The 138,675-nt window shown below is 57.2% G+C and overlaps 4 protein-coding genes and 1 non-coding gene across 6 annotated transcripts; 2 read left to right on the top strand and 3 right to left on the bottom strand.

The window, feature by feature from the left end:
* Positions 1-25,420: 25,420 nt before the first annotated feature.
* Positions 25,421-26,512, top strand: ANKRD9 (ankyrin repeat domain 9). Its single transcript, XM_054567675.1, has one exon. The coding sequence runs from the start codon at positions 25,469-25,471 to the stop codon at positions 26,414-26,416; it is 948 nt and encodes a 315-aa protein (XP_054423650.1). The 5' UTR covers positions 25,421-25,468; the 3' UTR covers positions 26,417-26,512.
* A 6,362-nt stretch (positions 26,513-32,874) lies between these two features.
* TECPR2 (tectonin beta-propeller repeat containing 2) lies at positions 32,875-108,133 on the bottom strand. Its single transcript, XM_054567742.1, has 20 exons — positions 107,985-108,133; positions 102,687-102,977; positions 87,151-87,279; positions 86,662-86,793; positions 82,972-83,129; positions 79,283-79,595; positions 77,698-77,830; positions 73,932-74,237; positions 72,129-73,129; positions 69,931-70,114; positions 67,709-67,882; positions 64,925-65,105; positions 63,725-63,866; positions 61,395-61,635; positions 60,698-60,787; positions 59,037-59,270; positions 52,857-53,005; positions 34,517-34,658; positions 33,976-34,125; positions 32,875-33,626 (listed from the first exon to the last, which is right to left on the bottom strand). Exons 2-20 carry the CDS (start codon positions 102,903-102,905, stop codon positions 33,475-33,477), a joined length of 4,230 nt encoding a protein of 1,409 aa, XP_054423717.1. The 5' UTR covers positions 102,906-102,977; positions 107,985-108,133; the 3' UTR covers positions 32,875-33,474.
* Positions 108,134-108,153: 20 nt separating this feature from the next.
* Positions 108,154-119,373, top strand: CINP (cyclin dependent kinase 2 interacting protein). Of its 2 annotated transcripts, none has more exons than XM_054567743.1 (5): positions 108,154-108,245; positions 110,124-110,295; positions 112,271-112,400; positions 117,935-118,064; positions 118,872-119,373. In XM_054567743.1, the coding sequence occupies exons 1-5, from the start codon at positions 108,239-108,241 to the stop codon at positions 119,072-119,074; spliced, it is 642 nt and encodes a 213-aa protein (XP_054423718.1). In that variant the 5' UTR covers positions 108,154-108,238; the 3' UTR covers positions 119,075-119,373. The 2 variants fall into 2 exon arrangements, with proteins under 2 accessions (XP_054423718.1, XP_054423719.1); XM_054567744.1 differs by having other exon boundaries at positions 108,182-108,245; positions 110,127-110,295.
* Positions 119,374-122,686: 3,313 nt separating this feature from the next.
* ZNF839 (zinc finger protein 839) lies at positions 122,687-134,539 on the bottom strand. Its single transcript, XM_054567673.1, has 8 exons — positions 134,231-134,539; positions 129,555-130,337; positions 128,986-129,171; positions 126,892-126,984; positions 126,096-126,245; positions 124,615-124,755; positions 124,366-124,495; positions 122,687-123,671 (listed from the first exon to the last, which is right to left on the bottom strand). Exons 1-8 carry the CDS (start codon positions 134,510-134,512, stop codon positions 122,836-122,838), a joined length of 2,601 nt encoding a protein of 866 aa, XP_054423648.1. The 5' UTR covers positions 134,513-134,539; the 3' UTR covers positions 122,687-122,835.
* Positions 134,540-137,273: 2,734 nt separating this feature from the next.
* TRNAI-AAU (transfer RNA isoleucine (anticodon AAU)) lies at positions 137,274-137,347 on the bottom strand. The gene has a single exon. It is a non-coding gene; the product is annotated as a tRNA-Ile (tRNA).
* Positions 137,348-138,675: the final 1,328 nt, after the last annotated feature.

The following is a 138,675-nucleotide window of genomic DNA, read 5'->3' as shown; positions in this document are numbered from 1 at the left end:
GCACCCCCTACAACAGAGGAACAACTCACTTCCTATTACAGCCAGGGAAACTGAGGCCCAGAGGGGTCAGGTCGCTTGAATAAGCAGGCTTTGAGTTGACTCTTGAAGGCTGGGAAAGATCTGGACGTTTGGAGTGGGGAGGGTGTGTGGGAGGGGAACAGCTTGGCAAAGGCATGCGGGTGGGCCAGGATGCAGGCCGCAGCGACAGAGGCAGGAAAGGCCAGGGGGCATGGGCCCAGCACACTGGAGTCCATCTGCCCAAGGGCCAGTGGGGGGCTTAGCTGGGCACTGGGCAGGGGGTGGGTAGCAGCGAGGTGGCTGCCTAGTGTTTGCAGGAGAGGTTACTGAGGCAGGTTAGGAGAGGCTGGGAGCACCTGCTGAGTGCTGGGGAGCTGGTTGGAGAGACACCAAATATCTGCATGTGTGTGGCAGGGGGAAAGGGCTGGATTCTTGCGGGTCTCTCTGCATGAACTCCTCCTCTGCTTTCGCAAGGCCAGGGCGTGGTTAGGAGGTGTGGTGGGCTCCCTGGAGGAGGAGGCATGGGGAAGTGGTCGGCCCAGTCTGAGCGGGCAGGTTGCGCCGTGGCAGCCAGTAGCTTCCAGGGCCGCGGGGACGGTGGGGCTTGCAGGCGGAGGACAGCCCGCAGGGCGGACGGGTCGGACTGGCTGGGGAGCGGGCACAGCCTCTGGGTGGGGACCCGTGACCTGCTCCTGACTGGATGCCTTGGGGCTGCAACCTGGGAGGACACATCTGGGCAGCACTGGCCCTGCTGAAAGGGCAGAGGGCGTGGCCACAGCCAGGCCAGCCCTCAGGCCCCCTCAGCCCTTGTCCCCACACCCCCTCGACAGCCACCCTGCCCCCTGTGCCTTTCCCAGCCAAGGGGCCCACAGTGCCAGCTCTGACGAGCCTCTTCCTGACCTTCAGAACCCGGTATCGGCTCCCTGGGGTCTCATTGGTCCTGTCTTGCAGGTCCCCAGACACACTGTACCCAACGCCACTGCCTCCTGGGCATCGAAATCCCGGCAGGCTCTTATCAGGCTGCTGCCCTCCCCTCGCCGCAGAGAATGGGGAGAGCGATAGTGCAGGCTTCGGGGTGACAGTGGGCGGTGGACGCGAAGACCTTGAACAGCGCCTGGCACGGAGCGCATGTTCGGTTGGGAGTGTGTGTGAGCCTGAGGAGAAAGACCCCCCACCCCACTCAGCGGGCTCTGCTGCTGCAGAAGGTGGAGAGCACCCCCTCCCGAAAGGCCCCCGGGATACAGCCCCGCCCCACAGCCACACCCTGTGCGACCGCCCCCCCGCCCCCCCGCAGTGTGGGCAGGAGGCGGCCGCTCCTAGTGAGTAGAAAGAGCAGCCGGTGGGACTGGCGCTTCTGGGGCGAGATTAGAGCAAGCCTGGCTCCGGCCCGGGTGCTGGCCCCGGGGGCAGCCGCCATGCCCGCAGCGGCCCCGTGGGGAGGCCCACACGGCGGGACCTGAGGGCCCAGGGCCCAGGTGGGTGAGCCAGGAAGCACATCTGTGCTCAGGACCCTCCCAGATTTTACGCCCGCCTCCCAGTCTGACAACTGGCTCCTCTATATCTAATTCAGTAGCAGTTTTCTAAAGAGAATCTTTACAAGTTGGCCTAAGCCAAGCTGACGACATGTGCTGGGGAGCATTACCTCCGGGGCTCGCCACAGCAATTTTTAATTACTTCCAACAGGTCTTTCCGGAACATCAGCTCACACTGGTATTTCAGCCCGTGCACTGATGGGTGAATAGACTCACATTAACACATTCGACAGGTATAAAGAAGTTAGGGGACAAGACACACGATTCTCAACAGGCCAAGCAGGAGCTTGGCAGAGGGGCAGAGGGGTCCTAACCGGGGCGGGGGGGTGCTGGGCAGGTGGGCCTTGAGGTGCCGGGACCTCCTTGAACGTGGGCCACTTCCCTGGTGTGGAAGGCGCGTGCAGGTCCTGGGAAGGGGCAGAGGCATCCCTGGGCTTTCTGCGGTGTCCCTTACGGAGGGTGTGCAGTGGCTCAGCGCGCTGAGCTAGCCGAGTGCAGCTGGGACAAGGAAGCTTCTGATGTGCCCTTGTTGTTAATCACCTACAGGCGCTAGGGTCTCGCCTGCTTAGATCCAGGGAACCGCCCTGCCTTGCCTCCCCCCGCCCCCACCCCGGGCTCAGCTCCTTCCAGCGCCGCAGGGGGCCCCGCCAGCTCCCACGGGCAGCAGAAGTGCCTCTGCCTCCCCTGCTGCTGCCCACCTGCCCGTGTCCCCCGACCTAGCCCTCCGCCCTCCCCTCCCTACTCCCCCTCCTGCGCTCGGAGCCCCAGCCTGCCCACCATGCCCAGGGCTTCCCAGCTCTGGGGTGTCCCCAAGCCAGGCCCGTCCTGGCCGATGCAGGTGGAGGGTGAGCAGAGCCGGGGCTCTGGTCCCGGCACAGATCTGTCCTCTGTGTCCTAGCTGTCCCCGTGGTCGGACAGGTGTCACAGCGTCTGTTCTAGCCCTTCCTGGATTCTTGGGGGATCGGATAACAGCAGTGAAAGGTCTTGAACAGCGTCAAGGGCATTTGAAAGACTGTTGTCACCACCATCATGGCTGTTGCCAGAAGCGCTCAGGAACCAGGCACGCAAAGCCGTAGCCTGGCTATTAAGTCAGCCAGACCGCTCCTGGTCCTTCCCCAGGGTCGCAGGTGGAGGGGCGGAAGGGGTGCGGCAGACCTGGGTTCGAGGCCCACTCAGTCAGCTTCCAAGGGAAGGAGCCTCTCCCCGCTCAGACACAGGGGCTCAATGCCTCGGGCCACGATAAGAGGAGGAATCCCCCCAAAACAGAAGTTTATTTTTAAAAAAATTGTGTATTGATTCCTACATGTTTAAACTTCAGTCACCTTCAACGTATCTCCACTTGATGCAATACACCTATTGAGACATTTTGTTCCACCGCTCACAACAGTTTTTGAGCCCCGGCTGGCGTGGCTCAGTGGACGGAGCGCCGGCCTGCGAACCAAAAGGTCACCAGTTCCAGTCCCAGTCAGGGCACAGGCCTGGGCTGCGGGCCAGGTCCCCAGGAGGGGGCGTGCGAGAGTCAACCACACATCGATGTTTCTCTCCCTCTCTTTCTCCCTCCCTTCCCCTCTGTCTAAAAATAGATAAATACAAAAAATATTCAAAATGGTGGATGGAGGAGCAGCGAGTCAAGACGAGAATTCAGCTGCAGCCGCGGCGGCAGGTGCTCTCGGATACCAGGCAAGGTGACTGCTTGATCAAATGGTGAATGAGAAAGATTTAGCTCATTACTTGAGTAAAGAAAAGCCCAAACTTGAAGACATAGGAAAAATAAAAATAAAAAAAATACAATCTTTTAAAAAAACCCCGGTGTTTGGACTTGTCGATTGTGGTGCCTTTTAGTGCTTCTGCACTTTTTGTTTCACCCCTTCCACGTCAGCAAAACGCTTCCCTGTGAGGACTTTTTCCACCTGGGGAAACAAAGAAAAGGCCGCTCGGGGTGGGACGGGAGAATAGGGGAGGTGGGGCCCGGGGTCGCGCTGTTTTTGGTTAAAAACTACTGAACACTCGGTGCATGGTGGGCAGGTGCGCTCCTAAATCACCCATCATGAAATGGGCAAATGCGCCGAGAGTCTTCAAAAAACATCAGCTGAAGCCAGCACAACCTCTCAGAGCATCGCCAGCTGGGACACGGGTCCAGATGGGCTCCTAGAACACCCACTGCGCGCTGGGCGGGGGGCGGGGGGACCTGTACTGGGAGGGGCCTGTCCTCCAGAAGATAATTCCGGTGTTTTGCTGTTTTGGGGTACCCCCTTGTACTTTTAGGGACCCATGAAAAATTTCAATTTTGTTTAAAATCAAAAAGAAAAAACTGTTAGGGTGAAGGAAAAGCCTGCAGACACCTGACTGATGAATCCCTCTTTAAACCAACGCAGCCATAGAACAGAACGCGCCTCTTGTTCATGCAGGAAGGAGCCGGGTAGGCCAGGCGCCTCTGGAGTGTGAAAGTCGAACGCGTCGGGGCAGGCTGCGGCCCGCGAGCCTCCGCTTTGTCACCTTTGGAATGGGTGTCCTGCTGTGAGCCAGGTGAGAAAGAAGGGGTGTGAGGGGGCTGGCCTTGCAGCCCCTCTGGCCCGGCCGTGGGCACCTCCGTGGCACTCCGCACAGTCCCAGATTAAGGGAGGCAGATGCGACCCAGGCCTCGCCAGGCCTTAAGGCTACGAACGCCCAAAACGGAAGGAGGGAGCGGGAGCCGGATGAACCAGATACAAGGGCCCCCTGGGAGAGGACAGTCGGGACTGAGGAACCCTTTCCTCCTCTTGCTGGGGAAACGGGGCGGGGGACGGGGGTGCGGCTCCAGCCAGCTGGACAGAGGCCAGGGGCTCGCCCCCCAGGAAGGAGCAGAGCAGGGGGCAGAGGGCTGCTTCCTCAAGTCTGGGTCGCATCCCAGTGCCCTGGGGCAGGCCGGCTGAGCACCCCGGGCAGCCTGTGTCCTGGGAAGTGGGCGCAGGCGGCTCACCTGCTGCCCAGGTGAGAAGGCTGCTGCTCAGAGGCGGGGCAGCGACTGCCCGTCTGTCCGGCTCCGCCACGGCTCCTCCATCTCAGGGCCCGCGGTGCTCTGCCTGGAAGAGGCTCAGATGGAGGAGGCGCAGACAAGCCGAGGGGCAGCAAGTCCGCCCTAGATGTCCCAGTGCCCGGTGTGTGTTCCCGGCAGGGGGTATCTGTCATCCAGAAACACAGCCCCAGCCCACGCCCAGTCGCCACACGCATGCGCGCCCCTCTGCGTCCTCCCAGAGCACAACCCACGTGCGCTAGGCGCACGCTGTGCGGCCACGCACACGCACTCACACACACGACCGTGACAAGTCCACAGCACAAAGGGCAAAACCCTCCAGCCCTCTCAGTTCTGGCCTCGTTCGGCCCGCACTCAGACGCCTCAGCCGACACCTGGGGCAAGGCCGCCGGGTCAGGCGGCCTTCTGTGCGGCCTGGAGTGTGTGGTGCACAGAAGCCCGACCCGCCGAGCCTGCAGGGAGGGCCGCGGTGCAGGGGGGCGGGTGCAGGGGAGCCCGGCCCCTGCCGGGACCCCCGCTGGGCCCCGTCCCGCCCCCGCTGCTTCCAGGTCTGGCAGCCTCCCTTCCCCGCTGCTCAAGTGAAAAACCCCAGCGAAGCAAGGCCTTCGAAGAGCGTCTGGAGACCCTTTTGAGTCCTTCGGGGCCCGGGGGCGGGGGCGGAGCTGAATCCCCTGGGCCTCGCGGTTTCTCCCGGGAAGATGGGCCTGGAACCAAGAGAAACTCTTGAGGGTGGGGGTGGGGTCCGGCCCGCGCGGCCCCCGCCCCCGCCCCCGCCCCGCGCCCCCGCAGGCTGTGGGCATGCAGGCAGCAGCCAGCCTGTCCGCCGGCTCCCGGGGGAGGGGGCCGCGGGGGGCCGGGGCGGGGGAGCGCTCCGAGGGCGGGAGCAGAGCTGCCTGGGCTCCCCTGTCCTCCCCGCCGCGGCCTCCCGCTGGAGCCGGGCCGCTGCGGGCTCTGGCTGATGGGGCGGGCGCGAGGGCTCCGCAGGCCGCCCCTCCGCCCTTCCCAGCGGCTACTCTCACCTCCCCCCAGGGCTGGGGGCCCCAGACGTGAGGCCCAGGCGCTCACAGCCGCCGAACGCGGCCCCTGAGCGCGGCTGCTGGGGGCCCCGGGAAATTGGTCGCTGTGCTTCCCGCGGCCGAGCCGCTTCCCCCGCGGCGTCCCGGGCCCCGGGCCCCAGGTGCGAGGCTGGCGCAGTGAGGCGCCTTCTCCGCCGTCCTGGGGCCCCTCCTCCGGGATCGAGCAGCTCCGGACCCCGCGGAGCGAAGTCCGGCCGCCTGCGGGGCTGGGCCTTGTCCAGGGGTAACGGGGGCAGGGCGCTCACCGGCCCCCCACCTCAGACCGGGACTGTGTCCCAGGTTCCAGAACTGACGAGCAGGCCCCCCCACGCCACCCCGCGGTCTGGGAGAGGCCAGGCCGGGCCGTGCACCCTGCCCGGGCACGCAGAGCCGGCCGTGCCCAGCCTTGGGACCCCCGCGGCCGCGGCCCCACCGGCCCGGCCCGGGCTGCACCCCAGGGTCTCTGGAGGCGCTGGGAGGAGCTTCTCTGACTGGAGCGTCGCACCAGTGACGTCCTGGTGGGATCCCGGACGCCCCAGGAGCCCCTGCGGTCCCCAGATGGGGCAGCAGCCTGGCCGGCAGCCCCCGCACAGCCCTGCCTGAGGCCTGCCTGTGCTGCCAGGGCTCGGAGGGGGGGCCAGGCCCCGGCTTCCCACATGCACCCCCACCCCGACCTGGGAGCCTCGGGTTCCAGGCTGTGGGATGGAACCTCGACTGCGATGGGGACCAGGTGACCTTGGCGCCGTCCAGCCTGGTGGGGGGCCTGCCCTCCCTCCTCCCCCACTAGGCCTGCGGTCTTTCTTGGGCATGTGGCGCCCAGAACTTTGAAGAGGCAGGGCTGGGGTTGGAAGATGGCATTGGAACATCTGGAACCTTCTACAAAACCCAGGCTCACTGTGAGGCGCAGTTTGGGACCCAGCCCGCCCACCCGCAGCTTCGGAAGGGCAAGGAAGGCCCTGGGGGTCGGCAGGAGTGGGTACAGGCCCAGCCCAGGCCCCTCCCCGCTGGCCCCCAACCTTGCCCCTCAGTGAGTCCGGGCGCTGCTGGCCCTGCCCCAGCCTGGAGACAGACCGGGAAGCCTGCCTGGTCACAGGGGCTCTGACTGCAGGGCCGCCCCCTGTGGGGGGGGGGGCCGGGGGACAGGAAGGGCGGAAGAGAGGCCTCTCCAGTGCCTGGCTGCCTGGGCTCACCCTGCGGCTACACACCCCTCCCCGGCCAGTCCTCCCCCCGCCCCCCCAACTGGCCCGGGTCTTGCAGGCCATGTGGATCCATTTGAGGTTGGAAAATCAGAGGTCAGTGGTGCTCTGTGAGGCTGTAAGCCTTGGAACAGGAGAAGACGGGTGTCCTCTCTTGTGCTCCCGGGAAGGGGCCTCGGAGACAGCCCACCGACACCCCCCTTCACAGGGACAGGCAGGTGCTCAGAGCAGGCTTGTCCAGGGCGCACAGCACACACTGGCTGTGGCAGAGAGCCCTCAGCACCCTCCAGGTTCCTGTCCCCCGCCCCCCACCCCCACCCCAGGGGCCCAAGGGGAGAGAACCCCTGTGCATCTGGGCATTTGCAGCTCGGAATTAAGGTACTTCCCAGCTTCCCTTACACGCAGGTGTGGCCATGTGACTAACTTTTGAGACACGGGTGTAAACAAAGTGCTTGATGTCAGCAATGGTCCTTAAAGGGGCGAGGCACACCCTACTCCCCTTGCCCTCCCTGCTGCCGGTAATGCAGATACAATGGCCGGAGCTGCAGCAGCCATCTTGAACCACGAGGCCATCTTGGAAATAAACCCACGCATGGCAGGCCTCAGGGCAGAAGGAAACAGGCGTCTGGCCCTGGCACACTGCCCGCCATCTTCCCAAGGCCTGGCCACCACTAAATATCCTGAGAGTGAGAGAAGACCGAGCTCCCATGCTGGCCAAGCCGCTGTTACCTTGGGCTTTCCGCTGCGTCTGTGACTCAGTCCAATGCTCCTCTTGCCCTTCCCAGGGCACCTTCTGTGAGGAGGCCAACGAGGGACAAGGTTTCGGTGCAGAGCAGGACCTGGGGTTCAAAGCTCAACAACAACGAAGCCTTTCTTAATGTAGAGGAGCTCCAGGTGAAGGGACAGGCTGCGACCCCACCTGCTCAGCGTTTCCGCGCGGGTCCCAAGCCCCTGAGCACACAGCTCCTCTGCCAGGGCTGCACCCTCAGAGGCACCTCCTTGCCCCCTTTACCCTGGGGCGGCTGGGCCCAGCCCCTGGGGGTCAGGCAGACAGACTGGAGGAAGGCCGCAGTGACTCAGCTTGGGGCCAGGGCAGGCTGTCCGTCACCCCTGGCATCCCAGGCTCCAGGGACTCGGGGCGTAGACGCCGCCCTCCCCAAGCCCTGCTCACCCCGCGGGGACCGGCCCCCATCTCTCCAAGGTGCACCTGGCAATGGCTGGGCAGCTGGAATCAGGGTCAAGCCCAGAGGAGCCAGGAGCTAGAGACACGGCCCCTGCCACCTCCTCCCCGCCCTCCCTTTCTTCCGGCCGAATGGGCCCCTGGCCGCTTGGCTTTGGTGCTTCCTTCTGTCGAGCGGGCAGCAGCACCTGGCCCCCTGCCTGCCTGCTGCCTGGCACGCTGCTCTGAGGCTTGGAGTCAACGGGTGACCGGGGCGAGAGGCTGGCAGCCGGCCGTGTTGCCAACCTGGGATCCTGGCGGGGCTGGGGTGCCTGGGCGGCGCCTGCAAAGGACACTCTTGCTGACGATCTCAGGGCACCCACCCTTCCCCTGGGTGAGTCATCAGGAGGCATGTCACTTATGATGGTGGTGCTTTGTCCCCAAAGCGGCAGATGGAGCACAACCTTCTCTAACTTTTCCGCCACCGTTTCCTTTATGGTGGAGGCCCATGAGCTGAGACGGCGGGACCTGCTGCCTGCGCACAGCCCCTCGGTCCATCCAGAGCCCCCGCGGGCAGCCGGGCGTTGTGCGTGTCCCTGTCCCGTGGGAACGCCTGAGCAATGCCCAGGGCCAGCTTTTGGCGGTCCTCTAACCCCCGCCCCCATACCCGCCTCCCACCCCGCGCATGAGGGCTCACCTCCCGGCGCTGGCTCACCGCGTCTGCCCAGTGGCTACTGCCCAGCCCCGCACGCGCACGCTCACCCTCGCAGCCTGGACGCAACAAGCAGAGCCAGCAGGCCCCGCTGGCGTGCAGCTTCCTGAAGGGGAGCCTTGGTGAGGCCAGGAGGGCTCCTCCCCTGCGGGGAGGCTTCGGGTGGGTGGGGCAGCGCGTGGGGCAGGTCCAGCAGACCCAGGCGACACTCAGGTCCCCTTCCCGGCTCCTGACATTCCGACTTCAGGCTCTGCTTAGGCCTGGGGGGCCCCGTGTCCAAGCCTGCCCAGCCGCTGGGATCCTGGGTTTTGCCACCCGTCACTGCGATGTCCCCTTGTGGGTTGCCCAGGTGTCACTTGGCAGCCTCAGGTCCCCAGCTGGGCGAGGCTGTTCTGGCTTGGCACCTTCGCTCCGGCTGGGTCCCCAGCAAGCCAGCCCAGGGCAAGCGGGCTTCTCCCCTGCTGCAGGGCACCAGGGCCTCCAGGCTGGCTGGGCCCAGGCTTTGGTGTAAACGAGCTCTCGGGAGTTGGGAGGAATTTCATTTTCAAAGATGGTGGTAAGCCCTGGCCGGTGTGGCTCAGTGCATTAAGTGCCGGCCTGCGAACCACAAAGTCACCGGTTCAATTCCCAGTCAGAGCACATGCCTGGGTTGCGGGCCAGGGCCCCAGTTGGGGGTGTTTGAGAGGCAACCAATCGATGTTTCTCTCACACATCAATGAAAAAAAAATGGTGGTAAAATACACATAGCACAAAATATACCGCCCTAACCGTCTTTATGTGCAGGTCAGCGGCAGTGAGTGCACTCGGGTGGTTCTGCAGGCGGCACTCCCTCTGTCTGCAGAGCTCTTCATCTGTCCACGGGAAACTCCGCCCCCAATAAACTCGACCGCCCCACCTCCTCTGCTCAGCCCAGATCCACCCCCATCCTGCTTCCTCTCTGAGTGTGACTACTCGGGAAACCTCAGATAAGTGGAATCCCACGGAGTTCGTCTTGTCGTGGTTGGCTGGTTTCACTTAGCGTGATGTCCTCAAGGTGCGTCTACCTTGTAGGATGTGCCAGAATTTCTTTCTTTTTTTTCCCCTTTAAACATCGACTTGTTGTTCCACTTATTTTTATTTATTGATTTTAGAGAGAGAGGAAGGGAGAGAGAGAGACATTGGTTTGTCGTTCCACTTACTCATGCATTCATTGGTTGCTGCCGCCATGTGCCCTGAGCGGGGACCCACCGGGCAACCCTGGCGTGTGGGGACGATCCTTCCCACGGACTGAGCTCCCTGGCCGGGCAGTCCTTGTTCTTTAAGGCTAATACCCCGTTGTCAGAACAATCCATTCGCCCGTGGGCGGACGCGGTTTGCCCCCCCTTTTGGCTGTTGTGGACAAGGCTGCCGTGAACGTGGGTGTGCACACCAGGAACGCTGTTTGATGGTCGTGCGTTCGCTTTAACACGTGGTGGAGCAAACCCGACACCCGCCGGGGCTCACAGACGTGACCACTCGGGGCGCCGCTGGGGCATTGGGGCGGTCTGACCCAGACCCCGAGGCGGGCTGCGGAGGTGCGCCGGGGTCTAAGCAAGTGCGGGCTGGGCCAGGGGAGCCGCAGCCTCGCCTCGCCGCGTCCGCGGCCCCCAGCCTCGGCGGATCCGCGGACCGTGACCCGGGTCTGAGTCCGGTTTGGGTCCGGATACTACAAGGTATCGGGTGGGCTCTGCTCTCCCGAGCCGCCCCGGGTAAGTCACCGCGCAGTCCGCGTGGCCGCTGGTCGGTCAGCTGCCGTTGGCGCCGCCGAGGGGACAGTTCTCCCCGTGGTCCGCAGGGCCCTGCGGCGGCGGCGAGTCCTGGGCGGGGCCTGGACAGCCGCAGGTTGACTACCGCCCCCTGGTGATCGGACGGGGTCGCAGGGAGGCGCCTGGAGGACCCCGGGCAGGCCCGAGGGTGAAGGTCAAGGTTCGAGCTGGCTGCCCTCTGCGCCCCAACCTGGATGACAACGAAGGGCGGGAGCTGCGTTGGGGAGCAGTCGCGCCCCCACCCCAGGCTGAGACCCGCCGGCACCTCTTCCCCTAACGAGGCAGCTGGGCCTCGGCGCTCGGGTGTCGGTCGGCGGGGGGAGGGGTGGGGCCCGGGAGCTACCCGAGGCTGCTCGTCGCCCCTGCCAGCGCCGCCTGTCACTCAGGGGCCCCGACAGGAAGCACGCCCGTTCCCGCGCCTTCCCCGCCTGGCCTCGGGCTCGGGGCTCGGGGCCCGGGACCCTGCGCAGCGGCTCCAGCTCGGGCCGGGTGGCCTCCCGGGTGCGGCGCGGGGCGGTGGGTGCGTGCGCTCCCCGCCGGGCGCACCCTCCGCCGGCCTCTCCCCGCGGACCGTCCCGCCCCGAAGCGCCCGCGGCGCCAGGTCCCCACCCCGACGAGCAGGTCCCCGGCTGCGCTACGCTAATTGCCAGCTTCTCCTCAGCGGCTGGGCGCGGCCTCCCCTGGGCCTGCAGCTTGTTATTGGAAAGAACCTGATTCCCCCATTTTGGAGAAGCCTGGCTTGGGGGTTGGACTTGTGGTTTGGAGCATTTATCATTCCAAACACGCCTCGCTCCCTCACGGAAGTTTTCTGTAAACAATTCACAAGGCGCCAGCATCACCCGGGCCCCAACCTCACTGGGGCTCCTGGCCGGAGGCGGGACGCCCGACGCTGCACAGGCCCCAAGACTTTGGGGCTGAACGCCCGAAGGCTCCGGGCTGCGCCAGCACAGGCCGGCTTCCTTCCTCCCTTCCTCCCTCCCTTCTTTCCTTCCTTCCTTCCTCCCTTCCTCCCTCCCTTCTTTCCTTCCTTCCTTCCTCCCTTCCTCCCTCCCTCCTCCCTCCCTCCCTTCCCTCCTTCCCTTTTCTTTCCCACCTTCCTCCGGCTTCGTTGGTATAGAATCTACACACCGCGGAGTTTCCCACTGTCACACGCGGTGCCTTTCAGCGGCTGCGCCCAGGTGCATGACCGACCACCCAGCCCCTGCGGCCACGCAGCTGCTCTGTGTGTGTGGATTTGGTTTTTCTGTGCATTTCCTGCACATGGAGCCAGGCGACACGCAGTCATTTGGGTTGGGGTTCTTTCTTCCCCTGATCTTAGCCAAAAGGCTGAGAACGATGGTTTCTTGTGAAACCGAAAACAGCGGCTTGCCTGCTGCCCGCCACCCCAGGCCCACGGAGCAGAGCCAGGGACTGGACTTTACGGCGCGCCGTTCCGGGGCGGCGACCCGAGACGGGGCGCGTTATGTGCCCTCACAGAGCGTCTCACATTCCATTTCAAACCGACCCTCTTTATAGGGAAAGGGTAGGCAAGGGGTTTGGAATTCGGGGGGAAAGCTGCAGCCGTCTTCCCTCTGTGCCCTGCGCGGGGCCTTCATCGGCGCCCTGGGGGGTGGGCGCCCCGCGGGAGCGCGCGGCTCACAGGCCCTCTGATGGCCTGCAGGCCCCCGGGGCCGCTGGTGGGGCTGCCCGTGGTCCCCCGGAGTCAGGGTGCGTCAGGCCTTCAGCTCCTGGAGCGACAGCTTTTTACAGGCTTCCGTCGCTAAGCTTCTCTGCTGTTACCTAAACGAAAACGGTCCAGCTCCTGAGTCCTCCGTCACTTTCTTTTTAAGAAAGAGTTTGTTGTGACCAGAACACACCCCGAGACCTGCCCTCACAGCACAAGAGTCCGAGGCACTCTCCTCCTCTGTCAGCGAGTCTGAGGGCCGCCCCCCTCGTGAAATGGATCCGGAGATCCTCCGTTTTTGTTCTGAATGAGTTCACGTTTCCACGCCACCCGCGCCGCCCTTCATTGATCCGCGGAGCCTCGATGGACGCGTGGGCGCGGTTCCCCCGCTCACCGCCAGGCCAGGAGCGGAGCTGCCGTGAGCGGCGGGGCGCGGCTCCTGCGGGGACGTGTCCTTGCCCTTGGGTGGATTCCCGGAGTGGAGTTGCGCGGTCACGCGGTTAGTCTGAGACTCTACCGGACTGGTTTCCAAAGCGGTTGCAGCATGTGGCCTCCCCCCGCCCCACAGGCCGGGGGCTCCAATTGCCCCGCAGGCTTGTCCGCAGCGGCTGTGCCGGTGACGTTCTGGTGGGGGGGGGGGGGGAGCGGTGCTTCGCTGTTTGCCTTGCCTTTCCCTAACGACTAACAGGGGTGAACACCGTTGCCCCTGCTTAGTGGCCACCTGCGCACTTTGGTGAAGTCCCCGTTCAAATTTTTTGCCCTGTTAAAAATTGAGTTGTGTGTCTTATTAGTAGTTAAAAGAACTCTTGGTATATTCTGGATACGTGATTTACAAATATTTTATATCGGTTTTTCTTTTTCATTTTATCAATGGTATCGTTTGAAGTGCAAATGTCTTTAATTTTGATAAAGTCCAATTTATCGATTATTTACCTTTAATGAAAACACCCGTAAGGCCTGCCTGGCCCAGGGTCGAGAGCGTTCTCTCCTGAGCTCGGCCTGAATCGGCCCCTTCCCCCTCGGGCACGCCCCCCCCGCCCCCGCCCGCCCCCCGTTCCTGCGGCCCCGCACCTCCGCTTTTCCTCCTCCCACTCAGGCCCCCACGTCGTCCCTTGCAGCTGCGTTCATTTTCTTTACATTCCCAAATCAGATCACACTGCACAGGTCAGGGACGTTCTCGAGGAGTCGCCGATGAGCCCGGAGGTCCTGGGGCAGTGGCCGGCACAGGGCGGGCGCTGCGGGCGCTGCGGGCGCACGCACTGGGTTGGGTCACATGGTTCCGCAGGCGCTTCTGCGCGGCACTCGGACGAAGGCCAGCCTCACTGTCCAGGCTGACAGCCCCACCGTGATCTGGCCCTGCCCAGTGGCATCAGGGGCGCTTCAGACTTTAGTGACACCTGGCAGGGTCCTTGGGGCACCTCCAGGGCCTCAGCTCCCCGTGGCGGGGCTGGAGTGAGGGAAGGCCCCCAGAGACCTGCGACCCCTCCCCAACCAGACTGCCCGGAATCCTCAGTGGACTCCACAAGGCACGTCCTGGGGGGGGGGGGGCGGCCGGCAATGGGGGCAGAGGACAGGCTGGGGACACAGTGACACTAGGGGCTCATGCAGCAGCAGCAGCGGTCTCAAAGGACGGCAAGGGTCCTGCCCGGCCACTTCCCGGCTGTGGGCCACGGGCAGCACCTCAGGCCCTTTGGTCCCAGCGCCTGCATCTGTGAAACGATCAGTGTGCTGGCCCTGGGCCTGGCCGGCCTTGGGAGCCTCCTATACGTGCCCCGGGAGGTGCCCTTAGGCCCCTGGCAGGAGCCTCTGGGGCCGCAGGGCTGGGCAGGGGCCTGGGCGGGGAGGGGGGGGGGGTGTCAGCGGGGCCACTGTAGCCGGCAGGCCCTGGGAAGCAGAGGCGGCGCTGGGGGCTTGCCGCTGTCTCCCGATGGGGGCAGGGGACGCAGTCGTCCCTCATTTCGAAGCCCAAAGGGAAACCGAAGCTCCCCTGGGCCTGTTCCCTTCGCAGAGCGCCGCCTTCCCCGCCCTGTGCCCTGCCGGCTCCGCGGGAAGTGGCTGCGAGTAGCCCCAGGGGCAGCGAGTGGCCGCAGGTCTGGGCGGCAGGCTGGTGGCTAGTTCATGGCACAGAAGCAGTGGCGTGGGGTCCAGGGTGGGAAGGCGCTGCGGAGGCCACCGCAAGGTGCTCGGATGCCCGCTGCCGCGACGACCAGGCCCGGCGCTCACTGGGCCGCGAGACTGACCGCAGGCTGCGAGGACACATGCGGCCGCCAGGGGGCGGCGTCGGCCCGCGCTGGGCAGCGGGCGGCTGGGGCGGGGCTGGACCCCGTGCCCCTGGGGCTCTGAGGCCAGAGCCTTGCTGCCTCCTTCCCGGTCCTGCCGCGGTGGCCGATAAGGGGACGCTCCGTTCCAAGCTCTGGACCCCACGGATCTCATAAACTGTCCCTACCCCAACCCCACGTTCAGGACTCCCAGTAGTGGGACCCTGACACAACCGGGACGACTCCTGTGCTTCCGGCGCCTTGCCCGCCGGGGCACCCTGGGTGCCACACCTGCCCACGCTCCCGGGCTGACCGGCGACCTGGCGCCTTCCCCCACGCCCTGACCCGCCCCGCCTGGCTCGATAACTCCTCCACTTAGTCACCAGTTTTTGAGGGGCACCTCCCCTCCCCCACCTGCCAGGGGCAGGCAGGCCCCACCCAGCAGACTGGCCCAGGAGGAACCCTCAGGACAGGACGCTGTGCCAGGGACCCAGAAAGGCTGGGGGAGCCCTTTAGCCAGGGGACACCTGAAATGAGGCCATGCAGGCTTTGGGGACGGTGGCCAGGCAGAGGGGACAGCCCGTGCAAAGGCCCAGAGGCCCTGAGGGCCAGGGCCAAGGCTCCCAGTGGAAGGCGAAGGGTCTGGTCTCAAGGCCAACGAGGGGCGGGGCGCTGGCAGGGCTCTGAGCACAGGACCCGCCGGCCAGGCTGCGGGGCGTCCAGGGAGGCCGCGGCCCAGGGGCAGGGTGGCGCCCGGAGCACGGCGGGGGTCAGGGCGCCCAGGCACAGAGCCTCTGGGGCCTGGCTGAGGGTTCCAGCGGTGCCGTGACTGCCCCTCCGGGGGCCTCCTCTGCCCACTCACTTCTGGCCCCCCGAACAGGCTCCAGGGGCCTGCCTGTGGGACAAACTGATGCGTGAAGCTGCTCCGAAGGGCTGGCTGGCCGCCTGACTCCCGCCCAGGGACGGACGTGCCTCCCCCCGCCCCCCCGCCCCGCCGCTCCCCCTGCCGTGCCTGCATCTGCGGCCCCGTCTGTTGAGTGGCCGACCCTTCTGACGGAGGAAGCCCAGCTGTCGTCAGTGCGCCCGCTCGGAGGGGACTGAGACCTCCGGGCCGCAGAGCCTTCCCTCCTGGGGATGGGGTGACATTTGTAGGCTCCGCCTCTCTACGGGCAAAGCTCTCTCTTCCCGGAGCCTCAGGTGCCCAACCTGAAGAGCGAGCTGACATTCTGACCCGCCTCGCGGGGCACGCCGGTGCCGTGATGGCGGTGAGACAGCCTGCTGGCAATGGGACCGGCCGCTTTCAAAACTTAATCACACAAATAATATTTGAATATATGTCCCTTGTGAAAGATTCAAACCGCTGGAAGGGACAGAGTAAAAACCAAAGTGTCCCTTCCTCCTGTTTGCTGATTCTCTCCCCAGCGAGTACTGCCAGCAACAGGTTAGTTCATGGCGCCGCATTTTTTAAATAATATGTATGCTTTTTCTCATAACATTTTCATGTTAAAATATTATTTTTAGACAGAGTGGGACGGAGAAAGAGAGGGGGAGAAACATTCATGTGTGGTTGCCTCTTGCACGCCCCCCACTGGGGACCCAGCCCGCAGCCCAGGCCTGTGCCCCGGCTGGGAACTGAACTGGTGACCCTTTGGTCTGCAGGCCGGCGCTCAGTCCACTGAGCCACGCCAGTCAGGGCTCATGCTGAAACATTAAAAAATCAATGCTAGCAGCCCAGGCATCGAGGCTAGTTCTGTGACAGGCACAGCCATGTCCCCTGGAGACTCCTCGGCAGCTCTCTGGGGCAGGTGCCACTCTTATCTGCAGTGGACAGATGGGGAACACCCGGCTCCTTGTCCTTGGCTGTGACTGCACGATGCCTGGCATGTGCGTGTCACGCGGCTGCCGAGCAGTTTACCTGGTAAACCAGGACCTGCGGAGGGTGAAGGGGACACGATCAGAGTTCTCCTGGGACGACAGGGACTGTCCCAGGTAGATACTCGATGAGACAGCCCAAGTCCTCAGGCACGGCTGGGCCCAGGGATCCCGGAGGTGCCGTGGAGACTGCCTCACGGGTGGCAGATGGCATGCGGTCCCCAGGCTCCAGGCTGACCCACAGCCCTCTCGGCAAGCCTGGCCGCAGAGCAGGGCCAGCTGCTGTGGGACAAGAGCCACAGGCGGCCAGGCCACGTCAGCGTGACTGCTGGGGTTCCCCTTGGGTCTCTGCTACTAAAAACATAGCTCGGCCCTATCTCCTTGGTAGTCACCTGTAATCTCTCCAAAGCTTTGTTTTGTTTTTTTTAAAAAGATTTTATTTACTTATTTTTAGAGAGAGAGGAAGGGAGAAAGAGAGGGAGAGAAACATCAACATGTAATTGGTTGCCTCTTGCATGCCCCTAAGTGGAGACCCGGCCCACAACCCAGGCATACGCCCTGCCTGGGAATTGAACTGGTGACCTTTCAGTTTACAGGCTGGTGCTCAGTCCACCAAGTCACACCAGCCAGGACTCTCCAAAGGTTTAACTATGAAATAGTAATAAAATATAAACTCAAGGCTGAGTCCTGGCTGGTGTGGCTCAGTGGACTGAGTGCCGGCCTTCAAACCAAAGGGTCACTGGTTCAATTCCCAGTCAGGGCACATGCCTGGGTTGTGGGCCAGGTCCCCAGTAGGGGGCGTGCGAGAGGCAAACACAGGTTGATGTTTCCCTCCCTCTTTCTCCTTTCCTTCCCCTTTCTGTAAATAAATAAATAATCTTAAAAAAAATAAACTCAAGGCTGAATTCTTTTATAAAACATTAAAAAATTAGGCAAACGAACAAAATCATAGTCGTGAGCATCACACATGGAAATTGGCATGTGGACAAGTGCTCATCTAGGACAAGATGCCCACAAAGAAATTTGCTGGACCCATACTTCCAGGCAGGATGGCAGTGTAGGCAGACATGGCTTGCCTCTTCACACAACCACAACAAAATCACAGCTAAAATATAGAACCACTATCACTCAGAACCGACAGAATTCAAGTTGAATGGAAGTTTGACAACTACAGAATTAAAGAAACCACATCCATCCAGACTGGTAGGAAGGGTGCAGGCACAGAATGGGCTGGTTCCACATGCATGTGGATAAAAATTCAGGAGGGGCATCTCGGGAGCAAGCAGTCCCAGCCCCACACCAGGCCCCCCAGCCCAGGGTTCCGGAGCCAGGAAGGTAAGTCCCCACAATCTCAGGCTGCAAAACCCAGCGGAGATTGAGTCGGTGGAAGGTACTGCTGGAGCCCCAAGCAGTTCCTCTTAAAGAACTCGCACACGGCCTCACCTACGCAGACTCACTCCCTCTGAGCTCTGGTGCTGGGGTGGCAGCTGGAGGGACACCGGAGTCATGCAGGGGGAGGCTGAGGTGTCTGGCATCAGGGTGAGCGGAGGCCATTGTCCCTTTTCTGAACCCTCCCTTCACAGAGCCAACAAGCTGGTGCCACATCTGAGACCCCATCAACCTGGCTAACACTGTGTGACCGGCCTTGGCAATCCCCAGACACTCTGCCCCACCCAACTCACGGGCCCATCCACGCTGCCTTTCCATAGGAGCGGCTGGTCTTGGCTCTTGCTTCCCAGCTTCCTAAATCCTCTCACACGAGCAGCAGCTGGCCTCAGGGAGCCCCAGGCCTGGCACTAGCAGCAGCCAGCCGAGGTTCACAGCTTGGCGCCCCTGGGAACCTCCGAGCCCAGCACAAGCAGCGGCCATCTCGGATTGCTTTATAGCTCAGGCAGGGTGGCTCCAGGCAAAAAACAGGTGGGGGCCGACCTTGGCCTGCACCACCCAGGGAACCCCAGGGCCAGCGCACCCAGCGGACAGCTGCAGCCCACGCCGGAGCACCGCCACCCTGCCCCTGCACGGCTGGTCCTCCCCGGAGGGCGGACGTTGGTGGTCAGTGGTCACAGCCAGTCCTTGCAGCTGACTGGCCTGGGTGAATTTCTCCCATTGATCTGCCAACAGCCACCAAGGCTGAACCCTTAAGAGGAGGGTGTACTCAGCCCACACGAAGGGTGCACCTCGAGCATTTAGCTTGGGTGATAGGGGAGGCTGTGCGCTGGACCCTTCAGGACCCCTACTGCATTAGGCCACAGTACCAGGACACGGAGTCACAGCAGCTCTACCTAGTAACAGAAACAAACACAGGGAGGCTGCCAGAATGAGGAGACAAAGAAACATGGCCCAAATGAGAGAACAGATCCAAACCCCAGAAAAAGAGCTAAACAGAATGGAGGTAGGCAATCTATCAGGTGCAGAGTTCAAAACACTGGTTATAAGGATGCTCAAGGAACTGAGGACCTCAACAGCATAAAAAAGATCCAGTCAGAAACCAGGGATTCACTCATTTAAATAAAGAACAATTTACAGGGAGACAACGTAGAGTGGATGAAGTTGAGAATCAAGTCAATGATATAGAACATAAGGAAGCAAAAAACAACCCATCAGAGCAACAAGAAGAAAAAAGAATTCCAAAAAGTGAGGATAGTATAAGCAGCCTCCGGGACAACTTCAAGAGGTCCAACATTCTCATCATAAGGGTGCCAAAAGGAGAAGAGAAAGAGCAAGAAATTGGAAATGTATTTGAAAAAAACAGTGAAAGAAAACTTCCTTCATATGGTGAAGGAAATAGACATGCAAGTCCAGGAGGAACAGAGAGTCCCAAACAAGATAGAGGCAAAGAGACCAACTCTAAGACAGATCATAATTAAAATGTCAAAGGTTAAAGATAAAGAGAGGGGTGGGGTGTGGGGGATGGGTGCGAGGGGCGGGCACTGAGCAGCACACGCAGGCAGTCACAGAATAGCCGTGGGATGTAATGTGCAGTGGAGGAAACGGAGTGGCCAAAGAACTTACAGGCAGGACCTGTGGACAGGAACAGGGCGCGGGAAAAGCCTGAAGGGAGGGGGCTGCTGGCTGGAGAGGGGGCAATGGGGAAAAATCAGACTACTGTAATAGAATCAACAAAATACAATTAAAAAAAAGAAAAAAAAGAAATTGCTGGACCCGAGAGCAGAGCACATGAGCACTGTTCCCGCTGCCGAGGCCTCCCGGGGCGGGCCGCCCCCAGCGTGCGTGCAAGGGGGCCTGGTTCCTGCCTCGCCAGCACACGTGGGTGAGTCTTCCCAGTTTTGGCCAATTGGCAACACAGAAAGTTGTATGTTTGCTGATTCCTGTCAAAGCTGAACATCCTCCCGTGTTCCTTGGGCAGCGTGTGACTAGCCCGCTGGCGCGCCCCGCCTGGTTCCGGTCCATCTTTCTAACCGGGTGGCGGGGACCCCTACAGACTCCCAGTGCCACTCCTCTGCTACCAGGGACCCTTTGACTCCTCGGCTGTCACCACGCTCACCTAGTTTTATTGTCTTCGGTTTGTTCCAGCACCTCAGGCTGGGCCTCGAAGGACCCACTAGACGGGGTGCAGGCTGGAGGGGAGCCGGGCCAAGGGCCAGTGGGGGCACGCCCGGCCCTCCGGGGGAGGCGGCAGGGGTCCGCGCAGACCCCTGGGGGCCCGGGGCATTTTTTCCTGGTCCAGCCTGGCGGGGGGTGGGCAGGTGGTAGGGTGTCCGTGTCCTCTCACCTGGTCCTCCCACTTCCCACGCCGGCCTGCCCAGCCCTGCCCGTGATGGACCACCTTCCTTTTGAGACCCAAAAGTCCACCTGACCGATTCAACAGCTAAGAAGCTGGAGCGCAGACCCGTGGAGCCGCCCAGCTGCAGGCTCACAGCTGCTGAGTAGCCAGCTGGACCCAGTGTCTGGTACCAGCCGCGCTGTTCCCGGCCCAGCCTCGCTGCGCCTGCACCGATGACGCACTCTGCAGGCCTGGCAGGGGCAGCGGGGGCCCGGGTCACGGAGGGTCTCCGTGGGGTCAGTTAGGACCCCTCTCCTCAAGCTCCATCCGTCACCCCTTCTCACTCGGGGATGATCCTGAAGAGAAGCCATTAGAACAGACCTTATAGACACCCCTGCCCCGGGCCCTCCCCGGCGCCCACACCCGACGCTCTGCTCCAGGCACACAGGCCCCGCCCTGCCGGCCTCCCCAAGCCCCTGCTCCGGCAGGCCTTCCCCGCATCACCAGCGTTTCTGGCCTTCCGTGGGCCACACGCATGAGCACGCTGCACACAGATGCACATACACGTGCACACGAGGCTGCTGCACAGGGGGGCAGATGCCCATGCGCCCGCGCACACACGCATGCACACGTGTGTTCGTCCCATCCTGCAGTCTGTAACCTGCCAGCTCCCCAACAGCTCTCCTGGGTCCCCATCCCCGCTCTCTCCAGAACCCTTTCCACGGAGGCACTTCCTGCCCCCCCCCGAGTTTTTGTAAAGGGCCCCGCAACCTACAAGTGGCTAAATCCTCTTGACTCTCTGATGGCCCTTGTCCCAGCTGACCCCTCCCTCCTCCTTGGGACACCTTGGCTGCTGGGAACCCAGTGCCTTTGGACTTCTGGGCCCTCTGCCAGGCCCTCGCTCCGCCCTCCCTCCCTGACGCCCAGTGCTCCAGGGCCTAGCTCCGGCCTCTGAGCCTTCGCTCTTGTCTCTTGGTGTCCTGCTTCCAGCCCACCTCCAATCTTCTCCCTATGAGACCCCGGGATGTTTCTCGCCAGCCCTGGCTTCTCCCCCACAGTGGCTGGGAGGCTGCTTCCCAAACGCCCCATCCTCGGCTCCTCCTCAGCCTTCCTGGTGCTCAGCCTCACCTGCAAGGCATTCTGGGCTGTTCTCTCCCGCGCACATCCACCCCAGGTGGTCCGTATCCACTCAGAATTCAACTGCTCGGCTCTGGCTTCCCCCATACCACGCCAGGGAAAACCTACGCCTCCCACGGCACTTCCCGGCTTCGGAACCTCCCAGGGGCCTGCAGGACCCCGCCCCCTTCCCCCTTCCCCCCATCTCTCTGACCTCACGGACCCCGCCTCCCTACCTGGGCACACACAGGTGTCTGTCCCGGTGGGACGAGCTCTCCCAGGAGAGGAGGGAGTGTGTCTTGGGTCAGGTGCCAGCAACAGCATACCAGGGTCAAAGGTCAAACCCACCCCCAGAAGGGCCTGCTCCTGAGCAGCTCTGCCCGCAGGGGCACCAGAGCCCGGGCAGGGTGGTCATGCCCCCAAGGCCTCCTTAGTCTCCCTGGGGGCTCTTTGCCCCCACCCTCCCTCCCTGAAGAAACCTGCACAGCGGACTCTGTACCAACCCCCGCCCCCCGACCTGGGCACGGTCCCCCCGCGGACCCCAGGGCAGTGTGGGCAGTGACGCGCACAGCAGCCCGGGGGGCCGCACACTGGCCAGGTGCAGGGGACAGCTTCCAGCAGCGGAGACTTCAGCAGAGACCATGCGTGGCCCAGGGCAGCATGGACCCCAGAGGATGAGGCCTACGAGTGACCTGGCAGGGGAGGGGAGACAAGCTGCTGAGAGGGAGGGCTGACTGGCACCAGGACAGAAACTGTGACAATGTCAGCGGCCACCGTGGGAAAGGCCCTGGGCATGGCAGGCACAGGGACCGTCAGATTTCTCCACGTGTTATCTCTTAAACTGGACCACAGGCTAACAAGCATTCTTCCTGAATTTGTTCCTGAGCACAACACAACTTGCTGACTTCCCAACCTGCTCTGTCTCCGCGTCCTCGGGGCAAACCCAAGCTCCCTGCCCTGTGTGATTTGCCCTGAATGACCTTTGCCACCTCCCATTGTCACAGACCTTTGGTCCAGCTGTGCCCCTCCCACGTCCCCGCCCCCGCCCCCCCCTTTCCTGCAGAATCCATGTCCAGGGCAGCCTTCCAAGCAGCAGAGGAACAGGGTTGGATTTGGCTCTCAAAAAGAGGCTTTTGGGAACCCCAGCAAGGAGGGCAAGGGCGGGGGGAGGCCGTCACGGGGTGGAGGGAGGCCTGTCCCAAGGTCAGCTCAGCTGCACACTCCAGCACCCACCGCGGATGCCCTTTCACCCGCAGCCGCGCGGGAGGTCTCCATTCCCAAGGTGGAGGAACAGAATGGCGCCAGGGGAGCCGGGCAGCTGCGGCCTTGAGCCACAGGTCGTTCACCTGAGCCACCACCTCCCTAGGTTATGTCCCCGGGCCTGGAGCTCCCAGAGGCCAAGCGTCAACCCCAGGGTCTCCACTCATCATAGTCAGGGACACCCAGGACAGGAAAGCCGCGAGGAACTGCAGGGAAACCGAAGCCTAGAGCGGGGAGGACACTGAAGCCGAGGACATGCAGAAGTGGAGCCCAAAGTGCTCCCCGCAGTCCCGAGCCTCGGCCTACAACCCGGTAAACCGGGCGGTTGTTGCGGGCCCTCGCGGTAGGGCAGGGGCGTACAAGGCCCCAGTGCACGGAGGTGAGGCCGAGCTTGGGGCGGGGCCGTCTGCCTGGGTCTCAGCGCGACCTCTGGTTTGCAGGTGCCTTGCCCGCACCTCGGACCCCTTGTGGGGAGGCCGGGGCCCACGCCCCACAAATGGCTGCTCCTCGTTTGGAGGCCACCTCCCCGAGCCCCGATTTCCTGGCAGGTGAGCTGGGGGTCATAATGCCCAGCACCCGTGTGACCTGTGAAAACGAAGTGCCGTGAGGCACGCGCAGCACAGAGGCTGGCACGCAGCAGGCGCTCCCCCATTACCCCAGTCGGGGCTCCTGTGCTCCCGCCCAGCCGGCAGGACACGGTCCGGGCCCTTAGGGGTCACGACTCCTGCATTTTGACCCCTCCGCACAGACGGTCTTCCCCAAGGTCACATACGGTCAGTGCAAGGGGGACCTGGAATGCGACTCGTGGAGTGACGAGGAGAATCCGGGTCGGCGGACCTGGGGAGCCTATGCGCGCGCCCAGACTCTCACCAAGAGGCGGCGCAGCAGGCGGGGGCCAGACGCGCTTTCCGGCCCGGGCAGCCGGCCGCCCGCCGCCCAGAGCTTGTCCTCGCCGCCGCCGGCGTTTCCAGAAGCCCCGCCCCCTCCCCGCCCCCCAGTGCGCCCTCAAGTTTCTCCGAACTTTTCCGCGGGTCCCGCTGGGCGCCCCGCCCTCCGCCCGGTGACGTAACAATGGTGCAGCACGGCAGCCAATGGGCGGCGGCGGGGGCCGGCAGCGCGGGCCAATGGCGGCGGCGGACGGTCCCGCGGTCCTGCCCGGCCGGGGCCGCACTGCGCCGCCCGCCGCCCGCCCGCCGCCGGCGCCCGCACCGCCGCCCAGCGATCGGCTCGCGGCGGTTCAGAGCTCGGCTGCGGCGGGCGCGGGCGGCGGCGGCTCCTTCCCGTCCGTCCGTCCTGGGACTTTCACCTCCGCGCCTACCCGCGGAGGGCCAGCGCGCGCTTCGGCCCGCAGCGGGGGCAGGGACGCCAGTACAGCGGCCCCACCGCCCCCCACGGTGAGTCCCCCTCACCTGGCTTGCAGCCCCCGTCCCGGGCACTCGCCCATGGCTGCCGCTTCCCTCACGCCTCTAGGGCACGGGCAGAAACACCCGCAGGTGCAACCCTCGCTGCGCTCGCTGCCGACCCGCAGACATCCTGGCCTCGCCCCCGGCGACCCGAGGTCCCCCGTGCCGCCGGGAGGGGATCGGGAGGAGCTGACGGGCTGCCCGGGACGCGCCACCCAGCCCTCGCCAGCCCAACCCCCCCAGCCACCGAGCCGCGGCCGTGACTCAGTGCCCAGTGACGTGGGGCGGCCCAACTTTACGTAACCCGCCCGGCGCCCCACGGTGTCCACACTGGGTACACCTGGGGCGCAGAGGCCCAGGCGTGGGGGGTTGCTCTAGTCATAGCACCCCCCAAAAGGGCGCTGTGGCTGCAGCCCACCCTCACCGCGCCCATCTCTGTAACTTAGGCATCCAGACCCTTTGTGTCCGAGGACTTTGCCTTGAGAGAAAGCAGAGGGTCCCTGGGGCCGGGGCTCAGGTTGAGGCCGCGGTCTCGGAGGGCAAGGTCTGGGTTCCCTGTGGGTTGGGACCCCCCCGCCCCGATGAGGGACCCCTCCCCCCACCCCCCGTGTGGAATGAGCCCCAATTGGGCAGCAGGAGACCGAGTTGTAGGCCTGGCTCCACCCTGACTTGCTGACTGATCTTGGACAAGCTTGTCCCTTGCTGGAAAGTGGGGTGACAGGGTTGCTTCGTCAGGTGTCGGGGAGGGTCAGGAGGGGTGGCCCACTCGGGATTTGCAGGCTGTGGGGAGCGGTGCTACCAGTATCTATGTTGATTTCGGTCGCCAGCCTCCTCCCAGGAGCCAGAGGGGGGTGGCCCTCATGTAAACATCCCGTTGGGTGGATGGCCAGAGTCCCATCTCCACCCCAAGGGCATCCTGCTGGGGCTCACAGCCTGCATCCCCTTCTTTTTTACAGATGAAGACGCTGAGGCCCGGAAAAGGATAGACTCCCATCTGCAGAACTAGGTGAGCTCCGTGCAGGAGCCAGCTGCGTGTGAGTGCAGAGCTCTGCCCCGGCCCTGCCTGGGGGGGAGACTCTAGGGGTCCCCACTTGTGGTCAGGGGTCAGAGGAGAGGGTCAAGGTGAGGGAGGGCTGGGACAGGTGTGTGTCCTACAGAAAGGACTGGGCTCAGCGCGAGATCTGGGTGCAGTGGTACGGCCCCTTCCTGCCCTTTTCTCTAGTTGGGGTTGGGTGCGCCCAGCCCAGGAGGGAGCAGGACCTTCCCCTGCGTCCCTGGGCTGGAGGGGTGGGGGCGGGGGTGACATTTCAGTGTGGTTCTGTTGGTGGGTGGGGTTGCGGGGGCTGAGTCGGGAAGGGCCTGTCCAGTGGAGACGTCAGAGAACAAGGGGAGGGCGTTTCCGGGGGGGTGGGGTGTCAGGTGCTGCTCGATCCCGGGTCGGGGAGGCGGCTCAGGGTCTGGGAGAGAAGGCAGCTGCGAGGAGTGACGGGGAAGCGCCCGTCCGAGGCTGGAGGTAGGTCCGTGGTCCCGGCCCTGTGGGGCCCTGGGAGGGGGGCCCAGGAATCCCCTCGCAGGCCCTCTGGTTTCCCGGGGAGAGCCCGGCGGTGGGGTCGGGTCCTCGACGCCTCACCGCGGCCCCCTCCGCCTGCAGGTGGTGGGCCGCAGCGCCCATGCCGTGAGGCCGGAGTCGCCCCTCCGCCAGCATGCCGTGGGACGCTCAGCGGCCTGGGGGCGGTGCGATCGGCGGGCCCGAAGGTGGCAGCGCGGCGCGCTCGCGGGCGCAGAAGCAGTGCCGGAAGTCCTCATTCGCCTTCTACCAAGCAGTGCGCGACCTGCTACCGGTGTGGCTGCTGGAGGACATGCGCGCCAGCGAGGCCTTCCACTGGGACGAGCGCGGGCGCGCCACTGCCTACTCGCCGTCAGAGGCGCTGCTCTACGCGCTCGTGCACGACCACCAGGCCTACGCGCACTACTTGCTGGCCACGTTCCCGCGGCGCGCGCTTGCGCCGCCCAGCGCCGGCTTCCGCTGCTGTGCGGCGCCTGGGCCGCACGTGGCGCTGGCCGTGCGCTACAACCGCGTGGGCATCCTGCGTCGCATCCTGCGCACCGTGCGTGACTTCCCCGCCGAAGAGCGCGCCCGCCTGCTCGACCGACGCGGCTGTGGCCGCGTGGAGGGTGGCGGCACGTCCCTGCACGTGGCCTGCGAGCTGGCGCGCCCTGAGTGCCTCTTCTTGCTGCTGGGCCACGGCGCCTCGCCTGCTCTGCGCGATGGTGGTGGCCTCACGCCGCTCGAGTTGCTGCTGCGCCGGCTGGACCTTGACTCCGGGGCCACTCCCGCCCCCGGGGCGCCCGCAATACCCGCAGAGCCGCGCCAGCGCCGCCTGCTGCTGCTTGACTTGCTGGTGCTGTACACGCCTGCGGGTGCTGCCGGCCCTACCCGCTGCGAGCTGCTGGGCGACCGGCCGCGCTGGCAGCGGCTGCTGGGCGAAGACAAGTTCCAGTGGCTGGCGGGCCTAACGCCGCCCTCGCTCTTCGTGCGCGCCATGCAGGTGCTGGTCGCCTCCATCTCGCCCTGCCGCTTCCCCGAGGCCCTGGACGAGCTGCCGCTGCCGCCCTTCCTGCAGCCTCTGGACCTCACGGGCAAGGGCTAGCCCACGGGGCGCCCGCGGCACTGGATTTTCGGAGAACGCTATTTTTCAGAGAGTTGTACCTAGCACTTTACATACACTGATCTCTGTACATTAGAATCTCTTTTTCATGTGTCGCATGCATGGGGGCAGGGCCAGGGCCAGGGCGGTCAGGTGGGCTCCAGGGGGGGGCGGGGTCTCTGGATCTGGCTGTGCTCAGCGCTCCACCTGGCCGCACTAAGCAGGGCTGAGGGATCCTGTGGCTCCCAAGAGCCAGGCCGTGACAGCTCACTGCCCACCTGGAGGAAGGTGAGGGCCAGCCTTCCGGAGGTGGCGGAGCAGGAGCGGGGCAGGCGCAGGGAGCGTGGGCTGATGTGCCTAGGCAGGGCCGACTGCAGTGCAGGGGCGAGGAGGCCGAGCGCGCGCCCTCCGTCTGGGGCGGCGGGGAGCGAGGAGGGAGGCCCCTGAGGCGGTCGGCATGTCAGGCCTTAACAACCGCTGTGGCCCCGGCTGGGCTTCCTCAGCTCCCGCCCTGGCGCCTGCTCTTCCTTGGGTGTCACCGTGGCTCCCTCCACCGAAGCTAGTCTAACCCAGGCCCGGCGTGTCCCTGTCGCCCCTTGTGCTGTCCCCCGAGAATGAGCGGGCGCCTCGCCCAGGGACTCCTGGCCCCAGCCGTACCGCCTCCCGGTGGGGTTAGATGTGCCCTAGGCGCGCCCCAGCACGCCCTGACCAGCGCCCCGCGGGGGTCGGGCGGTGCCTGTGGGCAGTGGGGGCGCCTTTTGGCCCCGTGGGAAGCCCAGCCAGCAGAGCAGGTTTCTGCAGGGAGGCGCTGAGCATGGAGACTTGCTGGCAGACACGTCATGACCCTTTGGGATAAAGCAATCCTGGCCCAAGAGCGGGGTCCATGCCCGGAGCAGCCCTGGGGCCAGGGACAGCAGCCAGGCTGCGCTGCCCGCGAGCTCTGCTGGGCTGTGAAATCCAACCCATGACCACACGGGCAGGAAGACCATGGTGTCCTGCCAGGGGCAGGGAAGCTGAAGGTCTGCGTGACGCAGAGTGGCCAGCCTGGCCAGGGGCAGCCACTGCCCACCTGCCCCCGGTGTCCCTGTGGGAAACATGCCTGGGAGCCAGAGGGGCTCCGGGTGGTGGCCCATAGGCAGGCGGGTACAGGGGCCCTGGGTAGCAGGAAGGTCTTACCTGGGGGGGGGGGCTGGTTCTGGCCTGCACCTGCCACCCCCTCTCAGGGTGACGTGGGACAAACCCCTACCTGCGGCTTCTCTGTCCCCACGTTTTTAAAGGGTTTCTGACCCTCTCCAAACTCCCTGCCTGCCCTGAAGTGAATGTGGTCCCGGTTCCTGGGAAGTGTTGGGGTGGCAGGAGCCCAGCCCAGTGGCTGATCCCAGATTCCCCAAGGGAGTGAGGGCTCCTCCCCTCCTGCTGCGTGACCTGGGCCAGTTAAATAGCTTCCTTGAACCTTGACACTTGGGGGGAGCAGATACACACATGTCCAGCTCAAAACTCAGGGCACCGGGAGCCACTGGGTCTTCTAGGCGCTGCCGGGTGCCCTTTTGGGTGAGGGCACCTTTGCTTTGGAGGAGGCGGAAAGCACCCCGAGCCTCCGGTCACGGTGGCCCCGGGGGCCGGGCCTGGGGAGGCGCAGGGGACCTGGGGGAGGGCCAGGGTCTGCGGGCGTGTCTTCTCATGTCTCCCCGCCCCAGCTCTGTCCTGTGATCCTGTGAGGTGGGCCCAGGGCGCCTCTGGCGACAGCCTCCCTTGAGCTCCCTGGGCTGGGGACTCTGATGGTGGGGTGAGGGAGCTGCCCTGCCTAGAAGGGCGACACCACACCTGTCAGGCAAGCGGGAGGTGGCCCCTGGGCTGGTCCCGGCAAGAGGAGTCGCAGCGCCGCAGAAGGGAAGGTCAGGGCCCAAGTGGGGTGGTTTGGACGGGGGGTGGGCAGGGGTCTGCGCCGTCATTCACTGGGTGACCTGGGCCCAGCTGAGGACCCCTTGGAGGCGTGGGAGGGCAGGAGGCTGGCAGCTGGGACTTTGGCCCCTGGTGCTCCCCCTCTGGGTGGGTGGGCCAGGGTGGGGGAGGCGAAGGGAGTTTGGGCTACTAAGAGCTGCGGGAAGGCCAGGGAGATGAGGCCAGGCCAGCGTCACAGCCTCGTGACAGCCGAGCAGGGCCGGATTCCTGGCGTGGCTCCTGCAGAGTCTCACTGGAGACTGACGCCCAGCTCGGCGAGGAAGGCGCAGGGTGGATAAGGGTTATCTGGTGGCCACGGCTGGGGCGGGGCGGGGCCCCTGCGTTGGGCTCTTCAGACTCGTGGGCCCTCCAGCCCCAGGTCAGCAAACGTGGCCACCAAACAGCCGCGTCACCATGATCGCCCTGGCGATGAGCAGGGAGGGCTGGGGACACTGGAGCCGGCCAGGCACAGCCCAGGGCGCCCTTGGCAGACACCAGCCCAGCCTTGGCCACCAGCAGGAGGTCTCGATGGCTTCTCACAGGCCCCGCCCACAGCAGGCCCACTTTCCTCTGTGGCGAAACGCCCTGGTTTGTCTGCTCAGTGTGTTGAATCCTCCAGTCTTTCAGAGGAAAACCCGGCTGGGGCTGATACTGGTCCCCCTTCCCCCCCGGGGGCCCCTGAGCCCAGCCTATTAGGCTCAGGCCAGAGAATCTGTACTCTAGAGGCCTACTGGTACTGTGACCTCATACCCAGAGCTCAGGAGGGACAGCACAGGACATCGTGTGCTGCAGGGGAGACCTGGGGGTGGGTGGCGGGGAGGGCAGGGGAGCGAGGCCCCTGGCCGCCCCTCCTCCGGCCCTGGTGAGGACCAAGCCCGGCCCCCTGCGTGGCCCTTGCAAGCTGGCCCCATTCTCAGGTTACCTCGATCCCCCGCCCCCCCCCCCCCCCCCGTTTTATTAGTCCGCTTTCCAGTCCTGTACTGAGAGCAGTTTCCTCGGCTGCCCCAAGCCGTGTGCAGAACAAGGATGCTTCCTGGGGGTTGGGAAGAGGAGACAGCATTGGGCCTGTTTCAGGGGAGGGGGCTGGTGGCAGAGCCCAACCCGTGGTGACTGGGGGTGGCTGCATTTGAAAATGGAGGCGCAGCAGGCGGGATAAACGCACAGACATTGCCCGCGGTTACACCCAATGTTGCGCTGGTGGCTACTCTCGTGTAAAGACAGCGGTGCAGGTGGAGATTCCTGCCTTCACGGGTTTTCACGGAGAACCCCAGCGTGTAGGGCTCGTGCCCAGGGCGCAGCCTCGGACTGTGGGAAGCCCGGTGGGCTGTGTGCGGCCGGGCCCAGCCCGGGAGCGCCGACGGCCAGAGCTGGCTGCCCGCCCTCGCCCCGCCACCCCGACATGCTGTGGGCATTTTGTTGCATTTTGTTTTTTCTATGTGCATGTATATAATACATATATTTTTCCTGTGCATGTTTTTTACGTACATGATATTAGGTCAGTACACAACTCTTTTTAAACTTACTGTGGTATAAGCATTGCTCTGTATTGTAAAACACGCTGTGAATGTGATTTCTAAGAAGTCTTTGGTGATTATTTTGTGATATTTGACACAGCTAGTGTGGATACCACAGAGTCAATGTTAGAGAGGACAGAGCTCTTAAAATGCAAATTTTATTTTTGGAATAAATAATACATTTACATGGCTCAAAATTCAAAAGGTACAAAAAGGTATGTACTTCAGGGAACCAGTGTGACCAGCTGCTGTGTGGCAAGCTCGCTTCCTTCTGCGCCTCCTGCGCCCCTGGGACCGTGCCCAGCCGCCCCTGCCAGTAAGAGGATGGGAGGATTGGTGGGGGGGCACCTGCAGCCTCCCCTCCCGCCCCTTTCACTCATACAACCGCCTGCCTCCAGCACCACATCATCACGGCCACACCCGAGAGCTCCCTCCTTCTGTCCTCGAGGCGGCAGACGGTCGCCTGGCCTCTGTCCCGGAGCCCAGCACGGCGGGTTCACGAGGGGCATGCGCCCCACAGCAGTATCTTGCAATTAGGGAAAAGGCCGTGTGGAACGTCTTTCCCGGTTCAGGACTTGTTCTGAGGACAGGCGGCCGGGGTTGGAGTGCGCGGGTTTGAAGGCATCGAGGCCGCTGCTGGACAGCCAGGGGCTCCCCAGCCCGGTGCCCGCCGCCCGCCCGCGGCTGAGGCTCTCCTCCTGGTGCGAGCCGGTGCTTTGGGCGCATGTGCAGCATCGAGTCCCGTTTCTCGCAGGTATTTCCCCTTTTAGCTCTTTGTGTGGTTTTTAATGTACAGCATTTCTACACTTCAAACAAATCAAATCTGTCTTCCTCTGGCTTTTCTCACCACCTTCGGTTTAGAGAGCCCTCGTCATCCAGAAATCAGCTACTGTTCCCCCCCTGGTTTTAAGGTCCTTTAATCTATTTAATGGTTATCTTGTGCAAATACCTGAGCTGTGGACACAGGGGCTGTAAAGTCCGCTCCTGTCCCCTCATCTCCAACGCCACCACACCGGCCTCTGGCGTCACCCCCCGCCCAGGACCGCGAGGATGCTGCACGGCACGGTCTCCAGCCCCAGGTCTCCCTGTGTCCCCTTGAGCAGATTCTGGACCCCCCCCACCCCACGTCTCTCCGGGACAAGGGGTGCGCCTGGGGCCCTAGTGCGGACGGAGGCTGTGGGCCTGGAGCACTGCCCGCACCGCCCGGGGCGTCTGGGGGCCAGCGCTGTGTTTAGGGGCCCTGCCTGCCTGCCCCCGACAGAACCGCCCCAGCGGGGCTCTGACTGAGACCCGCAAGTCCCTTGGGAAGGGCTGGTGTCCTCCATCAGGGATGTCCAACCTCTTTCCTGGATTTAGGTTTTCTTGGATGTCTTCTGGAAAGCTTGGTCTTTAAAAAAAATTTGTTTTCAGAAAAATTGAGAGAGAGAACCAGCAATTTGTTGTCCCCTTCCTGATGCGTTCACGGGCTGACTCCTGCAGGTGCCCCGACCGAGGGTCGACTGGCAGCCTTGGTGCCTCGGGACGGCGCTCTAACCAGCTGAGCCATGGTCTAACCAGGACCTGACCCAGGTGTGGCATTTCTTATTCAGCTGTCCTTGGGAACAGCTGTCCTGCCGTTAGGGATGTGATCTCTTTCCCCGTGTTGGGTTCCGGAGGGCACACCTGACATCTGCTTTTGTTTCTTGGAGGGAGACTTCGCCCCAGGGGCTTGAACCCTTGAACACCTGTCAGCAGCAGCCCGGCCTCAGGGGGCCCGGGGAGGAAATAGCCCGGCGGCCGCCTCAGGAGTGACCAGGGTGGATGTTTGCTTCCGGGGTGACCCCGCCCACAGGCCTGCCACCTTGGTCTGGCGGGTGCACATGTAAACGTGGAGCAGGTCGCGGGATCACACGCGCCGTGCTCCCTGGCTGCTGGTCTGGTTGGCAGGCCCTTCCCGGGCAGGCGGGAACAGCCTCCAGCGTGGAGGGCGCCGGTCGGGGTGCAGCCACAAGCCTCGACCAGGCCCGCAGCTCATCGCACCGTCTCAAAGCACAGCAGAGAACGAAAACCAGGGAGAACACTGCACGAAGGCCTGGTGCTGGCGGTGGTCCCACCGCATCTGGCTCGCCTGGGGTCAGCGGAACGGAGCCCCGGCGCGTCTGGGAGGCTGTGCGCCAAGGGACAGGAGAGGCACGCCGTTCGCCGCAGCTGCCCAGTGGCCTCTGCCGCCCCCGAACCGGAACAGAGGTTCCTGCCAAAGTGAAGCGTGCTGTCAAGTCTGGGATCAGCGTCTTGTCCTCACTGAGACCTGGAGGCCCCCCGTCTTCGCAGCTGGCTGGTCCCCCTAGTCGCTCTGCGCCTGTGACCCGCTCGCCGAGGAGCGGCCGGCCTCGGGGGTGGGCCCAGCCTGGGGCCGGCTGAAGCCAGGGCCAGGGCCTACAGCGCGTCTGCGTCCAGGAGGGGCGGGGGGCTCCAGGCGGGTGCGGCGGGGTTGCCAAGGCCTGCTGCTCGGATACCTGCGCGCTGGCAGGCGCTGCCTGCCGGCCCAGGGGCAGGGGTCAGGCCTGGTGCAGTGGGCGCAGCTTCAGGCTCGGGGCGGGGGGGTGGTTAACCCAGGTGCCCACTGGCAAAGCCGGGCTGCCCTGGGAGCCAGCGGCGGGTCCCGTGGCTGCCCCACACGTGGAGAACACGTGGGTGACCCCCCGTCCCCGGAAGCTGCAGCCGAGGACCATGCAGGCTCAGGATAAACCACTGCTGCTGAATGTGTAACATTTGACTTCAGATGAGGTATCTTACGCAGGTTTGTAACACACTAGGAAACAAAGGCGGTAATTAGGAGATTCACCCTCTGAGGACGCCTCTGGTCTCTACAACGCCCACTGGTCACATGCCACTCTAGGCATGTCTTGGTCACCTAGCACAGCCACACGCCCCTACGTCTGGCTTCCCGTGCCGTCTGCGCTGTGGGGCGGGGGGGGGCGGGGGGGGAGGCGGGGCGGGGGGAACGCGGCCGCACGCCCAGGACCGTCCCGCCCACGGGCCGGAGCGCTGTGGCTGAGGGGCGCTCTCCAGCGGCGAGCGTGCCTGGCCTGGGCGTGCCGCAGCGTGTGTGGCGTGGTTCCCTTCCGGCACGCGCAGCACCCACCTCTCACCCATGGCCTGGGGGCCCTGGGTGTCTGGCATGGAATGTGTGCCGGCACCTGTGTCTCTCAGAGGCGGCAGCGGGCCACCACGGGGACAGTCGGTGGTGGGAGAGCACGGGCGGCCCCCCGTGCCGTCCCGGGGGACCAGGCGCGGTCAGTGCCGAGAGCTGAGGACGAGACTGCAACACACAAGCCGCTGCGGCGCGCACACCTGGCGGCAGCCACTGTCCCCGCACGGAGATAGCCGCCCGGGCCCAGAGGTGCTGCCACCTCAGCGATGGCTGCGGCCGATTGGCTGAGGCTGTGGGTTCCAGGACAAGGTGGAAGCAAACATGGATGAAAGCAAGTGTGGGCGTCCGCCGTGGCCGGGCATGTCTGGGCCGCAGTCGGTGAGGCGTGTCCGAGAGCGAGCTGCTCAGAAACCGTCGGTCCGCCGCTCGCCTCCGCTTCCTCCGTCCTGAGCGGCTGCGCGGCTGCAGCGGCTTCAGATGACCTCCCACTCGTCCTCCAGGTCCTCAGGGTGGGCGGCGGTAGCCTGGCTGCTCTGGGCACCGTGCGAGTGGCTGAAAGTCTTCGTCAGCCGCTGGAGGAGGCAGCCAGGGGGGCCCACGGCCCACAGCTCGTCTGAGGAGGTCGCTGCAGGGACAGGAGTGGTCACGCACGCATCAGTCGCCCGCCCGGGGCAGGGGTGGGGGGTGCGGCGCCGGGCGGGGGGCGGGAGGCACAAGCAGAGCCGGCCCACATCCAGGTGTGGCGCTTTCCAGCTGCGGGGCCTGGGCACGGCGCCCCGAGCTGCGCCTGAGCTTCCTCAGCATTAAAGCGGCCCTATCCACTCCCTGGGAGACTCCAGCAGCCTGGGTGCCCAGTCCCTCCCTCAGGGTGGCCCCCTGCAGGGGGCCTGCGTCCCGTGGGAGCCGCCTGGGACAGCCCGCTGACAGGGCCCCAGGAGCCAGAGAACCCCGCGCCCTGCAGCCCCGGCACCTGCCTGCGAGGCACGTTGCGCTCCCAGGGACTTTCTTCCAGTAGTCTCCGGCGGGGTTTTTGTCGGTGACGCCATAGCGCCGGGCGAGGTCGCCGTTGGGGCAGCGGGCCCACACGGTCCGGGTGCTGAGCGCCAGCTGGCAGGCCTGCAACCCTTCGGGCAAACAGGGCTGGCTATAGGGGAGCCCGGCTGCAGCGGGATGGAGCGCCCCTTCCCCGGGCCTGCGCTCTCCCGACTGCACTGCCAAGCAGCGTGCTGAGGTGACAGAGCCCCCACCGGGCCGGGCCTGGGGGGCGCGGGGACAGGGTGCCCACCAGCAGGGCAGGCACAGCCGCCGAGGGCCCGGGGCTAAGGGACGGGGGTCCAGGCTGCATACCCAGGGCCACCGTTCTACTGGTGGCCCTTTTAACCATGAGTGACACAGCGGCCTCACAGGAAGGGGGTGGGGGGTGAGAAAAGCCCACGCCGCCCTGGCCGCTCCGCCTGGCAGACAAGGGCCCCGGGTCGCCTGTGTGGGACGGTGCCGCGCGCTTGCCCACCCTACCTGGCACGTGCTCCCACTCGGTCCCCACTGGCATCTCCTCGGTGATCCCCAGGCGGACGTGCACGTTGTACCTGCTGTCCAGCGCCCACAGCATCTGGTCGTTGGGGCTGCAGTGGACGCTGACCAAGGCGAGCCCGGCAGGCTGGAAGCAGGAAGGCAAGGAGGAACGGGTGGGTTGTGTCGGGCAGAGCAAGGCCAGGAGGTGTGGAGAACCGAGGGCAGTGGCCGTGGGTCGGGAGGGTCCAGAAACTTTGCTGACTGCTGCTGCCTGGCTGCCAGCCCCCCCAACAGATAATGAGCCTCTGCCCTGCGCAAGGTGTTCTGCCAGGAGCTAGCAGTCCATCTCCTTGACTCCTGGGTTTTAAAGTCTGGTGTGAGGCCATTTGTCAACCAATCACACAAAGAAGTACAGGGCCGCCATAGGCGAGACCCAGAGGACGAGGTGCCCGGAGCACCCAACCGCAGCGTCGGAGCCAGAGGCCAGGGAAGCTGCCTGGGCCCCGACAGCTGCTCTGAGAACAGGAATGTCCAGTAGAGGAGAGTGGGGAGAGCACCAGGGCCAGGCCAGGCTGGGCCGCGCCGGACGCGACAGCCACTCCAGAGGCTGCACCAGGCCCGCGGCACCCAGGGTCCGTGGCTGGCGGTCGTCAGCGAGGGGCCTGGAGACGCGTCCGGGGGCAGAGGCAGGTGATACAGGAAAGACCCGGCTGTGAGACACAAGGGTCCCACAGATGTTGCTGAGCCTCTGCCGCCCTCCCTGAACCCTGACACGGCCCAAGAAATGTCTCCTCACAAACGTCAACTGGCACAAGTCCCAGTGACCTCATCCCAGGGGTCAAGCAGAGCCACATGGGGGTGAACAGTCAGTGGTCCACGCAGGCTGCTCCCCCTTCCAACCCAGGATGCTCGCGCTCGCCGGGCCCAGGGGCTCTCGGATCTCGGTGTCCCGGGCTCACGTAGGGCTGTGCGAAGGGCACATCCCCGGGCGGGGTGGGGCCGGCCCTTCTGCACCCGGCTGTGGGCTCGGGGCCCAGCACCGACCCTTCAGACCAGCCCCTCGGCGGCTCTCGGTCAGGCGGGCTGCCTCCTGAGGAGCTACGCTCGGCCCTCGGTGAAGAGGCGGGCCGGCGGGCCCCCACATGGCGGCCTCCAGGCACCAGAGCTGCCTCCGAGGTCGCTGCTGGCCTGACACTCGCGTGGGACGGCAAGGGGTCCTGAGTCCCAACACAGTCTTGAGAGAGGACCAGTTTGGAAGACGCGCACTTCCTGATTTCAAAACTATTGTGAAGCCATGGCAATCAACTAGTGTGGCTCTGGACCAAGGACTGGCGTGTAAGTCAAGTGACTAGGACTGAGGGTCCGTAAACAGATCCATCCAGAGAAGCGGTTTTTGACAAGATTGCTGAGACCGGTCAGTGAGAAGACAACAGCCTTCTCAACAAATGGCACTGGGATAACTGGACATTCACATGCAAAAAATGAGACTGGACCCCTCCCTCACGCCATATACAAGTTACCTTGGAATGGATCAGAAAGCAGCGCAGAGCTAAGCCTGCTAAGGGTTCCTTAGATGTGACACCAGCGGCAGAAGAACAGAGAGAACAAGGTGCACTGGACTTCATCAAGACAAGTGACTTTTGTACCCAGAAGGTCGCTATAAAGAAAGTGCAGAGAACCCACAGAATGGGAGAAAACATCTCCAAATCCTGCATCTAATGAGTCTGGTGTCCCGAGTAAGTTAGGAACTTTTAAAATCCAACAATAAAAACACAAACAACTGAAGTTTTAAAAGAACAAATAGCTTGAAGAGACATTCCTCCCAAGGTACGCAGACGCCGACAAGCACGGGGTAAGGGGCTCCGCTCCGCTCCTCGCCGTCAGGAAACGCAAAGGAAACCTGCAGCATCACGCCGCTGGGAAGAGAGTCCGTCACGGGGGCACGTGGGGAACCAGGACCCCCAGGCGCTGCCATGGTGAATGCAAAGCGGGCAGCCGTGGAGCAGAGCTCGCAGGCCCCCGCGAGGGGAGACGCGGAGGCACCGCCGGCCCGGCTGTCCCTCTCCAGGGCGTGCAGCAGAGGCACTGGACCGGCATCCCAACCAGAGCCGCTCGACGGCACAGCGGTGGCGCCCTTCACAGCAGCCAGAGCGCGGCAGCGCCACGGCCGCCGGCTGCTGCGGGGGCGCCGCACTGTGGCCTGTCGCTGTGCAGGGCCGCCTCGCAGAGGCCCCAGGCCCACCCCAGGCCTCTGCCACCGAGCAGCTGGGGCAGAAAAGGGAGTCACACGGACGCTCTGGTTTCCCGGTGCACGTACAGGCTACGTTTACACTTCACTGTGGTCTCTCAAGTGTGTAAGAGCATTATGTCTAAGAAAACCACAGTGTTCACACCTTAATGAAAAAATACTTTACTGCTGAAAAGGCCCAGCTATTGCCGGAGACTTCAGCAAGTGGGACCCTCTGGCCGGGGGAGGGGCTGCCTCCACGCGGGTGGGCGTGCAGCGCCGCCAAGTGCCACACGCTGACACCTGCCTGTAGAGGAATCTCGTTCAGCAACAAGAAGGGGTGCAGGACTGAGCCTAACACGGCATGATGAGCCCCCCAAAACATGATACCACGTGACAGAAGCCAGCCTCAGAAGGCCCCACGGTCTGTGACTCCATTTCTCGGACACCGCGAGGGAGGGAAACCTAGAGCAGGGACGCAGGCCCGAGGTTGCTGGGGCTGGGGGCGGAGGGTGAAGTGACCGCTGGGTACAGGGCTTCCTTCTGGGGCGATGAGAATGTTCTGGAACCAGATGGTGATAAAGGCTGCACCACACTGTCCACAGACTAAATGCCACCACTGGCAACTTTATGTTATGTGCATTTTACCACAATTTTTTAACAAAGAGTTGACTTGCCTTGCTTTGTGACAGCATCTCGCTGCTTTGCAAGATGGCACCATTGTAGGAACTGGGTAAAGGGTGCACAGGACTTTATTTCTTACAACTAAATTGGCAATTATCTCAATAAAAATTTCAATTAAATAAACTTGCAGCCTAAAATGTTGGCTTATTCATATTCAAAACTTCATAAAAATAAAAAAATGAAGGATGCAACTTATAACATGAGGTAAATAAGGAATTTAAGATTTAAAAATAATTTGGGAATGGTAAAAAATTATGTATAGTCTGGGTGTGCTTCCAAAGACTGCGTGTGCACGTGAGTGTGCGTGTGCAAGAGTGTGTGTGACAGCGTGTGCACCAGCTGCTGCTTATTAAGTGCCCTTTGCAGACGAGCTGCACGGCGGGGGCGGGGCGGGGAGCCACCCCCCAAGGAAGCCCCAGATTTAATTACAGCCATCGACATGCTTTGCTGTTCACAAATCAAAGGCGTGCTCTCAGCTGTGAAGTCCCTTAAACAGGACCTCGTCGGGGACAAAACCCAAGCTGCCATCTCATGTTCTCAAAAGACAAAGGCTCATCACTGACTGTGAGGAGCGAGTGGGACCGCGTTTCTCTTGTCCTGGGATACGCCGTCACTCCTTCCCATTCAAGAGCCTCTCCAGCCAGCGTTTTACACACCAAGACCCTGACGAGACAAAGTCAAGTTGAGGAGAATTTTCACATGGCGACGGGCTACTTCTGAACTGCTAGTCCAGACCCCGCTGCCGCGTACGCTGGCCGCCTGCTGCTTTGGGTGCGGAGACGGTCCTCGGATGAAGGGGTCCGTCCCAGTTGTCACGTGCGGTGGAAACACGGCTTAGCTTAGACAACATGAGCTCAAAAAGCGACACATTTGGGGTCCCCTGGACAAGACAGGCTTGTTTCTGACTCGAAGTTTATCGTTGAGGGTATTCCCCCAAGAATTCCGGCCCTAGCCCCGCACTGCTGGGAGCAGCGAGAGGGAAAGTGGCTGTGGAGGGTTCTGGCCGCCGGCGGCCGGTGGAGGCTGCGGACAGGGAAGAGTATAACCCAGCCGCGGCCACCCGCGCCCAGGGTTCCCATGCCCAGAGTTCTCACGTGGGCTGTTCTGATCGGATCTGACGAGACAGCAGCCTCCATGAGAACAAGACCATGCCTCGCGTGGCCTTTCCACATGGGAAGGCACGGAAGCTGGACTGAGCCCCTTGCTGTGGGCTGCTGAGACTGGTTCAGGGGCCCCTCCTAAGTGGTGTCCCCACACCGCGCCATCCTTCCTGGGCTGCAGAATAACACGCGCCAGGCATGTGACTTGGGCCACAGTGCCCCCTGCCTGCAGGGTTGCTCTGTGGCGCTCTACCCTCCGCAGCGGTGCAGCCCCTTCCTGGCCTCCCGGCCGGCCAGGTCCCGCAGCACTGCGCGTGCGCTCTAAGCCCCCGCAGCGCTCCTCCCGCCGCTGGACTCCCCGTGAGTCCACCGTCCGGGTCCTCCTGCTCGGCAAGCCCAGCCCACAGGCCGCCGCCTCCATCCGCCTTCTGTAGGACCACGGATCCCATCTGCCGGGCCCCCAGCGTGCTCACAGCAGATCCTGTCGCACAGGCAGACTCTTAGCGGCCCGCTGGGCCCCCGACACTGGCCCCAGACGCTGAGCGTGGTGGATTTCAGAGCCCTGCCCACAAAACACTCAGGAAACCGGCACAGGGGACAGCAAGGCCCAGGTGACCCGGAACAGTAACTGAGAGACAGAGGACAGTTCAACCAAGTGCAGACTCCAGAGAAAACAATGTTTCGTTCCAGCAGAACCTTTGGCTTCTCTGTTTCAAGGGCTCACCAGAACCACATTGGGCTGAAAGGGCCCCACGAGAGCAGCTAAGCTCTCCTCCCTCACGTGCTCTGCGCCGCAGAGGCGGCCACAGCGGGCGCTGCAGGGCGAGGGGCCCTGCGGAGCTCAGCCTGGAGAGGGGCTGACGGGGTGTCTGGGGGCTCAGACCTGAGCTCTCCAAACTTCCACCCGTATCCTAAGGACCAGGCACACACGCAACCGTGCCCCCTGCGCCCCCGGCTAAAGAAAACGAAACAAAATGAAAATGTCACAGCCAAACAGCATGTGTATTAGACAGATTATTTTGGTAGGGACCTTGTGTGAACTTGGATAAAATTCAGCCAGGAGCATTTCGGGAACACAAGGTGGATGAATCGAGATTCTGCAAATCAAGAGCACGAATCACACTGGAAGGACCTTTCTGGAAACACGCTATTCCCGGAGGCCGTGGTTAGCAAAGAGCCGGTCCTGCCAGGAAGCCTCTCCTCCCCCAGGCCGCCTCCCCCGCTCCCTGTTGTCATCCACCTTTCATCCACCTCGCACTTGTGACACATGGTGACCTTGACTTCTCCTTGAGGGTTCAGGGTCTGTGCTGTGCGCCCCGATGCTGAGGCGCAGGGTTTGCTCAGCCTTGTCACTCGCCCCCACAATGGCTGTGCTTTCTGACTTGTGTTTTCTCCGTGGCTGACCTTCCTGCTTCCAGTCTATTCAAGTGTCAGTTCAGTTTGGAAACCAGGTTCCATCGTTAACAGGCCCGTATTTAAAGTGCCAGGGGATTCTCAGAGTCGAGGCCTGGACACCTTTTCTCTGTTCCCTCTGCAGCCCGGGGGCGGAGCCCCGCCCCCGGGGCCATGTGTCCCGGCGGCGACCAGACAGCCTTCCAGCTGCTCCGACGCTGGGGGCCACGAGGCCGGGCTCTGCCCCCGGAAGGCGCTGCGCCAGTCTCAGGGAGCGGCTCTGCGGTCATTCGTCGAACGCGTCTGCTCACGTACAGGCTTCACTTGCAGAGTGACTTCTGCTCACAACACTGGGAAGTGCAGACCAGCTGAGCGAGGCCCTGCTGCTCCCCGCACCCCCGGCCTCCGCCGTGCCGGAGGCCCCTGTGTTGGGTCTGAGGCGCGACTTCGGAGCCCCTGCATGTGCTGCGCGGAGAAATGCTCGGGGACAGGCTGCCGGGGCACTGTCACCTCCTGTCCCTCCTGGGTGGCGGCTGGTGACGCTGACCGCTGCAGCTCACGCGGGCCTGGCAAGGCCCTCCGAGTGGGAGGGGCCTGGAGGCAGCCTTCGCCCTGCGGGGACCGTGCACGGACCCTCCTGGTGCCGGCAGTGTTTTGGGAGCCCTGGGTCTTTGTTTTGACCACCAGGCCACCTGGGTGGCCGGTCTGCGCCCTGACGGTCCTTGCTGGAAGCACAGCCTTGCAGGGCAGCAGCAGAGGGCAAGGGCGACAGTCCCAGCCGAGGCTGAGAGGTGAGCCCGGAATGACGGTGCTCCAAAGGAGCTACAGGAAAACAGGCAACGTGGGGAAAGAGCAAGGGCGCGCCAGAAGCCAATGTAATTCTTCTCTGAACTGGGGTCGGGTCCCCAGCAAATACCGCGGGCGGGGACGCAAGGGGGGGTGTCCTCCCCGCAGACACCAGAGCTCCGCCCACAGCCCAGGCTGTCTGGAGGGCGGAGGGGCCGCACAGGGCGTGGACATGCTCTGCAGGGCTGTCCTAGGAGTGTGGGCTGGGGGGTGACTCGCACGTGGCTCTCAGCGTTCGGTGTGTCCAAGTCTCCTGTGAGCTCTGGGAGACCCAGCGCCACTGGGGAATGATGGCAGAACCAAAGTGCATACGCACGCCTGCCCTTTCACTCCTGAAGCAACGCTATAGGCAGAGGGAGTTAAAAAAAAAGTTCAAATTTCACACCGAGGCAGAGAACAGCTGCTCCCCGCTGGAGGGTGGAGGGCGGGGAAGGGCCAGAGCAGGGTCTGGAGGCAGAAGCAAGGCCCACTCCAGCCCCAGCTCCAGCCCCAGCCCCAGCCCGCAGCCCCGCTGGCAGAGGACACCCGGTCCACGCCCCACCAGGCGCTCGGGAAAACCCTGCAGGCTCTGCGCTGATCGCCCTCCGACAGCCAGGACTGCCGCCACCGAAGGAGCGCCTCCGCCACGGAGCACGGGAGGGGGTGAGCGTGGAGGCCACCTAGGGGAAGAGAGCCGGACATGCCCGCGGACAAAAGAAGACATGACACCTGGAAACAGTAACAGGATCTTTCACAAAACCACCGATGAAGTCAAGCGCATCTAGGAAGTAGGATAAAAGCAACCACTGACGAAGTCAAGCACATCTAGGAAGTAGGATAAAAGCATAGAGAGACAGAAACCAGGAGGGAAGAGGTAAGAAGAGTAGAGGCCAGTTGAGGAAGTCCAAGGACGGAAGTGTGACCCCAAAAAGAACACACAGAGCAACAGGAGGGCAGAGGTGGAAGGGACAGCTGACAGGGTGACCGGACATGTCCCAACAAGGCCACGGGCTGCACAGCACAAAGGCTGAGCCAGGCCGCCCTGGGCGTTCTCTGAACCCTGGGGACAGAGAGAGCTCACAAAGTTCCAGAGAGAAAACAGGTCAAATACCAGGGATCAGCTATCAGAATGGCCTCAGGCTTCTCAAGAACAGTGCCAGACGCCAGGAGGTGCTGGAGAAGACCTTCAAACCTCTCAGGGAAACGACTTCCAACTTAGACTCCTGTGTCCCGCCAAGGCCGAGAGTGACCATGGGTGAAAGAGGTTTCAGACATGCAACGTCTCCAAAAGCTACCCGCCATGAGCCCTTCTCAGGAGCTTACTTAAGGACAGACTCCGCGAAAACAGAAGAGGAGGGTACGGGGTGCAGGAGCGCGGGAGGCGAAGGGCGACCCCAGGTGGACAGGGTGACCAGGCCAGACAGGAGTGGCCGAAGCACCCGGAGGGACCCCTCCAAGGAGAGGCCCTGGAGCGCCCACATGCATGGGGAGGAAACTGGTGGCAGGCAGAGCGCCGGGGCTGCATGTGTGCACCCACGCAGGAAACTAGACGGGAAGACGAGGCAAGACCAAGTCCGGGGGAAGCAGTGTGTACAGAGAACAGTGTCGCTTACTCAGCACCCCGCTCCACCCTGGGGAGCACGCGCTGTCGCAGTCCTGTGAGCGCCTGGCTGCGCTGTGCCTGTGAAAAGGGCAGAGGCCGGGGGCCGGCGGTGGCCACGACGGAGCTCTGCATCCCAGCGGGGGTCAACTGACAACACCGAGAGCCAGAAAGATCCAGAAACAGCCCCCTGCGCAGTTACTCAGGGACATGAAGCTGTAAGAGAGCGGCTCTCTAGAGGGGACATGGGTGGGGACCTGTGACGCACCTTGTAAGACTTGGCTGATGTCCACCCATTACTCACGTATGCGACTCTGATTACAACAAAACGTGTGCTTTTTTTGGTTTGGCAATTCCTTCATTCAACGTCATTGTTTCATCAAATCCGGAAAAGTTCCGCTGCATTTCTTCACATTTTTTCCGTGTCGCCTGTTCCTCTCGCTTTTCCTCCAGGACTCCAGCCGCCTTTCCATCAAGCCGTCTGTCCGGTGTTCGTGGGAGGCTCTGCGACGTCAGCGGCAGACGCCAGCACAGGCTCTGCGCGGGGCTTCCACATGCGTGCTGTGCCCTTGAGCTCAGCGTCTGCCCCCATTTTCTCGTGAGGTGATGTTTGCACACAGCAAGTGCCCACACTGTAGCTCTGCCATTCTGAGCTCTGGCACCTCGTCACCCCGGGACGCAGCCTCGTGCCCCTTGGGCCAGCCATCCCCCGGCGCAGGCAAGCACAGGCCTGGTTCTGCCACCAGAGGTTTTGTTTGACCTGACCCCCCCCAGAATGTCGCGCACATGAATCATACAGGGTGCCTATTTGCAGCCGTCTTCCCTCCCAGGAGAGAGCTGTAGGAGTCCCCTTTTTATCCCATCTATTTCCTTATTTTAAAAAGATTTTAATCATTATTCATTTTGAGAGAAAGTATGGGGGAGAGAAACAGCGATGTGTGTGGTCACCTCCCACACGCCCCCCAGTGGGGAGCCAGCCTGCAGCCCAGGACTGTGCCCTGACTGGGAATTGAACCAGTGACCCTTGGCTTGCAGGCCCGCGCTCAATCCCCTGAGCCACGCCAGCCAGGGCCTGTTTATCTGTTTTCATTACAGAGCTGGACGCAAGGGTCTGGAGGCGGCGCCAGCCTTTGACCAGCTGCCTGCTCTGCGCACTCGGACAGGGACGGGTCCAGCGGCTGCCCGCCTGCGGCGTGTCTCCCATTCCCACTTCCCTGCTGCCACCCCTGCTGGGGCCGAGGCCTGACTCACACACAAAACTTCCCCCTCCAGCAGCAGAGGCATTTGGTGGAAGTTTCAGAACGTGCCCCTTGCTTCCCGTCCTGCAGGCTGGGCCAGCACGGCTCCGCGGCGAGTGGGAGCTGGTGGCCCCGGACCCGAGTGCTGAGCGTGGCCCTGTGCTGGTCCGCACTCAGGGCACTGGCGCAGAGCCTGGCGACTGTCACCGGCCAGCTGGGGAACTAGCTGGGCACTTCTGCTTCGTCTGCACTTGGTCAGTAAGCTGAGGCCGGCAGAGACAGCATCCGAGAGCAAAGCTCCGGAGTTCTGAGGTCAGCAGCCCGCTGGGTCGCAGCCCTCCACGCCCCAGCTGCAGGGCTGCACCGTAGGGCCTGGCAGCCTGGGGCCAGGTGTGGCTCCTGGTGACTTGCAGTGAGGCCCAGCCCCATCCTGGGGGCCCTCGCAGGCACCTGTCTCTCCCCCGCTCACTGCCCCTTGGGGAACTGTGTCACAGCCCCCGAGCAGGCCACCTTCCTAAAACTCAGCCTGACCAGGCCACTTGGCCTGGCCCTGCACGAGGGACAAGCTGCCCCAGCACGATGGCGTCTGTCTGGTCGTCGCACATGCATCGCGGCTCCTTGTGCTTGGGACACCCTTCAGCCCTGCCCGCCTGCCACGCTCCCACTGCCCTTTCCTGTTCCGGCACCAGCACCGCCTGTGAGAGCCTCAGGCCACCTGGAGCCCCTGGTGGAAGGCTGCTCCCCGGCTTGTGCCTGTCGCCCCCTAAGCACAGGCCAGAGTTTCTGCTTCAAGAGCTGAGGGTTTGCATGTGTGGCTGCAGCAGCCACGAGCATTTCCAAACGGGATGGCCTGCACCACGTGGCCTCGAGGACCAGGGCTGAGCAGGCCTGGGCCAGCCCCTCACTGCCCAGAACCAGAGCAGTTCTGCAGGCCCGCTCTCCTCCCCCGCAGAGCGAGGCCCGGTGTCTCCCAAAGTCTAAAGTGCTCCGTGTACCGGAGAGGTGCGGGGAGGCAAGACCGACAGCAGGACCCAGGCCTGCACAGCAGGGGCCGGGGGGACTGGAGCAGAGGGCTGTCCCGGCCCCCAGCCCGGGCCCTTGGTAGGATATGCGTTTTCTCTCTGATTACAAAAAAATTCCTTGCCCATTGTAGGTAAAGATGGAAAATAGAAATGAGCATTATAATCGCTCCCCTGACTGGAACAGTAACTTTGTAGTGGGTTCTCTAGGTATGTAGTAAGATTTTGTCATTGTTGGTTTCTGTTTTTTCACAAAATTGGAACCACACCACATAGCCTCACCAAGAAAGTCGCGAATGCAACACAGACGGACGCCACTCAGTGGGGGTGTGCATGCGGCACCCTGCGTGCCGGCGACCGCGACGGCCAGGTCACACTGCGGCCTGCTCGGGGGGGCCTGGGAAAGCTCCGGTGAGTGGCAAAGGCCAGCCCCAAGGCCACGACAGCCCCTGCTCCACTAGGAACAACCGCCACACCAGTGCTCGCCAGACATGATTTTAAAAGGCTTCTCAGAGCACACCCTTCCTTATTTATAGTGGCCGTTGCAGTAAGTGGCTGAGTGGCTTCCTCAGCACCAGGACAGGGCCACGGCCATGATCGCCACACAGGATCTGACTGGGTCACGGTATCACTGCTGTAAATAGTGATGCCAAATAGCTTTGAGAACATTTCTGATCATTTCCTAAGACTGGCTCTTATTAGATTACTCAGAGCTACTAATAACTAATACGTTAACTGCAAGATAGTCAGAAAAGAGAGGTAACTAAAGGTAGAAAAACCCGGCCACCACAGCACTGCCCAGGTAGAGCCACTGTTAGTATTGTGCTGTGTATCTTTCCAGACCTGTTCAGTGCATACTTTCTCACACAAAAGTAGAATTGTCAGACACGCTTTGTAACTGCTGTTTCACTCCACAGCTACTGTAAGCGGTTCTCCATGGGAGCGTGAGGCCATGAGCCAGAGCTGCAGCGGGTTTCCCGGTGTGACCACGTCGCCACAGCAGAGCCTCGGCCCTCCCGCCTCAAGGAGCAGCAGCCTCCGGGCCGCTGACCGCGTGTCAGCAGTGGCTCTTCTCTCACCGACAGCCAGGGACTTCCAGGGCAACTCTGTCTGCTGCTCTGGCACCGGAACTTTCTGCTTCCTGTCCCAGAGCCCCATCCCTGTCGCACTGCGGGAGGCTGTGCCACGTCGGGGAAGGTCCCAGCTGGAGCTGGGCTGCCTGGCTGCTCAGTGCCGTTCAGGGGGACGCGGAGCGGGGGTTCACCCGTGGCGTCCCAAATGAGGTCAGAGAGCTCATTTCATTGGCTCCAAGTCCCAGCGCTTCAACCCCAGGAGGGAAGACCCCAAATCTCTTAGAAGCAGGTGCTGGGTTATGGACACAGGGCCTGGCTCTGCTGGAGAACCGACGGAGCCAGTCCACATGGGAAGGGCCAGCTGGGGCTCCCACCACCTGCAGCCGGAGCACCTGGACCCGGGGAGAGCAGGGTCTGCTCGGGGTGGGGCAGGGGGGCAGAGGGCACCAGGCCCGCGGGGACCAGGGGGTGGAGGGGAGCGCCAGGGGCAAAGCAGATCCCTGTCAAAGAAGAGGCGGGGCCCTGCTGGGGGGCGGGCGCCAGGCTGCCTGCCAGACCAGGCTCCTTTGTGCCACACAGTGTGCTGGCAGCACACAGTGTGCCAGCCGCACCAGGAAACCACATCAACTGTGCTATTAGCTTCAGAGCTGATTTTAATGTGTACAGAAAATTCTCCAACTGATGAGGCGAACTCCAAAAAAAGATGCTAAACACAACTATAAATATTTTCTCCAAATCCTTCTAAATGTTAGCAAGTCTGAAAACTGAGTCATTTGTTTTGAGTGTTTTGTTAAAAACTTCACCCCAAAACTACTACGGGACGGAGGTTTAACCAGAGACAAGAACAGGAAACAGGGCTAGAGAAATTGCGGCCAGTTCTAGAAGGTTCCTGTGGCTCACGCTGCTGTGCCCTTCAGTGCCCATCACTCTCCCCCCTTTGTTCCCAGTGCAAGCGCGTCCCGCACGCGGACCAGGAAACTCGGGCGAAGAATACGTAAAATGAAGTATAAAGAGGCGGCTGTGAGTAAAACACGTACGTCCCAAGTCGCCCTGAACTTCTACATCCTGCTGTGAAGCCCCCCGCCCCCCGCCCACTGCTGGTCGCGTCTCCTCAGGACTCTGCAATTTCAAGATTTGGGCAGCTCTGCCCTCAAGCACCGCGTGGGAGGCCACGGCGCCTGCGGCTGCCGCGGGGACACAGTCAGTGCTCTCACTCAGGTCTACTCCTCAGCACCCGGTGGGAGGGACACACATGTGGAGTCCACCCTCTCTAAGCAGGGGTGACGTCAGGTAGGGGCAGGAGCAGCCACTTCCGGGGACGCCTGAGGACTGGACGGGAAGGGGTGTATACGGTGCGGCCTGGCCTGAGGGGAGCGCCTGCAACGGTGCCCGTGGTCACTTTGGGTCCCAGCAACTAAGCGGCCAGTCCCAGCTGCCCAGGAGGAGCGGGCCCCCTGCAGGCCGTGGCAGGGCTGGGCCCCAGGCTGGGCTGGGCCGCCCACTAGGGCTGTCTTGCTGGAGCAACTTGCCTCCTCTGTCGAATGGGAGAGCCCCCCGGACTCCTGCCCCTGAGGGGAACGGGGTGGGGGCTGGGACCAGCACCACTGAAAGGCCTTTGCCAATGCAGAGCCTGGGTTCCCCCGACAGGGACCAACGTGAAAAGCATTTCACGCACCTGAGTGCGGGAAGCACTCTGCTCAGCGGCGCCCAGAGACGGCGCCATTTCACAGCACGCCTGGCCCCTGCTCCGGCTCTTGGAGCACGGGTTCCAAGCCCTTCCATGGGAATCTTCTCTACTTTGGCTACTTTACAGGGCAAAACTGCTGATCACTCCAGTCCACAGAGCTCTCCGGTCCAGCGCACCCGCCTTCAGCTCTGCTCCGCACAGGTCGTTCTAGAGTCGTAAGTGAGGAAGGGGGCGTGGAGCGCACATTCACGGTCTCTGGCACAGCCCAGTGGCTGAGCCGTGGGCCGTAGGGCACAGCAGGGGCAGGGGGCTCGCTGCCCGGCCACTGCCGCCCGCGCAGCAGCGCCCTTCGCCGCCACGGGCCCTGCAGGCCGCTTGCCCACCCTGCAGCGCTTTCTGACGCTGGCGCGGCTCTGTGCTGGGGCCTGGCCCACTGTAGGTCTGAGGCCCCTGCGGGTCCTCTGCAGGGCATGGTGAGCGCAAGGCACACTGCCCGGGGCCGTCGGAGACTGAATCGCTAGTGAGCCAAGCGCTGTGGCAAGAAAGTGTGGATGAAAAAGGCTGAAGTGGAAATAGATGAAACAGAGACAGAAAAAGGGGACAAATCAACAAAACCAAAAGACAGACTTTGAAAAGATTAACAAAACTGTCTGCCCGTTAGCTAGATTAACCAAGAAAAAAAGAGACCTCAAACTGCTAAAATCAGAAAGGAAAGAGGGTATGTTACTACCAACCTTACAGAAATAAGGGTTACAAGGGAAAACAGAAACAACTGGAGGTGAATCAATTAGCCAACACAGATGACATGAACATGTTCCTAGAAAGAGGTAAACTGTTCACACTGAATCAAGAAAAAACAGAAAAAATTCTGAATGACCTATAACAAGAGACTGAATCAGTAAAAAAAAAGTCCACAAAGAAAAACCCAAACCTACACTAATAAATTCTAACGAACACTTAAAGAATGATTAATACCAATCTTTCAGAACTCTTCCAGAACATATGAGGAAAAAAACACTTCTCCACTCATCTAAAAGGCCTGCATGGCCCTCATGCCAAAAGCAGACAAACATGTGTCAAGAAAAGCAAAGCAAAGGCCAATCGTCCTTATGAACATGGACACAAAAACCATCAACGAAACACTAGCAAACCTGTCCAGCCACATAAAGGACTGTGCACCGTGACCAAGTGGGATTTACCCCAGAAATAAACGGTGGCCCCACACACACAATTTCATACATCATGTTAATAAAAGTAAATCCCACACGATCGTCTCAATAGACGCAGAAAAAAAAACACTTGATAAAATCCAACACCCTTTCATGCTAAGAAACATCCAACAAACTCGGAATAGAGGGGACCTTCCTCGATTTGCAAAAGGGCAGCTATAAAAAACCCTACAGCCTGCTCTGACTGCTGGGGCTCAGTGGGTCGGGCGGCATCCGCAAGCCGAAGGGTCTCTGGGTCGATGCCCAATCAGGGCACAGGCCTGGATTTCGGGCCAGGTCCCTAGTTGTGAGTGTGCAAGAGGCAACCAATTAAGTTTCTCTTGCATATTAATGTTTCTCTCTCTTTCTCCCTCCTTTTCCTTCTCTCTCTCCAAAAAAAAAAAAAAAAAAAAAAAGGCAACCCATAGCCAATAATAGCACACTTAATGGTGAAACGCAGGGCGCTTCCTCCTGAGATCGGGACAGGACAAGGACATCCACTCTTGCTGGCGCTACTCAACACCCTACACGAGGTTCCCGCCAGGGCGGTGAGTCCAGGCGACGGAATAAAAGACACCCAGGTAGGAGAGTGAAAAGTGAAATTACCTCTGTTTGTAGACATGACCATGTATATAGGAAATCCTAAAGGGTCTAGAAAAAAGTTATTAAAACTATTAAGTTTATCAAGGATTCCAGACGGAAGATCAACATATAAAAACTTATACTAGCAATGAACAATCTGAAAATGGAATTTAAAAAACAATCCCATGTACAATAGCATAAACAACTTAGGAATAAATTTAACAAAAGTAATATAAATGTATACTCTGGAAACTATACAACTGCTGAAAGAGGTTAAAGAATGTCCACGTAAATGCGAAGACACCCACGCTCCCAGCAGGAAGACCTGATGCCATAAGAGGGCAGTGCCCCCAGTAGATCTACAGATTCAGCACAGTTTTGATCCAAATCCCAGCTGACTTTTTATTTTTTATTTTTTTGCAGAAATTGACAAACTGATCCTAAAATTCACGTGGATATAAGGAGGATACACAATAGCCAAGCCAATCTTAAAAGAAAATTTTGAAATCACTTCCTAATTTCAAAATTTATGACAAAGTTATATAATCAGGACGGTGTGCTACTGGCATAATGATAGACATGCCCACTGAACACCGCAATAGAGCTAAGAGTATAGTGACGAATCTTTACACTTATGATCAGTTGGTTACAACAAATCTGTCAAGGCAATTTAATGGGGAAAGAACAGTTTTTTTGTAAATGGTGCTGATGTGATTGGATATCCACCTGTAAAAGAATGAATTTGGACGACTTTCTCACACCATATACAAAAAATAACTCAAAATGAATCAAATATCTCTTGATTTTAAAACTACAGAACTTCTAGAAGAAAATGTAAGTATGATTCTTCTTGACCTATGAGTAAGCAATGGTTCTTAGCACCCCAAAGCACTACAACTAAACAGAAAGATCGATAAATTAGACTTCATCAAAATAAAAACTGTTGGCCCTGACTGATGTGGCTCAGTGGGTTGGGGGTCATCCCACAAACCTAAATGTCGCTGGTTCAATTCCCGGTCAGGGCACATGTCTGAGTTGAGAGTTCCATCCCCAGTCAGCAGGTGTATGAGAAGCAACTGATCGATGTTTCTCTCTTACATTGATGTTTCCCTCTTACATCGATGTTTCTCTCCCTCTCCTTCTCCCTCCCTTCCCCTCTCTCTAAAAATAATTTTTAAAAAATCTTGAAAAAAGAAAAGGTAAACATACCATCACCATATGACCCCACAATTTCACTTAAAGTTATGTACCCAACAGAACTGAGAACACACGCCCAAACAAAGACCACACATGAATGTTCACAGCAGCCAAGAAGTAGGAACATCCCCAATGTCTACCAGCTGATGAATGGAAAAACAAAATGTGGTAACACCACACAATGGAATATTGTTCAGTCACAAAGAAGAATGAGCCCTGGCTGGTGTGGCTCAGTGGACTGAGCGCCGGCCTGAGTACCAAAGGGTCGCCGGTTTGATTCCCAGTCAGGGCACAGGCCTGGGTTGTGGGCCAGGTCCCCAGTGGGGGGCGCACAAGAGGCAACCACACTTTGATGTTCTCTCCTTTCTCTCTCCCTTCCCCTCTCTCTCTAAAAAAAAAATAAAATAAAATAAAATCTTTAAAAAAAGAAAAAGAGGAATGAAATACAGATACTTGCCATACCATTAACTGAACACTTAGAAAACACGCTCAGTGACAGGGTGGACGAGGCCGTGCAGGGTGTGGTCCATTCACATGGAAGAGGGAAAGGCACGGCGGCAGGGAGAAGCTCTGCGGCTGCCGGAGGCTGAGGGGTGTGGGCGTTCGGGAGGAAGGGGAGTGACGGCCTGGGCACCGCGTTTCGTTCAGGGGTGATGAAGAGTTCTGCAACTGGACAGTAGTGATTGTTGCACAACTCTGTCAATATACTAAAAACCCCTGAGTTGTTTTCTGTAAAAGGGCAAATTATACTCTAACAAAGTAATACACAATGGTTAGAGGGAAAAAAAAAAGAAGGTGCTGACCGAGACGCACCAGGGAGTCCGGTGACAAGAGGTGCCTTATCTACAGAGAACTCGAGAGCAGGCGTGGAGTGGAGCCCGCCGGCCTGCCTTTCGCCGTCACTGTGCGCCACCTGTGCCAGGCGCGCTGCACCCGCGTGCAGAGGAAGCGAGCGCACGTCCGTCCTGGTTCATTCTGTTACCTCCTGTTTGCCCAGCGCTAGCGCATGCAGGGCCGTCACACGCAGCATTGCGCTCCCTCTCTCTGGGACACCGTGAAGGGGGAGAGCCACACGGAGCCTCCCTGCGGCCCTGACCACTCACTGGGGGCCTGAAAGAACTCCAGACCGACCCGTTCCATCCATGGCCCTCCCCGCACACACGCCAGGTCTGAGGGGCAGCACCGCTGGTCCTCGTGTCTGGCCCCACGCCTTGCCCCTTGACCTCTGTTGCCCCACCCAATGGTTATGATGCCCAAAATGTAGATGGTCCTTAACACAGGCCTTTACCAAACCCTTGGTTTTCTTCTTGTCCCGTTCAAGCATTTTTTGTTGTTGTTCAAAGACAACCCACTCCTGCTCTGCTGCTGCCTCTGCATGTGGCAACTTCATGTTTCCTCCGACAACAAAGTCATACGAGGAGGACTGGCAGCACAGTTACTGCAAATATCAACAGAAATATATTTAGCATAGCAACCAGGCCAATTGGCTTTTTTTTTTTTAATGGTAGCTCACTTTTAAACTCAGATTTTATTTACTTATATTGAAAGAGAGGGGAGGGAGGGAGAAAGAGAGGGAGAGAAACATAGGCTGGTTGCTTCTCGCATGCCCCCACCTGGAGACCTGGCCTGCAGCCCAGGCCTGTGCCCCGACCAGGAACTGAACCAGCAGCCTTTCAGTTTGCAGGATGACGCGCAATCCACTGAGTCACACCAGCCAGGGCCCCTTAGATCTTTAAGGGTAATTAAATAGTGCACTGAAGTCAGACTTCTGCTTCTGATCCAGTGGTGGAACAATCAAGAGCAGAAGAAAACATTTAGAATACATCGTAGGACCTCCCATCAAGATGGTAGCGTAAACACAGCTTGCCTCCTTGCACAACCATATCAAAATTACAACTAAACTATAGAACAACCATCATTCAGAATGGTCGGAAATCAAGCTGACTGCAACTACGGAATTAGAGAAGAAACCTCCACCTATCAAGACTGGTAGGGGGGATGGAGACGTGAACCAGGCTGGTCCCACAGACCGTGTGGCAGACAGAATACATTGTACATTGAAACAGGACACAGAGGACAATGGGAAATAGAATTTCTTGAATAAACCAAGAAAGACATTCACAAAATGCTGATACTAATAGATTATCTCCATGAAAGATTTTAAGTGACCTTTACTTTCTTTCCTACACTTTTGAACATGCATTTTCTTAAAAAAAAATGCTCATTTTGTAAAAAGTTAGAAACAAACTGTTTTGGAGCGGGGCGGAATTCAGTGTTGGCTGACGCAATTTTAATTGGCAGAGTATTTTAATACTCTGTTCAGCTCTAAATTCCACAAACATCAAATTCCAGCTTTGGGAGGCCAACGATCAGGCCCCTTGTTTGCAGGCGCATGCCGCTGCCCCCACCGCTGAGAGGCCCGCTGTGCAGCCGAGGCGCCTTCCCAGCAGCAGCACGCCGATGGCTTCTGTCTTACCGAGGAGCAAGTGGCATCAGTCGACTTGAACTCACCTGGACGGGTGGCTCGATCATTATCCAGGCTGGAAGCATGAGATTGGGGTTTAGAGGCTGGGTTCCCACGCGGAAGTACACGCCTCCCCGGGAATCACAGGCCCACACGTGCTGATTTCCACACGCCAAGCTGGTCAGTTTTACCGCTCCTGCAAACAAGGGAAAGAAGCTCACAGACACAGACAGCTGTTGCAAAACGACTGATCTTTCACAGACTCTGTCATTTCTGGTTTTATACTGCAAAGGGAGGGGAGGGGAGAGCGACCAAGGCCTCTGGCTGCCCTGCCACCCGCCAGGTGCCACACAGCAGCTGTTCTGCGCCATGGGCCAGGCAGCGCCCCGAGCTGCCGAGCATGGGGACCGCTATCTCCACTTGGGTCCATTTTTCCCTCCATCAGATACGTGACCCCTTCCGACAGATCCTGGGTCCGGGGAGAGGAAGCCCTCTTTATGGGTAAGACCGATCCTAATTGGAATCCAGGTGAACTAGCGCAGCCTCCCCAAGTCTTCGCTTGTCTGTTTGCAGTTCTCCTTGCTGGCTGGGCCAATTCTAAGAGGAAGGGAAGCAGGAGGAGCCTCCGCAGAGACAGCATTTGACTGGCCATTGACCTGGCAGAGGCGCCGCAGCAGCCGTGGCCGACCAGCTGCGGCTGCAGCACAGCCTGTCAGCATCCCGGTCCCCCAAAGCCACGGGGACTCAGACACGGAGCCGTCCCCCCAAGGCTCCCTGACGCGTGCATGGCAGAGCCCGGAGGCGGAGGTGGCACGGAGGGCCGGAGCCCGGCCGGCCCGGCTCCTCTACACCAGCCAGCGCCTACAGACGGTGTGCCCGGGTGACCCACCTTCCACGGGCCCCTTCCGGCCACTCCCCCGATTTCCCTCAGCCAGGCGAGTCCAGCTGGGGGCCGCCATCCACGGAAACAGTCACGGGCGCGCACGTGGGGGCGGCTCCCCCCGCTCAGGCCCTTCTTCACAGCTGAGGGCTTCTCTGCTGCACTGAGCACTGCGGTTAGTTCAGCTGCTCAGCTCTTGCAATTACAAGCGGCCGTGATCATTCTTGTGGAAGACTTTTCAGGAACATGTGCTTTTTTCCTGAGTAATATGTAGGAGTGGAGCTGCCGCGCCACAGGGTAGATGTACATTCAACTTTGTACGAACCTGCCAGCGCCCCCAGCTCCCCGTGACCCTCGCCGGCACCCCGCTGCGGCACCTTTTCCGTCAGCCATTCCGGTGGGCGTGAGGCGGCAGCTTGTCACGGGTGTAACTCGCATTTGACTCCCCGGCAGCTGGTGGAGGTGAGAACCTTCTCACGTGCTTGCTGGGCAACCGCCTATCTTGCCTCGGGAGTGTCCCAAGTCTTTAGCCCACTTTCCAGGCTGAACGGTTTGCCCCATGCGGACTGGGTCAGAGGACGGGTCATTTTGGCCGCACACTGGGGAAAGGGTGGTGCGGCCGGGCTTGCTGGCCGCGCTGCTCTGGGCCACCCCACCCAGGTGTCACTGGCATCAGATGACAGCCCGCGTGTCTGCACCAACTGGCACGGGTCCTGCTATGTGGCAATCTCGTCATGTGCCTTTGGCATGAGACAAGCTTAAAAGTACTAACTCCTGCTACACAAAAGTCCCTGGTCCCTTTGTGCATTTCCTGAAGACAGTGATTTCTGACAGTGAAATTACGTGTGTTTTTCCTACCTTACTCTTTTGTAGAATGTCTCACCAGGGAGTTCAAACAGACTCCCTAGGTCTCTAAATTACATATGAAAAGATTTGTACCAATCAAAATAAAGTAGCTTCAGCAGTAAGCCCCAGAAGCAGCTGAGAAACAAATGCTAATTGAAAAGTAACTTTTGGCCGTAGCAGCGCGCCTGTGAAAAGTCATGTGGCCACAGGAACATACCGAGGCATCCCCTCTGCAGAGCGGGTACGGAGGCACTTGCCAGGACACAGTGTTCCCATCACAAGGAGAACTTGTTTTTATTTTTATTTTAAAGATTTTACTTATTTATTTTTAGAGCGAAGGGAAGGGAGGGAGAAAGAGGGAGAGAGAAACCTCAGTGTGTGGTTGCCTCTTGCACCCCTTACTGAGGACCTGGCCTGCAACCTAGGCCTGTGCCCTGACCAGGAACTGAACCTGCAACCTTTTTGTTTGCAGGCCGGTGCTCAATCCACTGAGCCATGCCAGCCAGGGCTGAACATTCTTTTAGAGCAAATACAAAAGGCTGCTGGAACACGAACTGCGGAGGGTTGAGGAGACAGATCGAAGGAGAAAACGTTCCAGCGAGGGCTTTCCTGCAGTTTCCTGCCTTGTGGCGGGCCTCCAAGGCTGCTGGGTGTCCCACAGAGGGGCCGGCCTAGACGGGAGGCAGACTCCGCTGCCCCCCAAACAGTACGTGGCTCTCTCATCCCTCAGCATTCGGCGGGGCCCCATCTGGCCAATGAGCTGAGAGCAGGAGCGACCTGTCCCTTCTGAGCTGAAGCACCAGAGCTGGCCCAGGGCTTCTCAGCTGTCCCCTGCTGCAGGGACCGAGATGCTAGTGCCAGAGCACCACAGTGGCATCAGCAAAGCTTCCGCGGAGGGGACAATGCTCCTGAAAGACTGACAAGGCGAGAGCCAAGCTGGGGGTGGGTTGGGAGTGGGGGGAGGCAGGCAGCGTGCCCGGTCGAGTCGCGGGCATTGGGCTCGCCACGCTGTGAGCCTGGCGACCAGACCCACGGCGGTTTTTCTGCCTCTTTCTGTTTTGTTTTTCCTTCCCATTAAAAAAAGTTTTAATTACTTTATTCAACAGGTCAGACATCTTCCCTTAACAAAAAGTGGCATCTCTTTGGTGTTTTCCTACTTACAAAACACTTTTCTGCATAAGTTACTGTGTGATACAGCTCTGTTGTCATCTATAGGCCTGAGCTGCCACCGAGGCGTCCCTCACCCAACACGGAGGCCAGACGAGCTGCGGTTATAGACTGTGCTTCCATGCCGACCCCCCCAGTGCCTGACGTGACTCCCGTCTGCGTGCCAGGCCATCTTGAATGTCCACAAATGACACGTATTTCCTTCCAAAAACTGTGATTGTAATCAACAGCAGCCTCCCTGTTGTCTTTGTAACTGGGTTCAACAGCTGGACATTTTAAATCCCCTTCATTCCGCCTGAAAGCAGCGACTGATGTGGCAGTCTGTACAGGGCAGAGAGGGGGGCTGCTATGTCTTCAAGGAGAAACTGAAGGTAGAAATTGTGTTCATGACTTGACACTTTGCTAAAGTCATCCTTGAAAATGCAACTTCTGTTTGCAAAAAGACCAGCAACATTCCAGAGTTCACAATGACCTTGCACTGCTCAAGGTCGATCTAGCACGAGGTTGTTGGGCTTACGTTGTTGGCACTGGAAGACAGGCTTCCACTTTAATGTTTTCAGAGCCGGAGCACTTGCAGAGGGTGACAGAAGAAGGGGCTCAACACGTCTCTCAACAGCTCTGATGAGTCCGGCACCGCCCGCCGCTCGCCCTGGGCAGGCTGGTGGCAACCGCTGCACCAGGCGCGGCAGCGCCTCGTGCCTTGGCGGCAGGCCGTTTTATTTATGACTATCAGCAATGAGGAATGAAACTCCTATGCCAGGACTACTTAGAAATGGAGCTGCACATAACGACATCTGTGCCTGACAGTTCAACTTCCTGAGGGGCCGGAACGCGGCCCAGCATGCGGTCCCTGCCTACAGAGTCCCCCACCCACTGGGTGTAACATCATGTGAGTCTGCCTGAGGTGACTATGAGCAGGCACACACCGCTCAGGGGACACAGCGGGCAAGAGACACTGACGGAGAGAGTCAAGGGGAGGGACAGTCTCAGCTGAGGTCTGCGGAGGGAGAGCTGAAGGGAGGACAGAGCAGGGAGGACGTCCCAGGCCGTGGGGAGAAGGAAGGGGGGCAGTGCCCGGGAAAGGCAGGCCAGGCCCGGTTGCAGGGGCCCCAGGTGCGGCCTGGAGACAGGAACCCGATTCTCAGGGTGACATGAGGCACTGATCGTAGAGGGCACAGCCCCTGGAGCGGCGCTTTGGGGAAGGGCACACCTGGTGCCATGGGCGGTACAGGGGCAGCGCAGGTGCTCTGCCCCGGCAGGGGTGGGAGGGCCGCCGTGGCGAGACAGCGCCAGAGAGCCCCAGGCAGACACAGACGAAGAGACGCTGACAGCCTCTTCGGGGAGGGGGCGGGGGGGGCGGAGTCCGCCTTGTCCACAGGGGTGCCGGCAGGAGGGGCGTGCATGGGACAGACAAGTCTGACCAGGACAGGGCCCTCACGTGCGGGGGAGTCCTTCCTGCCGCTGCGAGCGCCGCCAAGGCCAGCGCACACGGGGCAGTGCGGCGGGCCGGCCGGCCGGCCCAGCAGAGCGCCACAGGCCGCGGCAGCGCTCCCCACGACAGCGCGGCCGGCCACTGCTGGCGCGTGCACCTGAGGACAGCCCACCCTGGCGCGCGCCTCAACTCACAGCCCGTGCCCCCAGTTTAAACCATAATTAGAAAACCCTGATTCACCTGCTTGTCCCACGTGCTACACAGACCCTACCTGGAGGGAACCCGCTGAAGGAACACCTGGTGGCCCTGCCCCCCTCTCGCTGCCCCACCCTGGCACAGCGGGGGTCAGCACCCCTCCCACCCCCAGCACCAAACCCACAGTCCTGGACTTGGGAGCTCACAAAGTGCAGAAAGCTGTCTTTACCTGTCATTTCAGTACCAGCCGGCCACCCAGGTAAGCTAACAGACCCTGGGGCTCCGAGCGGGATCAAGACAAGGCCGGGCAGTGCTTCCTGTGAGCACCCCAGCACGCACACCGTTAAACCCAAGGGGGTGCCTTTGTGCAGCGGATGAGGGCTGGCAAGGGGCTCCGAGGGCGTGCCCCGCCTGCTGGGGACAGCCCCCGCTTACGCAGGAGGCTTGCTCTCACCCCCTCGCGCGGGCACTGCTGTTCCCCACAGAAAGGTGAGGAACTGGGTGGGGAGGGCAGCCAGCAGCTCGCCCAGGCCCAGCTCTGTGCGCAGCCGGCACAGCCTCTGCCGGAAGTCCTGTGCCCAGGCTGGCCGCCCGCCATCTGCCGTCTGCAGGGCCCATTCAAGCCTTGGCCGGACTCTGGCGCTGACCCGCCCAGGGCGATGTCACAGGCCGAGGCAGGTGGCTTGGCCCCTCCGCTCCTGCAGCGTGTGCCCACTGCGTGTGCTTTCGGACGGCGGAGCACGTGCTGGGCTCAGGAGGGCCCTGTTCTGGCTCTCGCCCGCTCTCGAATGCAGACTCTGACCCACCAAAGCCGAGTCTCTCCCCAGAGGAACGGCCACGGCCCTGGGGACACCGGCGCCAGGAGGCCAGGGAGAGCTGCCTCCATACGTGGAGCAGGCACAGCGCCCGCTCTGCCCCCACTGCAGAACGACAGCCTCCACAGAGAGGCTGTGCCAGGGCAACAGCTCTGCTTCTGAGCCAGAATGTGCCCCCGGCAGGGCCTCCCGGGCTCTCAGCAGGGGGTGGGCACACGCCACGCCATGACCTTGGTGCCTCCCCAGAGCGGGGGCTGCTGGAGCCGGGCTCTGGCCAGCGGGCGCTCTGAGCAAATGAAAGGCCTCCTGGGGCAGGCGGGAGGGCCACGACCGGCCATAGCCCCACCGGGTCAGTCACCGTCAGTAAAGACGGCTGGCACATGCTCTCAGAAGCTGCAAGGTGACCGGCCCTGGTACTGGGATTAGGTTCAAAGGGCAGTGTGTGAGGCCAAAAGCACAAGGGATCAAAATGACCCTGGAAAATGCCGTGCTTTCGACAGAGCTGATCTGTCCAGATGAGAACCAACCTGCTTCTTTGGTTGCGCTGCAGGATGCAGGGGGCCTGGCTGGATGAGAGACTGAGCAGATCGCTGCATGGCCACTGGAGGAGCCACGTGGGCTGGGCCAGCTTTGGGGGGGGAGGTGAGTGGCCCCTGGCTGCTGGAGATTCAGCGGACAGCACGCCCCTCACTCCTTCCCTGCTTTCTCTCCCCCGCCCCTCCATTCTGTGTGTGGATGAGTACATGTGGGTAAATTCTCAAACATCAAATGCTTATAACATAAAAATATGGGCCGTCAGTTGACTGACATGGGGAACCGTAGCAGGGGGAACTGTCGTGAGCAGTCACATGTGGATATGGCATAAAGGCCGCCGCAGCGCGGAGAGGCATACCTAGCTGGGAGAGGTCCAGCCGCGTCCAGTGCATGCCGGTGGGGCAGCTCTTGGACAGCGTCCTGATGAACACCTGGCCCAGGCTGTCCAGCGCCCAGAGTGCATCCTGGCAGGCGGCGTAGGCCCTCATCTCGGCGTCGGGGGGCAGCTGCACGGTGGACGGGCGGGACTGAGCGTGCTGGGCGCTGACGGTGCACAGGTCCTTGCTGCCCTGGCACAGCCACAGGGAGCTTCCTGCGGAAAAGGGTCACGGGTGTTGCTGAGGCCAGCACCAGGCAGTCTGCCTTCAGGCGGCTGCCACCTGACGGCTCCCACACTCGCCCACCTCGTGCTCACGGAAGTGCTCTGTGCTTTCAGTTAGTCGGAGGGACACCCTGTGACTTAGCAAGAGACAAGCCCGAGACATTTGAAAGAAATGCAGGAAAGCAGGGCTTATGAGGTTCTGCGAAGGCTGTGATGCTGGCCTGGCCGCTCTGACCTGGACGTGCTGCGACGGGCCCGGAGGCCTCTCGCTTGGTGCGTCCCATCAGCACCCGGAGGACGCGGGTCAGCGGGGCCTCGCAGAGCCACGCAGAGCCACGGTGCCCCTGCCCTGCCGCGGTGGGCGAGGGCGGCCCACACGGTAAGGAGCTGCGGGACAAGGCTCTTCCCATCCGTCCACTGTTTTCAGAGCCCCTCGGTTCATAGGTTCAGCTTAAAATGCAAGTAACCCTCAGGGAGGTTAAGACCTTGGTCACAAGGTACTGTCTAAAATGTCATCTCCAACCCGAGGCCAGGCAGGCTCTGGGATGCGGCATTTCTTCAGTTGCTGAAAACCTCCGGCAGTGGGGTCCCTGGCTGCGAGCCCTGGCCCCAGGGAGCCAGGGAGCACCTGGGTGAGGTGCGGTGGCGGCCACAGCCCAGTGTGCGGGTCACAGTCCGCCGACAGGCACGGCCTATCGGCAGCTCGTGGCAGCTCAGGCCAGGTTTTGCTGCCAAACGAATTTGTCAAACTCAAGAACTAACCTCTGGTTTTCGGAGCGTACTGATTTCAGAACTGGGGTACGACCACCTGGCAAAAAAGCCTGTTACTGTTCTGACCACGCCACCCACTGCCCGGGGTACGGATGCTTGAGCAAACCAACTGCTTCTCCAGAACCACACGCAGCATGGCAGCTTCTCAGCTGACCCGCGGTGCCGTCCTGGGGGTGGCGTCGGCTCCTCCCCAGAGGGGTCACCCGACGGCCCAGACCCTGGCTCCAAGCCCTATGCCCCGAGGGGTCACGACTGAGGGACGCAGGCCAGCCAGACGCTGTAAACAGGTGAAAAGAGGCTGCTGGGAGGTGACAGAATTCACAAGAGGAAACAGAATGGTGCCCAAAGAAGCTGGGTGCCCCTGGCTGCTGTGCTGTGGCCCAGGGACACAGCGCTGGGAGTCGCTGGCTGCCAGCCCTGGCGGCCACCCGAGCGCTCCCCGCCGTCCGGACGCTCTGCCTTTAGACACACTTGGCCTCCCTGCTCTGGATCCTTCTCTCCTGGTCAGGCCTGTACAGCGTCAGGGGCCCTCGGCTCAGCCAACAAGGGCGACTTGCCTGTGACACCACCCACCTTGCCTGTGAGGCGCACAAAGCCATGCCCCCACCCCAGCAGACCACAGGCAGGCCGCGGTGTTCTCCACGCACCTTCCTTTGTGGGCGAAGCAGAGGCCAGCACGAAGGCCCACTTTGTTGCGGAGGCTGTGCCCCGGGGAATGACGCTGCTCCAGTAAGTGCCTAGATGGGGGGACAGATGGGGGAGTTAAAGGAAGAGGAACAAACTCCACTTCAGAGCGTTAGTTCTAGGCTGGGACAGGCAGTGCTGGGGCCTTGCCGGGGGCAGGGGACGGGGAAGCGAGCAGGGCGGAGGGCTGGCGAGGACTCATGCAGCGGGGCTTCGTTCACAGACATGAAGCCCGCTCGGTGCGTGCGGACGTGCACCGTGTGTGCAGGTCTGGCAGGGTCTTGCACTTCCAACAGCGTGATGGTTTTCCCTCTAGGACACGGACTACTCTCTCTTCCTAGGCTTTTCAGGTTTGGGTGGGGTTTTTCTACTTAAATGTGAAACTATTAACATAAAACTGAGCTCCATTTATTTATTATCACACTAGGTCCCCAGGGGAACTGCTCACACACCAGGCAGACACCGTGCGGGCTCCCAGGTGCGGCAACCACAGACTAAGAAAGGAATAGGGCACATGGCACCAAACGTCTGCGTGACACACGCCTGGGCCGCCGGCACGGGTCCCTCCTCGGGCTGGGAACTGAAAGCTTTCCTCTACACGCTGGCTCTCCTGGGAAGCGGCCTATCAAGCCCACATGGAAGTCGAAGTGATTCACCCACCAATGAGACTCCCTTTGGCGACATGGAGCTCATTCTTGCCCGAGGAGATCCAGACGCCGCTGTTGCTGACCCCAAGAAGGCTCGGCTGGCACTGAAGCTGCTGAGACCAAAACGCCATGCGCAGTTTATCTGCCACCTTTTCCACGGGCACCTGGGCTGCTGTGGCCACTGAGTGGGTGGCATGCATGATGGTCTGGAACAGGCTGCACTGGTCGAATACCACGTAGTCCGTGATGCTCACCTGGAGGGGACACAGGCGGACACTGGCTGCTAGGGCGGCAACAGAGCCTCTGTGTGCTCCCTGCCCAAGACAGGGGTTCTGGTCCCTGTCCACCAAACACCCGACTGCACATGCCTGTGTGCGTTATTGTGAGGACCGAGGGAAGTCGGCAGGACACCGCCAAACTGCTAACTGAACCTCCCCTCCCTGGGTCAGATCAGAGGGATGGAGAAATGGTCACCTTTTCTTTCATGCTCATTTCTGTATGTGGATCTGTGACAAGCATGTGACCGAACACCACCCCACACACTCTCAGTCTTCTGTTCTCATCAGGGAGGAAGAATTATTTTGCTTTTAAATTTAGGTAGTTCTCATGGACAACAATGCCAATACTTAGAATCATAATATGGATTAAAAAGGCACCATAAGTAATTTATGGTCTAACCTAGGGCTGTTAGCAGTTTGGCTGAAAGGCTAATGCAGGGCCGCCCGGGCCGCAGGCGGCGCCCGGGCTCGGAGGCCGTCGCTTGCTCCTCCAGCGCTCGCACAAGCGCACGCCCAGGGCGCCTCCCTCTCAGTGAACCGCTCCCCCTCTTTCTAAAAGGCGGTCACATCTGACCGCGCCGACCTTCACACAGCCGTCTGCCCTGCTGGGTGCGATCAGAGGGGACGTCACTGCCCTATTCCTAGTGCAACCCAGTGCAGGCCCAGGTCACACATAGTGGAGCGCTGGGTGGAAAGGACATCCTTTATTATAGGGACCTTGATTCACAGAACACAGAAACAAGGAAACTCTGGTAAAAACGAGCATTGCCCCTCCGTGCCTGGGTGAGCTGCTGCCCTCCCAGGGAGCGTCAGCATGGTTTCGCCCCACCAGGACCCCCAGGCCCTGCTGCGGGGCTCCCAAATGCTGGGCCTCGGCGCACGCTGGCCGCTCTGACCGCTCAGGGAGCTTGCCCTCTGCCAGGGCCACACCGAAGTCTGTGGCAGACTCAGTCCCAGCACCCAAAATCTGCAGATAAGCAGGATGCAAATTTAAATAAAGAGAGGTTTAGCAGCTAATCATAATACTGGCTCTCATGTACTGCCTACAAAGACTCAATCTCACAGTAATTAAAATAACTGCTTTCAAATACCTCAAAGATTCTGCTGATTAAATTTCTCTAAAGATAGTGTTTGGAATATGATAAAATGCTATCAGCGTTCTTCAGGCCACACAGAAACAGAACTTAGCACACACACACGTGAGTGCGTGCGTATATAAAACTGCATCACATGACAAGGACAGAGGAGGTATTTTGAAGTCATTTGCATGACTTTTCAAGTAGTGCCTGCATATTAAATCAGAGACACAGGTACACATGCACACACCCACCCAGGAGCAAACACGCCTCGTTTCTGCACATTATCATCTAAGGGGCCTCTGAGCAACAAGGCAGGTCCACAGTGACAATGAAACCCAAACCCACGGAGACAACACTGCAGACAGGCTGCGTGTTTCTCGGCCGCCGAGGGTCAGTACACCCTCCTCGCCACCGTGGGAGCCCGGGGGCTCCGACAGACAACGCTGGTGACAAAGCGGGAAGAAGACGCTCTTCCGCAAATGCGTTCCAGCCCCTCTGGCTGGCACCCAGTCACAGAAAGGTGGCATGATTACACTGTTTCATTTCCCGAAGCCTTGCCTTTCCTGGAGCACATGGGAAATACCACCTACCTAGAGGCTTTATTGAACGAACGGAGACAGACGAATTTTAATTGTGGGTTGGGTTTTCCAAACCTATTTGTCTGGTCTCTTTTTTTAGCACATTTGTTCAGAATTAAACATCATTACTACCCAGGTTTTCCAATGGGTGTCATGGGTTTATTTAACACACAGCAGATTTCTCAACAGCAGCTAAATAAACAAACAGAGCCCAGGGACTGAAGCAGAGAGAGCTTAACGAGTTACTTCCTAGGATGGACAGTCTGTGATATTTCTAACGCGCCGCGATCCAGCCAAGTCTGACTCATCGAATGGGAGAAGCGACTCCTGTCCATTGGGCCCCACCTCCCGATCTCTGAGGAAGGAGAGGGCATGGGGGGGCGCCGCACGGCTGGCACAGAGACTGACCTGCCACCAGTGCTCGTCGTCCCCCTGGGGCTTCTTGGAGACGATGCCGGTCCGGAACCACAGGCTTCCGCGGATGTCCAGCGCCCACAGTGTCTGCTGGTCCCCGAGGGTTATGCAGACGGGCTCCAAAGCTTGCCTTTCGCTGAAGACAGGAGGAAGGAGGCGCAGAGTCAGAGTCGGAGCCCCACCCACCAGGTCCAAGGAGGGAAGCCTGAGTTTTGGCTTAAATTACTGGGCAATATAAATTGTTCCAATGTGCCCCAGCTTCTGAAAGACATACTGAAGACCAAGAATGACGGGGGGAAGCTCTTGGGAGAAAATAACGAAAGAAAAAAGTGAGCAGGCGCCCTCCTGCGCCAGCGTGCCAGCCAGGCCACGGCAGCGGGGCACACGCTGCGCCCTCCCCCGCCCTGCGCTGCCTCACCAGCTTCCAGGCTCAGTGCCAGGTCCCCTCTGCATGGTGCCCTGCCCGCCTCTGCGGGTGGAGCCCAGGTGCCCTCAGGGCTGCGAGCTGTGTCCCCGGTTCCAGACTGTCTGCGCTCACTGGCATCAGTTTACAAGGCCCCCTGAGAACGGGAGCTCCTGAGAGCAGGGTCGCAGCTTGGTCACACCTGTATGCCCAGCCGTTCTGGCTCACAACAGGCATTTGCTCAAGTTTCCTGGGTCACTAAATGCAAACCAATATCCTAACCTAATTTTTTTAAGAACTATTAATAATTTCACATTAGCAAAATGATTTGACGGTAATTCTGTAATTAAAGTTTTGAGTGATACAAAGTAACCAAATAAATTACAATTCAGAGATTGATTTCAATCGACTGGGGTGATGATAAAGAAAATGATTTGGGCCCAAACCACCTGACATTCTAAACCGAAACTACCCGACACAGGGCAGTTTGGAACGAGACCATCATGGGAGACTTGCGATCGTACGATGCTCGAGGTGACAGGGAGAGCAGCAGCGGTTTACAGACCCAATGCCCGGCCTGCCGGTCAGAGGGAGGCAGAGAGCAGGCCCAAGGCCAGGCTGCTCCTACAGGCTCTGCCCTCTCCAGGGAACGCCTTACCATGGACACCTTCAGGGAGCCACTTCTGCCCAGGAAGGCTCCCCTGGGTGCCCCGTGGGGGAGGTCCGGCTGACCACACACAGGGGGCAGGACACACAAGGCGCTGAAGGTGTCTGCTCCTCCCCGGTGATACCTGACGATGTCGCATTTCCACCGCTCCCCTTCTGGACAAAAGCTGCTCACGCCCTCCCGGTACAGGAGGGCCCTCTGCTCCGTCAGCGCCCACACCACGCTGTTGCGGGCCGTCACCTGGGACAGCGGGTACGGACAGTCGACCTTTGTGGCTCTGGCGCAGGGGCGGTCCACGCTGAGACCTGCCAGGGAGAGGGACAGGGAGCCCCCCAGAGACATGTGATCAGGATCTCATACCTCATTCTTATCCTGTGCCCTTTCCTTTTTTGGTATTTTGCTACAATCTTTTGTAATAAGTGTTTTTTAAAAAGGTTTAGTCGATTACCAGAGGGAATGGGGCTTGGGGGAGGTGGACGATGGTATAAGAAACGGTGATGGAAGGAGACTTGACTTGGGGTGGGGAACGCACAGTACCGTACAGAGATGACGTGTTACAGAACTGTACACCTGAAACCTATACAATTTCATTAACCAATATCACCCCAGTAAGTTCAACAAAAAAGAAAAAAAAGAGGTGTTGCCAACACACAATGGTTAATCAGGGTTAAATATGACACTCAGCTGCACCCCTTTCAGACCCCCTTGGGACACCCGAAGGAACAGCAATTTGGACGGGGCCTCTGCCACCCTGCGGGCCCGACCCGCTCCCAGCAGAAGGCCTGCTCTGCGGCCCCAGCGCATCCGGTCTGCTTCGTGCCTTCCGGCCGAGAGCCTGTGGCCTACAGACATGCTAGTCACTAGAGGAATTCTCCCAGCAGCTCGAGTTTTACAAAAACAGCCCGTACAGGAAAGGAGATGAGGGAAGCCCGCACAGAAACGACGCCTGGAAAGGAGACGAGGGAAGCCCGCACAGAAATGATGCCCGGAAAGGAGACGAGGGAAGCCCGCACAGAAACGACGCTGGGCCATCAAGGGCTCGCAGGGGCCTCCCGACCAGACTCATACCGGCCGGCTCCACGCGCCAGGCACCATCGTCCTCAAGCCCCAGCTGGCACCCACCGGTCTTTCTGGTCCCCTTGCCCCCCTCCGCCTCCCCTGACACACAGGCAGCCTGGACTCCGCACCGTTGGGATGGGTTCGAGGCACCACTAAGGCCCTACCTCTAGGTGGGAGCCTTCTTGACCAGGAAGCCTTCCCTGACTTCAAACCCGCAAGTTCTGGCCTTTCAAAGTGTCGAACGAGCTCACAGGCTTTGGACCAGTAACACCCAGAGCAGGGGAGCAGCCAGACCCCAACCGAGAGGGCGCAGGCGGAGAGCAGCCACACTCAGAGAGGCCCTTCCCAGGGCGCCCCCCAGAGCCTCCGCGAGAGCAGGCGGGCCCAGCTGCTGCGGTTGTGGAGCGTGAGGCCTCCAGTCACTTGGAGCAGCTTCAACAAGGCAGCACCCCCCGCTGTTACCTGGGGGAGTGTGTGTGAGCAGTGTTTGGGGGAGTGTTCCACTGCTAACACAAGAACCCCAAGTTTCCTAGACAGGCAGCATCGCCTGTCGCCCTCAAGGCTGTGGCCGGGCCAGCCCTCAGGTCCCAGCTCCCCGTGGGGGCTCTTTCCCTGCCTCCTGGCAGCTGTCCAACAAGCTGGAAGGCAGCGCCTGTGGAGCCGGCAGGCGGCCGTCACCTAAGACCCCACGTGCTGTGGCCTCCGGGAGCCTCCAACCGGTCTCACACACGCACTCTGCCGAGTCGCAGGATGGGGGGGCCGCTCCCTCGCACCACCCGGCGGGCCTCCGTGCAGGACTTCACGTCCTCGGGCCGACCCCAAGACCCGCGCCCAGAGGGTCTGGGGGAACAGGGCTCGTCCGGCACCCCTGCCCCAGGGATACCTCAGGCACTGCTGTTAGGGTGTCTGCTCCTCACCCCCCGGGGGCCCCCATTTCCCCACCAGGAACAAAACTCAAGCGCCCCAGAGCTGTTTTCACTTGAAAGGAGACACAGGGATCAGGCTGGAGAGAGAGCAGGGCCGCCCAGCGCCCAGGGCCGGACGAGGATGCCCGGGGGCTCAGGCAGGGGCACCTGGGGTACACCGCCCCCCACCCACCCCGCCACCGAGGGCCAGGCCGGCGTCTGGCTCGGACCCCCAGGGGCAGCCCTGGCAGCTCACGGCAGAAGCTAAAACCTGATCTCAGCAGCAGTGATACGACACGGTGAGAAGAGTGGTCTTCCTGCAAATCCGACACAGTCTTTTGACAACCGAGGGCGCCCCTGCCCGAGTCGGCCCCGACGGCCTTGCTGCTCTGGGGAGCTGAGGTTGCGTGGCGTGGGCACAGCCCCTCGCTGTGGCTCAGTCTTAGTACGCGAGTCCCACTTGCCTCTCCCAGGCCCTGAAGCCCCCTCAGGCCATTTCCCAGGACAGAATGAGCTGCCATTTTGCGCGCACCATCCCTCGCGGTCCATCCTGGTCTGCGTGCGAAAGGTGTAGAGAAGTGAGGCTGTGCCCTGGCTGGGACATCCAGCCACAGCCCCAGGGAAGCGGTGCTGGTGTCACCTCTGTCACTCTCTTTCCTCTTGAGACCTGACCCTACAGGACAAGTGACACGCGGTGGTTCCCATGAGGAAAACAAGGCTGTGTCTGTACCTCACTAAGCAACCCTGTTTCTTGCCCTAAATTTGTCCTTGGTCGAACGTGAATCAGCGGGAGGAAACTGCTAATATGTCCCAATGACAAATCCTCCCTTTTCAGAGCACACCAACCTAACGGAGGTGCACCTCAGCCTCGCAGGCGCTGTGACTGTTCTAGCAAAGCACAGTGCGGTCAGAAGCAGTCACGCCAGACCCGCCGGCCGCGTTACCTGTCTGCAGGTACAGGTCTCCGTTTGTCCTGATGACCCAGGCGGTGTCGTCACTCAGTGCCACAAACACAGCCTGGGGCAGCGCCTCGTACCAGTGCCGCTTGCCCTTGATGGTCACTTTGCCACAAGCAAAAGCTCGGTTAGACTTCTGCTCGATCTTCCAGAGGAGGGCCCCTGTGCAGGCGGAAATGCGAGTCAGCTGTGAGAGCGGCACTCCCTCCCAGGTGCCGCGGGGGCGGGGGTGGGGGGGTGGGGCTGATCCAACACCCCTGCTGGGGAGAGAGCCCAGGTCTGAACCTGTGGCCACCACCTGCCAGTCATGTGGCTTCTGGCATCATATCACTTAACACCTCTAAGCCTCATTTCCTTGTCTGTGAAAGGCTGGTGACAATGGCTCAACAGCGTGGCCCAGAGCTGGGCCCCTCACAGGCACGCATTACACGGAACAGGAGCAGGGCCAGCTGCCTTAGGTTTGCCGAGAGGAGTCCCAAATGAACGTCGTGAGGCACACGCAGTGTCCTGGGGCAGCTGCAAGTCTTACAGGGACCCGAGGTCGGGGGGCTGCTTCTGGGCCAGCTAAATGGACAAGACATAGGAAAAAGAAGCATTGGAGCTGGGCTGTGCTTTTTTCACTCAGAAAGGGATTCTGATAAATAGCGAAGAAGAAGGGAGGGGAGGAGGAAGAGGGGGGGGGCGGGGCACGCTGCCGGGGAGGCGGTGGCACAGGCCAGGCCCGGAGTGTGAGCAGCACAGGAACCACCCACAGTGCTAGGCAGGGGGTCAGCCTGAGGGCTGGCCACACCCTGAGGGCCTGGCTCCGGGGCCCTGGTGCTCAATGAGGCAGCCAAGGAAACGGACCTGCTGGAGACAGAGTTCTCCCTAAAGCAAGGAGGACTGAATGGTTTTAAAAACACAAGGTAGTTATAATACAATCCGGGATGAACCAAAGTTTTCAAACAGATGGGGACATGAACCCAAAGGTAAATGACCAAAAAAGAATTAAAACACACACTAATACAATGGCAGCTAATGGAGTAGGTCATTATCTGTCAGTCTCTAAGGAAAAATATTTTTGAAACAAGCAAAGAGATAAAGCTGCCCTGACAAACTAGCATTTTAAATAGTGACGAAGACCTGGGAGAGTTAAGGGAGAGCCGGTGTAAAGTCACAGAGCACCAGCCCAAGGTCACAGGTGCAGTTCTGACCGACTTCCCTTCCTACACGCTAACGATGAGCCAGTCACTGCGAGGCAGAGACACACAGAAGCACGTCTGTCTGCCTGCCCGGCGCCCAGACAGGGGACGTGGGCAAACGCGGCGCAAGGGGCGTGCGGGTGCTTCAGCCAGGCAGCTCCTCATCCGGGGGCGCCTGCTCTGGTTCCTTGGAGACGCCCGAGCGCGGCGTCAGAGAACAGGCGCCTTTCCCCTTTGCAGTCGGGGCATCCGTTAGTCACCCACAGAATACATACGCAGCTCACTAAAGGTAACTTCCAAAAAGGGAGCCAAAGAGCCTGAACATACCCAACATTTGCGTGGGCCCAATCTCCCTTAGTTCAGTTGCTTTAAAGCAACACCAAGAAACAGAAATGCATTTTTTAAAATTTTTAAAAAAGATTTTATTTATTTATTTTTACGGAGAGGGGAAGGAAGGGAGAAAGGGAGAGAAACATCCATGTATGGTTGCCTCTCACGCACCTCCTCATTGGGACTCGGCCCGCAACCCAGGCCTGTGCCTCAACTGGGAATTGAACCTGCCAAGCTGTCTGGTGTGGCTCAGTGGATTCAGTGCCAGCCTGCAAACCAAAGGGTTGCCGGTTCAAATCCTGGCTGGGGCACAGGCCTGGGTTGTAGACTAGGTCCCCAGTAGGGGGCGCACAAGAGGCAACCACACGTTGATGTTTCTCTTCCTCTCTTCCTTCCCTCCCCTTTCTCTCTCTCTAAAAATAAATAACAATCTTAAAAAAAAATGTATTTTATTTTTATAAGGAGCATGGCCCTAGCTGGTGTGGCTCAGTGGATTGAGCCCTGGCCTGCAAAGCAAAAGGAGTATGTTAATAGCTGCAATTAGCAAAAAACCAAACTGAACACCCATTTACACTATTTAATTGCTATCAAATGAAGCAATTCATGCTGTTTGGAGAAAACCTCTCACACCTGCAGGAAAAGGCAAGTTGGCTGAATGGGCAGAGGCACCGGGGGGCAGGGAGCAGGGTGTGGGCGAACCTGAGGGCGAGACTGCCACCTGCTGGACGGCGTCTTCAAACTTCTGCCAGCGCAGCCCGGCGCCTGGCAACGCGCTGCAGAAGAGGCCGCCTTTGTAGTCCAGGCACCAAATGTACTTCTCGGAGACTACCAGGCTGAGGATGCCGTAGCCGGGGCCAGAGTAGCCCATCCAGCTCTCTGCAAACTAAGGACAGAGCCCCGTGAGTTCTGTGGCAGATGACATGGTTGTGTTTGCCGTACTGTTGTCACCAAGAAAAGCTGCCAGGATGCCATTAAAATCAGAGCTGCGAGGATCTTTGAGAAGCCTGCAGAGACCTGCCCCCGCGATCTTTGCAGCAGGGCTAACAGAAGGCTTCTGACTTGGGAGCTGCTGCCCCCTCTTAAAGGCCCCCCGGCATCCCTGGGCAACACTGTCATAACGTCCTTCCTAATGTGATGCTGGTATTAAAAGGACCTGGCTTTGTTCCACAGGTATAGCTCACCTCACACAGAGACGTGTTCTGTATATCAAATCCCTGCAGCCGGGTCAGGAGAAGCCGCCCTGCCTCTGTGTGTGCGTGTCCCTGCGTGTGTGTATGCGCGTGTGGACCACACTTGCAAACACACTCCCAATCACTGCCCTTGAGGCGCCCTGGCCAGGACGCTCTGCCAGGCTGAATTTTGTAAACTAAGGTTTACTTGCTAGGATTCTTTTAAAAATCAAAGCTAAATAAAGTCTTGGCACCTCTGCAAAAGAAATCAATGTATTTGCACAATTGTCCCCATGTGGAAATTAATGGCTTCAAAGAGAGGGGTGCCCCACGCTTCTCAGGCTGACCCTGCTCACCACGACAGGCCCTGTCTGCTACCCCAAAACCCCACTCGTTTGTTGAGTTTTCCCAGCTACGCGGAGGGGAACAGGGGAGGCGGCGCGTGAAGGCAGCGGAGGCCCTCAGAGCGCCCGGCCCCCCCTCCCCCGGGGAGGGGCTTCTCTCCAGTCCGGGCCTAGGGTCCCCAAAGCCCCCGCCTGGAACCCCGTGTGCCTGGCAATGCCATCTCTGCGTGGGCGCTCCTGCTGTGGCTTCCCCCATTCCTGCACCTCACTCCCCACTGTCGCCCGAGACCCACTGAGCCGGGTGGCCTGACGCCGAGACCCACGACCGGCGGCCACGTGCAGGGTGGCGTCCCCGCAGCGGAGGCGCTCCAGGGAGGAGGCGTGCACGGGAGGCTGACGGGCGTCTGGCCTCCTAGCGTCCCGTCTCCAAGCAAGGAAGCCACGTGTTTCACGTGCGAGACAGGACAGCACAGAGGCTGAGGGCTCCCGGGGCAGGCCTGGCCCTGCACTCGCTGCCTGGGGTCCCTCTGCTGTCCCGAGTCTCAGTTTCCTTCTCTGTCGAGTGGGGATGACAACAGCACTGGCTTGTTTTGTTTTTAGAGGAGTAAATGAATTAAACTTACGCAGTGTTTGGCATGGTGCCTGGCACACGGCGAGAGCTGCCCAAATGTCACCTGTTGTTGGCACTGAGAACCCAGCAGAACACGTGGGGAAAGCACAGGTGGCTCTGAGTTCAACTCATACTCTGTACCTCACATCTACTTAGTAGGAAAAGTTACAACACGTGGTCTGTGTTCAAACCAAATCCCTCTAATAGTAATCACTAAGGAAATCGCTAAGGAAAGTGAGCACTAATTAAAGCACTTTTTTATCTAAAGTGACCAAGGACAGTCAATAATCGTCCTCTAGCTGCATGCGCTGGGAGGCCCCGTGGGCGGCCAGGCCACAGGCCTGCTTTCTGCACAGCCCGTGGGAGCCCTGACACCCACGCCACAGGCTGAGGAGCCGGCTGTGGGGAAAGGGCCGCTTCCTGCTGCCGGCTCCGCGCACACGCCTGTCTGCAGAGGCGGCGAGGAGGTGCCGGCCTCCTACTTCTCAGAGCCCTCGCCGGGTCCTCCGCCCACGGGTGCGGGAACAGCCCCTGGGTGGTTCGGCCCCTCCCGACACTCATCGCTGGGCTGGGTGGGATGCTGAAGTGCGGCTACCAAGCAGGGATGGCGGGGCAGCAGGAATCCAGGCTGCTCACGGCCCCTGCAACCAGACATCCCCCCACCCAGGCTTCAAGACATGCAGCCTGCAGGTTTTGCAGTGGAAATACAATTTCTCTCCATAGGGAGAATGACCTGTTTGCCAGTGACTTCCCTAAGGAAAGACACGCACGCACCTGATCTGACTTCAATAGCCCCGCGTCCTCTGTGGCTGGCTGGCTCAGGTCCTGCAGGGAGCGACCGCCTCCAAGCTCTGTCACGCTCGCCTCCGAGGACGAAGAGGGCAGCCCGTGGGCGTAGATGTCCTCCTCGTCGCTGGACGTCAACACTTGATCTCGTGAGGGGTGCTCGAGGCGAGGCTTGTGGGTGCTGGCCACCAAGGCAACAGCCAGGGGAGTCTGTCGTCCGCCCATGCTCCCCAAGTCACATTTGGAAGCAGCCATGGCTCTGTGGCCTGTGTCGTCATCAGTGACAGCATGCCAGGGCTCTGAGCCGAGGTGGCTGGGAGCCTCCAGGGGCGCCAGGAGGCTCTGCTCTTGGCCAGCGTCCTCGGTGCCACCTGGGTCAGCTCTGGTCTCCAGCGGCCACCGCTCAGCACTGGGGGCCCAGCTGAGGCTGGAAGGCACTGGGGGCAAATCCAGGAGAGGGGCTTCACGCAACATGTTTTGGGCATACTCAGGCTCCAGGGCCCCCGCCTCCTGGGCCTCAGCAGAGCTGTCCTGTTCTTGGCAAGGTGACTGTCTGCTACTGGGTCCATCGTCCGCAGGACAAGGCTCCGCTTCGGGTTCTGTGATGTCACCACCTTCCACGTCGTTCCTCGGCTGCAACGGTAAACTCAACAGCTCGCTGCGCGGCTCCGGCTCCGTCTCACCTGCCTGGTTCCACCGTGGGATTTCCATTCTATTGTCATCTTCCCTGAGTAAGTCAGGGGTGGGCTCAGGAACCTCCAGGACACTAAATGCTTCAGGGTCACTGTTGTCCTGCAGGACACCGTTCACCTCGCCACTGAGGTTGCTCTCCAGGTCAGGGGACTCTGTGCCTAACTGATCCGCGATGCTGCCCAGACTTGAGGCCACAGACAGCAGGTCTGTGTTTAAGGACTGGGGACTGTCACCAGGAAACTCACAGCAGGGAGTCGACTCAAGGGAACTGTGCCAGGCGTTACTGCTTCCACCTTCTAATTTAAAATAAGAGCGTTTAAAATGAGGTGTGGCACTACGTGGAGATGAGAATTAAAAACCAAAATTTTGGCTTTAAAAAAAGTATATTTTCAATAAATGAAAAATACATGTTAAACTGGCAAAGAATAAATCTCTTAAGTATAAATTATGCCAACACAGGGATGTTTTAAATGGATGCAAACAGTCTACACGCAATGGCTCTGGGGCCTCACTCATGAAATGTTGACTAAGAAAATAAAAGAACAAATGAACCACAGCCCAAATTTTTAAAATTATTAAAATGCTTAGGAAAATGATAGACTTCCTCCAGTACTGCAGCGACCTTTAGCAAAGAGCTCGATGTGCACTGTGGGGGAGACTTACGGGGTTTGACACTGAACCCTTCATCTGGTAGCAAACGCGTCTGGCAGCTGGCACAAAAATGACCCTCCCTGACACCGGTGCGCATCTCGTTTCCACGGCCTCCCCGCAGGCCACAATGTCTCTGGTCTAAGAAGCGGGTACACAAGTAAACCGGCTCTTCCAGCTGAGCCCTGAGAAGTTTCACCCAGGCCCCTTGCTCAGGCTGTTGAGCACACAGGCGTGCCTCGCTGTTTAAGCCTTACGGGTATGCTCTACACGCGCGTGTAATGCACAGCCTGTCTCACACACAGCTCTTTCAAGGAAGGAGCACATTGCTTTCTGAAGGCCCTCCCTGCTGTCCCCGAAAGGGCAATGCCCACAGAGCAGGACCCGGCTCTCCTGGGGCTGCTGGGAGCGGCTGGCGCCAGCGCGGGCCCTGCTGCCGACCTGACGTACCTGCCCGCTTCTTCCTCTTTTTCTTTTTCACTTTGAGAGGCTTCACCACGAGCTCCTGGTCAAAGTCTTCTGAGCTAATGACACTGAACCTGTGCGAGGTGGGCGGGCTGCCCCTGCCCAGCTCCGGTGCCGCCTGGGGCCCGGAGCTGCTGTCGGTGGAGTTGAGTGAGCTGCTCCGGCTCCTGGGCTCGCTGGCCACGGAAGCGCCTCTGAGCCTCGCCTCGCAGACTGTGGCCCCTGGAGGCCGCTCCGCACGCTGCGCAGGGCCTTGCTCTGTGCATCCTGGTGTCTCCAGACCATCTCGCACTGAGAAAGAAGAGTCAGCTTTACTACTGTTTGTCTGAGAGAACGTCAACATGCTCTTAGGTTAGCCTGCCCCACATACCAGCCTGCTGGATTCAGAGTAATGAGCAAAACTCCAAGACTCACACAGAAAATCCCGAGCAATGGTTTTTGCTCTCCAGGGAGCTTATACATCAAAATCGGCAAACTAAGTCACCACAGCTATCTTGCAGACAACTGAACAGGGAGTGCCGCTGAGAATAGAACATCTCTCATTCTCATTCACAAATGACTTATAAGGTGGAGCAGCTTGTCTAAAAAAGAGCTTAATGCTGTGTCATACTCATCTAGTGCTTAGAATACACTTTATTTTTTTTTTAAGGATTTTATTTATTTATTTTTAGAGAGGGGAAGGGAGGGAAAAAGAAAAGGAGAGAAACATCAATGTATGGTTGCCTCTCGCACGCCCCCTACTGGGGACCTGGCCTGCCGCCCAGGCCTGTGCCCTGACTGGGAATCAAACCGGCGACCCTTTGGTTCACAGGCCGGCGCTCCACACTGAGCCACACCTGCTAGGGAAATACATTTTAATACAATATTATTCAACGGGCATTTGAAAAATGTATGTACCAGGTCTGTCCAGAAAGTATCCAGCCATATACTATGAAAAATAGAGGCACTTATTGAAGATTCAAGATACAAGAAACATTGTACATAGGACAATGATGCCTCAGTACCCTTCCAGATAGGCACCTTGGGACTTCACACAGCTCTCCCAATCGCCATCAACTGTCCTATCATATTTTCCTGAATCTCATCGATAATCTGAAATCTTTTCTCTTTCAAAGGTGATTTCAGTTTTGGGGAAAGGCAGAGAAGTTTCAAGGCGTCAAATCTGGGCTGCAGTGGAGCTGAGTCACCTGGATGACTTGCTGTTTCACCAAAAAACACTACATAAAATGTGATGCATGAGAGGTTGCCTTGTCCTGATGAAGCTGCCAGCCACCAGTTTACCACCGCTGTGGCAATTTTCATCATATTTGCTCCCTATTAGCTGTTTGGTCTGGGGGGGGGGGTGCGTGCTCATGATGGACAACGCCTTCCCAATCAAAACACACAGTTCACGTGGTCTTGATCCTGCCGGGATGTTGCTGCGTCTTCTTTGGGTGTGGAAAACCAGAAGACTTCCACTGAGACAGCTGGGCCTTCGTTTCTGGATTGCAGCCATAGACCCACAATTCCTCTCTGGTTAGGACCTTCTTGAGGAAATCTGGTTCATTGTAGCCGTTTGAACCAAGTCATGAGCAACGGCAGCACGATGCTCCTTCTGCTCTGGTAGCAGACGCCATGGAGTGAATTTTGCCATGACAGGTTTCCTGCCAAGACCCTGTGTCAGAATCTCAGAAACGGTAGTTTTTGGAATCCTCAGATCAGCTTTGAGTTCTCACAATGCTGGTCACCAATATTGTAGATGGTAGCCCGTACATGTTTAACATTCTGAGGTGTTCTTGGTGCAGGCCTTCGAGAATGTGGACGGATCGTTTTCAAAAGACTTCCAACTATCTTTGAAGCACTTGTCTCACACTTTTATTTGCACTGCATTCATTGCATTGTCCCCGAAAGCCTTCAAATCATCTGAATACTTTCCACAAAGGAATGGTCAAGAGTGACGCAAAATTTGATGCAGATTCATTGCTTTACTCAATCATTTTTAATGCGATGGCCACACAGCAGCAGACATGTTCACTCAACGGCATCTACCGACCCCACTGACTAGTACAGTGAAGTCGTCATTGTTCATGCATGTGCATCCCAGTTCACTCCCCTTGGCTGCCAGGGTACACTGATGTCACGCAAACCATTCTCAATATACGAACAATGGCTGGACTTTTTTCTGAACAGACCTTGTATACCTGTAACTAAATTTCTCAAAATTCAAGGAGGAAAAGGTAATTTTCTACTAGGGGAAACTCAAGACAGAAGTTCATGAAAGCAGCTAGTGCCCCATCCCAGCGGAGGGCAGAGACAGGAGCGGCTATGGAATGTCATGTCCCGAGCTCTGTCTCATGACTGAAAGCCAGCAAATTTGCACCTCCACGGACTTGTTTTTCTCTCACCACGACACCAGAAGGTGACCAGGGCCAGAATGGCTCCAGCCACAGTCCCTGTTGATCTACTGAGTGCCAGACACCATTCCAAGTGCTGAGACATGGCCACTAACCGAGCAGACAGGATTCCCGCTCTCCTGGGGTCTCAGGGGCAGACTGCAGGCTCCGAGCACATGCTGGGGACCAGCAGAGCAGGACTCAGCCAAGTGAAGACCTGGGCAGGGAAGTGACCTGTAGAAGGTCACACAAGCTAACGGCGATCCTGGTCTAGAGCTTCACTGTCCAGAACCTAAGCCACTAGTTGTGTGGCTGTTTAAATTTAGGTTAATTAAAATGAAACAAAATTTAAAATTCCATTCCTCAGTTGCACTTGCCACGTTTCAAGTACTCAGCGGCCACGTGTGGGCTGTGGCCACCTACTGGACAGTGCAGGTGCAGAGCAAGGGCGGGACAAGGCTGCTCCAACCCCAGGGAGGAAGGATGAGGAAGGGCGGTGGGGGGCCGGGAGACAGGTTTTGCATTTCCACAGGTTTGTTCTAAGAGTCAAACAGAACACCTGTGAACCTGCGCTGTGAACCTCAGAGGCCCCACAGATGGGGGGCTCCGGGGCCAGACAGATGTTCCTGGGGTGCCGCTCACGCGTCGCACTGGCAGTATCTTTAGGGCTCTCATGGCACCTGGCTAAGTCTCAGCTTCCTCAGCTAGACACTCAGTACCTTCCATACGCGGATGATCTGAGGATAAGATCGTGAATGTTAAGTACTCAGCACAGTCTCTTTAACATAGTGAGTACTAGTGAATGAGGGTGAGGGGGCAGAGCAAGGGGGGGCCCGTGTGGCTGCTCTGGTCACCACCAGGAACAGGGTGACTGAGCAGCCCCAAATGTGCCAAGGACAGTGGATGTGCAAGAGAATCCACAGTCAGGTTCTTTTGTGAATTACATAAAGAAAGTCAGAAGCAACAGGATAATAAACAATTCTACAAGCAAGACCTGCACTAAGGGTGAAAGGTATGTCCCAGACGACAGGTTTAAATGTTCTAAAACCTTATGCACATCCAGGCCTCTGGGAGCATTAGTCCCACCCACTGTCCAGAGCATCAGAGGCCAGTCAAGTGGGCGTCGCGTTCCCGCCCCCACTCGCCCGCCCCATGCCGGGCCCACGGAAGCAGCGCTACCGAGGGGAAGGCCCCGTCTGGCGCAGGCCGTGAAGAGGTCGCCTTCGAGGGAAGTACGGTGAACAGCATTTTAAGATCCTGAGAAATCCTCCAGAAGCCTCCTTGTTAAGATAGGCTCCAAGCATTTAACTAGCAAAATGGTAAGTCTTATACATGAAAACCAACCGTATACACACAGTGCCTTTATTACAGATACAAACCTATCGACGCTAGTCCTTCCGGTCTGCTCGAAATTCTTATGATGTTCCTATCTCCCTTTAGGAGAAATATCTCATTTTCGGTGCAGGAAACAGACACAATATCACCTGATCCTTCCAAACCAGCAATCGTGGCCTGTCCAAAAAAAAAAATAAATAAATAAATTAAATAAATAAAATAAAAAAAAAGGAGAGGCAGCTCACAAAACCAGACAATAGTAACAGATCAGAGCACATGAGCATGTGCAGGAGCCCAAATAGGTCAGACGGTCACTGCATTTTGTTTTGACCACTTCATGGAACTTCTTGGGGCACTTCAATGACCGTGAGGTAAAACCTGGCAGACGTGTGACTGGGAGCTGTACTCCTCGCCAGAAACTTCCGTGACTGAGGGGCAGTCTCTCCCCGCCTCTTGGCCGCCCGCAGGGCCACGTCCCCACTGGCCCCCCACGCCCTGTGACAAGGTCCTCCCTGGTGGGACCTGCCCGTCGGCCTCACACAGCTCTGATCTTAAGAAGACACTAAAATGAAGGTTTTTAAACTTTTTTATCCCTACCTGAGGATATTTTTTCATTAATTTTAGAGAGAGGAAGGGAGAGAGAAAACATTAAGCGAGAGAGAAGCATTGATTGGTTCCCTCTGTATGCGGCCTGATCAGGGATGGAGAACACACAACCTAGGAATGTGCCCTGATCGGGGATCAAACCCGCAACCGTTCGGTTATGGGACAACGCTCCAACCGAGGCACACTGGCCAGGGCGAAAGGTTTTGTTTGTTTAAGTTCGTATATCTGACTCTAAAGATAGCTCTATTACCACCCTGATTTAAACAGAAATCACTTCCTACCATGATTTAATGGTGCTGAAAGCTATTGAAGATACATATGGCAACATAACATGTCTCTGTTTGGGGAGAGGGGACAAGCCTGAGTTCACAGTAGAAAGCAAGCTGGAGAGAGACCCCTGTCCCGCTCAGCATCACCCTGGGGAGAGTCTTAGAAGTGATATTCTGTTACTGTTTTTGTCAAACTTGCAAACTTGCCTGTAATACACTCAAGCATTTGGTAGTCAGAAAAAACATGACCGAAACAGACTATAAAGAACAAGCTTCGCCTTGGCTGGTGTGGCTCCGTGGACTGAGTGCTGACCTGTGAACCAAAGGGTCGCCCGTTTGATTCCCAGTCAGGGCACGTGCCTGGGTTGTGGGCCAGGTCCCTGGTAGGGGACGCACGAGAGGAAACACACTGATGTTTCCCTCTCTTTCTCCTTCCCTTCCCCTCTGTCTAAAAATAAATAAAATCTTAAAAAAAAAAAAAAAAAAAAAAGAACAAGTTTAATTTTGTGCTTAATGGCAAAAAACAAAACAAACCCCAAAATAAAAACCCCACAATTTCTTGGCAGAGGGCTGGACTACGCATAGCAAACCAAGTATCTTTTGAAATCTACCAAAATAACCAGACCTTCCCTTGAGCTCCTTGACTGGCCAGAGGGAAAGTGACGCACGGGGGCCTGCCCTGCCCCCATCACTGGGAGAGGCAACCCGAGAGGAGCCTTTAGACCCCAGGAGGCGCTGCAGCCCTGCCACGCACCTGGTTGATGGTGTCCAGAAGGTAAATACTATACTCATTCCAACTCAGCACCCAGCCTTCTTGGAAGAAACAGGAAACGAGCCCCAGGTGTTTCTCAGGCAGGCCGACGCGTCCCCTGTCGAAGGGTTCCAGACGTGGGTACAGCTCGAAAGGTTTGACTCCCGCAGCGAAGGTGTCCTTTAGGATGAACGTGGCCTGAACCGCCCCATGGACGTCAGCCTTCCACAGCCGGAGCCCCGGCCGAGATGCGTACAAGGTCAGGTCGCTTTGCTTACAAAGTCCTGGTATAAAACAAGCACCAAACTTCCCAGTGCTGAAATTAAAAGAAAGGAAGGAAAAAAACAGACACAGACTGATTTAAAGTGATCACTGATATTAACAGGAATTTTTGGGCTAAGCCTAAAAAATGTTGACCTTTTAGAATCCCTTTCTATGTTTCTCTTGTTGACTGAAGCGCACTGTCACCCTGAGCCCAGAGGACAAGGCGTTCCTCTTACACCTCTTACAACAGCCCCAGGTGGGCCCCAGGCCCCACCCCACGCAGCCGTGTGGGCGTTTCTCTGCACGTCAGTCCCCGTAACTCCACCTGTCTGGGCACGGCCCAAGGCGGGCATCCGACTGCTGACGCACGGGTGACTGCTGACGCACGGGTGCCACGGCGTGGCGAGGGCCGGCAGGCTGGCCGCGCCCCCGGACGCCTGCCTGCCCAGCACCCGCCCCCGCCCCCGCCCCGCCCCGCCGCAGTCTCGTTGCCACCGCAGGGCCGCTCGGGGCCGGGGGGGGGGGGCGGGGGGGGGGGGGGGGGGCTCTCCAACAGAGAAGGGAGGAATCCTCGCAGGGCCGCCGCCACCTCGCCTCGTCCTCCCGCCTCCCCTGTCACGCCAACTTCTATCTGGTGAGCCGGTGCGCCAGCCCGCTGCCTTCCAGGTCTCATCGCCTCCATTTTAGTTGTTCGCCTCAGGCGACTGAGGCGCTCCCTTGAGCAAACACTGAGCGAGGCCCTGTGTTACCGGAGACGCTGGCTCGCGCCGTGGCCCTGCCTCACCACACACAGCTCAGCGTGTGTGTGTGAACAGTCACGGCAGCATCCGGGAGAGAGACATCGGAGCTCAGAGAGGTGGTCAAAGAGGAGTACACAGAGGAGACATGCTGTGACCGTCAAATAAGAAGGCAGGAGGTTGGACACTGACAATCGATTCCCAGGTAGAGAAGAGAGGAACGGCTTTCTGGGGAAAGGGACACTCTTGAGCTGGGATGTGCCGGGCAGCTGGTCGGGAGAAGGCACAGAATCTGGGGGAGAGTAGGTAGAGCCGGGCGTGAATCCTCCCGAAGCCTGACCCGGCCACCGCCCACCCACCTGCAGGGGCCCGGCAGCACTGCGGGTGTCGTCCCGGCCGGACAGGAGGACACTGGCTTTAAGGGCTGCGCTCGGCAGGATTCTAAGCTCATAAATAAATTAACCTCGTTTCTTAGTTTTGGTGGAGATGACTTCCAAAAATTAACTGATGGTGGACAGAAAGTACTTTGATTCCCATTATGAGCCACGTGACTATGAAAGGAGTGCTTTCTGGTTAACAAATTCCAGCCCTAAAATAGTGTTTTCTGGTTTTATACATAATGTCCTGTGCCGCAGAGCCCAAATGGGAGAGCAGACTCTGCAAGGGGTGCAGGGAGCGGGCCAGAGCTGTGACTACAGTCTCCACAGCCAGACGCCCGAAGGCCACCCAAGGGGCGCGACAGTGGCACTGCCCCAGAACTTGGCACTGGCTCTGCCCGGGGTGCAGCCGCACTCCGCACACCCTGCACCCGCTGCCGCAGGCAGGCGCTGCCGACGCAGGACGTCCCGAGCCCTGGCCTGTGGGAGACGGGGCAGCAGGCACGGAGAAGGCCCGCCGTAAAGTCATGCCACAGGGACACAACAGAGAGCAAAGCTGTGCTGTGTGTGGGGACGGCTGGGGCCCGAGACTTCCTGGGAGTGACACGTGCTGTTTTGTCCAACTGGAAGAGGTTCAGGCCTGGTCAGAAGAGACCCACCACGTTCATCTGCCACCACCGAGTCCCTCACCAAGCCCCGCCTGTCCCCAACCCACCTCTCCAAAGCCACCAGCTTCTTTCTGAGTCCACCAACATTCCAGGCCCTGGCCTGATCCCAGGCCTCGGCCTCAGACGTTCCCGGGGACCAGAGTGCTCTGCCCACGCCTCAGGCTTTGGCTCCAACAACACCCGCAGAGGCCTTCCCCGACTGCTCCCCGCAGCCTCCTGCCCACCCCCCATGCCTCACCCTGCTTGTCGCCTCCACATGTACTGCAGCCCAAACCCGCATCTTGCCGGAGGGCACAGACCTGTCCCCATCCTGGTGGGCATTCACCCAACAGTGCCAAATGAGCCACCACATCTAGGGGAGGTGGCTGACGCTCTCCTAACCACAATCCCAAATAGCACACAATAGGAAGAGTTGTAAGACACGTATTTGGTGTCAACCGGCTCTCTTGAAGGCTCAGTAAAGGGACACTGATTTGTCTCTGTGTCCTGGATCAGAGCCGGGCACACAGCACGCTGGTCATGGCTGTGCCAGGACCTGACCACAGACGCGCCAGGCGAGGCTCCCAGGGAGGCGCGCAGGCTTCCCGCGAGAGCCCAGAAGGCCAGGTGTGAGGAGAAAGACTGTGGGGTACGAGGCCCAGGTGAAAGGTAACGGGTCTGTGTATCTTTACACTCCACCTCCTTCCAGAGAGTCATAGCACAGCAAGACACGACAGACAAGCCCGGACAGGAGGCCAGGCAGAGCGGACGCCGGGCGAGGGAAGCCAGGGCCAGTGCCGCACAATCCACCGTGCCCCTGGCGGCCGACAGGCGCTCACTGCTCTACGCAGGTCGGACCAGTGACGGGACTGGGGGTGCTCGGCAGGCAACGGGAGCCGAGGGGCAGGCCCGGCAGGCCCTTCATAGCTAAGGGCTGCCACACGGAGCAGAGAACACACTTCCACTGTGCTGCTGGGACACACAGCACACAGGGTGATGCTGGCTCTCCCGCCCCCCCCCCCGCCCCCTGCACCCGGCGACCTCAGCCGCCATCTCCTGTTGGCACCGCCAGCCTCGGCGGGCCCCTCAACACTGGCCGGCCCGCCGCGTTTTCCAGCCAGCCTGCTGTGTGCCCTCCACACACCCGGCCCCTTCTCTCTCCTCCAGCCTGGCCGGTGCCTTTCTCCGGGGGACTCCTCCAGCTCCCGCCCACCCCTCCCAGTTCCCCCCTCCCCCCACCCCCCACAGTGCGCAGAGTCCTGCCAGGGTGCTTCCGAGTGGGACTACGAACCTGCGCCGCCCACGGGCTGCGCCGCCTTTTCCCACACGGCTGGCAGGCGGGGCGACTTGGCCCGGCCTGTCTGGTCACTGGTTTTCTGTCAGGCACCAGGTCAAAGGAGGGACAACCCCTCAGCCTGGAACCCTTTACCCCTTCCCGACCCTCCCCAGGAGGGTCACCCTCCAGACCCTGGTTCCTGTGGCAGAGCGGCTGCACTGCTGACCGACAAAGTCCCCTCTGATGCTGAGGCAGTGTGCCCCAGGCGGGCTGGGGGCCCACTGGGAACCCCAGGCTTAGAGAGGCTGGGGACCTGCACGGGCCAACCGGAAACTTGGGAAAGCTCAAAGTGCCCTCTGTCGCCACCAGGCCGGGACACCTGTGGACTTACCTCTTCCTGGGCTGGGCTCCGACCTGCTTGACAGACTGCTCTTCAGTGTGAAACAGCAGGCTTCTCTGCAAGGTGGACACCAGCAGCACCTTCTGGCTGTAGTCCAGCTGCACAATCGCGGACGGCTCTTCCAGCACCAGGTGGGAGTTGCAGACGCCCTGCAAAAGGCAGTCCCATTACACGCGGCAAAGCTGGAGCTGCCGTAACCTGGCCTCCTCCAGGGCCAGCCCATGCTCTTCCTCTTATTTTTATTTAGGTCAAGTCAAACCTTAAAATGCACACTTTAACTCGCTTTAGATTCAGTGTCAGCCCACTGCCATGGGGTTATTTGGAAAAGTCCTTACTAATGAGAAAACAGTTAATGTTAACATCTACCTCAGGCTTCCTCCAGCTTGACAAAAAGCATTAAAAATTCTGTATAGCCCTGGCTGTTGGGCCTCAGTAGACTGGGCGCTGGCCTGCAAACCAAAGGGTCGCTGGTTCGATTCCCAGTCAGGGCACATGCTGGGTTGTGGGCCAGGACCCCAGTACGGGGCACACGAGAGGCAACCACACATGGATGCTTCTCTCCCACTCTTTCTCCTTCCCTTCTCTCTAATAATAAATATTTTTAAAAACTCCTCAATGGAAAGTTCAGAGAAGAATTCATAAAGACCTAAGCAGAAACATGTACCACGCATATTATTTACTCTATCATAATGGAACATATGAGACTTTCCATAAAATTATTGTGACAACAACCAGCTAAGTTCATGTTACACGTTCCCTCCACAAAGCAATTCTGGGGACATTTTATGCCTGCCAACTGGAAGGGTCAACAAAAGCAGGAATAAATTAAAATTAAAATGGTGCTGAATATGTTAAGGAACAAAAGCTAAGTTCTGGAAGGCATTCTGCTGCTAGCGCAAGCCCCATGTCCCAGCGTCAGAGCTCTGCTGGCTGAAGTGGGGCTCGCCTTCAGTTAAGAAACACACTGAGGGGCTCTCACGTGCCTTTCTGGGGGGAGGGGGAGCCGCAGTCGGACTTGCTGGTAAGCATACATGGTGTGCGACTCACCCGTTTAGACCCACAGTTCTACCACCACCACGATGAAGATACAGATACCCCGTTCCCCTTGAATGCCAAGGAATTTTTTAGGCAAATTTGCCACCCACATTTGCAGTTATGCAAGCAGCAGCTTTCTAGTTTTTGACTTACCTTGCAACAAATGCAATGAAATTTACTGTATTGAAGTTTGCAAAAATATGCATCTTTCCGTGTGTGTGTGTGTGTGTGAGAGAGAGAATCTTACAGAGTAGTTGTGTCTCTTAAAAAAAAAAAAAAAAAAAAAAAAAAGATCAGCCCTGACTGGTGTGGCTCAGTGGGTTGAGCACTAGCGTGCAAACCAAAGGGTCGCCAGTTCGATTCCCAGTCAGGGCACAGGCCTGGGTTGTGGGCTAGGTCCCCAGTAGGGGGCGCACAAGAGGCAACCACACATGGATGTTTCTCTCCATCTCCCCTCTCTAAAAATAAATAAATATAATCTTTAAAAATAAATACAAAAATAAATAAATGGTCAGAGCCCCCATGCAGCCGAGGAACAGCGACCCGCTGGCCGAAGAAACTGCCGCCGGCACGAGGAGCATCCTCTGTGCTGCCAGCAGGCCAGTGCACACAGGGGGACCCTTCACACCCGCCACAGAACACCCTCCTGCAGAGCAGCGGCTCTCACGGTGTGGCCCGCACTCCCTGAGGGTCCCCAGGACCCCGTTCAAGGGCTCTGCGACGTCCAAACAACGTTCATTCTGGTACTAGGCTGTATCAGCCTCGTTCGGGGGGACACGCTGCGGTGGGGGGAGCTGCGGGAGCCCCGAGGGGGCCCTACTGGGCCGGACACCCCACTCCACTCATCTCACCGTGCCCTCTGCCACGCATGTGCCACAAAAGCATGCGTTTCACTAAGAGTGTTTCTGGTGCAGAAAGATGGCAGCGCCCTGAAACCCTGGCCGCGGGCGCACGTGTGCTGTGTGCTGCCCGCTGCGCACGGGAGCGCTCTGTCCTCCCGGGGCAGCAGGTGCCCGTGCGGTCGCAGCGCTGTCGGCGGAGCCAGCTCCGCATACGTCTTCACATACAAAGCCATGGCTATTCCAACGGGGGCGTTCGACAGACACGTACCAGGAAGAACAAAGTGAGCCTGGTCTTCAAAGATGACAAGTGACAGAGTTTGTAGCTGATGATAAAATCCAAGTTTTCAAATGAAGATCAGAATTTGAAACAGTGTATCCGCCCTTGTGAACCTGAGAGATTCCTAGTAGCTAAATAACGGCGATACTAACCAAGGCGATTTCTTCAACGTTGTGTAATTCAATGCGTCAGCACCTGGAAGATCGGCCTGGCCCAGTGGGTCAGTATGTTCTACATGACCAACACGTGATGGGCCAAGGAGCCGATCTGAGTGCAAGACGGACCACGGATTTGATGGTGACAGAGCACGGAAAACTCATCTACATGGTTTTAATTCCTCACCGTAACTAACCTTTACAGAAACTGCTGTTAGTCAATTTGGGGATGGAACTGAAGGAAAATATCTACAACTCTCTAAAACGGCCATGTCTGTGTGAGGCCAGTTTCCTTATACCCTCCAACCGAAACAATGTATTTGCTACAGAGGAATGCAAAATCCAGCTGTCTTCTACTAACCCAGACATGAGATTTACAAAAATGTAAAGCAATGCTATCCTTGTTTATGTTAACATATAATAGGTTTATTATTCAAAATACAACTAATAAATACTTTAAAGCGTCTCAGCCTTGGTTTCTAACAGGCGGCACTTCGTGGGTGTAATGTAACAAACGGCAGCACGACGCCGACTGAACGGGGCCCAGACTCTGAGCGCTGCACGGCCCCTGTTCGGTCGGTGGCGCTGCCACAGGGGTCTCAGGTCGGTTTTGGGTCAGAGGAGCAGAAGCAGCTCAGTCAGCAGTTGCTGACTTCCTATCACGTGCTAGGAACGAAAGCCACCGACAGGAACATGAAAGGACCGTGCCACCGAGGAGTCCAGTCCAGCTGGGCACCGGCAGGCACAGGGCCACACGTGCAACAGGGAAGGCTTTGCAGCAGCAGCTCAGCCTGCAGTTGAGCTCCGTGGGCCATATCAGCTTGTGACTGGGACCTGTGACCGCGTCCCTTGGAGCGGTCTCCCCCCTCCACTGACGGGTGAGAACACTCAGCTCAGGGTGTGCCGGGGTCTCAGTAAAACAGCAAACATGAGGGAAGGCAGGATGGAGGCTGCCTCCAGACTCCCCCGCCGGCCACTCTCACACACGGGGCGCCTCACCGGGCAGGGCTGGCGAGGGTGAACTGCCTGCCCCGAGGGCACTGACCTCCGCCCTCCGTTAGGGTTGGGAAGAGGACTCTCCACTCCTCCAGGCCCTTCAACAAATTAGCAAGGACAGTGGCTTCTTTTCTAAGTTGCAAAAGAGACAACAAGAGAATGAAAAAGTGAATACCCTAGTGGATACAAAGGCCAATCTTTAATCACAGAAGTAGAAGCTTACAAAACATTAGAAAACTCCTTGAAAGAAAATGTTACAAATCACTGAGACTACAGCAGGGTGCTGACGTGGCTACAAGCTGAGTAGCTGGAAATACAATTATGAGTGTCATTTCTCCAAACAGAACGTCAGCAACATTTCTGAAAATAATTTTACCTGGTCCAGATCCAGAGAAGAATAGACAATTTTCCCTTTGTCGTCCCCAGAGAACAGTTTCATCCCATTGGGGCTCCACGCCAGGGCTGTGATGCTGCTTCTGTGAACGCCCATGACATCAAATCTCCGAAGCTGTGAATAAACAATAAAAATGCACTTAAGGGGGGAGAAGGTCAAGCACTGAGAGGCGCAGCTGTGGGGACAAGGTGGGACGGAGCCCTCCGGTCCATGGAGGGAGGGGCTGGGCCCCATCTGCCTATTTTCCTTTAAAACCCAGGGAAGACCCAGGGAACTCTGAGCAGAATTTAAATTGCCCATGTGTGCCTTTTGCCAAGTGTCCTACCAGGAACAAGACTGCCGCCTGATTAGAAGGAACACAGTGTTAAGTTTTTCTGAACTTTCATCTTCTAGGCAGCTGAGGATTTCTCATTTTGGAATCCAGGAGGAAGCTGCCAGGAAGCTCAGCCACATCACGTGACTAGTGCTGACCTGCTTGTTTCTCCCAGGCAGCGAGGACACCAGCTGGAAAACTGCGACCCTCCCCGAGGCGGTGCCTGCGGCCACCAGGTCATCAAAGCAGCTCAGCAGCTTCACCACCGTGATGGACTCCATTTTTCCCTAAAAGAGGAAACATCCAAAAATAAAACCTGTAAGCAGGCCACTCTCAAAACAGAGAGCGTTGCCAGTGGACTGGAAAACTCCATAGGGCTGTAGCCTCTGTGTTGCTGAGAAAATGTATCCAATCCAGAAGGATAATTAAACCTGTTAAAATCCCCTTTTTCTTTTTTGGTTTTTCAGTCTTTGAAGTGACAAAATTAAAAACAGCATTTCTGATGAAGGAAATGCTCATTGCTCAAGGGTGAACATACCAGAGACGAGGAGCCTGGGGTTGGCCCCAGCAGGAGGCGGGCGTGAGAAGGGCCACCCAGCCGCAGCTCTGCTTTCCTCCCTCAGTGCGGGCCGGTCTCTCTGGACTGCAGCCCACGGCCCACGGCCCACGGCCCACGCACATGGCCCGGCAGCAGGGTCAGCGAGACAGCACATCGGAAGTGCTTCACAAATGATTCCTCGTGTGTGTTGGTTCTCAGATCAATAATCAGTACATAACATTAACTCAAGATTAATAGACTGGTTTATTAAGGAGTACATGTCCAGTCCACATAAGTGATCATTTCTCATTTTGAAACCATTCACAAAAGTGACAATGCTTTTGACCTTGCTGACATTTGGCAAGACCCCGTATCTACCACTTTGATCCCTGCTGTCGTCATTTAGGTGGTAACCAGCCTGTCCAGTAGGTAAGCAAACCCTCCGCTCAGGGTACTGAGTCAGCTGCTATGGCAACATAAAGTTAGGTCGTGGTCACCCCTTGAGCTTAGCTGTGGCCACATGAGACAGGCCCACAACCAATGGGGGTGCCAACGACTAAGCTCACTTCCATTGGGGACTTTGGAGCTTTCTGGGGGTTCGCACGGCCCATAGGTCTCCCCAGCACCAGAGAGTGACACAGGGTAAAGGATCTGGGTCCGACGCTGTGGGAAGGAAAAGAGGAGCCCATGGAGACTCTGTGCCGTGTGTCAGTCAGAGGTGACTCGGGGTGGGGGAGGGCCAGGCCGGAAGTGAGGAGCCTCTGTGATCCTCTGCTCCCCCGCAGTGGCAAATGGGACAGGAGGCCCTCTTAGGACCTGGCTAGAGTGACAGTGGCGTCAGCAAGAACCGCATAGCCTGTTGTGTCGTGTGCTGAGTGGGTCCTGGTGCCGGGCAGCTGGGAAGCACTTCTTCACCAGTGTCATCTCCTGGCGTCCTCGAACAGGCACGCAGGTCGGCGCCACGGTCATCCTCATTGTACAAAGGCTAAGGGCCTTGCCTGAGGTCCCATGGCCCCAGGGGGCCTCTCAAGAGACCCTGCTTGGCCTCACTGCCCTGCACTTTCTGCGAATGAGTCCACAGGCCCCGCAGACAGAAGGCCAGGGAGGCTGTTGGAGAGGAAGGAGAGGGAAGCATGTGCTCACCTGGAATATGCGTGAGGTTCCGTGAGCAGAATCCGCTGGTGCCGCTTTGAGGGGAGAATGTGACAGAACTGGGCATTTGTAATTATAAAATCTGACACTACATCAGGAATCAAAACCATTACCTGGAAATCTTGCCACGTCATAGCACAAGCTTACGACAGCGTGAAATGTTTCTGTGTGAATGGTTTTGAAAGAAAACTCATCCTCAGTTGGGCTGGAAGCCCGAGCACCTGTGTGCTGAGCTTATACACACGCTGTTAAATAAAACAACATACAGGTCTCAGGTAACGCTATTTAATATGCTCGTTAATAAGTGTTACAGTTCTTGACTTAAAGACGAAGTCATCCCAAGAATCAGATTATTCACACTTAACTACATTTCATATAGAAACAAAATATGAGGCTTCAACTTCTAATAGTATCAGTGTAGCTATTCCCAAAACATGTCTCTCCAAATACCTAGAAATGCTGAGTAAGATGCAGAAAACATCCTTTCAAATGCACAGCTGATCTCTACAAAGTAAAAAACATCTACAGCAGCCAAAAACCAGGAGAATATTGCCAAGCCAGAACAGAAGCCAGCCCTGAAGCCGCAGCCCTGAACACCTGGCCTGCACGTGGAGCCTTGGTATTCCGAGCTGAGCAGGTAATGAACACAAGGCTTCAGGCCAGGTGAGGTGGGGAGCTGGAGCCAACACCCCTGCAAAAGCCTGAGCCCCTGAGGACCCACCCGCAGTGGACGGGGACCGAGGGGCAGACGGGTTTGCTGGCAACGGAGTCGACAAGGAGCTCCATCTCATCGCAGGCCCTGCCGGGAGTGCACAAAGAGAGGCTCTTCCTAAGGACCTGCAACCATGGGCCTGTCCACTCAGCATCAGAGCTTGCATTTTCCTTCCTTTCCACGCAGGAGAAGCTCCGCGCCAGCAATTTAGTGGACGCACTTTCGTGTGAGTGGCGCGCCCAGGTGCCTGGCAGGGCGAACACAAACCCCGCCGGGGCCCAGGGCCAGGCCAGCTCCCTCAGCGCCGCACATGGCAGGACCGGCTGTGCGGCTCGCAAGGTGAACCGACCACAGGAAAGCAGCTCCCACGAGGAAGGGTCAACTAGGAAAAGCAGTAGCAGAAATGGGCGGCCCCTCACCCTCAGCCAGTATTTCACTTAGACTGGAGAGACCCAGAACATAAAAAGAAATATGCTTAAAGGTTTAAAAGAAATATAAAAGGAAACTGAAACATAAGAGCAAGCAACTACTGGAAATAGTCAAATAGAACTGAAAAACAATCAGAAGAACGTAAAACCTTAGTGGTGGATTAAATAGCAGATTAGTCACAGCTGAAAGAAAATACTGAACTAGATGACAGATCTGTGCAATGGAAAGATAAAAATATGAAAGAGAAGAGTCATGGAGGATAGAATACAAAGATCCAACCTATACCTAATCCGGATGCTAGAAGGCAAGAAAAGAGAGGAAAAGAGAAGGCAGTATCTTCAGAGATGAGGGCTAAAAATGATCCAAACTGATGGAAGACCTATACCCTTAGGAGCACAAGCCGGAACAAGAGTCATGGAAAAAAAAAAATACACACATATCTATCTTGCAGTGAGACAAAACCCTCAAAGTCAAGAAGACAGTATGTCATAAAAAGGCAAATAAGCCTATATGAATAATTATTAAAAAGCAGACTTCTTAATAGTAGCAAGCAGTCCAAAAAGATAGTGAAATATGATCTACAAAGTGCTAGGAGAAAAAACTGTTAGCCTATATGCTATACCTATCTAAACAATTCAAAAACAGAGAGACAGCCAAACAAAAAAATCAAGAGTACTTACCACGAAAAGACCTCAATACAAGAACTACTGAAGGGAATAGTCCAGAAAGAAGGAAATGGTAGCAAAGGGAAGAATTGAGATGAAACAAGGAATGATGAATGGAGAAGTTGGTAAAAACATGAGGAAATCTAAACAATAACTATAAAACACAATAATAATATCCAATTTGAGTAGTAAAAAATAGAATTAAAATATTAGACAGTTACCTCTATGATGAGAAAGGTCAGACAGAGACACCATAAGAAAACTACAGTTGACCCCTAAACAAGGTGGGGGTTGGGATGCTGACCCCCACCCTCCCCAATGCAACTGAAAGTTCATCTATAACTTCTGACTCCCCAAAAACATAACTAATAGCCTACTATTGACAAGAAGGCTTTCCAGTAAACCGTTGCTTATATTTTGTTATATGTTATATACTGTATTCTGACAATAAAGCTAAAGAAAGTAAAATGTTATTAGAAAGATCGTAAGAGAAAATATATTTACAGCGCTATACATATTTTGGGGGGGGAAAAGTCTGAATCAACCAGCCCTCATCCAGGGGTCCGCTCAGTCTTGCGCAGCACTTCAAAAATACCTTTGCTGCTCCGGTTACTTAGGGACTTGCAAGGACGTCCAGAGCCCTGTGCTGGGAATGGGGTCAAAGACCAAATACCAGAAAGAGAGAGACTCCTAATGCTCTTATCGCTTAGAATCGTAAGGGGCGTTTAGGAGCCCTGTGCCAGGAACCAGCAACAGAGACCTAGATCTGCACATATTTTTTCTTAGTATTTCACAACTGATGCAAGTTAAAGGACCCATATTGAAAACCCTTGAGAAACTGCTGTAAAAATAAAACACTGCCTACCAAAACATAGTGCACATAAAATAGAAATATGAAAAAAACAATCCAAAAGGCAGTAGTAAAAGAAAAAGAATACAAGGTATAAAAATGAGTAGGATAAGTAGAGAATGATGACCAAGACGGTAGACTTAACCATCTGTTCTCAACTAGGGGCAGCTCCGCCTCCCCTGGCACCGGGCCGCTGGGCAAGCCTGGAGGTCGCTGCAGCTTGGGAGGCACTGCTGGGACCTGGTGGGTGGAGCCAGGGATGCTGCTGAGCATGCTGCAATACAGGACTGTGTCCCCACGCCCAAAGGCTGACAGCATCAGGGTTGAGAAACCTTGACTTAAGCCCAACCACATCAATAATCACATTAAATATAAACGGTCTAAATATGCCATTTAGAAGGTTGAGCTTGTCATCCTGGATACAAAAGTAGAACCCAACTTCAGGCTACCTACTTTAGATATAAGGAAATGCATTTTAGATATAAAAGCATAAAAAAAGTAAGAATGGAGAACATATACCATACAAACTCTAATTATAAAAAAGCGGGAGTAGTTATGTTACTACCAAAGGATTATTATCAGAGATTAAAAAAAGACATTTTATAGTGACAAAGGATTAATTCAACAAGACAAAACAATCTTTAATGTACAGGTATCTAATGAGAGAGCTTTAAAATCCAAGTGCATGAAGCAACACAATGGTGTGAATGTGCTTAATGACATTGAACTGTATACTCAGAAGTGGTTAAAATGGTAAATTTTATGTTATATATATTCTACCACAATAAAAAATGTACCTGAAACAAAAGCTAACTGAACTGAGAAAAATAAACACACACTTTTGGTTGGCAATGTCAACACTCCTCTCACATAAATTGACAGAACAAGCACCAAAAACATCAACAAGGCTGCAGTAGTCCTGAGCGGCTGGACTGCATGGATTCGTGTCCACTGAGAGGCAGGGCCTGGCCCGGAAGCAGATATGCAAGGCAGTGACTGAAGGAGGCAGGGACAATGGCCAGGTCGCAAGGCAGGGTCTGCAGGAGGCAAGGAGAGGGCGGGAAGGACGGCTGGAGAGGCCAGCCTCGGGCTGCGGTGCACTGTGCAGAAGTTTTCGCCCCATCAGCGGGGCACCTAGGCCAAAGCCGCCCGTCGGAGTGCCCTGTTCGCAGGCATGAGTCTGCCTGCCTGGGGTCCCAGCAGCACGCGGGCACTGGCGGCGGCAGCAGGAGGAAGGATGGCCCGGAACAAGCATGGTGGTGGGCCGAGTGCCCACCAGCCACGGCTCCCCACAGGAAAATAACTGAATCAGGTTACTAGCAGGTGACACAGTAAAAAAGACATTGTCAAACATTCTACTAGATTTAAAGGGATCAAATATTTGAAGGCTGCTTTTCATGACTGAATCAGGATGCACAAAACCTCTTTCAGGAGAGCCAAACACTCCAGGCTAAAACCCACTCTTAATCTCTCTTTTAGCAGTTCTTCTATTTCATAAAGCAATCCTCCACTTAACACGTTCTTTAAAAACGGGAATCTCACTGCACTGCCTTCATTAAAACGCCACCCCAGCATCGCTTCCCACACAGGTCCGCCAGCAGAGGTGGGCCTCACACCAAACAGCCGCCAGGTCCAGTGAGACGGGCAGCGAGGTGGGGTTACGCCGTCAAGTGCTTCCCAACAGCTTTGCTCTGCCTAGCGTGGGGCTGCTTCCAGGGGGTCCCACGGCCTGGGAGAAGGCGCCAGGCCATCAACAGGAACAAGCACCGCCGGCACTGACACACAGGTGCAGGCGGCCATGGGAGGACGCGGTCTGCTCCAACAGGTACAGGGGGGGGGAAGGCGGGCAAGGCCACCGCCCTCGGGGTGCCTCACGGCCCGGCACTGTCCTTATTCTCGTTTAAACGAAGCAAAGAGGATCACACACACACGATGATTCACAACGTAACTATGTACAACAGGCTAAGGAGCTATCCCACACGAGCCCCTGCAAGGCCCCCCTGCTCGGGAAAGGGAACGCCAGGGCAGCCCCGAAGCCCTCGGCGCCCCTCTCCCTGAACGCGCCCGGCCACCGTCACCGCTCTGGAACTGGGACTGCTCACGGCCTTGCCCGGTTCAGAGCTTTACCACATGCGCATGCAACCTCACACACACAAGTGTGCAAGTGTGCTTGACAGTCACACGGGGAGTCAGCACATGCAGGGGTGGCCTCCACCCTTCCCGTCCCAGATGCTCAATCTCTTTAGCGTCCTGTTGTTGATTGGCCTGCGAGAAGTGGAAGTTTAGCCCCAAAGCCCACTTACTACAGATTATTGTACAGTGAACAGAGGGCCCATAGATGCTCAGGCAGGCGAACTACACACTCCCCGCCCCACGGCGATGGACGTGGGAGCGGATTAGTCCAGAGGCCGCTTGCCGGGCACGGAGCGGTTTCTGATGGAACTCCCGAGGCGTGGGGCCAGCATGCTGAGGCTAGGGGGCCACGCCTCACAAAGGGACCCCCTCACCCAGCTGCCCAGGGAATCTGGCCTGTCTGACAGCAGACTACCTACCTCCTCTGTCACGCCCCCTTTTCTTTTGCTGAGGGGACAGCGAGCCTTGTTCTGGCCCGGGAGTCGCTCTGCTGTCTCTGCCAGGAGACTGTCCTGTCTCAGAGGTGATGTTTTAGCGCTCTTCTGTCTCCCGCATTTCTAGCTTCCTCAGGGGCACGTCTTGTTGCCTGACTGTGGCAACTTTACTTCCGCGCACAGAAATCCAATAATCAAAACACTTAAAAGTTTGCTTGGAAAGGAGCCAGGAATGGTTTCCTGGACGAATGCATCACCATCAGGACAGCATGTAGCCCACCTTCGCAGGCTCCTGGCAGGCAGCTTTCCCTCCATGCCCAGGACAAAAGTGTACTAGGGGACAAAAGTGCACCAGGAAAGTGCTCTCTGTGCGCAGGATCGCGGGAACTGGGAGGTTGTACAAGCTTTCTTCAAGAGGCTCTTGGGGCATGGCAAGGTCAGCCTGCAGCAGAAATTGCTGGCACGTCAACATGTCAAATAACCAACAGGTCTGAATATTTTAAAATATTTAAGAAGACTGAAATAAGATATGAATTCATTAGGTTTATAAGAGCTGTTTCACTATTTTCCTCCTTTTACTAACAAAGAACCACAGTTTTAAGCTTGAATATTTATACAACTTTTTCATGATCTAGAAGTCAGTCAAAGGCATCTGCTTTACCGGAATGCCTTCCTTAACTCCATGGTGTGTGCGAGCTGGGTAGGGACTGTCCCGCGGACTCGAGAAGTCTCAGCAGTCAGGAGGCCAGGGAGTGACACCTTTAAAGCGCTGAGACAAAAGAACCACAGACCGAGGTAAGGATCCAATTTCATTTTCCCCCGCATTCCCGTCCAACCATCCCACACCACTTATTGGACACACACCTTGGCAGGTATCCGAGTGTTCACACACATGGGGTTTTCTGACTCCCCTGCTCTCTTCCAATGACCTCCCTAACTAATCCTGTGCTAGGGCCACAGCGCCTGAACCCCTGAAGCTGTCTTTGTGAGTCTTATAACCCTGGAGGGCAACTTCTCCCATCTTGTTCTTTGCCCCCAGTATCTTGACTCTTTTGGACTCATTACAATTCCATATACATTTTAAGTCACCCTGCCAATTGCCATGAAGAAAAACTTCTTGGAATGAAGTCGAACTTATGTCAATTTAGGGAGAATGGGTATCTCCCAGCCAAGTACTAACCAGGCCCAACTGTGCTTAGCTTCCGGGATCGGATGAGATCGGGCTCATGCAGGGTGGTACGTCCGTAGACTGGACATTTAACAAAACATAATTTTACTGCAGGCCACTGTAAAAACATTCGGAAGCTCACTCCCAGCAGTGAATGAGCCGAAGCAATGCATGACGGGAACACTGGCGGAACCCTGCGCCGCCGCGCGGCTCGGCCTTCTTCATCTCACAGCCCACGTGAGCTAATTACTGAAACCCTGTGGCACACCAGAAATTTATTGTTTGCCAATCTGACCAAAAAAAAAAAGTGTAATTTTGACTCATTACTGGATGGCTATTGTGCTGGCTGTTGTCATTTTTTTTTTTTTTTTAGATTTTATTTTTAGAAAGAGACAGAAAGGGAGAGAAACATCATCTGGTTTCCTCTTGTACGCACATTAACCAGGGATTGAACCAGCAACCCAGGCATGTTCCCTGACCACGAATAGAACCAGTGACTTTCAGGGCTGTTGTCATTTTTTAAATTTGACAATCCAAGGGAAAAGCGGTCAGCGCCCCTGACTTAGTAGTCAGGTACTGCGTGTTTTAAAAATTCTCGTAGCACCCCAGTGTGCTGTGGCACCCAGGCTGAAAAGCGATGCTGTTTTGTAATGCTACTGACACACCAGAATTTAGGTGTCAGGATGCTAATCGACGGACCTCAGGGTTCCCTCCACAAGGAAGACGAGGGAAGCACTAGGAAACGTACCTCTGGCTGATGTGATGAGAGGAAAAACTCCCATTTCTGCATCACTGTTTAAAATATACTAGGTATGGCCCTGGCAGGTGTGGCTCAGTGGATTGGGCATCATTCTGTGAACTGAAAAGTCGCGGTTGGATTTCTGGTCAGGGCATGTCCCTGGGTTGCGGGTCTGGTCCCCTGGGGTGCAAACAGAAGGCAGCCACTCGAAGTTTCTCTCTCACACTGATGTTTCTTGCCCTCTCTCCCTGCCTTCCCTACTCTCTAAATCAAAATCAAAATCAAATATAAAAATAGACTAGGTATCATGTACACACACACAGTACACATACACACTAGGTGCAAGTCAGGCAAACATTTACAACATTCTAAAGCACAAGCTTTCTAACAGGAATGTCGGCATGGCGAGCTGTTCGCTCTCTTCAGGTCTTTGTTTGGCAGCTCCTACTTAAAACTGGATCAGGTCCTGGCTGGTGTGATTCAGTGGATTGAGCCCTGGCCTGTGAACTGAAAGATCACTGGTTCGATTCCCAGTCAGGGCACATGCCTGGGTTGCAGGCCAGGTCCCCAGTTGGGGGCCTGCAAGAGGCAACCAACCAACAATTCTCTTGCACATCAATGTTTCTCTCCCTCTCTGAAAATAAATAAAATCTGTAAAATAAATAAATAAAATCTTCTGAGACTGGGCCAGCCCTGCAGGCACTCATCATCCGTCTCTGGTTCACCTTCCCCGCAGCCTGTCTCCTGCCTGCCTGTTCCTCCTGCTCCTGGCTCTCCCCACAGACGCCCAGCTCCAAGCAGGCAGGGACCTGGCCTGTTGTGCTCTCTCCTGCATCTCCAGGACCTCACTTGGGCCTGGCACATGGTGAGCACTGGACAAATACTTATACTTACAGATGAGTGCAGAGGGACAGAAAGTGTGTCAAAGTGGCAAATGAGGAACAGCCTGGCTGTGGTTGGAGCACAGAGTTTAATGGCAAAGCCTTGAAATTTCAACAATCCACTGAGTGCTAACAAGAGAGATCATAGATCACATTTAATTTCAAAACAGAATATTAGAAACTCAGGTTAAGTTGTCTTTGGATGAAATAAGTCTCATCTATTCTTACGTACGAGGTCATTTGTCCGGAAAAAGTCCAGCCATCGCTAATGTAATGAGAACGATTTGCATGACACTGTATAACCAGCAGCCAAGGACAGTGGACTGGAATGTACACGCATGAACAATGACACCTTCACTGAACTAGTCAGTGCAGGCAGTAGGCACCATTGAGTAAGCCTGTGTAGTACATACGGCTATGGCATTCAAAATGACGGAGCGAGCAGACCAATGAATCTGCATCAAATTTTTATATACATATATCATTGATTATGCTATTAGTTGTCCCATTTTTCTCCCCTTTATTCCCCTCCACCTGTACCCCTCCTCCCACCAACATGCCCCACCCTGTCCCTTAGTTCATGTCCATGGGTCACACATATAAGTTCTTTGGCTTCTCCATTTCCTGTACTATTCTTAACCTACCCCTGCCTATTTTGTACCTACTATTTATGTTTCTTATTCCCTGTACCTTTTCTCCCATTCTTCTCCCTCCCCCTCCCCTCTGATCTCCATTTTTGTGATTCTGTTCCTGTTCTAGTTGTTTGCTTAGTTTGCATTTTTGGTTTTTTTAAGTTCAGTTGTTGATAGTTGTGTTTGTTGTCATTTTACTGTTCATGGTTTTTGATCTTTTTTTCCTTGATAAGTCCCTTTAACATTTCATATAATAAGGGCTTGGTGATGATGAGCTCCTTTAACTTTTCCTTATCTGGGAAGCACTTTATCCACCCTTCCATTCTAAATGAGAGTTTTGCTGCATAGAGTAATCTTGGGTGTACGTCCTTGTCTTTCATGACTTTGAATACTTCTTTCCAGCCCCTTAGTGCCTAAAAGGTTTCTTTTGAGAAATCAGCTGGTAGTCTCATGGGAACTCCTTTGTAGGTAACTGTCTCCTTTTCTCTTGCTGCTTTAAGATTCTCTCCTTAAGATAAGTCTTTAATCTTGGGTAATGTAATTATGATGTGCCTTGGTGTGTGCGTCCTTGGGTTCAACTTCTTTGGGACTCTCTGAGCTTCCTGGATCTCCTGGGAGCCTATTTCCTTCTCCAGATTGGGGAAGCTCTCCTTCATTATTTTTTTCAAATAAGCTTTCAATTTCTTGCTCTTCCTCTTCTCCTTCTGCACCCCCATGATTCGGATGTTGTGATGTTTAAAGTTGCCCTGGAGGTTCCTAAGCCCCTCCTCATTTTTTTGAATTCTTGTTTCTTCATTCTGTGGTGGCTGAATGTTTATCTCTTCCTTCTGCTCCCCATTGTTGATTTGAGACCCAGTTTCCTTCCCTTTACTGTTGGTTCCCTATATATTTTTCTTTATTTCACTTTGCATAGCCTTCACGTTTTCCTCTATTTTGCGGCCATACTCAATCATTTCTGTGAGAATCCTGATTACCAGTTTTGAACTGTGCATCTGATAGGTTGGCTATCTGTTCATCGCTTAGTTCTATTTTTGGAGCTTTGATTTGTTCTTTCATTTGTGCCACATTTCTTTGTCTCAGTGCACCTGCTACATTGGAAGGGGCAGAGCCTTAGGTATTCACTAGAGTGGGGCCACCCGAGTCGCTGAGTTGTGATGATGTATGTGGGGAAGGAGTCCAAGAAGAAACAATGATGCTTGCTCAGCTCTCGGCAGGCTTTCAGTCACTTCCCTCGCTACCCACAGGCAAACTGGGCCCTTCTGGTGCTGATTCCTGGGTGGATGGGTTTGTGTACATTCTGGGACCCTATGGGTCTCTCCAATGGACTCTCCTGCGAGCCTGGGAGTTTCTCCCCACTGCCACGTTCCTTGCAGGTTTTTTACAGCCAGAGAGAGGTTTTGAAGCTTTCTTTTCCCCTGCTGGATCCCTGGGTTGTGTGGTCTGTCTTGCTCCCCAGCTGTTCCTCCTGGTTTATCCGCACACAAATGTGGGACTGCCTGGTCCACCAGCCACCGCCTCGCCTGTCCAGTCCTCCAGCCATAGCCTTGCCACGTGTCCTTTCTACCCCGGATACCCATCTCCCCTCTCCTACTGGTCTTGGTGAATGTTTCTTTAGCTCCTTGGTTGTTGGACTTCCATACAGTTCAATTTTCTGGCAGTTCTGGTTAATTTTTGTTTTTAAATTTGCTGTCCTTCTTTTGGTTGTGTGAGGAGGCAACATTTATCTCTACCTATGCCTCCCTCTTGGCCAGAAGTAATGTGCATCACATTTTTAGTTAAGCTTGAACAATCCTCTGTGGGAACTATCGGGATGATTCAGAAGACTGCAGCTATGGGCAACTAGTGATTGGCAGCTTCATCGTGACAACACGCCTGCTCACGTATCACATCTCGTGCAGAGTTTCTTTTTAGCAAAACTAAAAACTAAATCATTCAGGTGACTCAGCCCCTCTCTAGCCAGATTTGGTGCCCTGTGACTTCTGGCTTTTCCAAAAACTAAAATCATCTTTGAAAGGGAAGACATTTCAGAGGGGCAATGAGATTCAGAAAAATGTGATGGGGTGGCTGATGGCAACTGGGAGCACTGCGTGAGGTCCCAAGGTGTCTACTTTAAAGGAGACTGAGGCATCAGTGTCCCATGTACAATGTTTCTTGTATCATGTTTCTTCTTCAATAAATGTCTCTATTTTTCATAATATGTGGCTGGGTTACTTCTGGACAGACCTCATATGTCACAGCCATCTGTTTAACAAGTGTATGACATTTTTGTGCTTATTATTAACTTCTCACAACACTTCTTCGTGCTTTTGGCACTCACTAGGAAGAATTTCTTGTGTCTCCATCTGCTCTCTCCTCCTAACTTGTGTAGAAAAAGAAAGGGTTTCCAAAAGCATTATTCTTGAAAACACATGCCAGAATCTATTTATCACACATAAGGACGGCTTTCTATTCAAATATGCTTTTTGGAACCACCACCAAAAACTCTTTAAGGGACTAAGCCCTGAAGCCAAAGGTTAGTCAGTCGAGAACTGAAACCCCCGGGGCTGGCACGGCTACTCTACAGTGTTAGGCGTCAGAAGAGCGGGTGCCTTGGGCAGGAGTATGGGCTGGGAGGTGGCACCAGGGAATCTGCTGAGCTGCTGGAAATGTTCTACATCTTGATCTGGACAATGAGGTGGGTGTACACACATATAAATTCATCAAGTTGTATACTTGAGGTTAGTAGACTCTATGTAAATTATACTTCAATTAAAATGTGAAAAAACACATGAGGTAAAATACAGGTGCCTGGAAAGCCTGCTGTAACTTAAATTTGTTGAGGTGTGATTTACGACCCAGAATCTGGTTGGTCTTAGTGAATGTCCCATGTCCACCTGTGAAGAATGTATACTCAGCTGTCATCATTGGGTGGAGTGTTCTGAAAACATCAGTTAGATCATGGTGGTTGATTGTGTTACTCAGTTCTACATTCTTGTTCATTTTCTGTCCACTACTTCTATTCCTGAGAGATGGGTGTTAAGTCTCCAAATATAATTATGGGTTTCTCTATTTTTTCTTTCAGTTCTGTCAGTTTTTGATTCATGTACAAAGGAGCTCTGGTGTTAAGGACATAAACATTTGGGACTACTGTGTCTTTTTGGCTAACTGACCCTTTACCCTATGTCGTGTCTCTCTTTATTCCTGGTTATTTCCTTGCTTAGACTACTTTGATATTAATATAGCCATTCCAAATTTCTTCTGACTAGTGTTTACATGGTATATCTTTTTCCATCTTCTTACTTTTTACCTTCCTATACTGTTAACTTTAAACTGAATTTCGAGACAACATATAGTTGGTTCATGATTTTTTTCCATTCCAAAAATTCTGTCTTTTAGTTGATATGTGAGATAATTTCCATTTAATATAATTTTTGGTACATTTCAATTTAGACCTATCATTGCATTTGTTTTCTGTTTGTTCCTTCTGTTTTTCCTTCTTCTGTTTCCACTTTCTTGCTTTCCTGAGTTATGTTAACATTTTTTAAAATTCCGTTTTGATATATCTAGAATCATTTTTACTGTACCATGCTGTCAGGCTGTCTTAGTGGTTGCTCTAGGGACTACAGCGTCACCTTTGCAAGTAGGATGTAGAGACCTTATTACCATGTAGGTCCCTGACTCTTCTCTATTTTGTTAAAGTTGTCTCATACATTACTACATCTATAACACATTAAAAACCTGACCAGACAACATATTTTTAAATTTTTTCTAGCTGTCAAATATATTTGAAAGAACTCAAGAGGAGAGAACTAGCCTACTATATTTATCCAGATTACTCTTCTTCCTTCATTACTGATGCTCCAGTGACTTTAGAGGAGGCCTGCTGGCACCAAATCCGTTAGTCTTCCTCCACCTGAAAGTATTTGTATTTTGCCTTCTTTCCTGACAGATGTTTTCACTGGGTAAAGAATTCCTCGTTGACAGTTTTCTTTCAGTAATTTAGAATGCTGTGCCACTGTCTTCTTGCCCCCATGGTTTCTGATGAGAAATCTGCAGTCATTCCAATCACCTTCCCCAGAGGTAACGTGTCATTTTTCTCTGGCTACTTTTAAGACTTTTCTTTGTTTTTACTCTTTAGCGGTTTAATCATGATGTGTCCAAGCACAGATTTCTTTGGTTTATCCTGTTAGGGGTTTGCTGTTAGGTTCGCAAGTCTTTCTGGTTAAGTGTTTGAAATATTTGAGAGATTTCAGATGAATTAACTAAATTCATAACTAGAGTTATAAAGATGAACTATGTAATGGTCTTAAATGTTTGGGAAATTTGATCAGTCAAATCCATACGCTATTAATCAAAGAAAAGAAATAGCATAGTTTTAATTTTTATATAAAAATATTAATATAAACTCTAGAGCCAATCTGCCCAAGTTCAGACAATAGTGCCACCATTCACTAACTCCTGACCTTGGGCACGTCCCTTAACCATCCTATGCCTCAACTATCTCCTGGTAAAATGGGGATAAAAACAACACCCACCTGAGAGAGTTTTTGTGAGCGTGAGATGAGCTCATACATGTATGTAAAGGTTAAATAATGCCTGGCATATAGTAAGTGCTACTGCATGCAAACCAGTTTTCTTATTTTAAATTGAGTATAGAGGCTTAAGAAAAACTAACTTTTAAATTAAGACTTTAAAAAGCTGAATATTGATTCAAATACAGATATTTGGAAACATTTCTCTTAAACACAACAGCTTTGCCCTAGTCTGTAAAAGCCCACTAAGGCCATGCGGCAGGAGCTGCAACTCCGTCACCTTTGAGTCTCTCTCAATAAACAGCCAGAGATATCACCTAAATGGGTGTATCCAATGATGGCCATGGATACTCGTGCCTCCCACACCTATAATACAGAGACATGCCCAAGTGAGGCAAGGCCGAACACAGGTTGGTCAGGACCCCAGAGCGGGAGTGATCTTGTTTACGATGCACAGGTTCTGGCAGCTAGCCAATATTGATACGAGTCCTTTTTTCATAACAAGTTCAACAGAATAATTAGGGATTATTCAAGTAAATCTATCAAGGTATTTTAAGAAACAAAACACTTGGAAAAAATACCTACTTCCAAAGTTTCCTACTAGGTACTAAACACCAAATGTTCACATTTAAAGTGATGCTAGATTTTTGGAGGCAGGAAAAAAAGTTAAAATCACCAATGTTTTTAGCTATATTCCACCTCAATTAAAGATGGTTTTAAAGTATTATTTGGGTGAGACTCTACAGCCATATTCTAGAAAATCTCTAGAAAATCGGCAGCCCACTGCCCCATGCCAGAACGCACGAGCACGTTAACTACCCGTCGGGGCGCAGAGGGTGGCGGGACTCACCTCGAAGTTGTACTTCCTCATCTGGCCCAGGCGCCGGCAGTACAGGTAGAGCATGCCGGTGCTGCTGCCCACAGCGATGTAGTCGCCGCTGCTGTCGAGGGCCGTCAGGTAGACCGCCACAGAGCGGAAACCCTTCTGGATCTTCGTGGGAATGGCGTTGAGGAGGTAGTACAAAGGGCAGAACTCCCTGAACATAACAGGCTCTGCTGTGGACTCCATGGCCAGGGTGCCCACCGACGGTCTTTTGGAAGGAAAAGAAGCGGTGACTTGGCATCTGGGGAAACCTGGGGGCTGGAGAGGGAGGCGTGGTCATTCTCACTGTCTAGTCATGCCAAAGGGAAGTTATCTTTAACAGTGGGGCCCTGGCTGGCGTGGCTCAGTGGACTGAGCACAAGCCTGTGAACCAAAGGGTGGCCAGTTCGATTGCCAGTGCAGGGCACAGGCCTGGGTTGCAGGCCAGGTCCCCAGCAGGGGGTGCACAAGATGCAACCACTCATTGATGTTTCTCTCCCTTTCTTCCTCCCTCCCTTCCCCTCTCTAAAAATAAATAAATAAAATCTTAATAGTGGGAACAAGGAACTTTGGGTGGGTAAAAATTACAGCTGGAGCTTAAACATGAAGTAAACCAGCTGTCATTCGAACCACCTTTTTTTTTTTTAGCATTTTAATTCAAAATGCCCTTAACTATGTATTGGCCCCTGTAATTTATATTGTGATAAATACTGTGGAGGGGTGGAAAGAATAGTAAAAACAGATCTTATTCTCAAGTAGCTTATGATGTAGCCAGGGAGGCAAAGAAACTGAAAATTTTCAACCCACATGGGACTAGGTGTGAACCTGTGGGTCTCGGTGAAAGGGAAGAGTGGTGTGGGTCTGAGAGTGGGAAGGCTTCGCTGGGGACAACCTCAACTGTGAAGCCACCAGGAAGGACACTGCCCTAGGAGGACAGGGAACCAGTCCCATGGCAGAAGCACACTAGGTTGAGAGGGTGCCCGGCAGGAGGCCCGCAGCCTCCTCGGCACTCACAGCCTCGGCCAGAGCATCTCCCCTCTGCTCCTCCCTGAGACCCACAGTTCTGAGCTCTTTGGTTTCAACGCTTCCCTCAACAGATACTGTGTGCCCACACAGCACACTGTAACATATGGATGCTCCATCACTCATTCAACCCTCACCCTGCCCTACAGGATAGGCGGCGGCCCCCCTATACTGTTAGATGAAGGTGCTGAAGGCCAGAGGCTCACAAGACTTGCCCAAGACCATGAGGCTGAGGTGTGAGTCTAGGTCTGCCCCCTCCAAGTCCTGGGCCCTTTCCAAGGTCACTGGCGCAGCTCTGACAGAAAAGCAACAGCTACAGGTGGATGCTCTGTGCCTGCACAGATCTGGAGGGCATTCTAGCCCGTTAGGTCCATGGAGGTTTTCAAGTCCCTCTAGCAGAAACTTCTGGGGATACCGGGTTTACGGTCTGTTTGGACTGTGGGTTTTCTATTTCCGGAGCTGACCAACTGACATCCCTGCCCCCTCTTAGTGAAACTCACCCAGAGACCCTTGCACTGGCTGCTCCTTCTACCTGGAAGGCTCTTTCTCCCAGCGCCACTCCGCTTTTACTTCTCAACATGTGGTCTTTGCTAGAACGTCCCCTCCTCCATGAGGCCTTACCTGACCATCCTCTAAGGTGGCTCCCACTGAGCACCCTCTGTCACATCCCCCCCGCAACTCTCTCCACACACCCTCTTTGCCACTCTGCCCAGCCCCCGCCAGCACCCCTGGTCTGCAGGCCCCGCAGGAGCAGAGCCCGCCTGCCTCACTCACCTCCTAGCCCCCAGCACCTGCAGGAGGGTCAGGCACATCAGAGGTGCTCAGGAGGTATTTACTGACTGAATGAATGAGTTATAAAGAAAGGAAAGTTTCCAAGGAAGACATGGGTGGCAAGAAGGGAACAGCAGCCAAATACCATCTTTTCTCCAGTTTGGTCCCAATATTCAATGCTGAAAATAATCATCCCCCAGATGTAATAACAAGCCCCGCCCTCTGTGATGGTTAAGAACAGGGGCCACCCTCTTTTAGCAGAAGTTGAAGCTCTGGGAGTATCCAAAATTTGCCCAAGATAACAGTTTTAGGTGCCTGGTGTGACAGAAATCAGGATGGTGAACACTGGTCCTGTCCACACAGCAGCAGAGCATAAATTTGTAACTTTTTAAAAGCAAGACCAAGCCACCCTCCCTGGTGTGGCTCAATGGGTTGAGTGCCAGCCTGCTAACCGAGGGGTCACCGATTCGATTCCCAGTTGGGGCATCTGCCTGGGTTGCGGGTCAGGTCCCCAGTAGGGGGTGGGAGAGACAACCACACATGGATGTTTCTCTCCATCTCTTTCTCCCTCCCTTCCCCTCTCTCTCTAAAATAAATAGATAAATAAATAAATAAATAAAGTCTTTTAACAGTAAGACCAAGCCTTGGTTCATGCACATACTCCAGAAAGGCAAGCAAGACCCATGTGACCCAGAAATCAAATGAGAGCAAACTCCAGTGAGAAGGGCCCTGGCAAAGCATGTGGCTCATTTAAGGGCATGGGACGCTGGGACCAAGATAACAGCAATAACAGTAATAGCAACAGCCGTGACAGCTCCCACTCTTCTTAACAGCAGCTGTCCTTAGCGGACTGACGTGAAACCCTCACAGAACACCTGCGAGGCAGGCACCACCGTCACCTCCCTTTTACAGATGAGGAAACTTCCCATTTCCACAATCAACCCAGCCTTTCCAGTCAACAATGCGTCCCTCATCACAAACATTTCCTCCATTAAGAATACAAAGCCCCACGCAGAGCAGTCCTCCTCTGGTTGGGCCGCCCCCCGCCCTCATTGTACCATCAACCCCATACACTGGAAGGTGGCGGCTGACCTCCGTGCTGACTGACGGCACCCGAATGCCGCCGTGGTGGGCAGTTTTTCAGAAGTGGAGCTAAGACGAGTAATCTTTAGCCTAAATCATTCCCTTAGCTGAACAGTGACCTAAGTTGCCAGGGCGCTCTGACAACACTAATGGTTTAAGGAGTCCTTCCAAAATCCCCAGGAAGCAACGATTTGTATTCAGTTGTGGAGTCTATTTTTAAAGTCTGGCTACAACATCTATGATATTTTTAAGTGTGAAGATTTTACAGCTTAAGACCCTAATGAGCTGATGCAGTCATGCATCTTCCAGACGAGGCCGCCACCTCCGGTCCGCGCCTGCTGGCCAGCCCGGGCTATGTATCTAGCTTCCTCCAGGCCGCTCTGCTTCCCCGTGCCGCACTCTGCAGCCGGTGAGCTTGCACCCCGGCCCCTGAGCAGCCTGGCCCTTCCCACCCCCACACGCGCCGTGAGGCCGCGCTGTCCGCGGGAGGCCTCCGCAGACCCCGCTGGCCTTAGCTTCCGCACAGGGCTCCGAGAAGGGTCGCATGCGGCTCGGTCGCTTGCTTCTGTCTCTCGCCTCGCAGACGCCTCTCTCGAGGCTTTGCCCACATCCTTCCAGTCTGCACACTCTGCAGGGCTTCAAAAAACCAACAGCGAAGTGCGGTACAATCAACACTCAGCACATTTTTCTTCAATTATTTTCTCTCTCAAAACACTGCCGGAATTCCCGCAGTAGGAGAGCCCACGAGAGAAGACGGCCCTGCCACAGACACAGCCACCATTCTGCAAAAATTCACCGGTCTCCTGTCCAGGCCCAAGGCGTCCACTGTTCACAAGCGAGAGGCAGTCTGCACAACACCTCACTTCCTCCGCGGCCAGTCAGTCTCCAGCCAGATCCTGATCCCTGGGCTCCTGGGCCCGGCTGGGCCCACCGACCACAACGCTGGACGCCGCCGCATCTGCTCCTCACTCTTCCACGTCAACCCACTGCGGCCTGGGGCGTCTCCTCCTTTTCCCCCACAAGGTCCCGGCCGCTGTCCCATCCAGCCACACGGGGGCTTCTGGGAAGTGGCACCTGCCTCAAACTCCGAGTGGAGCTTCTGGGAGAGACCACAAACCTGTGGGGCCACCTTTCTATTGAAAGACTCAGCTGTGAATAACTGAAACCTACCAGAAGCTACCTCTGTGTCACCTGTTCAGAAGAGGACGGTCCTTATCCAGTCTGCACGCCGCCCCCCCCCCCCCCCCCCCGCTTTCTCCAAGCCGGAGGACCCCGGGGGAGTGTCCCCTCCGCCTGTCCCTGCTGGCTCTCCGGGTGGGAAGCTCCTGGGGCAGGGTCTGGGTCTGCCTGGTCCGCCCAGCACCCCAGGGCCTGGGCCGCTGGCTGGCATACAGTGGACCCCCAACTACTACCTGCGGGATGCACGTCGGGTTGCAAGACCCAGCAAGGTCGGGGCTTTTCAAGGAGCGCGGTCGCTGGGTGTGTGCAAGCAGAGAAGGCTTGCAGCTCAGGGGACCAGGAGCCTCTGGGGACAAGGGCCGTGCTGGGGTCTGGGTGTGGGATTTCCCAGGGATCCTTTCCTTAAAGTTCCCAGGGCCTTGGCTACGAAGGAGAAGTTCGCCCCCAGGGCAGCCGGTCACTCCAGCGGGTCGCGCCAGTGTGCAACCAGGCTGGCGCCCACACGCCGCCCTCAGATGGGACCTGAGCCACGACACAGAGGGAACGGCGGCGCCTCCGCGAGCCAGTGAGGACGCCCAGGGCCGGGAAGAGCGACGGCAGCGGAGCTGTCCTTCGCGGGAAGCCAGAGCCTGCCGGCCGGGCTAGATCCTCCACACGCGCCGCCCGCCTGAGCCCTCCCCCGGGCACGAAGGCAGAAACCGGCGTCGCCTCCAGTTCGCCGACTGCAGGAGGGACGCCCCGCGCGGTGGCGGTGCCTGCCCGGGGCGCAGACCTGACCTGCTCTTTAGCCCGCGCAACCTGTGCTGCTTCCCGGGCCTTGGAGCAGGACCCAGAGGGCGACTACTTCCTGAGCACCCCGGGGTACGTGCCAAGGCCCGGGGGGCGCACGAAGGCCGGGGGCGGGGAGGGCCGGCTCGGCGCGCGGGCTCAGGCCGGAGACCAGGGCGCTCGGAGGCCGGGCGGCGGGCGGGGGGCGCGGCGTGGGAGGAGCCGGGGAGCGGGGGCGCGCCCGGCGCGGCGAAGAGGGACGGCGGCAGCTGCTGCGCTCGGCGGGCCGCCGGCGTCTGCCGGGCGGGCGCTCCGTGGTTGGACATTCGGCCTCGGCCACCCGCACAGCCGAGACGGAAGAGGGAAAGGGGGCGAGCGGGGCAGGGCGACCCTGAGGCGCTGAGGCGCTGAGGCCAGAGGCGGCGGCGGGGAGGCCGACGCCAGCCGCGTCGCCGGACTCACCTCCCGCGACAGCCCCTCGGGACTTGTCGGGCCCGCCGGGCCGGAGGAGGCGGGCTGGACTCCGGGCTGCGGGGGCTGCCGGGAGTCCGTCCCCTGGGCCACCGGGCGCACCCCGCCGAGCGACCGCCGGTTCCTCTGGGGCCAGAGCGGCAGAGCCACAAGTGGTGGCAGAGGGGGGGCGGGCCGGAAGTGACGCGTTCCGCGCGCCGTGGGCGGGGCCTCGGGGTCTCTTTCCGGGGAGATCCGCGGCGCGCATGGAAGGTACGTGAGGAGGGACAGTTTCCCGGGATTGGGAGCGCGCGAATGTTGCAGGCTGGGCGGGAGGCCCGGACCTCCGGGTTGAACAGGGTCCTTGCGTTGCCCCAGCCCAGCCTGCTGGCCCCGCGCGGGCCCTGCCGTCAGCTCGGGAGCCGGTCGGTTTGGCCGAGCCTCAGTTTTTCCGTGCGTAGAACGAGATGTACGCAAAAAAGTGCCAGCGGATCCTGACGCTCAAGTCGTAATTGTCCTTATAAATTAGCATTAGCGAAGCACTTCCCCTGAGCGGCCCCCGGTCGGGATTCCCGGGCACAGTCCCTCCCACTTGTACTAAAAGCTGTCACTCGGCGAGTGCTGTGTGCCAGAAGTGTTCTGAGTGCTTGATGAGGTTCAAATCTTTTGAGTCTCATAGTGATCCCATGAGATGATGTCAACAGATGGGAAGCGAGGCTGCAGGGGTAGGTACCGGAGCCACCCACCGTCCTCTGCCTCACTCTGCTCTGCCCTCTGTCACTGGTCTGTCTTTCCTACTAGCCTGCGACTCTCCTGGAGTCAGAGCTGGTTTCCGTTCCTAAGGACGTGCTGGGGTGGGGCAGACAGTTCGAATCAGATGTGATCCCGGCCATTAAGGAGCCCTTCTTGGGGGAGAGAACCCCCCAGAAGATTATATAGCACAGCTGGTACAAGCTATTTCTCTAGTTAACATATTTTATTCAACACCTACTATGTGCTGAGATTATGAGACAGAACAAGACACATCATCCCCGCCCTGCTGGAGTTTATAGCCTAACAGGGAACATAGACATGAAACAACCAAACACACCACACTGCTGAGTGCTGTGATAGCTGAAGCACAGGGTGGCCTGTTTAGTGGGGTGAGGACGTCCTAACGCAGCCTGGGGACCCAGGAAATCTTTGTTGAAGTGACGTCCTAAAAACCTAAATCAGATCGTGTCACTTTCCCACCCAAAGCTTACTGTTCACTTCCATTGACTTGGAATAAATCCAGACTTCTTATCTTGGCCTATAAGGTTCTAGATGCCTGACTGGTCTCCCACCTTCTACTCCCTCTATTTCAGTCTAGTTTATTCTCACATTGAGGCCCATGCTGTTGACTTCTCATTCAGGACTGAGCCTAAATTGACGCCTTCTCAGGCGTTTTCAACACATGGGATTCCCTAAGTGATGAGCAAGGTCAAGGTGTCTTTTGTTGTGTTCATAAGGTGGATTTTGGAATGGCCCAAGAAAGGGAAGAACTTTCTAGCAGAAAGAACGGCACATGCTGAGGCCTGCAGGTGGCTCCACTTTTCAGGAGCTGCCAGCAGCTGGTTTTAGCTGCAGATGAAGGGGGTCCCGGGTCGGGGCTGGGATGAGTGCTGAGGTGGAGGGGAGGTCAGGCCCTGAAGGACCTCGGGCCTCTTCCTGCGTCCCGTGCAGCGGAGCTCCTCTGCCTCTCCGGCTGGCCTTGTCGGTGTGTCGAGCACCACAAAGCCTAGGGAACCACAAAGCTCTGAACAAATGTCAGGCGCCAGAGTGCTGAGACTAGGCGACAGGAGTACCCAGGCTCGGGGCTGGGAGGCTCTGAGAGGCACACCTTCACCTGAGTTCCAGCCTTGAAAGCAGTCAAGGTGCTTAAGGTAAAACTTTGTGGACCCATGAAATTGGAAAAGGATCTAGCCATCTCTGGTGACTCTTAAAATGTAGAAACCATTCTGTTTTCTCTTGTTCTGGGAACTTTTCTGGTCATCCAGATTCTTAGCGTCCACGTGACTTGACCAGTCGATACAGCGTTTCAGGTTGTTTTACTGTGGAGAGTTGTAAGACCCTTTGCCCTCCAACTATGGCCATGGATTTCATAACAGTTATGTTTCTTTTACTGCCTAGAAGCAAAGACTCTAGGAAGTGCAACGCCCAGAAAACCTGTCTTATCTGTCAGCGCAAGAAAAATCAAGGACAATGCAGCCGATTGGCATAATTTAATCCTGAAATGGGAAGCCCTCAATGATGCAGGCTTTGCTATTGCAAATAACATCGCCAACACGAAAATCAGTTTATTGTAAGTATGGCTACAGTTCCCTGAGCCCTTCATCATAGACGATTGGGCACGAGTTTTGTGGGAGTCTTTTGCGGGGGGGAAGGGTGGTCTCCATCGACATGGAGAAACTATATTAAGCAAAGAAGCGAGTGGTAAAATGATATATGCAAGAACAAACGTTTGTGTATGTTTAAATACAAAATTATACTATACAGGGTCCAGCACAAATAGCACCTCTTTTTTATTAAAAAATCTTTTATTATAAAATCATAAACATGTAATTCTATAACATAACAATATCACACTCAAGCACACCCTAGGACATTTTAGGTGAAATGTTCAAGTTAAAACTATAAATTATTACACCCATATCATTACTGTATCATTAGCACAGCTGGTACAAGCTATTTCTCTACTCAACCCCAAGCAACCCTACTCAAGCAGGCCTTCTGCCAGACCCTGTATACTGTTCATGGTGACGTCTAAATATACAAAATATATAGAATTATAAAAATAGATTGGAACCACACAGGCTCAGTTCATGACACTGGTCTCTTCTAGGAGGAATGATTGTTGGGGTGGTAGGTAAGTGGGACTTTATCTTCATAATGTTGCATTTTATTTCACGATACTGTGATTTATAATAAGAAATATCTCTTTGGCCTTCCTCCTTGTTCCTGTGACACAGCTCCCAGACCCCTTACCGTTTCCTAGTTGATAAGGGCAATGGGAGAATCTTTAGTTATAATGTCTGGCCTTTTGTCCTCAAATAGTCCCAGTTCCTGAAATAGCTCCAGAGTGGAAAAGGTGAAAGGAGTGTGTTCTATTCATAACAAGCCCCTTTCAACCATGCCTGAGTTTGTATTAATAAGGCGACTTGTGGAAAGCCCTGGAGGATGGGGGCTGGTTGCCAGGGGCACCAACCGAGCATTAGAGGGTTGGGACCTCCCGCGCCACCCCCAAGGGAGGCTAGAGGAGCCGGAGGCTGAATTAATCCCCAGCAGCCAGCGGCTCGATCCGTCCTGCCTCTGTAATGAGGCTTCCGTGCCACCCCAAAAGGGGGGTGGTTTGGAGAGCTTCCAGGTTGGTAAAGAAGAACAGTTGATGTTCTGGAAGGGTGTCCCCAAACTCCACAGGGACAGAAGCCCCGTCTGGACCTTGCCCCGTGTACCTCTTCATCTGGCTGTTGTTTCACATTCTTCAATATCTTCCGTCATACACCGGTCATCTAATAAGCGCGCTGTTCTGCTGAGGTCTGTGAATTGCTCGAGCAAATTAACCAAACTCGAGGACGGGGTCGCGGGGTCCTCTGATTTCCATACAGCCCATTAGTCAGAAGGACAGTAACAACCTGGGCCCCTGGGGGGGGTCACTGTTGGGGACTGAGCCCTTCACCTGTGGGGCCCAGTGCCGTCTCCAGGTCAGACCATACTTCTCAAAGTTATAATTCTATACATACATCCTCCAGCTTGTGCGTCTACAGGCCAGAGTCTGGAGACCTGAATTCCTGGCCTGCCCGCTGGCTGTCGCCATTGTCCTCGAGCACATGGTTACCTTCCGGCCCCAGCTGCCCTTTCCTGGTGGGACCTGCTCAGCCAGTCCCCTGAGATGCTCCGACATTTTCTATCCTATTTGAATGTGGAATTTTTTTCCTTCAGTGTTGATGTGACTCCCCTCGATAATTCTGTTGCCCTGTGGGTCGCAGCCCGCAGTTTATAAGATACATTCCTAGCTTGTCAGCTCCCTGCCCACCGCTACACCCGACACCAAGGATGCCCCAGGGTGGACGGAATGTAATTGACTTATCCTAGTTCAGAATTGAGTAACTGACACATGTATTCATTTTATAAGTAAATGAGTCAACACTGAATGAAGCAAAACACCTTTTACGAAACATCTGACATCCTCTCATGGATACTGAGTTTTCTCAGGTTTACCGGGATGGCCAAGGTGAGCTGACGGACGGATTTTGTCCCCACTCTTCCCTCTCATCCAGGAGCAAAGACAAGGTCGAGCTAGAGAGCGGCTGCCTGGCTCGCGATGAGGGTGCGGAGCAGAGGCCCCCAGAATACAGCGCGGAGCTCGAGGCGCTGTGCGAGGAGCTGCGGGCCGTCCTGGAGAGCTTGGTAAGACCTGGCCCCCCTCGGTCTGGGCGCCTGGCTCTGGGCCGCGTGAGGCTCCGAGGGCGGCCTTTCCTGCTCAGACATTGGCTTCTCCCTCCTCAGCCTCCTCTCCCTGGTCCGTAAGTCTTGATGTCCCCACGATGCCGTCCTAGACCTTCGTTCTTTTGGCCCCATGTGTGGTCCGGGGCAACGTCACCCCTTGCAGGCCCTGCAGTCACTGTTTGGAGGCCCCCAGCCTCTCGTCACCACACAGCTCTGTTGCGTCGCTGAGGCGGCCAGAGGCAGATGGAGGCGAGTGGCCATGGCTGCGTCCCAGTAAGACCTTCCTTACGGACCCTGAAGTTTGAATTGCACGTTCTCCTGTGTCACCAGACAGTCTTCTTTAGATTTCTTTCAACCACTGAAAAAGGTCGAACCCATTCTTAGCTTGTGGGTCGCACAGAAATAGGCTGTGGGCTGGCTGGCCTGGGCCCTGGTCTGGTACATGGTTGCTTAATGAGCTGGTGACTGAGTCTCAGTGCCTGCCATCCCGACCACAAATGTGGACAACGCGCGGCCCCTCTGCTGGGCTCAGGGATGAGGGTTTGCGCATGTTTGAGCTTGGATCGCCACAGCTCACCTGTGAACATGAAATCTTTACATTTCAACTGTTTCTGACGGAAATGTTCCCTATACTTCACGTGCTTCCTTGTCTTTTTAAACAGAGTATGTTGAAAATAATTACATTTCTTCAGGATACCGCTTATTCAGATTACGATTCAAAAGAGTTTTTCAAAAAACAGCATTAGCCCTTCTGACTATCGGAAACACTGAGATGGGAAAATAAATAGTGCCTTGAGGACTTCTGGGTAATTTAGCCTTTTCTTTTAGGTTGAAATACATCACTGACTTCAGGCTGTTTTGATTGTGTGGGGCTATTTGTCTCCCCTAAACAATGAGGTTTTTGTAACTGTCCTGTTTAGTGACTGCCTTCCCTCTCGCCCCCCAGCGGCAGTGCCTTCATTAAGGCCCTCTCGCAGGAAGGTGGGGACAAAGTGGGCGGGCTTTGTGACACCTGCTGTCTTTGCTTTATCTCGTGTCCACACTGTGTCTCTGGCAGGGGAGCTCTGGACTTGGGGCCAGCAGGGTTACAAGGCAGAGGGACCCCCTGAAGTAAGCTGTTGAAAACTGGACACTTATGTTGTTTTCTCCCATATTAACCCATTTGATTATAGCGAGCATATATTTTTTAATTTAATGTTTATTGATTTTAGAGAGAGAGGAAGGGAGAGACAGAGAAATATCTCTGTGAGAAACATCGATTGGTTGCCTCCTGTATGCGCCCTGACTGGGGATTGAACCTGCGACCCAGGCATGTGCCCTCACTGGAAATCAAATGCCCAGCCTTTTAGTGTACAAGACAATGCTCCAACCAACTGAGCCACACCAGCCAGGGTATGGGAAGTATTTTTGTTTGGATGAAAAGGCAGGTGCACATATCACTCCAGAGAGAGAAGGGACTGGGTCGCTACATTCCTGTACTGAAATCATCTAAACAGCTGACATGGCTGAATACCCGCTGCTTGAGGTCAGGGGCACTGAGTGCTGATCGCCTTATCCTGTGTCATATTCACGTGTCACCAGCTCCCAGCTGAACCTCCCCTTCTTGACCTACTGTGTTTCTTTCTGCTGTAAAACATTGCGCAGAACCCCCAAGTTGTATTAGAACGAGAAACGCTTCTGATGCGTAGCAATGTGACTTTACAGCATGTGAAAAGCCCTGGGAAGGGTTCTGTCTTTGATGCGTTTGGCGCTTCGTCGCTCACAGCGTCCTGTGTAACGGCTCAGACTCAGCTACGCGAGGAAGGCCGCTGGGCAGCGGAGCGCGCTTTCCACTGTGGGCTTGTCAGGGGGCTGAGGGATGGCTTTTGCGGGGCCTGCCGTGGTCCTCTCCATTCTTAAGTGGCGCTCTAGGCCCGTGGGCCGCCCTCCTCAGCCCCGCCGACTGGCACAGACGAGGGGCAGCCCCGAGGGCGTCGGAAGCGGCGTCCAGGCCCGGGAAGGCCCGCAGCCGGCCCACAGACTGAGCAGCCCCAGAGGTGATGCGGGGCCCCTGCTGCGGTCCCTGCAACCACAGTGCAGGCCCAGGGTGGGGGCGGCGTGGCCTGGCAGGCCAGCCGAAGGCGGCCACTGGGTGACAGGTGCCGGCACGCAGGGTGAGATCTTCAGGAAGAGCCTGGGCTGTGTCCACGACAGCCAAGGGAATGATGCCCCCCACAGTTGACGTGGACAGAAACAGCATGGGCACAGGTTAGGGGGCCTGGTGGGGACACAAAGGGGGCCAGGCCATGGCTCAGAGAAGCCGTTAGAGGCACTGGGGTGTTAGCCCAGAGAGGGGCGACCAGTAGACATCACAGCTGCGATCGCGGGCACCAGGTGTGCAGAGGCACCAGGCGCGGGTGGTCTGGGGCCCGCGTGGAGGCGCTGCTTCCGAATCCCGCACCCCGAGGCGGGGCGCGCCCCGGCGGCAGCCGTGGGAGACAACGGGTGTGGCAGGAGGCGGTGTCTCTCCCTGGCCTCAGGGTTGCTGCCACCTCGGCCACATGGCCCTCGCCTGCGTCCCGCACTTTGCAGAAAAAGTGGCCCATGGTCTCCACGGTCTCCCTAACCCTCGGGTGCCCGCTCCAGTGACCTCGCATATTTTTCAGGACGGCCTAGGTTCGCGGACAGGTCAGGCAGATGGCGCAGGGCGCCCGTGGGCCTCTGCAGCGCAGGCTGTCTCCTGCGCTGCCTGCTTGCGTCTCACGCGCAACTGCGCCGCACGCAGCGAGGTTGGGGGCCCGACAGGGACGCCCGGTTAGTAACGCAGGCAGGTGCATCCGGTTTCCCTCACTGTGCGCCAGGCCCGCCCTCTGCGCCCGGACCCCAGCCCTGCCAGCCCGGCAGCTCATCCCTGCGACCCCTTAGGCTCTTGTTGGCAGGGGCAGTTCCTCAGACTCTGCTTGGTGTTCGTGACGCTGGCAGTTTTGGGGTCCTGGTCAGGGGTTTTGTAGACCTCGGTTGGGATCTGCCTGACATTTTTCTCGTGATTTGACTGGGTTGCTGGTTTTTCAGACGCAGACGACTGGCCAGGTGTCGTCCTCATCACACTGCACAAAGGGCACATCCGTCCACATGACGTGTCCCTGTGATGCGACCTCGAGCCCCAGGCTGAGGGGCGCTGGCGGGTTCTCCATGTCGAGTTACCCCTTGAAATACGGTCCTCTCTGGAGGGACGTCGCGGGCAGCCCATACTTGGAGGGCGGGGACTGACCCCTCCCTGAGGACGGAGCGTCCACCCAGAGGACTTGGATGCCCTGCAGGGAGAGCCGTTTCGCGCCCCTGGTCCCCGGCCAGTCACCGCCTCCTCGCTGTGTGGACTGGCTGTTCATCCTGCTCGTTGGCTTAGACCCCAGCGCTGTTGTTTTGTTCTCTGGTTTGTTCTCTGCGTTGGCCGTTGGGAGGTGAGGTGTCCCCTATTCCTTCGACAAAGTCCCATCACTGTGAGACTGTTTTTGGTGCTTTTGAACACTTCTTGGCATGACGAGATGCTCCAGGTTCATCCTGTGCTCCTGCCTTAGTCCTAGAGCCTCCAGGGGGCCGTTTCTCCAGGGAGCCCTGTGTCCCTTTGCTGGCGACGGAATTAGGAACCGGGGCCTGGGTGCTGGCTGTCTGCTCCAGTGATTTTACCCCATTTTACAGTGGTTTGGAAATGAGTCCTCATTTTATGTTCAAAACCAAACCTCGATGTTATGAGAATACCGAAGTCATTTTTCTGCTCGTTTCCGGCCTTTAGGGAGAATGGGTTCCCAGGCTTCGACCTTGGTGGGGCCGCGAGGCGTCCCTCCCCCGGGGCCAGACGGGCTGGGGCTGGAGTCAGGGCTGCCCTGGCTGTCATGGCAGGTCGCACGCGTGTGCGGCACGCTCGTTGTCACCGACAGCCACACTCCAGAGCCCGGTGCGGCGCCTCTGACACCGGGCTGACCCCGGGACCCCTGCTGTCCTGACCTGCAGAAGCTTTTCCTAGAAGGGGCTGCGGTGCGCCAGGGAGCTGCTGCCGCGGGTGCGGGGAGAGCCAAGCACCGGGTGTCAGGAGACTCGGGGTCAGAAAACGAAGTCCCGGGCCCGGCCCCCTCCCTCCCAAGCTCAGTGACCTTGGGCGCTTGCCTGCTGCCAGCGGGAGGGAGGAGACCAGTTGCTTGGGGTCGGGCCAGGCAGGACATCGAAGCCAAGAGGGTCTGGGAAAGGAGCACCACCACTCTTTAAAAATTAATGTCGCTGACTTGAGATGCCAGTACAGATGTCATGGGAGGGTGGCGGGAGGACCAAGTGCAAGGGGTTAAGATTTTGACAACATACAGATCTTACCTCCCCGTGTACACAAAGTCAGCTGTACTTAGGAGACGGGATGTGGTCTTTGAGACCTATGCCACTTAAACCGGAACTCTTGGTGGCTTCACCCATTTGCTTTCTGTCTGTCTGTATTGCATTTATTGGGGTGACATCGGTTAATAAAATCACATAGGTTTCAGGTGTACGGTCTGTAGCATCTGTTTACTGCGCTGTGTGTCCCCCGCCCCAAGTCAGGCCCCTTCCGTCGCCTGTACCCCCTCGCCCGCCCCTCCCTCCCCACCCCCTTCCCTGCTGGCACCGCAGCGAGTCCTCTGTGTCTCCGGGGCTCTTCTGTTTCTCGGCTTGCTCTCTCCCCCTTCCTACCCAGCCCCCGGCCCCTCCCCTCTGACAGCCGTCAGTCTGGTCTCTGGATCTAGGAGTCTGTTTCTGTTTTGCTTGTTAGTGTATTTTGTTCGCTAGCTTCCACGGAGGAGTGAAATCATGGGGTACTTGGCTCATTTCACGGAGCATAGTGACCCCCAGTTCCGCCCGTGCTGGCTCAGAAGGTAAGGTTTCGTCATTACAGCCGAGAACCCGTTTGTTTGGTTTGACAGACCTCACCAGGCGCCAGGAGGCGCTGGGTCAGAGCCCCGGAGGGGCAGCGCCGCTTCCTGCAGAGCCTGGCTCCCCTGAGGCACCATCGCAGCCAAGTTCTCCTCGCCTCCCTCCTGAGCGCCTTCCTGAGGGAAGTGTGGGGCTGCCTGTCACTGTTACCATTTTCTAAAGAAGGACACCGAGCCTGGAGAGGGTTCGGTAAACTCAGAGGCGGCTAATAAAAGAGTCGGAATTCAATGACCCTCCGTCTCGGCTCCCACGCCGGCAGAGGCCTGCCTGGTGGTCGAGTCCTCCCCGCCTTCGGAGCGAGGAAATGAGTGCCCGCGGGGACGCTCCGTGAGCCGCGTCTGCGCCCAGACTGGAAATCGGGTTTATTTCTGAGTAGCCCAGGTGATGAAATCGTAGCGACTGTCTGCCTGGAAATTGGCCGTGCGTGGGGTTAATGGTGTGGAATTACTGGACCTTTGGTCTCAAAGGACTTAAGTTTTCTAGCTTTGAAATCTTAGAGTGATTGAACCTGAGACTGGAGTAGATTTGAAATCTCATTCTTGTATTCCAAATTATCTTTTCAGACCAAAATACAGGTGAAAATGGAAAAGCTCTCCTCAACTACCAAGGGGATTTGTGAACTGGAGAAGTACCACTATGGGGGGGACAGCAGGCGGCCCCCGCTGTTCCACACGTGGCCCACGGCCCACTTTTGTGAGTGCTCCCTGCGTGGGCGTGCAGGGCGGGGCAGGGGCGCCTGGGGCGTCACGGCCTGTGTGCCGAGGGGCGGGCCGCCTTGGGGATTTAATTCAGGAGGATCCATGCGGAGGGAGGGAGATGGGGCGTCTTAAGCAGGGCATTTGTTCATGGCCTTAATCACCTCATCAGCAAAGAATGTTGAAAACGTAATTAGAGACCCATGAGGCCAGCTGCCATGATTGGCCCTTTAAAAACCAATGGGTAGAATGAAGTCCACCCCCTGCAAAGGCAGAACTCTTTAGGGTTTTTTTGAAGAAAGTTTTTTGTGTTTTGTTTTGTTTTTGCTTTTTGTTTTGTTTTAATGCAGAAATAAAACTTCAGTGATCCTCATGGAAGAAGACTGCCTGGGACAGTGAAATTCATTACTTTAATAAGCTCTATGAGGCAATGTTATTTTTAGCCTTATTCAAAAGAAGGGCTAAGCTCTTTGATATTGATGTGAGATCTCATTTTTAATGAGGGAGGAAAAGGTAAAGACAGTATTTCAATACCATGGTGTGTATTGAAATATTGTCAGTCTGAGGTTGAACTACTATTTGTAACCATTGCAGGTTCTCAGTAGTTGAGGAGAAAGGTTAGAGGCGCTTTCTCGCTCACGGTGCCTGCCGGGACACCCCCTGCCAATGGGCCCCCGCTGCGGCCCTTAATCTCGGGGCCGTTGCTGATTCCGGTGGGCAGCAGCGGGCTGGCCCCGGGGCGGTCTCCCCCAGGCACGGGCGCTTCCTCAGTTGCTGCCACTAAAGGGAGGCTTGCGTGTTGCAGACGAGGTTGCCCGCCAGCTCTGCGCCATGTACGAGGAGGAGCTGCTCCTGAAGCGCACCATCGTGGCGGAGCTCGCGCACACCACGGACCGCGACCTCGCCCTGACCTACCTGTCGCTGTGGCTGCACCAGCCCTGCGTGCGGAGCGACAGCAAGCTGCTTCTGGAGAGCATGCTGCTCGAAACGGGGCACCGAGCGCTGTGACCGCGGCTTCGCGCGGGATTTCCAGGCCCCGCCTGCACCGCTGGCTTCCACGGCCCCCATGTGGGCAGGCTTGCGTGTGGGACCCATGCGCGTTCCCCAGCGCCACACCCGGGCTCTGGCATGGCCCCCGCCGACCTTCCAGGGTCTTCCAGATGGGACTGTCTCACCGGCTCCCTGCAGCCACTCCAGACATACGTGTTAGCGTCCGCAGGCCGTCTGCCACTCTGCTTCACCTGTCCCCATTGTGAACCTGTCGCCCACAAGGGCCTCGCATGAAATAAACGAGCTCCTCAGCAGAATGATGGCGTGATCCTGTTTCTGCGAATCAGGTGTATGTTGGGTGGATTACGTTTGTGTAGAAAATCCCTGGTTTAATGTTTATACTTTATACTTGTATTTGAGTCTTTGAGACTATAGTTCTGTAAGTACAGCTAATGTTTAAAATGCCGTAGAGTTAACTGGGCAATGACAGCATCGTGGAAAACAGCATCCCTACAAAAGGACTGCCTGCTTAGGACCGACCGAGTGACGTTTCTTCCGAGTAGCTCTCCCAGCAGAAATGCTACCGTTGGGCAGTGTTTGCAGCCAGGCATGGGGCAGGGGGTCAGTTCTGCTGTGCTCCCCAGAAACAGAAGTCTAAGAAATGTCAGGCTATGAGATGCGGGGTGGAACCTCACGCAAGTGAAGTTCTCGTGTCCCAGGAACAAGTGCTTCCCAGGGAAGGGAAGAAAATATACCACAAATAAAAGGCTTCATATCTGAAAGGGATTATTTTAAGAAGTCAGGCTCTCTCACTGTGCAATTTGACCTATCAAAAGCATTTAAAGGCAACAATTTTTAGAATTTCTCTTGCCTCTGCCTTTGCAGTAGTTGCTAAAATCCAACCATATAAAAGCATCCCGTCGGACATCTTGCAGGCTGGAAACCACATGGCTGGCGCCTGAGCCCGGGGCCGGTGGGCAGGGTCCCTGGAGGCACGGGTCCGGCAGCAGTTTTATGTTTGAGGGAGCACTTAGAGAACAAATGCTCTTCAGAGGAGACACTGAGCAATTTCTGCCATTTCGGGGCCTCCTGGGACATGTCATGTTTCCTGATGCCTCATCCCCTGGACAGCTAGTTGCCCAGGAGAGTTAATGGAAAGGATCAATACTGCAAAGGACAAACAGAAGTGGAAGAGCTAAGTAAGGCACAAATTATCCAGTGGCATTCACCCAGAGATCTGTCACAGAACCGAGGAGGTATCAAATTTATGGAAGAGATCTCTGGTGGTTGAATCTGCTGAGTTCCAAAGTCCCTACACAAATTTAGAAAAAACCTGCAAAACAGTTTCTATCTGAAAGAAACAATGAAGTCATGAGAGAACCACTACCGGACTTCTGACCATCGCGGCTTAATCACAGCAGCCCGATGTCCCCTCCTCTGCCTCCAGAACTCTTGCCCAGTAGACAGGAAAGGAATATCACAGTGCCAGCAAAACAGAGAACAGGATTGCGGAAAGGTCTAGGGATGGAGTCATGAAAAGTACCTTTAATTAAAACTAAACACATACATACATTAAACATATCTATATGTTTGTATGTATAAAACCCCAGGAAACCCAAAGGCTCATACAAAAGCATAAAAGTTATCATAATGTACCATACAGAGCTCAGCTGTGCACAATATTTGCATGTCATAAATAAAAAGGAGAGCTGGTTTTTTAAAAAAATAAGTCTTAGAAAAACAATACTTTAAACCATATTCACGTTTGATTTTGTTAAAAACAAAAACCAAACAGCACTCTTGGCTGGTGTGGCTCAGTGGATTTAGTGCCAGCCTGCAAACCGAAGCATCACTGGTTCGATTCCTGATCAGGTCACAGGGCTGAGTTGCAGGCCAGGTCCTCAGTTGGGGGCATGTGAGAGGCAACCACACATGGATGTTTCTCTCCCTCTCTTCCTCCCTCCTTCCCCTCCCCTCTCTAAAAAAGTACCTACGTAGTCAAATAATTAAAAAATGAAAATAAAAACCAAATAACACCACCAAAAAAAATATCCAAGGCCATTATCTCTAGAAAAGCAGAAGCTTACAAGAAAACGTCCTGATACAGAGGCTCAGTGGTGAACGTTTACATTCCAGTGTATGAAGCAAGTGCCGACTTAACACCAGCACGCGAGACGGACAGCCAAGTGTGGGGGGGAAGGCGTGTTGCGCCCCGTCCCCATGTCTCAGTGGATCGTCCCTGGACACCATCTGACATGAACAGATCAAAGCAGCCAGGCAGCCACAGTTCGGCAGGCCACCGAGGGCTGAGGTCCAGCCAGTGCTGCTCATCAAGGCCCTTTGGTAGCACTTGACGTAAACTATGCACATGTGTTCCCTAAATGAAAATTAAAATTTGAAAATATAGTCCTTAGCCCTGGCCAGGTAGCTCAGCTGGTTGGAACGTTGTCCCTCTACACCAAGGTTGCGGGTTTGATCCCTGGCCAGGGCACATACAAGAATCAATGAATGCATTGGTGGGACAACGAATTGATCTTTCTCTAAAATCAACAAATTAAAAAAACACACGGACCTCAGAGGGCATTGAAGACGGACTCCCACAGCACTCCGCTTCCCATGCGGCTGTCCCCACCCCATGGCTGGTGGACGGGGTGGACGTGGCACAGCTGCTGAACCAGGACTGGTGCCGTGCTGAGGGCTCAACACAGGACCACCCGAAGGCCTGCGGTGGCCGCTCTGCACAGCCACTCGGGCGGTGTGTGTCCAGGCTCTGTCTGAGGCCTCAGCTCCTGCTCCTATTCTCAGTACCTCGAATTATAAGCACTGTGTATACAAGAGAAAGTCCCTGATGAGAAAGGGACATTCCCGCAGTTCCGGTGTGACGTCACATCTGTCCAGGCGGTGTGGTGACAACGCTGCCATGCTGCAATCCGCCTCGGTATTGGGGTCCTGCAAATTCTGCCCGGGCACAGACGGCACGCGCCCTCGCAGCCGCCAGCAGGCCTGCGGGCACAGGCCGAGTTCACCTGTGGCTGCCGCTGTCACAGCCTCCTGCGCTTCCAGCCACGCACAGTGCGGCAAGTGTTTCACTCCCGTTAAATTCACTGCCCGTTTATACAGGACGTACACAATGGCGGAAGTAAGATGTGTTGGGCTGTTCCATAGACAATGCCCTATAGATAGAATAAACTCGTATTTACCAGGCTCAGCCCGGACCTCAGTCAGACTTGATCTGGCTTCTTGTGTCAGCTGCCCGACAGGTCATCAAGGACTGGAGCTCTGCGCTTTATGCCTCACTTTCCTCATTCACAAAGCACAGGCAGACATCTTTCCTTCCTACTTCTTCATAAAATGCTGCCGAGAATGGCTGGTGTATTTATTTATTTTTTTACTGAACCCAGAAGCAGCTTCCAGTCCGGCCCAGGTCTGGCGGAAAAGCAGCACCCACCGAGGAGCGAGGGGACAGTCGAGTCACGGTGGGCGGTGCAGGCGGCAGCTGCGCCCGCAGCTTCCGAGAGCCAGACACGCGGGAGGGACCCCTCATCCGGTGACCCACGGCCACGGCCACAACGGAAAAGAAGGCAGATGGTGGGCGGCGGGGGGGGGGGAGTGGAGTGTAGAAAGGCATCCTTCTTCATAAATAAAATGCTTGTTTGTGTCAGTATTCACATTAGAAAAATATACATCACTTGAAACAGACCCGCTTTGGACAAATACACACACATCTAGGGCTGGGGCCCTGACTCCATCTCACTGGGAGGGCTCTGCCTCCCCGGCTGCTAGAGGAGCCCCGCCGCGGGGCCCGTCTGCAGGACAGGCCCCTCCGCTTCGGTCAGTATGACAATGTCCTCCCCGGACACGACAGAGCCTGCGTGGGGCAAGAGAAGCCCGTCGGAAGTCTGAATAAATATCTGCTCCTGTCCCTGAGACAGCAGCTCATGGCACCCGTTGGTGATTTCAAAAACCACGGCTTCGCCCACAGCAACGATGCTCTCCAGTTCCCTCTGGTGGGCGTGTGTCCCTGTCCTGTGGGAAACCTGGTCCAAGTCCCCCACGTGGCTTCCAAGACCCCCTTCAGTAGACGGCTGAGGTGCGGTGCCGTAAGCACAGTGCATCGGCACAACACGCACAGACAAGACTCCCTCGGGCGGAGGGGCTACAGTTCCCGCACACAGGGCCTCCCTGGGGCTGGAATGCTGGTCACGCACGGGGGAGCCTGGCACCTGCCCGAGCTTTCCTGCCTCGGTGTGTCCAGACCCACCAGGCAGCAGGGATGCCACCCCTCCCTCGGACATCACGCTGCTGCAGAGCCCCTGGTCCCCTGGGCTGCGCCCAGCCTCTAGGCCTGAAGGGCATCCCCGAGCACTCTCTGTGGGAAACGCTGCCGTCGGCTCCAGGGCCGGCATCCTGGGCTGCCCTGGCTGAGCGTGAAGACCGGGCCCAGCGATGTCCTGATGCGAGGGCATGGAATCTGCAGATGCACTCCTGGCTGTGGAGACCGCAGGCGCTTCCAGCTGCCGGCCCACCTGGGGGGCGCCTGGGTCCTGATCAGAAGCCAACGTTGCGTGGCCGTCTTCAGGACGGTGACAGGCGTGCCCGCTCACTTGAGCAATACCTAAATAGTGCGGGAAACAGGTAATCAATCAATCCTATGTGTGCTGTTATGGCCTGTTCATGGCACTCACTATCCAAAACAAGCTGGTCGATAAACTCTGCTCGCTGCTTAGACTGGGGGCTTCCCGTTGCAGATGAAGCTGCAAGAGGAAACCCAGACCCCCGAGGCAAGGGGAGCTGGGAGCCAGAGTGCTCTTGGTTCTCGCGAATGAACCCACCACCCTACCCACCACAGAGTTAAGTAATAAGTCGGAAAATGGAGCCTGCCTCTTCCAACCAGAGACCTTCGTTCCTGGGAGGTGGCCCTGATGGGCTCTCAGAAAGTTTACCCTTATTCTCCGTACGCCATCTGTTCAAAGAGTCTAATTGATAGGTTCTGGCTAGAGCAGGAGTGAAAGCCAGCATATGCCTTGTTTTCAAATGTTAAATCTCTGCTGGCACTTAGAACTGAGTCTCACAAAAGCCGACCGACCACAGGCTCAGCGTATCCCAGGGCCCGGCCCTGCTCTTGGTGCCGCCCAACTTCTTGGGCCCCTCGGGCACACCGCCCTCGACCAGGCGGGAGGTCTAGAATGTGGGGAAGCTGGGATGAAGCTCTTGAGAAACCAGAGGGCTCTCCTGGATGTGGCCACAGGGGCACCAACCCTGAAAAGCAGGCCTCTGAGCCACGGGTGCGACCATGACAAGCGCTTTACCCTCGCTGGCCGCCGGGGCACCCCCAGCCGGCTTCCGCTGGCCTCCGCTGTCGGCAGAAGACTCAGTGGGCTCCTTGGGCAGAGCTGCCCTCCTGCTCCTTTTCGCTGAGGCCGGCCCCGCCTCTGCGGTCTAGGAAGAGAAGACCTGAACAGCTAAGACGAGGAGGAAGCAGGTGGACCGGCACCCCTTCCTCCTGGAGTCCAACGCATCCCCCGAGGTGAGCGGGCACCTCTGCGCACCACGCCCACCTCGCTCTCCCGCTTCCGGGGGCCGGCTGCCTCGGGCTCTGCACTGCCCTCCTCGCGGCAGCTGCACGCGTGCGGCACGCCGTCTGTGCGTGTCTCCTTCTTCCACGGGAATTCTTCAGTGATTCCCAGGGACGCGGCAACCTGAGGAGAACGACGTGTGAGGACGCCAGGCCTGCGTGCGTACCTGCCAAGTCCCCCTGTGCAGCGAGGCGCCACCCGAACACTGAGAAAAACAAAGGTCCGCACAAAGCTCGATGGAAGAGCTGGTGGCAAGATGGGTTGTAGTCAGAGCCAGACGGCCTGTGTTCGCAGTTTAAGACACACTCAAATGATGTTTTAAAAAATGTGAAACACTCTCTTTAGTGTCCCCACAAGCTTAATAATGTGGGTCTGCCTATCCCGGAACGGTATCTCCCCTCCCGGCTGGCGGGGAGGACGTGGGTTTGGGAGGCTGGGAGCCCCGCTTCCCTGCTCACGGCCTGGGTGGCCCTGGCAGCCGCCCATCTGAGACCACAGCTGCTGGGACGGGGTTGGGTGAGGACCACAACAGATGCCGTGCGGGCGGCAGCGGGTGCGAAGGCCGTGACTGACAGCCGCCAGCCTGCCCGCGCAGGCCTCACGGGGAGGGCGCACGAGCAGGAGCGGCAGGTGGAGGGGCGGGGCGGTCCGAGCTGGACAGGCCTGGCGGCGGCGGGGGGGTGCGGGCAAGCTCAGCCCCCACCAAGCCGACGGTGTCGCCATGCGGGGACTGTCAGAGCCCATGGAAGGTTCACCGGCACGGACAGTGGGGGTGGGGCCTTGGGTCCCCGTGCAGGCCCATGAGAGCCCGAGTGACCTGACCACGTGGTGCCTGCTATGCGTGCCCAAGGATCTGCTCCTCGCTAAGTCAAACATGCCTTCTTAAAAACATGTTTCTGTCAAGAACCCAATATAGACAGAGGCAACGACATTGAAATGAGAAATTTTCAAACACAAACAGTAACTGCTGGTCTCTCTGTAACCCATCCCCAAAAACCTACACGATGAAGAACACCCTAATAACCACGGCATTAACGCTGATCATCAGGGAGGACTACCGTGCTGTCAGTTTTCTTATTTATTGACTTTTGGAGGGCGGGGGGAAAGAGGGACAGGCAAAAGCATCGATCTGATAATTCCTTGGTCGCTTCTTGTATGTGCCCTGAGAGGGGAATTGAACCTGCAACCTCAGCGCATCTGGACAACGCTCTAACCAACCGGGCTACCCAGCCAGGGCTGGTGTCAGTTTCCTTTTAGCTAATCTGCATTTCTGAGTGTTCTTAAAAAAAAAAAAACAAAACCATTTACCACCTTTATATGAAGAGAAAATCCTGCACTCAATGGGAAAAGAGCTAAAAAGCAGCTGACAATGAAGATGTCACTGCAGAAATACATTCTTCTTTTCAAGGGACACCCTTCCTTCCTTGACCTCTATGAGGAAAACTCCCCCGTGAGACCATTACCTCATTATTGTTTATTTCCAGGGGCTCCTGGGAACATGGGCCAGAGCTATGAAGGTACTCTTGATACATTTTCTTAACCATTTTATGCAACTCCTCAAATTCCTTGTACACAGCTGGGAAAAAAGGCCTTGCCAGATGATCTTTTTCAACCTTAGTGAAGATAAAGATGACAACAATGTTTAAACCCGAGGCAACGATATGGGAAACACAGAAAGAAATTTAAAGGAGAGAAGGATACAGGCTCCTCAGGCCTCAGTTTAGGCCCGGCAATGCGGGCGTGTCCTTCGCACCCCAGTGAGAGCCTGCTGTGTCCCAGCAGAATGGGCGCGGGGGCGCGGCAGGAAGGCCCGAGGACAGGTGTGTTCACAGGCCCGGCGAGGGGAGGAGCGGAGGGCGGGGAGGAGGGCCGGAAGGAGGGCCAGGCCTCCTCTCCGCCAGGGCTGCGGAGCTGGCGTGTCCTGGAAGTGGGAAGTGTAGGTGCGGGCAGCTAGGCCGCCTCAGAGTGGGCTCACCAGGCAGCGGAGGCCGGCAGGGAGGGGGCGGGCAGCGAGGGTGCAGGCCAAGGTTCGCTGCTCCCCTTGGGTGCCTCTCACACAAAGTCAAAGCAGTCGAGGGGGCCCAGGAGGGGCCTGCCTGAGACCCGGCCGAGTAGGCAGCAGCCCCACCCAGGCATCCAGCGGGCCCAGCAGCCTCACGTCAGCTCTGTCCCGGAGGCTAACGACTCCAGAAGGACTCGCTCATTCTACATAACGTCTAAGCATCCCCTAGATCGTTCAGAAACACGAAGAAGACCCACCTTCATCAGAAGAAATTCGTACACGGTCACCGCCTGAGCCAGCTCGGGCAGAGCCAATTCCACCAGATCCTGCCGGTCACACTGGTGGAGAAACTACCAGAAGAAAGTGTTTGACATCTTTGAGAGCCCACAAGCATCTCCCAGTAGCCAACAAGTTGGTGCAATAAAGAACATAAAAGAGAGGAAGTTCCCCCAAAATCTCAGTGATGAAGCAACTCTAACCTATAAACGTTGTGCTGTATCAACATCTCCCTTGTTCGCCCGTTACTAGCGCATTCCTGGGACCAACTCTGGACTCAGAGTGTGACGCCCCCGTGACAGCCCTGAGCACACGTGGAGACCAGGTTCTGGACAAGGACACAGGGCCGAGGACACGCCTGCCCACCTCTCCAGGGCTCCCAGCCAGCGCCAGAGACAAAGATGCAAAGAAGTTCCGAGACGGCCGTTGTCAGGACACCTGCACTGAACGCAGGTGGGAGAGGATGAGGACCCAGGTGACAGGTGACGGCACGGCTGGGTGGGTATCGGGAGAGATGCAGAAGGGCGCAGTGCTCAGGGCTTAGGGGCGGAAAGTCTCGCGAGGCACGGAAGGACACGCGGCTCGGGGAGGGTGGGGGCGGGAGCGGCCTGGGAGGGGCTGCGGGGGCTGCAAGGGCCCTGAGCAAGGCGCGTGGTCCGCAAACAGAGTGGCCTGCAAAAGCCCTTTGAGACGGAAGGCCCGCTGGCGGCCAGCCCTGCCCAGTGCGGGAGGCCGGAATGCGGGTGTCACCTCGCCACACCTGGCCCACCGCAGAGAGGGCACCTCCTCCGCCCTGGGCTTCCCACTCAGGCCTGCCTGGCAGTTGTCACTGACTGGTGTGGTTGTTGTCTGTCCCCCAGAGTGGGGGCCGAGTCCATCTTGTGCACCGGTCCCCTCCACACTCAGGACAGGGCCTGAAATGTGACGGACAGCCAGTGTGCACCCCATTTCTGAGGGACTCCCCACTCTGAGCCGAGTGGTCCCGCCGGAGCGGTCCTCGGCCCTCCGTGCGCCGGGCGCGGCACCGGGAGCCGGCACGTGGGATCACCACGTGAGAGTCGCCGCTGTACCAAGCAGACGGGCCCCCCTGCTCCCAGATGCCCTGTCAGGTGTGGGCACCACACACCCTGGGGATCCAGATTCTGCATCCGCCACCTGCAGGGTGACTGTGGGCAAGCTATTAGCCTCTTTGAGTTTCAGATTCCTCATCCATTAGGTCAAGGTAGTAACTGTCATGGAACCAATGAAACGAGGGGCACCTGGAGCTCAGCACAAGGCTAGCGGTGCAGGTGCGGGGGAGCCAGGCCACGCCAGGCCACGCCCACAGGCGGTGGCAGCTCGATGCTAACGCGAGTCCAAGACCACCTTGCCTCCCGCACCTAAAAACTGGTCATCCCAGGTTCATGAACAAGTCCCCCCGCCCCCACAAAAGCTACCTCACCTGGGCTTCCATTTCCCACAAGAACCTCACGGAGCTTTTCAGGAAACCCACGGCGCCTTCCTCGGGCCAGTTGCCTCTAACTGACCTTGTGCTCTCTTGCTATCTTTCACTTCTCTTGTGTGAGATTCTAACCAGCTATTACCCGGCAAATAAATACATCCTGGCCGAAGGCGACTTGAGTGAGTTTAGCGTCCCCCTTTCCCAAGCCTATCCAACCAAGCCCAGCACACCCACTTCCAAGGCGCCGCAATGGGGATTCCAGGGCTCAGCTCCTGAAACATGCTTTTCTACCTGGAAACTTTTTACAAAAGAAGAGGAAAGAAAAGGGGGAAAAACAAAAACCAAAACCCATTTCTGTTGTTTTCTAGATAGCTTCCATGAAAACACAGGGTAAAATTTTCCCAAAACCTATCAAGGCAAGCAGCTGTTGCCATAGGCAAGGCACTCTGGTCATCTGAAGCACTGAACCATTTCAGGTAGCACGACGCTCGACGTCACTGCATACTTCACCCAGTCACATCCCACGGGAACTGCAGAGCTACCTGGGCCTTTACTTCCAAATGCAGAAGCCTAAGAGGGAATTGCCACCCACCGCGCCAAGCAGGTTTCAAGACAGAGTCGAAGAGTGGCCTACCTCCTGGAGGCCGGCTCTGCTCCTGGCCGCGCTGCTCGGCTGCGGGGTGGCCGCGCGGGGCTCCGCGGGGGCCGCAGCACAGCCCCTTGCAGGGCCTGTGTGTCTCCCCGTTCCCAGAAGGGCTGAGTAACTTCCATCTGCTGCTTCAGACCCCACCGCCTCTTCCGCTTCTACAGACGGGCCATCCTAGATGGTGTTGGAGGGGGAAAAACGGGGGGCACATGCTCAGCGTGTCACTGCTGATGCCCAAGGCAGCAACCCTGTGGGACGCTGTCCCCAGCCCCCACCTTTCCCGAGGCCCGCGGTCCCGTCCCCTGTGAGTGCGCAGCGAGGGGTCTCACTGACCAGACCGGAGGAGTGGCGAGCGCGCTCTCTGAACCCGCTGCTCCAGACAGAAGACGCACCTCACTTACCGGGCAGCGGGGCTGGCAGGTGGGGTCTCAGATTCCCCAACACGGCGACTTGGCTTCTCTGCTCGAGCCTCTGCCTGACCCCCCTCGAACACCGTAAAGGTTAATTTAAGGATGACGGGCAGCGACAGGGACACCGTGACCAGATAGAAACGTTACCTGCAGGCCGCCCCGCGCAGACGCCAGGCCGGCTTTCCCAGCGGCTTCCCTGGGCAGCAGCGCCTCGGGCTGCGGCGGGCCGTGGCCTGGGTTCAGCTTGAAGTGCCGCGCCAGCCCCCCCCTGCCTATGTAGGACTTGTCGCAGGCCTGGCACGCGAAGGCCCGGGGCCGCAGGGCGCAGCCGGGCACCTCGATGCGTGCCTGCCCCTCCCGCCGCCGCTCCTCCTCGTCCTCCGCGCTCAGCTCTGCGTAGTCGTCCGAGTCCGACAGGTGGCCGTCGGCCAGGTCCTCCGTTTTTATGAATCTGTAATCTTTCGCTTTATACTTGGGAGGTCGAGATATCCGCCCGGAACGTGTCTTCACCTTTAAAGACTTCTTCAGTTTCTCAGTGTGTTTTGTATGCAAGTTGGAAATCAACAGATTTGCTGAACTGGATGAAGCAGGTGTTATCGCCGGCGGGTCAGAAGCTGACCGCGGGGCCAGCGTGGCGCCTGGTCCATCTGGAGCCTCGGGGGCCACAGCTCCCTTCGCAGGGACTGGCCGGAGGGTGGGCAGTGGCCGCTGCACAAACACCTGAACAGGCGGCCGTGGCTGCGTGCCCAGGAGGGGCTGTGCCCCAGGCAGCTGCGGGCCGGCGACGCTGAGCGCCAACACGCTGCAGTGCCGCCGCGGCAGCTGGCTCAGCCTGGCTGTCCTGGGCTGGATGGCGGCCAGCTGGGGCAGCAGCCTTTCTTGACCTTTCGTTTCTCCAGATGTTACCTTGACACAGATGGCTTCCAGTTGCTTAAAGAGAGAAAAAGTGTTTAGTTAATCAACATTTCCACAATTCTTCTCTCACCTTAAATCCACTATTGAAAGTTTTTCTCAATTATGAAATGCATCTTATATAAAAGTCTATGTATCTGTACTGTTTATAGCAATGTTTCTTAACCTTTCTGACCAGACCACAGGGATATATTTTACTTCACATCCATAGGTTCATGCAGAAACATTTGCATATATAAATAATATTAAGAGTTTATGAAACTACGCACCACTCCTACATAAATGCCTACGATTATACCCATTGTACTAGTCATAATCCACTGAATGGATTTCATGACCTATTAAGAAATATCTTCCCTTATAGTTTTACATGTGTATTTACTTGGAGTTCTCCACCCTCAAGTGGACTCAGTTCAGTATGTGGGCTCATTTTTAAAAGTTTTTAATGAAGTTTTGGAAACCGAAAAAGCGGTAAAGGACAGGCCCTGCCGCCTCCCTCGAGCTGGCGGCGCTGCCGCGCCCCCGGCCTGCCCCGTTCTCCCGGGCTGCACGCCCTCTTCTCCCCTACACGAATGTGTTGTTAACCGTCCTCATGCATTTTTATATTAGGTATGCAGACATCCAGAGAAATATGTACTTCGGTTTTGACAGTTTTTAAACTTTACATGAGTGCGTATCATCCCCTGCAACTTGGTGGGGCTTAACTTGCTCTGCTGCTTGTGAAATGCATCGTGTTGAGACGTGTAGCTCTTGGGGGTCCCTTTTCCCTGCTGTGTGACAACAGCACTCTCCCGCTGATGGGCCGGTGGTCTCCAACCTGTAGTCTATGGTCTGCTGTGAACCCTTATGCATGCGTGTGTACTTGTATGTATGTGTGTCCTCTTTCTCCAGGGCACAAACGGAGGAGTGGGGCCATAATATCTTCAACAACTTTTTTTTTTTTTCATTTAAACACCTAACAAAATTCTAAATGCAAGTGCTTTGGGCCCACCAAGTCTGCTTCCTGAATCCCGTAAGAAACCCGGGCAAGGGCACAAAGACACCTGTCTCGGAGACTCCGGGCAGGCACGGCCTGCAACAGGCAAGGGGAAGGGGAGGGCTGCGGTCCACAGTGACCCACAGCGACCCACAAGTGGTTACCGGGCGGTGGCTCTGTGCCCAGGGGAACGGTGTGAGTGCCGGGGATACAGCTGTCCCGGGCTGCAGGCCCATGCGGCACAGCGACGTCCCTGCCCTCTCAGAGCAGGGACCACGAGCACCCTTCTCCAGGGAGAGGAGAGGGACAAACCTCATCAACCTGGGCAGGCTTTGCCGACCCCAGCACAGCGGGCACGTGGGACCAGCAGTGCTGTTCTGGGGCTGTCCTGTGCGTAGCCGGATGTTGAGAAGCACCCTGCCTCTGTCCACGAGACGCCAGCAGCACTACCTACATTGTGACAGCCAGACATGTCTCCAGACATTGTCAATGTCCCCAGAAGAGAACCACTGATTGGGGGCCACCAACAGGCCCTCTTTAGACTCCAACTTTTACTAAATGGAGGTCAACAAAAATGATTAGATTTACATTACATTTTAAGAATCACATTTGTTTCATTTTACTATCAGTTACTTAAAATATTTCTCTAAGCTCTTAGGATATTACCTGATAAGGCCATTAAACCCAGGGGCACACCCGTGTGCACACACACACATGCACACACCCGTGTGCATGCACCAAGCCAATAACCCTATCGTTTTTGCACAGTGGCAAAAACAGCCTCAACTGCTAATTCACTACAGACACTAGTCTACCACATGGGCGTTTTACGTGGTATTTTGCTGTATGTTCGCTTCATTCAGTGGACATTCTCTGAGTGTCTCGGGGCCGACCCACAAACAAGTGAAGTCCTGCCTCACCCTTCGTGGGGCGGGGCCCTGCCTCAGTTGCCTGCAGACTTGCTCAACCAGATCTCCCATCTCAACACCTGTCCTTCCAAAAGCTCCGCGGCTGATTCCAAGGGCAGACTAGGTGCCCTAAGGAGCGCGGCTGGGAAAGGCCACCACGCACAACAGAGGCAGGAGGCAGGGGCCACCCCCAAGGGGTAGGCTTCCCGGAGAGACAGCTCCCTGCAGAGGCCGGGAGGCTGAGTAGAGTTTTTGCCTCAGGTAAGAAAGGTATTCTAGGTGTAAGGAAAAACAACAGGGCCCTGCACGTTAGAGGGAAACAGCAGTGTTTCTGGGGGACAGGCACAGGAGGGGTGGGGAGGCACAGGAACCAAAACCTGACCCCCGGGAGAGCGCGTCCTCCAGGCCTGTGTCTTCCGATCCACACCACCCCCACCTGGAGCCACGTTCCCCAAGTGCACCCCCGGCCCCCACCCACGCCTCTCTGCCTCTGCACGTTCACAGGGCACCCACCCTCCAAACCCAGTGCGGTGGCCACCTCTTCCATCAAGGCGCTTCTGATGCCCCCACCAGAAAGAACCTCTCCCTTTTGCTAACCGTGTTTCTGGCTTTCTGACTGGGATCAGAAGTTACCTGAGGCCTGTTTCACCTGCCCCGTTAGAGTGCCTGGTCACTCCCAGAACCTGCCCTGTGCCCTCCGTGGAGGGCGTGTACACAGTAAGTCCCACTTACCGTGCACCCTCCTCAGGGGCAAGGTACACACCTGGCGCGCCTTGGTGGCCTCCGCGGCCCAGCTGGGGCTCAGCCCGTGCTAGCTGAACGGGCCCTACGAGTGCTTCACTGCGGACTCGGGCAGGACTTAGGGCATCCCAATGAGATTAGCTACAGAATACCATTGGGCCGCCTCACTCCAGCTAAGTTCGCTTTCATCGGATGGAAAATGTCATTTTTGGACTTTTTCCTAAGTTGCCACACCAAACCCAAAAGGCTGTGGGCCCGCTCGACAGGCCCTGGAGAGCAGCCACATCTGGGGGACCTGGGGGCCGGGGGGGGGGGGGGGAGCTGCTCCGCCTCCCTGGGCCTGCTGCTCATCCATAAGACGCTGACGCCACGCTCCTGGGGGGCTGCTGGGCCCCCGGGCAGCCCGGGCGCAGTCCCAGGCGCGGGGCAGCGTCTCTGTAAACAGCAGCCACCGGCCCCCTCCGACCCCCGGGGCTTGCTGTGCCCAGCTTCTGCGGGAGGCATGGGTTTCCACGGCAGAGCAAGAGCCCGAAAACTCACCCAATGAGCCATCCCTCTTGCGAATGAGGAAACCGAAGGCCCAAGAGGTTGTTACCCAAAGTCACGGCTTTGGGAAGCAGTTTGGGCAAAATCATAGTTGTCTTGGGCTTCGGGGGGCTACACTCGGGAGCCTCTGCTGCAGACCCGCCTGCCCAGGAGCCAAGAGCTGCGTGGCCCTGGACATGACGCCACTGAGAAACGGGGCCTTGTCGTGTACCGCGTGCTTCTGCACGTTTCACACGCAAAGCATGTGCCAGGCACTGAGGTACAAGCCCGGGCTGCCAAGTCCTGCGCCAAACACCACAATGGACTTAATTCTGCCCCAAGTCGCAGCACCTGCCACTTGGAAAGTCCTCTACGTTGGTTCCTTTTGATCTAACCAGGTCGCCGGCGTCGGGCCCAAGGACGGCTCGCTCTAAAGCGGCGCCTGGTCACTCCCAGAACCTGCCCTGTGCTCTCCGTGGAGGGCGTGTACACGGTAAGTCCCACGGGGTGCGGAATGGGTGACAGAAGCCCGCGAGAGGGGCCGTGAGACCGAGAGGGCGTACGGGCAGCGGCGAGCGCCGGGCGGGGACGGCGGGGACGGCGGGACGGGGTGCCGACCCCGGGCGCTTCGCGTGTGGACACTGAGCTCTACGGCGGGCGCCTTCGGCCTCTCCGGCCCGGCAGCTCTAGGCCGACGCGGTGACGCGGAGGCGCGCCCCACCCCCGGCCTCAGTTTCCCCACGTCCCTCCCGGCGCCTCACCTGAGGCGGCAGCAGGCGCGGCGGGCGCGGGGGCTCGGCGCCCGGGCCACTCTGCAGGGCAGCCTGCTGGGCCGCGTCCCGCAGCCGCCGCACCGCGTCCTGCAGCACGAAGGGCGGCGGCGGCTCGGCGGGCGGCTGCGCCTTCGTCACCTGCTCCAGGACCCGCCGCAGCTGCTCGGGGCCCAGTGGGGCCACGCGCACGGCGCTGCCGCTCCGGGCGGAGGGAGCCCGGCCGCCGCCGCCCTCGCCGCCGCCCTCAGCTCCCGGCTCCGCGCCCGCCATGGCAGCGACACGGGGACTCGAACCGCAGCTCCTGAGGGACGGCGGCTTCGATATGCGTCACCTGGAAAAGAAGCGGCTACGAGTGCCCGGTAAGCCAAGAAACCTCGGAAGGCGACCGCAGCCCGCGCGAGCCGGGGGGCGGGGCCTGGCCTTGCCCCGCCCTGTCTCCGCCTCGCCGAAGGCGGAACCAGCCAATAAAGAGACGCCTGCCGTGGACTTAGCCTCGCGAGGTCACCTCCTCCAGGAGCTGTCCAGGGTCTCCTGGGCTCAGATCTTCGGGGTTCCAGCGCCCCGGCCTGTCATCCAAATATTCTCAAGGGCGTGTGCATCAGAGTCCCCTGAGGCTCCTGCCTGGACTTGTAGATTCCTGGTCCCTACCTCCAGACAGTCAGAGTTAATAGGTCTGGGAAGGAATTCAAAGTGTGCATTTTTCCACCAGTGTCCCCCCAGGACGACCCACCCCGCTCTACCCACTCACCCAGGCTGGGCACAGAAGCCCCGGCCCGGGGTGCCGCTCGGGGAACGAATGATGGGCGGACGAATAGGAATGAAGGAATGAATGAATGAGCGCACAGCTAAGGAAGCTTCCCACGCTCCTGCACGCTCAGTCCCCAGCTCTGTCGCCCCTCGCCTTCTGCCCAGCATTCCCTGCTCTGCCCGCCCTTCGCTCTGCTGCTGTGCGTCCTGTAGGTGCCGGTGTGTGCGTCGGTCTCAGCTTCTCTCCCCGAAGTGCGCAGCAGGGCCACAAGTCAACAACCACTTCCTACGCGTCTGCTGGAGATCCTGCCTTCCAGATAGCCGTTTTGGCAGGAAACAGAAGGAGACGGGCATTTGCCGTGTAATATTATGAGTGCCATCACACCCCTGAAGGGGGAGGCGGGGGGGGCCAGGCCGGTGGGAGAGAAGCTTCTGGAAGCCCTTCGGATCATTTTTCTCTGCACAGGACCATCGTCATCGTCACCATCAGCATCATCGATACCCCTGCTGCATCCACTGCGCTCTCTGCAGCGCTCAACTGGATTCATTAGGAGCCTCACTAAGGACTGGCCAGAGGGGAGGCCGGAGGGTGGAATTTGCTTCAATAAACTTTTACAAGAAAGCCCTTTTCATCCTCCCGCCCTCAGATGTTAAAGAGGACCCCTCTGGCCCCTACACCAAGAACTTTCCCCTTCACCCAGCACCCCATTTTGTCATCTTGGCAAATGTCAGGGAGGAAAAACCCATTTATGGGGGGTTTTTTTGGGGGGGGATGTGCAAATTAAACATCAAAAGACAGATTTACAAGATAAAAGACAAAATTTAATCATGTGCTTTTATTAATGCGCCTACCAGAGTTCACAGAAAAATGCGACTCAAAGAGGCATGTGGGGCTTCTACAGCGTGTTAATAGGGGGAGGGAAGGGGCAGAGGCAAGGAGGGGGAAGCCAGCGACTGTCGGGACAGAGAAACGGGCCGTCCCCGGAGCGGAGGCCGCTCGGCCGGCTTTGCGGCCCCGCCTTTGTCGGGTGCGGGCTCTCCTGCGACGAGTCGGTTCTCCCTGACCGCTCCCCAGGAAGGCGATTGACGACCGAATGCTTTTCAGTGTTTTAGGAAGGCTCTGCCTTTAGGCCGAAAAAACTGTCCGGGAACTCGAATGCCTTCTGCTCAAAACCCTGCTTGGTCCCAGGGGCGTATTCTGGAGGCCCTCGAGGTCTTGTCCAGGAGAGCGCGCTCTCCGAGAGCAGCCGTCCCGGCCGCCTCCTCCTGCGTGGCCCTGAGTGGCCCTGCGTGGCCCTGAGTGTCACAAGGAGCCTGACACAGGCGCCCGAGACGTGACGTGCAGCGCGCGCGCGGGAGTGCGCTCCGAGGGTCCGCAGCCCCAGGCTCCCGTCGAAGGAACCATCCTTAGGAGCCGCGGCCCGTCCTGGCGTCTAGGGGGCGTGTGAGCCCTTGCGCGACACGCTGAGCGCTGGCCGAGGCTTTACGCCGCGGGTCTGCGGGCCTGAGCTGTGACCCGAGTCAGAGCTAACACACGTATGAGAAAAGAATGGATGGTTTCATAGGTGTTCTCGCTGGAGATTTTCCAAAACTGGCTGGAGCCCTTGCTGGGCCCTGATATAAAACGCCGTGGACCCTAAAAACCTGGCTGTGGTTCAACTAAACACGCTGGCCACACTTGCAGGCTCGAGCCCACGAGCGAGAAATGCCGCCAGCGGCAGGTGGGCTGCAAACGGCGGAGCCGAGAGGAAGAAATGCCTCGAGGAGCAAGAGGTTTCCAGCGGCTTCCCCAAGGGGGCCGCCTCGCTAACAACACGGCGGTCAGGGTCTGGCCACCGTCTCCGCGGGGGCTGGCGTGGGCGCCTCTGGCTCCCTGGTCGCCCCGGCCTACGCGGCACGGGGCCCGCTCGAGGCTCTCCGTCACCACCTGCGGACGGATTAGTTCCAAGCCCGGATTTCAGCTCCAAGAACGCCGGGAACTGAAGTGTCCGCCGAGGGCTCTCGTCAGCTCCGCAGTGGGAAGCAGCAGGCGCCTGAGAGCATCCGAAAAAGCCCCGGAGGGCGGCTGCGGCGCGCGGGCGCGGGAAGCCGCGCCTGTGCGGGATCCTGCCCTCTGTCCCCGCTGGCCGTCTGCGACAGCCTGGAGGTGCGGTCCGGAATGATGCCGTGACTCTCTTTGGCAGGCGGCTTGCAGCTCTCGAAAAGCGTGTTTTTCAAAATAGTTGTAGAGCAACTAGTAACGGGATTTTGTTTAAAAAAAAAAAGAAAAGAAGAAAAGCGAATGTGGCCCGTACGGGGATCGAACCCGCGACCTTGGCGTTATTAGCACCACGCTCTAACCAACTGAGCTAACCGGCCGGCTGACGTTAGGGTGCCGCCACTGTACCTATGAGGACGCTGGGCCTGCGCGCGGCGCCGAGCCAGCCGCGCCCCTTCAGGCTGATTCGGCGGCGCCAGGTCCCAGCGGGTTTCTGCGGTGCCTGTCGCCGCTCCCTCTGGCCGGAAGAAAAGCCTGAGACCCTGGAGCTTTCCAGGAGAAGGGAGGCGGCTTCTTAGGGCGAGTGGGAGGCTTTCACAGAGAACATACAAATTGCACTTTGGGGCCTTAGCTCGGGAGAAAGGTTTCCCAATATTGCAAATAAATATTTTTTTATCTTCAAGAATCCTCGCAGCTTGGAAACTTCGTGTATCCGGAGCTTTTGGTATGGCTAAATAAAGCTTAGAAAATAACAGAACACCCGAGAAAGGACAAAAGAGCCGCGGGATTCCCCACCGCCCCCTAGTAACCGCCGCTGGGGTCTTGGCATCTTTCCCGCCACTCCCCCCACCCCTACACTGTACAGGTGTGTGTGTGTGTGTGTGTGTGTGTGTGTGTGTGTGTGTGTGTGTGTGTGTACACTTGGGATTCAGTGTAACCTTGCCTAAAAGAATATAATTTTTAATCTTCCTTTTTGTCCTTAATATTCTCTCATAGGCTTATTCCTAAATAATTACAATGTCACTTCAAATGGTTCCTCCGTGTCTCCTCACCCTTTCTTAAGGTCTGGAAAATGTCTTCATTTTGTCTCGCGTTAACTAGCACAGGAATAAAGCAAGAACTAGCTGCTGGGTGGGCGACTGGCGGTGTTCGCTCCAAAGAAATAGGGCCTGTATGTAAATAATAGTATTAATAATGATAAAGGAGAAAAAGTGTTGGGAAGGCAACACTCAAACATGTCCGCTCCCCATCCTGTGTGTCCCGGGCCATGGTCCCTGAGAGGCCTGACCCCACCCCACCCCACCCCGCACCCCGGGGCTGCTGGGACCGACGCTCCAGGGGAGTGGGCGTGTGAAAATGGGCATACCCCTCCCCTGGAGTGTCGGTCCAGAAAACACTGCTCCCAAACCAGGATACCGTCAGGGTTCCCCGTTGCAAGCAGAAAAAGCCGGGGCCAGCTCATCTTTACAGAACAGACTTAGTGGCAAGGATGTTAGTTAGGTAGTGCACCCACCACCAGGAAGGTTGGAGGCCCAGGTTTAGACAACAGGCCACTCAGTCAAGAAGAGTCATCAGGCCTGCCGCGGCCCTGACCCCAGGGAACCAGCCGTGAGTGAAGCAGGCCTAATCCTGCCCCCGTTTCCCAAAGACGGGTGTTGGAGTGAATGGAGGGGCGCAGGTGCAGTGCTGAGTGCATGGGGCGGGCGGG

Source organism: Pteronotus mesoamericanus, unplaced genomic scaffold (assembly GCF_021234165.1).
Source record: "Pteronotus mesoamericanus isolate MK-2021 breed Mesoamerican mustached bat unplaced genomic scaffold, CSHL_Meso_final contig_192, whole genome shotgun sequence".
Taxonomy (NCBI): Eukaryota; Metazoa; Chordata; class Mammalia; order Chiroptera; family Mormoopidae; genus Pteronotus; species Pteronotus mesoamericanus.
Note: the sequence above shows the minus strand (reverse complement) of the source record. Positions and strands in the feature narration are given on the sequence as shown.

Bases quoted from the DNA above. Each gene is read 5' to 3' on its own strand.
- TECPR2 (XM_054567742.1), bottom strand. From the start codon at position 102,905: ATGGAGTCCACAGCAGAGCCTGTTATGTTCAGGGAGTTCTGCCCTTTG. The intron at 60,788-61,394 runs GTGGGTGAATCA...CCCCCCATCTAG, and splicing joins CGCCAAAGGGAGTCTCATTG to GCACTTACTGGAGCAGCGTC. The intron at 34,126-34,516 runs GTAGGGTGGGCA...GTTTGCCCGAAG, and splicing joins CGAGTGGGAGCACGTGCCAG to GGTTGCAGGCCTGCCAGCTG.
- ZNF839 (XM_054567673.1), bottom strand. From the start codon at position 134,512: ATGGCGGGCGCGGAGCCGGGAGCTGAGGGCGGCGGCGAGGGCGGCGGC. The intron at 124,496-124,614 runs GTGGGCGTGGTG...TTCTCTTCCTAG, and splicing joins CCCGGAAGCGGGAGAGCGAG to ACCGCAGAGGCGGGGCCGGC. The intron at 123,672-124,365 runs GTAAAGCGCTTG...CGCACTATTTAG, and splicing joins TGCCCCGGCGGCCAGCGAGG to GTATTGCTCAAGTGAGCGGG.
- CINP (XM_054567743.1), top strand. The intron at 112,401-117,934 runs GTAAGACCTGGC...TTATCTTTTCAG, and splicing joins GGGCCGTCCTGGAGAGCTTG to ACCAAAATACAGGTGAAAAT. The intron at 118,065-118,871 runs GTGAGTGCTCCC...TGCGTGTTGCAG, and splicing joins GTGGCCCACGGCCCACTTTT to ACGAGGTTGCCCGCCAGCTC.
- ANKRD9 (XM_054567675.1), top strand. From the start codon at position 25,469: ATGCCGTGGGACGCTCAGCGGCCTGGGGGCGGTGCGATCGGCGGGCCC.